We start from the raw sequence: 144,179 nt of genomic DNA, 5'->3' as shown, positions 1-144,179 counted from the left end.
AATAAGAATCTTAAATACATTCATAATACTTGTTTCTCTAAATGACAAAAGATATTGGTAACATTACCTATGGTGAAACGGCTGTTGCCTTTATCAACATGATTATTCATAAAAGAAAGAGTTAGTACTGTTGGTATATACCATTAATTGTAATTGAATTCTGTAATTCTGTAGTGGTAAGTTATTTTTTGAGGCGCTTGGAATTTTGGAGACCTGGAAATTATATTATTATAATATAAAATTATTTGAATAACGGAACAGTAAAAAACTATGTTTAGTTAATTGCTGTCAATTATGCATTGTCCTTAACAAATGAAGGACTACACTTTGCAATGAATGAAAGCCATTTTTTCTGTATTTGAAAAGGTGATGTCATGAAACCATAACAGTTCGAATCATACTGCATAATATAAATTGTTCAGAAGAACACGGGGTGACACTCTGAATACTCTTTCAGTCATACAAGTTTAATGAATTTCAGATGAGAGAAATATACCAGAAATCAATCAGCTCTACAAACGCTCATGCCTTTTGGTCCCAATCACGTACAAATCAGAGCAGATCAACGATCCGAACACATTTGCGTCTGTTCTGGCAATTTCAACGATTGGCTGCTCAACCCGAGCAGCAGTTGAGTGAACGATTGAAAACATTGACAAGCATACAGGGCGCGCATGAGACAGGCGCACGCGTGTTTTTGTTTCATTAACTGCTTCCGAATAATCTTCACAATCTGCGTGAGGCTGTTTTCATTGAGCAGATTTGCTAATTGAGTAGGAACAACTCATGCCTGGCCTGGCACCGGCACAGCAGCACACATGACCGGATTAACATCTGGTTAAAAGTGCCGGCGTCCGGTCCATGGATTAAGTGCTCCACACATAATAGGAGTGCATGACACCGCAAGCTCAATCCGAAGAACATTGTGCCAATCATTCTTGTGATTAAAAATGAAAGACAAATTGCTATCTGTTTACTTTCAATCTTCGTGAGTTGATCTCAAACAAAACAGACTGTTGAAAAATTATTTGCAACGTGTGCGATGTTCTTGTGCATGGGTGGAGTTTCATTTTTCTCTTGTACTCCCGTATTGGAAGTTTAATAGATAGAGGAAGAATTCAAAAATTAATTTGATATCTCCATCACTGATGTCTCGATGATATTGAATGTAACTTACTTCCTATTGATGGTGTAATTTATATTTGAAGATTGTTCTTGTACTTTGCTTGCATTCCTACATATGAGGGATGAACAGTTTATTCCAACATTATTCATACCGTATTTTGGAAACTTTGTAGCAATTCACTAAATTGTTTGATAGGGCGGTCGTCCGTTTCGTGATGTTGTGCTATGAGGTTGGCATCCTCCCACTATATTATATGAGGTTGACTCTCATATAATGTATCAACTGGGGGTGGGTAGTGTGTGAGTGTGAGGTAGGTACTTGGTTGAATGGTAGTTTTGAATCTGGGAGTTTATTTTAAATTGTGGTTGAAGAAAATTAAGGAAAAGTCTTCTTGAGAAGGAAATGTTAATTGTTTTTCCCGTATTGTGAATGGATGATTGAAAAATGAATATAAAGAATATGATCGAGTAGAATTACAATTCCAAAATTATTAGATATTACATTATATGGAAAGTTTATTTTCACATGACAGTGTATTTAAGCCAACTTCAAGAACGTCATAATATAACTTTTATACCTTTCACACATTCAAATCTATACATATATGTCCAAGTTATCTATATCATAAGTACACCCAATAATTTACTGTTATTAGTATGTTTTTTCGAGTAATTCCCGTTCGTGTAATCGGAAACAATGTAAAAGGCGGAAACACGACATAACTGAGATCATTAAATAATATCGGCCTACCTTCCGCATTAGCGACACGTGTTTGGCTGAAAATCAATGTAGCCGAGCACTGATTACGGCTGGCATAATAATAGGGTTCTGAAAAAATGACTAAAATGAAACGGGTTGTGATGAGCACCAGACATGAACAGCGGATGACCGGATATCGGCGTGGGTTTGGCCTACCAGCCAACGCAGATTACCAGATAAAAGCCCAGGAGGCGTGTCAACCACCGCACAATCAATGCGTGTTGCGTTCCTGAGAAAAACTTTGAATTATTGTCTGACAGGTGCCACAGGTATCACGGCCAACATTAAAATGAATGCGCATGTTTCAGAGTGTCATTGTAGTGGAGGAGAAAAGTATGGATCTGGATAAAAAAGAAGTATTGATTGTTAGGATCATAATTATAAAAATAAATGTGGATTTTCAAGCCCAAGTATTATATGAATACGGTAGGCTAATATAGTCAATAATATCAATTATTTGATTTGAATCCTCTGGTCTGGATCTCTAGAACCTTGTTGACTGTTATTAAAACTTTCATTATGATGAACATTGACAGCCAAGAAGTCTAATTGAGGAGATTGATAATTGCTGCTATTCAATATTGTTAATATTAGTATCATAATCTTTAAATATTTTATCACTTTTATGCCGAATTCTAAATTTGGAGTAGTGAAAACGATCACTTACCAATTCACTCACCATGTGGAGCGCTTTGAACATTCTGTTTTCAACACTAAAGTCACTTTCATCAGTTGTATTTGGAACTCGCTCCTCACCTCACTCACAGGCATTTGCCCATATGAGGAGGCTTCTTCACATTTAATGTTGTATATATTTTATATTATATTTTTTAGAAGAAGAAAATAAATCAATTTCAATTATTGCATTTTGTAGGTTGTTAGCAGCGGAAGTGGCCGAATGATTTAAATTCTTAGGTTTCTTGAGAAGGAGGTTGAAGAGATTTTGGAATTTTTGGAGCATTCCTGCAAATCAAGAATGTTTTTTGGGTTTGCTTTCAAGTGTTTGTAAATCACAAACTGTCTTAGGGGGCACAGTTCGAGTTCTTTGCTGTTTATGTGTGATATTCTAACACATTTTGTTGGATGTGAAATTGAAGATTAATATTATCATAATTGAATTATCAATGAATAATCAACTGGTAGCTAGAAAAAGTGAAACGTGGATACAGTATTTAAATTTACATTAGTTGTGAAGTTGGTTTTCTGAGAAAAATATTTATCAATAGATTATACCAGTTTACTATTCTGATTGGTACGTCAGTTTGTTGCATCGGGAAATTTGATTCAATTGTAACTTCAATCAATAATTGATCAAATTTGTGTATAGTGGATGATTGATCTGATATCATACGGTAGAATGGGACATGAAAGACGAATCTGCAACTACAATGATTTACTTATTAAATTTTAATTTTGACACATTGTTATAAACGTCGGGGAGAAGCCACATCTAGCTATATTCTCATGCTAGATGAGAAGGTACTAACTAATCTGCAGAAGAATGCAATATACAAAGAGAATAAAACTTTAATTTTGTATAGAACTACATTAGTTTGGGTCCGTATCACAGAGACAAGTTCTCACAGAGACAAGTAGTGTTTTTGAACGATATTAGTGTCACAGAGACAAGTTTCATAGGAACAAGTAGTTTTATAAATGGCAGTCTCACAGGAACAAGTTCCCACAGAGACAAGTTGAGTCTCACAGAGACAAGGTGAGTCTCACAGAGACAAGGTGAGTCTCACAGAGACAAGGTCTGTTTCACTGGAACAAGTAGTGTCAGTGGAACAAGAAGAGGGGTAGAGTCCCATTCGAACAAGTGTAGTGTCACAGAGACAAGGTCAGTCTCACAGGAACAAGGTTGGTGTGGTGTGTTGCCTACACATGAAGATGAAGGCATTCCATTTGCTCTAATAAATGGGATGTCATCTGTTTTTTAATATATATACATATATATTATGGTGACATGAATAGAATAGAATGACTGCCTTTATTTTTCTTAGAAAGCGAAGTTAGGGCGCAGTCGACCCTCTCTTACACTCAACTCTCTATCAAGTATTATAACAATACGAAAAATAAATACAAATAATATGATTAAAAACAAACAATAGTTAAGTTATCTACTTATTAAAATAATAACAAATTTTAAATTATTGAAAAGAAAGAGAGAAAAATGACATTGAAAATAATACATAACAATGCTGAATGATAGTATTTTCTGATACTTCATCACTTTAGTAAAAAATAAGACACTACAGAATACAATACAGTAGGCCTACATAGCAACTGAAGTGTTTCCTATACATTTCATTTCCTACTTATTATCACTATGTAAATCTCGAAGTGGATAAGTAAATATTACATTATGATTTATTAAATAGTAAAATAGAATCTTCCTTCAATCAACAAACAACGTCACAAACAACGCTCCTTCAATCCACGTGACATACATATATAAATATATAATTTACATATGTTAATAATGTGGTGACATCATTTGAAGCCAGCTTTAAACGTTTCTCCTGTGGAGAAAAAATGATGAATTTAGTAGACTTTTTAGTGGATCCTAGACATTCAGATTCAAATCTATACATAACAATTGATTCCCCTTTTCATCCAGGATATTTGTGGTTTCTTAAAATTTCGATTTATTGACCGAGCGAAATGAGTTCTAAGATTCAAGTCGACGGCTTTGCATTTCTCTTTATGATATGTTCCGCAATTACGGCGAAACGCAGCAATAGATTACCATGAAATTTGACAGGTATATTTCTTTTTAAATTGTGCCTCGACGTATATACAAGGTTTTTTGAAAATTTTGCATTTTAAGGTTAATACAATAGGTAAAGTCTCCTTCGAACGCCAATATTACAGTAAAAATCAGAATAGAATCATCCATAATAATTCAGCTGTTGAGTGGATTTTTAATTGCATGCAATAACGCATGCAATTAATATATCAATGTAACTTAGTAAAAATCAGCTGTCGTGTTGACTATTCATTGCATGCAATGACACATGCAATTAATAACGGAAAGAAAACATAGTATTTTCTCTCGACCTTTATCTGCTTTCAACTCGGTCTGACCTGTTGAAGGAGATTAGATTTTGATGTTAGCATATTTTTGATACACTAACCCCAACAGCCATTAGCCGTTTTCACACCGACATCTTGCCGACACAACATACAAACAGGATTTACTCTTATGGACAGTATGAGACGAGGCTGTGTTTTATAACTGCGCGAGGTCTACTGTTCATAGAACAGGATTAAAATGTTGTTTTACCAAAATCATCAAATATTTAATAATTCGATACAATGATACATGTAGAAATGTGAAGCTGACTTGCACCGAGGTAGAATCAATTTAATTTTAAATAATTTGAAATATATTTAAAGTTGTTAGGCTTCATTAATTCATTGAACACCTATTTTATCATTATGTGTTACCAGAACCTATTAGAATTATGTAGATTGCCTTTAATGAATAAATTGAGTTCCATGTAAATGTATTATTTCCACCAAACTCCAAAATAACTATTTCAATGTGACTTTTAATTGTTCAGTCAATATAAAATAATTTTGATTCTGCAGTAACTTATACATAAGTGATATCAATGTAAGAAAGAACAGATTATATACTTCTACATGAATGTAACAATATTGGAAAGATGTTATCCAACGGTATTTGAATACACCCCTGACTGTTACTGTATGGGAGTACCACCAGTAATTTATAAGTTTTCAATTCGTCAAAAGAGTGGTTATAGATAAAATAGTGTACTCAACGGTTATAATCTTCTCCTATCTATATTTTTCTCCTTATTATTGTTCATCTTCTTCCTGCCGCCAAAGTGCAGTACTTTATACCTGGCAATAGAATTTTTAGAAATAGAAGCATTTGGTTAACTTTGGTTTTACGCTTCAGTGAACATAGTCTATGAGCAGGGTAGTTCTACCTGGACACCACCGATGACAAATTGACCGGGCTTTCCAGAAGTACCTAACGGGAAACATTTGCTTTGTTTCATGGAAGCAAGGCATTGTAATACTGAATGAGTATTTATAGTTCTATAAAGCAAGGCCTTTTGGTTCTAATACCCGAGACGTCAGTCTGCAGATTGTTGTTATGGAATGCAGAAAACTTCTTTCACCAACCTTAGACAATAAATGCTGTTTCAAAAGATTGAAAAGATAGCATGACGCTTCCAAAATCTATGGATATGGTTATGTACTATATATATATATATATATATATATATATATATATATATATATATATATATATATATATATATCTGTGAGTGTAGCGTAAGGGACCACTACCTCCGTAAACACGAGGTAGTACGATGTTTACGGAGGTAGTGAAGGGACACACTATTATTCCTCACCCACCATATAGCATATAATATATCGAACTCTGTCACTCCCACTCAACCACATCACTCTCTTACACATACCCTTTCCTTCGGGCTCACTCTCTCTCACTCTCTCTCTCTCTCTCTCTCTCTCTCTCTCTCACATGATAATGAATTAAAACGCAGATTTCTGTCTTTGACACTAATATCATGCTTTAGTTAGATCAATAATGTTTCAATTGCCATCTAAATCTAGGTGAACTATTTGTAACACATAACTAATAATTAAAACCACCCTAAATAAACCTTGATTAGTCCCAACCGATATGGTTTACAGTAACTTTAAGGACATGACAATAAGACAATAATTGTGGGTTGGAAACGTAATTTTGAATATTTATTATAATAAAATATAATCCCATTTTTCTGGTGCTCCAAACTCGTTATTTAATAATAAACCTACAGTTTAAGAGCCATCACTGATAAATATGTCACTTAGTATAAATACAGAAGAACAAAAATCATAAACCTTATTCGGGACACTTTCTCATTAATTCTTAATTCTCGTATAGCCTATGTGTGTGATAAACGAAATTTGAATTTGAAATCACAACAATTTTTGAAAAACATACAGTTTTGAATTACGTGCTTATTCTACGAAAATTGAAACCCCTTTCTTAGCTGGCGTCTAGGAATAAGAAATATATTGACCGATAAATACAAACAATTTGGATGTAGATTAGGCGAATTGGCCTTGTCTAAAGGATTCATCTTATAGTCTGTTATACAATAAATGAGCAATTCAATTCATAACATCTAGTAGTCAGTCATCTTATGAATAGTGTTATCATTCATCAAATCAGTCTTATCAAGTCATAATTATCATCACCCAGTACAATTGAATAAATTAAGTCATACATTGAAAAAAGACATAAACTATTTATAAACTCACAGCACTGAATATCATATTTTCAACAATTTGAAAATTAATTTACGGAACAATAAGCATTTTCATTCAGAATTACATTTAGTGCGTTTTTTAATTTATTCAGAGGCAAGTTTCTTCTAATATAAGATAAAGGCAGATTATTGAACATGGAGTACACTAGATAGGAATAAATTCAAAGCTCTTACTCAATCTGACATTAGGAGTTACAATACTCTAGTAGTCCAGATAACAGTAGACCTCACTGAACATCCATTGCAATGTGGTAACGAGAATATTCAGCCATCTACTAGAAATGCTATCTACTAGGAATAGTCATTGTAATAATATCAGCGCTTTTATAAAATGTTTGCCAATGGCCCCACTAAGAAATCTGATCAGGCTGGTTGGAGACTTCCAATCAACCATACATTACATTACATTACATTACATTACATTACCAGGGCTACCAGACATTGTTTTGCAGTAGTCGTACTATATCATAATGGAAAAAGTAGAACTTTTATATGAAAGTAATGAACTCACTCCGCTACAAATAAAATCTATTGGTGTGCTAATCTAAATGTTGCACTACTTCAATCCTGTAAAAATGAATACCGGTATAATACTTATTCTGAATTGATGGAATCCCAAGTCCCATTGCGCTTATGATAATTTTAAATGTTACTTTATTAACTCAGTAAGTTCAGAAAGTTATTGCTCAGTTGAATCAGAGCTACGATTAAAAAGATGATTTGGGAATTATCAAGTGGCACTTTTTGTTTTTCACTGGGATTTTCATTTTGTAACATGTAGAGACGCTTGTAGAACAACAATCTGTTAAATTTTTATGGGAAAGATTTTATGAGGAAAATGAAGTTTTTCATTGACATTATCATCCGTAACTCGGAACGCCATGATAAATCTTGGCATCTAAAGCTGCGTTTACACCAAAGTTATTAACGAAATGTTAATAACTTAATCCTCACAGATTATTATAGATTGAACGGCACATGAAAAACACATATGTTCATCATGTGTATGATAAGTTATGTTCAATCTAATAGAATCTATAGAATCTATTGGTGTTGACGCAGCTTTACTCTGTGACTGTCTGGAGTTAATATTATATCAATTTGAATTTACAATTCGAGACCGCAGCTCGGAAAAAGAAGAGATGATTAGCTCATAATATTGGGGACCGAGCTTCGCTCAGGAGTACAAAAGCATAAACAATTTATTACGAAAGAAGGAATTATAATGAAAAACCATTTTGGCCATGTGGTTTTTAAGAAGCGGTGATGAATAGGTCAGTGGTAGGCTATTTGGCTTTTATATATTCCATTTCATATTAATATTGATTATTCTTTCGGGTTGAAGGTTATATGTATACGTATTAGATATATTGGAATAGTTATCTTGGAGTTTGGTAGAAATATATTACATTTGCATAGAACTCAATTTATTTATTTATTTAAGTTATCTTCTATCTGATTCTAATAGGTTACCAACCCATCCCTATCTTATATGATAAACCTTCAATCATAATCATATACCTGCATGATTAAAAAACAGCAGACATTCAATTTACTAGAACAAATAATGGAGTGCCTTCAAGTTCAGATGTAGGCAACACGCCTAACTTCTTCCTACATTCGCTACCTTGTCTCTATGACACTGACATTGCTTCTGTGAAACACCTTGTTCCAGTGGGAACTTGCTTCTGTGAGACTGCCATTTATAGCGCTACTACTTTGGACGGAGACCTTGTCTCTATGAAACTGCTTGTCTCTGTGGGAACTTGTTCCTGTGAGACTGCCATTTATAGAAATACTTGCTCCTGTGAAACTTGTCTCTGTGACACTAATATCGTTCAAAATCACTACTTGTCTCTGTGAGAACTTGTCTCTGTGAAACATCCCCATTAGTTTCAATTCAAAATAAATAAAGAATATTAATTTATTAGCTATTTTCCTGGTATAAGCTCGAAGATATTCTATAAATTGTATTATGTATATTCCATGTTCAATTTTAACTCTTTGTAAATTCAAATATCGGGGGACCGTGCTTCGCTCTGGAGTACAAAAGCATACAAATTTTATAACGGAAAAGGAAATTATAATATATTTATAGTTTATAGAATGATATACTATGTTTGCTATAATATTACTACTATTTACTATTCTACACTATTCTACTATTCTACACAGCATCTATTTACTAGTTTGGACTTTTTTAGAGTAAAAATTTCGCCCAACATTCACAACTATATGATGAATTACTTTTAATTCTACTATCCAAAAAAGGAATGTTATTCATACACTATAAACACTGAAAATGGTCATTGCTAATACTATGTCTCATCACTTCATAAACAAAATACTACACATGCAAAGGCCAACCATCAGCTGTGTGCATCTGCTAAAAAACGTTTTAGTGTTGAAGAATTAAATGGAAATTTAACTATATTTGATGAATTTAGAAGCATCAAGAAAATATATTTCTATTTTGAATATGATTATTATTTTTTATTAATTATGAATAATTTCACCTTTCAAACTCTCAAGGTCTCTTCATCGTTTAGGAAGTGTTTATATTTTTCAGTTTGGCTATACGTCAGCTTGTGAATTTCGGGGATGAGATATTTTGATTTTCCACAGAGCACACGCTCACTCATTTTCATATCCAAAAACGACGAAAATCTCAGCTGTTTTTCCAAGGATGAATTATTCTTTTAATGTCGTTCAGCGAGTTTCCCTAAGGATGAGACCTAGTGCAATCGAAGTTTTACATCATAAACCTACTTTGATCCAAATTTCGTGAGAATCGTTAGAGCCGTTTTCGAGATCCGGTCACATACATAATATATAAACATTTAAACATATAAACAGAAATTGCTCGTTTAATTGTATAGGATTTGATCTGTTCTGCCATCGTGAAAATGGTTAAAGTGGTTTTGATATTAGCTATTCAGTGTTTTTGTTTTGAGTACAGGAAATATTTTATGTAATGCTCATTTGCTACTGATAACCTTGATACCTAGGCAGCATATGATAGAAGACAGAGAACGACGTAAAAAATAGCTATGAGAGAACCGAACCTTTCGAAAACACTAGAAATTTTGTCATCGCTTTCAAGAACCTCCCATGAGGATCTGATCCCTTTCAGTAGGAATGTGCCCTAGACCTCTCTTATGCTTCTACCATAAAAACTCTGAATTAGGTACTGTGAACTATCGTTCTACCCCTAGCTCCTGCTCTATTAAAAATTGTTCGACACCTGTTACCCTGTTTGAATCTGACTTGAGTGGAATCTTTAAAGGTGGAACTTCACCCTGCTCTTCACTCAAAGTGATACAACTGTAAACAAAGCAGAGGTTTTTAAAACATCATTTTTCACTCTTATAATGAAAAAATTATGTTTCAACTCTGTCATTTACTGAGCTGAATTTATGTTTGATGAACCTCACAATACATATCGGCAAATTGAAAAGAAAAAAAATCAACAATTTATTGGAAACTTGAAAAACAATCAATACGTTCAACAAGTGTAAAGTATGGACTTGAAAAATCAAGAATAGACTCTCATTCTGCTAATTCTGCTCTCATTCAAATTTCATGGGTGGTGCCATGTAATTTTAATTTATTTGTAAAATAGCATAATATTATAATCTAGAATATTTCTTTTGTAAGTTTTTATTTTGTATTTTGTTTTTATGGGCAATAAAGATGTTTGAAAAAAAAATTATTCTACAGAATCGTTCTATTTCACTTTTTTAAAAATACATCAGGCTCGAAACGTATTAGTGTTCAAATAAACGTATTGAAAGTAAAAATAAGCATTGAGTGGGAATGATTGAAGGCACCAGAGCAAATCATCAAACAAGATACGAGAGGAATATTTATTAGAATAGTGTTATAGCTTTGGTTTTCACACAATTTCAATTACCAGTAGCCTATACATTCAGCTAACTCTAGTAGATACGTTGAAATTATTAGAGATTGAACATCCATAACTATAGTTTCTCGTTATTCAAATGAATAGTTAATTGTGACTTGAGATCTTATCATTCTCTAGAATATGGAAATTAGAAAACACATATCCACATATCCACATAAGCACATTTTCCACAGTGAATGTGGCTGTGACTGTTAATGGTATCGTGTATTCGAATATTCATCATTGATCAAATAATATGGATTATACATCAGAGTTTCATGATTTTTATTCAAATTTCAACAAAAGTAATGGAATTCCATAATCTATTGTCATTCAAATTGAATCGTTTATGATTTGAATTTGATCAATAATAATCGTGGTTTAAGCAATTGTGATTCGTATTTTATGTATATTCTTATAATTGTTATCCTTTCAAATGTGAACCCAATTTACAATAATAGTTATTTCTGGATATAATTTTATCAGTTATCAGCAGGTAAACCTGCTGCTCCGCAACGGTATTTTTAAAGCACAATTAGATTTAATTTAGTATTAGCAACTGAATTACAATATAAAAACGATCTGATTGGGCTTTTATCTTACGTAAACTTTGAATCACGAATTGGATAAATTTGTTTTAATTGATAAAATTATAATTAATTGATTAACAAAGATAGAAAGGGACTTATAACCATCCTCGATGAATTAAGAATCATTATGCAAAATGTCTAGTTAATTGGCTCATCATGAGTTGAACTTCATCAAATATGTTACGTATTTTTATTTTAATTGGTGGGGAGAAATTTAAGCAGGGTCCGGTTACTTCCTGGAAAAAGAGCGTCTAGAGACTCTAGAGTGAAGTGTTTATTTTTAAAAGAGGGGCCCAAGCAAAGGGTCGCGGATCACGCGCGTTGCGACGCTGTGAGGTCGAGCGTCGCCGTCGTAATCCGTGCATAAGGAAGCAACAGCGCGTAAACCGATGCGACCAAGCGTGATTCACGTTGTCGCGTGATCGCCGATCAGCACGCAACCGCCAGCTAATCTCCGATTAATGCCCGCCTAATGAAATGCCATCGTGCAGACCTCAGTCCGAATATTCCTTCAATCTCCGTTCTCTCACGATGATGGTTGAGCTGTGATGAACTTCAAACTCACGGTTCAAGTTGAGAAAAAGGTAAAGGCGCATCTTTTGTAACGGGGACTTGAGAGATCACGATTACAGAACTAACAAACCGTAGTTTCTTCAGCATAGTTCTGATGGAGGACTATCCAATAAGCATGGATAGATTATAGTAAGATATTTAGGAAAGGTGAATGTAGAAATGCTCTGTTAGTCACTATAGCTTTCTACGTTCATTATTACGTACTGAAATGACATTTCTAGCCTACGTCATGAACCTCATCTGTGCTTCATATTCTGATTCTTCAGAGTTTGATCAGTAAGATGTTGAAGCTTGATATCTGGATATAATTATTTAATTGAACATAAATCACATTTGAATCAACGTATTCTGTTCATACTTCAGTACTTTCTAACGTAAGACATGTCTTATCCAATACCTCAATAATTCTTAATTGAAAGAGCAAAACAGTTGAGAATTAATAAGAGTTGAGGGTAATTATTATTGAACGATAATCCAAATTGAATGCTGTAAATCACCCCGAAGACTTCTGTTACTGCAATTAATAACAACAGGGTTAACAGCTAGATGGAAATTCAGTGAGAGCTACTACCCAAAAATTATTTGCCAGCCGGGAATCGAGCCCGGTACCTCCCAATTTAATTTGGATTTTCTTTTAATAACTATTATTCATTAATTGGCGTATGAATAGAATAGAATCTCTCATTAATTTCCATCTTTAGTTCAAAATAGTTCTATTAGGAATAGAAAGAAGATTAAAGCTCTAGTAAGAAGTGTTATGAGCTAAGAACACTTCTAGTGGTGATTTTCAGTTTTATTCTAGCTTTACAAAATAATTACTCATTTCTTGTTCACCAAACTCGTCCCACTACTACACTATACTATTACAGAACTAGCATATTTTCACATTTTCACTGCTATGGGTTTATTCCAGGATGTACCACAGTACCAGTTACTACTTAGTCACAGTACTCATTAGAGGTGTCCTGAATCACCTCAATCATCGAAGGGGAAGGGAAGCCTCCTCAATGACATTCGGTAGCGCACGTTTAGTACAGCACGCGAACCCTCAATTTTCCGCCCCGAGGGTGAGTTGCTGTTAAATAATCTGAAAAATCAATCTTCATAATTAGAGATGAGAAACAAAACGATAACCGATGGACAGTATGGTGTTCACATGGTGACTTTTGGGTATTATCAACTGAACTATGACGGCAGATATAGTGCTATTAGTCAGTGAGGGACAGTAGGGATGCCTGATGTTCGAAAGATCACCATGGTCTGTTTTACAAGATAGGCGTCCATTATTTAGCTGGTCACGCATAGTTTTACCACTGACTGACTTACTAACCAGTCGTAAATGTTGACCAAACATGCAATGCAAACTAGTAACAGCGTTCATCATCATTGGCGCAAGCCACAGTTCACTTTTCCACTGCTAATAATTGGCGAGCAATGTATGCTAATCAAGCTGCAGCATATTATTTTCCCTTCCCATATTCTCTTATCATCTATGCAGTCAATCTTGGACATTTTTTAAAAATTGATTATCAATATATTGATAACAGATAGCAGATAGCAGAAAGGAACATTTTCTTAAATAGACAATGCTTGAAACTGAAAGTTATACCAAAGTATGTGGCAATAGCAACCAACAACACTTCTACTATTGCACAGAAGAGCATAAAAACCGCCCAGAAATTTTAAGGAGATCAGCCACTGGTATAAGATAAGGGATAGCTTATCTTTCTATATCTATATTCTCCACACACAACTGGCAAGCAAACTACACAAGGCTGAGTGGGATTCCCTGGACAACAAATGTAGGGAACAACTTTCTAGGAGATTGAGTGAGAAAGCAGTTACTCAAAACAAAAAAGAAACTGCAGAAACTTCTCAAAGATCAATATCCGACACTAAATAATAGGCCTATCATTCAACATCAACACAAGTTTGCTGATAGGGTAGCTAATTCCTCACAAGTCCAATTTTCATCTCCAGAGACAGAGTTACTAGGACAAGGTCACAAATACAGTAGTCATAGCTATTTGGATAACCAACAACGACTAGCATGCAGCATTGATAGCAATTGGGAAGCCTCAAAGAACAAACTAACAGCGGTGGAACATTCCCGAAAGGGAACTCCCCACCACAAAAGCCATACGAATTTATTTATTTATTTATTATTACTAATATGCAATAGTAACTGATAACTCCAGTAATGAGTTCATCGAAAATTATGCTACAGTTACTAATAACTCCAGTGATGAGGAGACCAAAAATCACATCAACTGATGAAGTGAATTGGAAAAAGGGTGTTGTGATTTATCATTAGTAAGCTGGAATATTAATTGCATGCAATTACCACAATTTACCCATTTATTCATAAGAGCTAATGCTATTTAAGAATAATCACATATACATACTGTCCTTAATGCCCCGAATTCAGCTGATTAATATACAAATTTTACATCAACTCGCTTTCGTTAATGTCTGTCTGCCTTTCTAGGTATTGTTTGTTTCCAACATCGCCTATATGTATTAGATAATACAACTTGTGATAGCAATACCTTTAACGTTATAGTAATTGGTATTATTAGTTTAGGGATTTTGAATTCTGATTGTGAATTATTTACCCATACGGAGTGAACTTAAAGTTCTATGGATTCACATAATATAATAATATAACTAGAGACAGCCTTGGTTGAAGAACTCGCTCATGAACAGTTGTATTGATCTCTGAAATCTTTTACAAGTATGTCAAATTAATATTAACAATATTTTCTAATATTCATTCATAGAGGCTATATTATGAATTAATTATGGGCAATGATGGGATCAGCATCAATGATATAATTTTCTCGTATTTTGTTTAATCAGCCTCGACATTGCAGAGCTTGGTATATAATTCGTCACCCTCCAAAATTCATATTAAATACTTGGTCCCGTAAGCTACAAATTATATAGGTTCTACTGTGTTGAATGTAGTCTAGGCCTACTGGAGGGTTAATTACTCGAACATTGAGAATTTTCAATATAATAAAATTATTCAGTATTGTTTTTCATTTTGAATGTCATTTTCAATACTGGAAGATATACAGTTATCATTTCCCAAAATAGCGGGAAAATGTTATTTTTTCATGATTTGATGATTTTTGATTGATTGATTTCTCTACGTTTCAACGACGGGATTTGCTTTTGTCTGTATATGTATGTTGGCATGTTTGTAAATTAGCTTTTGATGATTACAGCTTGGCAATGCTCTCGGTTTTATTTATAACAGGTAATATTGTCATCGTCAATAAACGCCAATCAGTCATTGGCCGTTTCAACACTTACGATCTCTCGTCACGGTACCGGTTTCTTTTTTCCGATGTCCGAAGGGCTAATTGGGGTGACATATTGACAATGAGATCTGTTTATAAATGCTGTACGAGGTCTACTGTTCACAGAACTACTAGCTACAAGTATTCAACTGCAGAAGTCGGAAATAGACATTTCATTTTACTCATGGAAGACACCCACCCTTATCTATCTACTTCACGTCTATGAAGATAACAATATCAAAGAAACAGAGTTGAAAGTACAAAGACATAGAGATGGAAATTTAGAAGTGAATGAATTGTTATAATTCAATTACTCAGGTATATTAAAACTGACTACTTCAGTATTTACCTTATTAATATTACCGCAATCATTATGTTTCAAATTCAAATTTGCGTTGCGTTGCTGTCACTCGGCTGCTCTCTGCACCTATTTTCTCGAATCATGCAATAACTTCAAAAAATGACGTCAACAAACTTGGTGACTCAACACATCTCTCGTTTTCAACTGACAATGGCAAACTCTCTCGATCAGCTGTTTTCAACTGACGATGAAAAACTCTCTTGATCAACTGTTTTCAACTGACGACGGAAAACTCTCTCAGTCAGCTGCTACTCGGTTGATGAATAATATTACCGTACCTAATCATTTTTAAGTTCCCTCATTGAGTTATCCTAAACATGAGTCCTAATCCAAATGATGATTTTCGTATCACAAACTCTATATTTCAAACTATATACTATATTTCAACTTAATCAAAATCGTTAGAGCCGTTTTCGATTTCCATCAGACATACAAACAAACTAACAAACAGAAATTGAATACGATGATAAATACGTCTATAGTAACATCCATATGGAACATCTGTTATAGTAGACTGCACAAAACTAATCCGATGTTAGTTGGAAGAGCTGAGTACCTCCTCACCCCTTACCATAAACTTTGCCAATTCTTCAGGTGTACTGTATTATGAAAATAGCAATATTAATTCTTACTTATAATCAGCTGCCTAGGGGGCCTAGGCCCCCCTCAAGGATCAGATAAATAATGAAAATGCGGGTCTATCTACACGAATCCTTAGAGTCTCATAATGATTAATACTTTTCTTTATCACAGTAGTATAATTCCTTCTACAGTATCAACAATGTAGCAAAATTGCCTTGAAAGTATGGATACGGGTACAGAGTAATAAATAATATATTTTTCTCTGTGGTATAGTTTGAATACAGAATGGGTACACTTATTGAATAAATTTCAATGTGAGAATTAACAAGTTGCAAGATGTCACAGTGAAAGCAAAAGAAAGGGCACAATCAGACAATCAAAAATGTATGTAAAGGTTGTTGAGAATTATGGGAACAGCTTGATGTATCTTTAGCTTTCTAACTGAAAGTTATTTTCCAATTAGAATATGATCCCCAATGAAATTGTCATTGTAAAAGAAAAATTTATCTTTTTCCATGATTTTTAAGAAATCTGTTTCAGTGTATTCCTACTCTAGGGCCTCTCTGTAGACCCATATTTCTAATAAATATTCCATGATTGAATTAATAACTAATAATGTATATGTTTGTATTGATACTTCAACCACATTTGTATAAAATTGGAAAAAATGAAGCATATAATAACATCTTCTAATGTAACATTTATGGGGAAAAACCCAGGTCCCTCTATCCTTTGGGGGTATCCTCCCCCCCCCCCAATACCTCTTGGTTTTTGCCCACCCTTTAGCAGTTTGGTGAAATGGCACCACTGAAGTTGAATGAAATCAACTTCAATTATTGTATGGTAATTGTATGGCAAGATTACGATACTTATGAGCTCTACTTAGAAATGGATTGTGAAACACGATAATTGTAATAAACTGGAATGTAATAAACTGTGATATTTTCATTATTATATAAAAGCAATTAAGCCATTCATTTCAATCATTGAGAGAAAAACCAAAAAGATGCTCATATTATCTTCTCAAATCCTAATACATTAACAATACACTACCGGTAATTCACGTGTAAATAATACTGATGTGGTCGATTTCAATGAACATTAAATGGAATGTTTGTATTCTTCTAAATGTCTATACTTGAGCATTCTGTTAATTTCGAACAGAGATCACTTTTACGGAGTTTTCTCAGATGATGCAGCAATCACTGAGGAATATCCAACACATAACTCAATAATCCAGGAGAGAGTCATCTAAAATTAAAACTATTAGTGCAATATTGCTAAATTATTAGTGTTTTTCAATAAATTATTAATCCCATACATGTCTCTTAATTAAATGATAAGTTATGGAGTTCCAAATATTATAATATTTTCGCATTCCCATTTTTCTTTTTTTTATATTTGAATCGCTTCATTTGGGTCACTCGTTGTTTAGTCGAATATAGTATTTAATAGTATTATTCAGGTATATCTATCACATAAATCTCTCTCAGCAGCTACTATAATATAAACGCTTAAAATAGGTTGCTAGGGAACGATAATGATAAGAATATGTGATGAATAATCTATCCTGTTCTAGGCGAGCAATATTTCTGTATCACAGATATACAAAAACTTCAACACTAAAATGTGAATATCTTTGAAACGGTTTGATATATTTATGAGCGATTTCCACCATTCATTGTCTCTTGAAATTCTTTATTATTTGAATCTTGTATTAAAACCTTCCCATAGAAAATTTTTGATTCAATGTGGCGGAACGAAGATCGCAGACAAAAATTATTTTGAAGCTACCTACAGAATTTTTTTTCAATTTGAATAAGAATCCCAGTGGAGCCCACTGTTATATTATCTTTGGAAAAGGAACATTAAGCTGTTTTCCTATTAATATTACGCTGTAGGCCTACGTGAATCCATAGGACCTCATAGGTTTCTCCGTATGGGTAAATGATTCAGAATCAGAATTCAAATTTTGTTAAATCAATAATACCAACGACATAGCAACTGCCATCACAATTTGTATCATTAATATTACGCGTATGCTACTGAAGGATAATAGTCAGGCAGACACACAGGAGCAAGTTATTTTGTCTCATGCAGTACTTTCAATGTTACTTTTATATCCTGAAAAAGGATGAAGAAGTGAGTAAAATATTTTGTTGTTCAACGAACTTGACCTGTAAAAAGGTTCGAAGAGTGCGTGTTCAAAATTTGAAGCTGATCGATCAACTCTTTCTAAAGTTATTGTAGTGCATTCAAACAAACAAGCAAACCCACAGACTGGCAACAACTTTGAACTTGAGTAAAAAGTAAGAACTTGCTAACGCTCGTTCAACAAATATTATTGAGAGAACAACGGGCGGTATTATCAACTGAACTATGACGGCAGATATAGTGCTATTAGTCAGTGAGGGACAGTAGGGAATGCCTGATGTTCGAAAGATCACCATGGTCAGTTTTACAAGATAGGCGTCCATTATTTAGCTGGTCACGCATAGTTTTACCACTGACTGACTTACTAACCAGTCGTAAATGTTGACCAAACATGCAATGCAAACTAGTAACAGCGTTCATCATCATTGGCGCAAGCCACAGTTCACTTTTCCACTGCTAATAATTGGCGAGCAATGTATGCTAATCAAGCTGCAGCATATTATTTTCCCTTCCCATATTCTCTAATCATCTATGCAGTCAATCTTGGACATTTTTTAAAAATTGATTATCAATATATTGATAACAGATAGCAGATAGCAGAAAGGAACATTTTCTTAAATAGACAATGCTTGAAACTGAAAGTTATACCAAAGTATGTGGCAATAGCAACCAACAACACTTCTACTATTGCACAGAAGAGCATAAAAACCGCCCAGAAATTTTAAGGAGACCAGCCACTGGTATAAGATAAGGGATAGCTTATCTTTCTATATCTATATTCTTCACACACAACTGGCAAGCAAACTACACAAGGCTGAGTGGGATTCCCTGGACAACAAATGTAGGGAACAACTTTCTAGGAGATTGAGTGAGAAAGCAGTTACTCAAAACAAAAAAGAAACTGCAGAAACTTCTCAAAGATCAATATCCGACACTAAATAATAGGCCTATCATTCAACATCAACACAAGTTTGCTGATAGGGTAGCTAATTCCTCACAAGTCCAATTTTCATCTCCAGAGACAGAGTTACTAGGACGAGGTCACAAATACAGTAGTCATAGCTATTTGGATAACCAACAACGACTAGCATGCAGCATTGATAGCAATTGGGAAGCCTCAAAGAACAAACTAACAGATGTGCTAACATAATTCTTCAAGAAAAGACAAGGGAACATCGACCAGAGATCACAAAAACGGCAGACATCATGAAGAATTTAAAGAAGAAGATGAAAACCAATGACCTGATGATTTTGAAATCTGACAAAGGATGAACTACAGTAATAATGGATAAGGACGAATATCTAAGTAAGGTAAACCATTTCGTTGCGGATAACAATTTTATTGAGATTAACTCCAATCCCAAAATCAATAGCTTGATTAGAAATGAGTTGACTACTACAACCAAATTATTTAATAAGAAAGAAACTAAGTATTTAACAGTTACGAATCCATATCCCCCTAGACTTTTCGGTTAACCTAAATTTCATAAAACTAATGTTCCTATAAGACAAGTGGTATCTTTTGTTGATTCCCCCTGCTCTAAATTAGCTCACAAACTGAATAGCACCTTTCGGTCATTAACGGGGTTTCAACCAAAATTTAGTATTAAAAATTCATTGGAGTTGGTCAACAATATAAAGCATATTCCTGTTCTATCATCTCATAAACTTGTGTCATTTGATGTTACTAATTTATTCACTAACATTCCGGTGAGAGAAAGTCTTGAAAGAGCTGAGGGGAATAATGAAAGCCTCTATCAATGATCATACACTCAGAGAAGAACTGATAGGATTGATGAAGTTATGCACTCAGCATATCTGATAAGATAGGTAGGGAATTGAAGAGGAATGGATTTCATGTTGCTTCCAAGACCAAATCGATTTTAAATAGTCTATTTAGCTGGAGTAAAGAAAAATTTGATATCTGGGATAAAAGTGGGGTGTACAAACTTAAATGTGGTGATTGTAATGCTTGTTGTGGGTCAAACTGGTAGAAGTTTCAAAAGTAGAATTAAAGAACACATCAGAAATTGGAATAAACAAAATGGGGAATCTAACTTTGCAGAACATTTGATAACAAATGATCACAAGTTCACAGTTAAGGAGAATGTTGAGTTTCTGCATGTTAATAACAAAGGCAGATCTTTGAATATTCTAGAGGCTTTGGAAATAACAAGAGTAATTAAGGAAAATTCCTAGTATAGTTTAAATGACCAGATTCATTTCAACCAATACAACACTACGAATTTAGTTTTATCATAAAATTGTAAGCATACATTAGTCAATAGTTTTTCCATTTAGATATTTGTTTTATTATCTTTCACACTTGTTTTCTTGGTTCTTATTTTGTACTGAAAGTAAATTTTGTTATCATGGCGATTCTGTTGCTTAAGCCACCATTTTGTCACACCGTTGAGTGGGAGGAGACTGTCTAGCTGGGCCAATGGCAGGCGTTCATGCCCTTGACCAATAGCAGTACTCGCCTACTAGGATAAATTCTGCTCCTCTTGTATTTAGTTTTAGTCTATCAGAGATTGACAATGGTGTAATAACCGAAACCGGTCTTTCTAAGTATCAATAAATCTGTGTTTTTGACAATTTCTTAGACTTTTTCATTCAATATGAATTACCACAATATCAACGTCTCAACTACACAAAAAGGAAAAAAAAGATTATCAATATCTTAGCTTCCAATTAGTACAAAAATTATATTTGAACCCAACAAAAAGAATCAATGCTGGAAAATAATAGATTCCAAAGTGTAAATTATTGTAACCATTATTATCTATGATGATGATACCTTCATTTCATACATCTAAATTCATAATATAGGCCTACCAAATCATGATAATTTTAAATTTTTAATGAGTCAGTTAATATTTTCAAAACACTGGAGCGAATAGAAAAATTAAGATAATGTGATTAAAAATTCTATAGTGGGAGGGAAACTCTTGAATTATTAGCCTGAATGGAAGACACTACATTTCAGGTGATGAAACACAATACTGTATCATTTTATTCCAATGGTTTTAAAAATACCCTCTCATTAAAAACAATTGAATCATCTAAAAATTTGATTCAATTGGATATCTAATAAATATCCAATATCTGTACTTTAGTGTGATTTGAAAATTTAAATATTTTTAAAGTTTATCATCAACCTTCATAGAATCGAAACAATCCAAGTAGAATTCGATAGCCAACTACCCAACCTCCACAAATAACTCCTCGGATGTTACGAGTTCAAACACCTTATCAGATTTTCCAGGCGAGCAATAAAATCATCATACACATGGTAACCGCACAAGCGTAGGTGGCCTTCAACTGTCTAAAAATGACCACAAAATAAAAAATGAGCTATTTTTTCTCCCTACGAAAAGCAAGACTAATAATATTTCCCCAGCCAATGTTATCGAGAGGAGGCGGGCTGTATCCAGGTGGAGAGAGTTAGATAAGGATAGTGTATGATCTAATCGCAGCGAGGGAAGAGTACGAGGAATACCCATGTAACAGGGATACAAAGAGAGAGAAAAACGATTGAGAAGATTGTGTGTGAGAGAGAGTGGAATCACGGCGGGAGATGAAAGCCGAGAGAGAAGAGATGGAAATGGACCAATGAGGAACGAGTGTGGGGCTCCACCCACTAAGGAAGGTGTCTGAGGATCACGAAGACGGTGATGTAGCGATTCTTGCCACACTTTATTCGAAAATATAATAGCGGACATCACTTAGCCGCGGGCGCCTGCCTGCTCCTTCGTCGCTGACAGATAACAAAAACCTGTTTCGTTCTCAAACGACGTCTACTTATTGCTCTTGTTCTCTGCTTGCTTTGCTTTATTTTATTCCGTTCAACTCTATTCTATTCTTCGTTCAACTCCGCTCAGATTCATTTTATTTTGTTTCTCTTCATACATTTCATGTTTTTTTTCTGCGTCTTCTCATTCCGTTCAAATCGATTCTATTCTTTGTTTTCAACTTCACTCCTTTATTTTATTTTGCATTATTGTAGTCAACACAACGTTCCATACATATGCGTCCTCTTATTTCATTTAATTCCAATTTATTTTTAGTTTCACTCTCCTTTTTCCCTCTATTTTATTTTTCCATGCTGCAAACGCTTTTCTCAAGTGTTAATCTATTTCTGTAAAATAGTATATTATATCTTAGAATATCTCCGGTTCGCATTATTTATTTCGTATTACAATCATTCATTCTCTTCTCTACATGTGATATCATTTTTTTCTTTTAGTCTACTCTGCTTCATTTCATTTTGCACTACTTGTTTTTCCTTCTTCTTTGCGTAACATTATTCTCTGTCTTAACATTATTTCATGTCTGTCAACTCTGGGCTATTCTTTGTTTCAGTCTCAGCTCAGCCCGGCTTGTTTCTCCGATACTTCTAGTACGTAAAAACCACCACAAACATAAAAACCTAGAGAATATATTTGAGTAAATTTAATGCTAATGCGACCGGTGTGGTGTGAGGTCTGTTCAACTCGTGTTCTGTTCAACGACCTTGTTTGACAAGGTTAGGCTACAGGTCTGGGATTATACTGTAGTAGCTTTATAAATGTTCAAAATAAATATTACGAGCGTTGATGTTACTAGAATGGTGTAACCATTATGATGTTCTATTCTTATAAATTTTATTCTTTCGGTTCATGCTATAAGTTGACCACAATCTATTCATTTATTTTTTTATAAAATATTTGATATGTTTTCGCATTTATTATCTCGTACATAGAAGGTGAGATGTTCTCCTTGATGGTGAAAAACTCAGTTTTTACAATGAACTGAAGAAAAGTTTAAATAAGTGATCAACACAGAGATTAAAGTTTGCATTAGAACATTAAAAAGACATTGAATCAGAAGTTCTCATTTTGAACAATCTTCAATTTTCGTCTTCTTCGAAAATAATTAGAAGTTTATTACATAAACTTGAAATCGACGGACTACTGATCATTATTCATTGTAATTTGATTTCATCTTTAGGCATAGAATATGGAGCTTCATGAAAAAAGGTTTCTCATGTTTTTATACAAATTTAATTTCAAACTGTATACTACTCAATTGCAATTGAGTGTCTAAAATTTTATTATTTATATTTTTAATATGCATATGCGACTGAAATTGGATGTATCCTTGTTTCCCAATAACATTCTTCTCTTCTGTCTCTTGCATTCTTCTCTCTTGCTCCTCTGCTACAATACAACTATTAGGAGATTAGCACATCTTTACTTAATTCTCATTTTTCTATTGTATCAGTGTGTTTTTCACATCATTGATGATTTCGCATTCCATCACCTCAAACTATTAAAACAGGAATATTGTACTATGTGACTATCTATCTCATTATCAGAGTTATGAGAGCGTACAACACTCCGCATACTCCAATATCCCACTTAGCATCTCATATTATTATTCATATCTGTTATTTTATTCCTAACTAGCAGGTAACCCGTGCTCCGCAAGGGTCTATTTTAAAACTTTACAAACTGAAAACTTGACGTAATAAAATATTGGAAAATTGAGAATAGGCCTTAACCATCCTCGGTTAATAAAGAATCTTCATGCAAAATTTCAAGTCATTCAGTCCATTAATTCAGACGTGATGTTGCGTCAAACATAGTTTTCTTATCCCGTTACGTGTATAAGCCAGTTCTTTCCATTATTATATTATAGATGGATGATTTATCTGTATCTTTGAATGAGAATAACTTTTGAACGGTTTGAGAAATCATTGTGCGGTTTTCACCATTCATTTTCTCTTGTAATTCTGTATCGAAATCATATATTATATGACTACCTTCCAGTTTAAAAAGATGAAGTTGAATTTAAAATGGCGGTTCCAAGATGGCTGACCAAAATTTTGATGGGACAGAAAATCTGCTATTTTTATTCGAATAGGATCCCAATCATACCTTTCATCGAATCTTCCTTTTAAAAGAAATATTCAGCTGTTTCTATACAACAACTGGAAGCATGACAAATTGAAAACTTGATGTAATGAAATCTTGAAGAATTGAAAATAGACCTGTAACAATCCTCAGTTAATTAATAATCTATATGCAAAATTTCAAGTTAGTCAGTTGAGTAGTTCAGACGTGATGTTGCGTCAAACATAATTTTCCTATTCCGTACGTGTATAAGCCAGTTCTTTCCTTTATTACCGTATAGATACGGTAACTGAAGAAAACATAATACTTTAAAAATCCATAGTATCATATTGATTTTTCTTCAATACATCAATTTAAGTATCGAATAGATCCTCCTCGATTTGAATCAGGCAGCCTTTTGCTTCCCCAATTCCAAACAAAATACCTACAAATTCGTTTCACACCCAATTTGTGTCCAATGGTAGGCCAACATTATAATTGAAGAATATCAATTATTACGGTACTAATTTTATTATGATATTTTCATGCATTTCTTCCGAATTCCAATGACACAGCATGAAACCCATTTCCATTTCATTTGTACTGGATGCAAAATTTTACATAGAATAATTAATTGATGAAATCTATGATCAATCTTAATGAAAGCAACTCCCTTCAAAAAATAATTTATAATAATACGTTTTGAAGGAAAAAATTGAGTAAAAAGAAACGGAAGAATCAGGATTCAAACACTCGCGCCGTAATCGAGTACTCTTTAATAAACTTCTGTTTCTGATGTAGTTCTTATTTTGGTTGCCATGGAAAAAATTGTAATGTGAAATTTTCAGTTCAATATTATCATCAAAATTTTTAAAGTTTTTTGCTTTTTAAATGTGATTTTGTGTTTGAAAATAGTTTTCTTCATTTTAAAATTTATAAAATAGGAACTCAGAAAGTGGAAGTGCAAATTTTTAGAGAGAAAAATGAAGAACCCAAGACATAACCTATAAACTTGAGTGTTAATAGGAAATGACATTGGGTAATACGGCGAGGCAGAACATCCAAAAGGATCTCTCTGCCGATAAAAAACCATAAGAGTAAATAAATAAATAAAATCGAGTACTCTACCGCTAGACCACGGCTGCGATAAAAATATGTCTTTTACTAACGTTATAACTTCCTTACTTATAAACAAACACATTTTACAACAATGTAAGCTATTCTGTATAAAATTTCGTGTCCCATGAATGGAATTTGAACATTAATTTTAAAAAATCTAGAAAGAAAATTGAAATTTGGGCTTCGAGGTGCACGATTTTGATATTTTTAGAATCTATGTGCGAAATTTGGAGATCAAAATCATTACCGTTTTTCCAGTATGCAATCCACAAGTTGGCATGTTTTGATGCGAACAAACACAACCCTACTCTCTCTTATTATATAGATACGTTGAGATGTACAGTACGAGTACTAGTAGAGAAACATTGATACTCGGAAATATACTGCAAACTGTAAATATTACAATATTCATTACAAGTATCCTATATATTGTTGGGGTTTATAATCTTGAAATCCCAATTTAGAAATATCCACTACTACTTTGGCCTATTTCTATTGAATAAATTTAAATTAGTTCCATATTTTTATATTTTAAAAGGTTCATTGTATTTCGTAATTGCTCCGAATAGCTCAATCAATTAATAGGCCTAAGTTACACATGTGGTGGTGATGGAATATGCAGGAAAATTTGGCAATATATATAATTATATTATTGATCAACTCACCGATATATATAGTCCTCATAAAACCGGTCGACACGATACGACAGCGACATATAATATAAATATTATGTGTTATCTCTCCTTTACACATGAAGCACGTTCAGTTCTCAGCACATCATCATACGGCACGATCCGACACACACCCGACAAACGATAAGATTTTCTTCACCGCACTTCCGAGATGTGATGTCACACTCAATTGCCAAATTAAGGAAGGAAATAGGATAGGTGGTGAATGGAATTTGATATTTTATTTTATTTCGAATTACTTTAATTTTTTAATAATTTGGAAAATATTATCATCTGTAGAATATTTTGTTTTTGGCCGACCAATCTATCAGCTGTATGGAAGGAGCGCTCTCTGTTATCGGAAATAGGAGATAATGAGCCCAGAGATTGGCGCCTACTTTCAAAATTCTTAATGATTTAGGCTGTTTCTATTTTTATTGGAAAATATGCCGTGACAATATGCATATATGATATATTACTGAATTGATTTAAACCAATAGCTGGTTTTTCACAGAGCGAAAATTGTTTTTGAAAGCAAGAGCATTTGAGCAACTGATGGATGAGGAGATCGGGCAACTGACTCAATCATTGTGTCAGACTCGCTTCGACCGCTAAGTGATTTCAATCTCCAACCAAGCAAGGCTGTTGTGAATAATTCACAGTCGTTTGTGGAGCCTGGGCAACAGAAATGTTGTTGTTTTTGGAATCGGAATGGAGGTTGGCAGTTGAACGTGTATCATCCCTGTGTGTAGGGCACCATCAACTGTAATCAAAAGAGTCTCATATCTTTTTGGGTTTGAGCGGACCACTCACTCACTCACTCACTCACACATCAGTCTCATATCTTTTTGGATTCGAGTGTAACACTCACATTCGCTCACACACATTGATATGAGTTTGTGTGTGCGTTTGGGTGAGGAAGGGAGGAAGGAGTTAAGTGCTTTTATTTTGAGGTCTGAACAGAAACGATCAACGACGATACTGTTCCGTTTTGAGGTGACTTCAAAAAAACGGTTATTTATAGGTGGCTATCGTTAACAAGCGAAATGGAAGGGTAGTGGAAAGAGTTTCAATTTTACATCATGCACGCACTTTTAGGAGCAAGTAAGACAACCGCTTTTATAATAAACTAGTTAGCAGACGTCCCCCCGTCACTCTTCTTCCTTCCTCCTCAATCTGTATATAAATGTTGAAAACAGTGTTCTTTCATTCATCCGACTGTCTGTATCCTCCCGTCCTGTCTAGTAGTCCTTCAAACAGTGATAAATAAGAAAGCGACAGTTAAATGTGAAGTAGCATAAACATCGTTCTCAACCACTTCACGGCCTCAAAGCCAACGTCGTCCGAGATCTAAGTGGCTGTGTACTATGGTAAGATTCACTGCCAACTTACAGTATTGGTTGAATGGGAAGCTTCGATGTCATAATATAAGGAATGCTGACATATTAAAGTGAATCCCACTATATAGTCTACTGCGGCTAACCAATCCCCCAATAAAGCCTGGCTGGATCCTCTTCTAGCCTTGATTTATTGCTATAGCCAATGCAGGCTCCTCAACTCAGAAGCACCGACCCTCTACGAGATGGAATGCAGTTTATTTACATGTGTCACACTTATAAACAAATAAAGATGAATGATGTTTGATCATTTCTCTTGAAATGTAGACAAAATTGTGTATTGCAAGAGAGAGGGATGAAAGCTATTTCAGCTTGTAGTGAAGTTTAGTATTGTGGAAGTTCTCATACATCCTAATTTTAATTATTATTATAATTATTTCATCCACTCATCACCTGTAAAAGGTGTATAAGGATTTGTCATTAATCGAACAGAAAAATGTGATCAATCTTCTTAAATCTCTATCTTGAGGTTTGTAAAAATCTTTATATTCCTCCACTGAGTAGGCACATATGGATAGCAGCTCTTTTTTCAATAAAAGTATAAAAACTACCTGACGTTTCTTTTATGTGAGATGGCAATAAGTTGTACATCCGGATACCCGAACTCCTTATACCTCGCTCATAAATAGGACTTCTATTCGGTGTGCATCATCTCTCAAATTATTTCTGTATCTTGTTGAATATTGGTGAAATGTTTCTCCTGTATTGAATTTACTTATGTGTTTTTTAAAAAGCAGATCGTTTCCAGAATATATAGGCTTGGGAGTGGGAGAAATACAAGTTTCTTGAAGTAGGGCCGACAACTAGTTCGAATTAACTCCCTTATCATCACCCTCAATGCCCACTTCTGTAATCTAAACACCTTCCATAGTTCAGAAGGGAGTGGAACAGAGCGAAATACACACTTTCAAGAGCCATTGAAGCCAGAGAAGCCTTTACGTTTCTGAGAACAGAAGTTGCTGAATTAAGTTAGACTATGCATGAACGTTAGACTATTTATTAATCATGAATATTCAATTTTCATTCAGACTGTCATTTCTCTATTCAAATATACTCATTCGATAATACATTGATTGACGATTGTCTATTCAAATGTTCAATGATTGAGCTTCTCATTTCGAAGCGTAACGCTCAACATCAAATAACAAACCCTAGATATTTCCATGGTGAAGTGGGAATCCTGTTTGTAAGTCGGAACAAGCAATAGCCTAATCTTTGCACGTAAAATGATGATAAAGTGTGAATTCATTCACAATAATTATTCAAATTGAAATATCACAATGCCCAAAGTTTGTTAATAGGGTTATAATTTGATAGAAAAACTGATCATTTAGAGAGACTGAATACACCGACAAAGCGCTCATGTCAATTTATTTTCCATTCGTAGATATTTGATCAAAAGAACAACAAAACTTTTCTCAATTGGTGGTGGAACGTGCAAGAGTAAATTGGAGGAGAAACTAATCAGGTGACCGCAAATTTACAAATGATGGACACTGGGAAAACAGCTTGAGGTTAGCCAGCGCAGCACAGCACACAGACAACAGACAGCATCTAGCGATTGAACTCGATAAATATTAAACAAGCTGACTGAAAGCTCTCCGGGATAGTTTATCTCCACTACCATCCATCCATCCCTCAATAACGTCCGAAATGTTTGTTCTACGTACTTCTCTCCTTCTCTTCTTCTTTACCCTCTGCTTCTCTGTACCTCCTCCGGTTTATTCGCTTTCCATATTCTTCTCATCCTCCTTCTTTTGCTCTTCTTCTGCCTTTTTCTTCCTTTTCATCTTCCTCTGTGTTCACTTTCCTTTTTTTCTTCACTACTTCTCTTATTTCTACCCTCTACGTCTCTGTTTTCATCCCCCCTTCCTCATTGTATTTCTTCCCTCTATCTTCACTTCCTACCTCTACTCATGCTCCCTCAACTTTTTCATCAACTTTCATCTTCCACTTTCCACTTTATCAACTTTCTATCTTCTCCACCTTATTCTCCTCCTTCATCTCTTTCCCATTTCCTCTTACTCATTATTGTCCACCTCCTTCTTTTCCTCCTCGGTTCCTCTTCTTCCTCCTTGCCCTTCTTCTCCTTCCCTTTGTTCTTCTTCTGCTCCTTTTTTCTGATCTTTTTATATCTCCTTCATCCTATTCTCATATTTTCTCTCCTTTTTTATGTGTGCTTTTCTGATATTTCTTTTTCTTGTTCTCATCCTTCCCCTCCTCTATTTCTTCATCCTCTCCTCATATTCTCATCTCATTAATTTTCTCCATTTTTCTTCACCTTTTCATACCATTCTTCTTCTTCCGCTTCCTCTTCTTCTTTCTCCTCATCCTCTTTCTCCTTCTCTCCTTTTTGTTCTTTTTCATCCTCTCCTTCCACCTCTCCTCCATCTCCTTCACAACTTCTTCTTCTTCTCCATCTTTTCATACCATTCTTCCTCTCCTTCTTCTTCTTCTTCTTCTTCTTCTTCTTCTTCTTCTTCTTCTTTTTCTTTTTCTTTTTCTCTTTCTTTTTCTTTTTCTTTTTCTTTTTCTTTTTCTTTTTTTTTCTTTTTCTTTTTCTTTTTCTTTTTCTTTTTCTTTTTCTTTTTATTTTTCTATTTCATTTTGTTTTTATTTTTCCCCCTTCTTTACTCCTCCTCTTTCTTTTTCTTTCTCTTCTTTCTCCTTTTCTTCATCCTCTCCTTCCAACTCTTCTCCTTTTCTTATGTTTCTCTCCTCTTCTTTGCCACTACTCTTTGTACACTTTCCTCTTTCTGCCCAACACAGCGATCACTATTTGCCGTCGGCTGCTAATAAGGAATTGTCAATAGAGCCAGATTATATCATGGCCTCTAATGGGATGCTGTTATGCCGTTTCGGCTAATCTGATCGGAAGAAACCCCGAAACGATCAAACTTTGCGGGGGCGGTGAGTGTGTGAGACTGAATGGGAATTGGGCATCAGGCGAAATGTTGTCAGAACAATGAAATCCATACAGAACGGATGATAGCAATCGCCATCGCCGAAAGCCATCACTGAGTGACTCCACATCAAACAGGCTGCACTTTGAGCAAAGCCAAAATGGACGATGACAGAGCAAACCGTCAAATTACGAGTTTGATCTTTATCAAGTTGATGATTCAAATCTCGTCTTTCAAATAATTGGGAACGGACCTGAATTTCAGTTGGCGGTTTCCTTTTCATACTCCTTTGGAAATATGGTGAGAAGGTTACCTCAAAATAGTATATTTTGATACTTTCTTATCCTCCTACTCAGCTAACATGGATGTTTGGCTTACATGACTTCTCTCCTGAACCAGGTCTTACTGCAAAACATTTGAAGGCTTACGAGATCTGAATTTATTTCGATAGGCTAGTTAGTCATGGATAAGGATAAATTAATATTATGATACTTATCATTAAGTTACATTAACATATAGTTTGGTCTCTATCAATTGCAACTGTTGAATTTCATCAATTTTTTCCTCTTTATTTCTCTCCGCAATCGGAATACAGTCGACTGAATTTTACACAATCAATAATAAAATCGTGAGTTATCACATTAAAGATTTTTGAGATAAACTTTTATCAGCTTGATTTTTAATAATACCTCACGACCATCATTTTAACTTGAATTATTATAAAACAATAATGCTACTAATAATGCATAATACAAAAGAAGAATAAATTTGGAGCTCCAAGAGCATGCAGCGAAAGATTTTCAGCCTACATCATTGTACGTTCTCTTAGTAGAGTCATGATATTCAATGATTGATAGTTGCACATCATTGTATTTGTACCCTTATAGTAGAAAACAAGTCTACTAGTCTAGTCTACTATTATACTCTTCAATATTTTAAAATAATATTTGTTGTACCAATTCTATGAGAACAAAAATGTTAATTGGAGAAGATGGGTGCTTATAGTAGATAGTAGATAAGTAATTTTAGTTTGAACCCACACGAGTTTTGTCCACACATTATTCCTCCACCCCACAAACATTCATTCAATTGATTAGGTACATGCTTATAAATACCTGAGTGAACTTTTTGTATGAAGCCTTCCTCATCTACAAATAATTAGGTACGCTGTTTAAAGCCCTCAATAATTGAGTAGCTATGCAACAGTATAACTGCACGGAGACCAGCGAATCGCACAGCGGTTTTTTCATTAAAAATTCTAGCGCTTCGTATTATTTGTTGCCTTCCGCTAAAGCGAGGGATAAAAGAATAAATAAATTAAACAGTGGCGCAGCGTTATCGTTTTTTAGAGCGGACTTAGTCGCCGCGCATCATAATCCATTACATTAACAATTGTTATATATAAAAGGGGACACTATAATTAACACGATCGTCAAATCCCTTTTTGCAGCCATCAGCTGAGCGCCAAGTGATTATCCTTTTTGACGTTTTTTGTGACACGATTAAAAAACAGAGCTTGGCTCACAAAGGGCGCCAACGGATGTCCCTGTATATCATATCCGCTGCAAAACACTAGTCAAATTCATAAAACATCAAAGAGAAAATGTATCACTGTTATTATGCAGGTGTTCACGCCCGCTCTGTTTTTCCACTTTTTTCTGTCGATGGAAAAATGAACGAATTTTATCCGCGACTGTGAGGAATTTTTCATCAGCATCGAAAACTAAGCTGCATGTGTTAAAACTTCAACAAAAAAGCTCGCATGGATTTATCATTCGTAATGTCCATTTGTTGTTGATGAACCATAATTGGTGGATTTAAGTCTGAAAAAGTGGCTGGGCTTATTTTTGTCGAGAACAAAATGCCCGCTCACAACGAACACCTGGAATAAAGTGTAACCCATCACAATTTTTATACTCTTATGCTGTATTGAAAATGTTAACCAGAGATAAAAGTGTCGATGAAAAAATTGTGTTTTACTAGAGAGAATAAATACTTTACTCAGAATTGAACAAGGATTCATGTTTGGAGATGTTTTAGAAATGTGTTTTCTATATAAAATAGCTCTTCTGTGTGGAATGAATAGTGATGTTTGCTTTGTTTCTTCTCTGTTTGCTTTTGCGTGATTGCATGATTTGATGCCTAGTTGGATTAGGCTCTTCCTTTCTATAATGACCATCACCTTGAAAAAAAATGATGTAGTAGTGTTAATGTGAAATACAAACAATATTTAAACCTATATTTAAAACAATATTTGTTTGATCAGGCCTACTTTTAAACTTGAATTCGTACAGCTTTACTGTTAAACTTGGACGCCTCTGAGTTCGAAAGTCTCTGAATTTTACTTGAAGTACATTATCCATGATTTATAATCTTTGATCTAATAAAGGAAAGAATCGTCTTAGACATGTATGGTATAGGAAATTCACAAGTGAGATATGAACTACTGAACTTATTAACTTGAAGCTTTGCATTAAGATTCTGAATTTTCCGAGGATGGACATAGGCTTATTTATATTGATATTAATTAATCAATTCTTATTCAAATTTGTGATTCAAATTTTACGTAACTATGAATGCCAAACAAACAGGGCTATCTTCAAGTGACTCCAAAGCTTAGTTGATAGCGGTTCATGAATCTATAGTTGCGGGTACGCGACCTATCAAACTAATTTTCTCTTCGCTAGAAATTTTCAACTCTTATAAATATTATTATCGTAATTTTGAACAAAACAATAGATAATTATTCCATGTTTCACGTTTCCAGGACATAAGGGGATTGCATTTTACAACACCAAATTTTCCCCTAGTGCAAGGCACGGGTCACCTGATAGTTGTATAATATAAATACAGATGAATAAGTGATTCGGAATGAAACGTTAGGTAATTTCAAACTCATTCTCAAACAAATTTCATCATGTACCCTCCAAGAGATTAGAGAATAGAAACAGATCCCCAAGGAGATTAAACTTATTTCAGCGAATTCTTCCAAATTGAAAAAAAAAACTGATTTATAGCTTAGTGGAATCCATGTATACCTGGAGCTCATTGATAGGCTCTCTCAAAACAATGTTTCATTCTACCTCTTCATGAGTAATCAATAATAATTCTAAAGGAACTTCCAACAATAACAAATAGTGAGTAGGTTTTTGATTTTGTAATTTTTTTTTAAATAAGTGCAATATTTCTAAAGTATTTAATTTATTGTGACACATTCTGTGATTCATTTAGAGTATAAAATCAACCTTCAAAATTCAAAATTTTAAATCATCATTCCTGGACCGAAAATCAAGTAACGGAGCAGTGTGTGATTACATAACCTTATCTTTTGGACAACATTTACATTTTATCAAAATTTTTGGAGAGAAATAGTACAGGCTCAGCCTAGTTTTTCCTCCAATGTCATAATTGTATTATGATTATAGTATTTTATACAATAAATGAATGAATAATAAACACAAATCCAATATCCCCTTTAGCAACCGTTGAGGTAGCATGTACTTGTGACACTCTATTCCTACTGAAGTAGTACTACAGTAGAACAACATTTTTTTCTTCTACTACTTGAGTAGATGATTTGCTACCAGTTGTTTCTTTTGGATCATTACTCTGTGGAGAAATTAGCGGTTCACGATCTAGATAAGCTTGTCACTTGTTCCACTGCCTCCATCCCGGAAGCGGAAAAGTTGAAGTTTAATGCAGGTGCGCAATACAAGACGTTAACTCTTTGTTCCTTGAAGGAACTTCCAGTATCCTGCGTCCAGGACACTCCCAGGATGCACGTGTGCACAACCGAAACGTGTTCTGGACTTTCATCCTGCCATTTACATAGAAAAACTATTAGATGGTTAGCAATTTGTTTTTTTGACGAGTTTGAACTTCTGAACTCGATTGGAATACTACAGTGCTAATTACAACCAAACGTATTTTAGATAAACTAGTTGCATTTGGAACAGGTGTATTGGTTACAATCACTGAGCAACAGAACAAGTGGGAAATGTGATTGTTTTCGATGAAATAATAGGAAACCTCAGTCGTCTTATAATAGCTTACTTTTCCTGACAACGACAAGCCTTAAAATGTTTCTCAAATCCATGATGTTTTGATGTTCACAATAATGCAAATACTAGATCACCATAGATTATACAGTTAAACAATGATTGGCAATTACACGGAATTAATAGGATGAAAGCATCTGATTGGTCGAGATATTGCCAGAGACAAGAAATATAGCTTATGCTTATCCTTTATCTATGATATTGCTGGCTCGAAGACTGGAATAGAATGTCATGCTAGGAAAATTTGCTCTCTATTGGTCAAGGTCAAGTAGATTGGTATATGCACAGATAAAATAAGTAATATCGAAGTAATAACTGAGTCCTCTCTGGTATATACTACTTTGCTGGCCTGTTATTGGTTAAATACCAATATAATACGCCAGCATTCATACATCTCTGAAGTCAGAAGCATTCAAGTTTATTCATTCCATTCATCTCAAAAGCACAAGATTGAGTCAATGATTGGGAGAATCGCAGTGTCAAACCAAAACTATTTTGATGATTGATAGTCCAATGGGCTAATGATTCCATGCTAAATTGAGAAAACCAAATATAATTATACTACATCACTTTTAGAGGCAAGTTGAGCTACAAATTCTGTGGCAAGCGACTGAGACACTGAGCTACTGAAGTACGTCACGACTACAAATTCAAACTCCAAAGCAGAAAGATTGAGTACACTCCAAAGCAGGCATACCCCGAGAATCAATCATAATTTTCAGCAGCACTCGGCAATTAATGAAGACTGAAAGGTGAACGCGTCCTACCATTGTCATTACAAGCTCTTAGGTGATAATAAGCATGACTTGAGGCAAACGAGAATGAGTGCAAAGTGGAAGACAACACAGCAGAAACGCATCCGTAATAATATAATGTACGACCGGCCTAGATTCCATTACATTACCCCACAAGCATTTTGCGTTTGACGTGAAAGGTATATAATTTCGGTCGGCATCTGAAAGCTCTGGGAATAGTAAGCCATTTATTTATTTATCAGAAGCTGGCATCTCAAAATTATTAACATGATTATACGATCTAGTCGACATTGCATAGCTTTCTAGTTTGATGGACTGGAATTATTGTTTCTATAACTGAAGGTAGGCTTACTTAGCGCAGAGTGGTATAGGCCAAGGCTCTCTGCTAAAGCTGTACCACTGATAATAATTATCTCATCAGATCGGAGATGGAAAAGTTGAGTAGATGTGATTTGTAGGTTGCACTCTACCAGTGTAGTGGCTGTATGGATGTAGCTGGGCTCCGTTCTTGGCCCCTATTGACGTGACATGACGTGACGCATGTAATAGGGGCATAGAGCCTTCGTCAAGAGCTTCAGCTAGTTATGGAAGCAAATCATATTTAACTTTTGTTTTTATAATAGTAGACTGGATATATGGAAAATATTGAACAGCATGTAAAATTCTTCATACTTTTCTACAAGTTCTTCTTGCTGAATTATCCATAATTTCTCTGAGCTTCAACTATTGAGCTTCCAATCACGATAGTTCTTATTAATACAAAGTTGATTAAATTCAACTCCTTTTGAACCAACACTTTCCATTCGAGCAAGAATATTGCTAGCCAGAAATAATAGAGGAAGTCTTGGAAATTCGATACTATTTTCACAGCGAACAATTTTTTATAAATTACTCCACAACTCAATATTTGAACAGACTGAGAAGAAATTATATGAGTCCAAGGAGTCTTTCAAAATACTGGAACTAAATCCTAAGCGTTTAAAGCGTTCAACGAATGGAATCGGCGTTGAATTGTTGATTGAAATCGTGGCGTAGTGGATGTTCGCACGGCTGGCTGCTCCGATTAGTTGTTGGCCATGCACTCAGTCAAAACAGACAAAAAGTGATTGTTGCGTCCCTCGACAAGTGTCGGCGGCGCACAGAATTAGGCCGTCGGCCGTCATTCTACAAGTTGCTCTATATAACCCCAAGTTGCACAGTATAGGCACCCTACTCAGGACGAGGGGGTAATAACAAATAATAGCAACAACAACGTGGCGATGAATTTTATTCAGTACTCAAGAACGGCGTCGTCGAGTGAATGAGATAATTATTCAGCGTGCGTGCGACACGTGTGAGGTGCGTGGTCTGACACGTGGCTTCAGCATGCATCACTGCCGCCTCCAACTCCCGAGAGAGTCGATCATCGTCTTTCCCACCACCGCCTCCGCCCAAATACCACCCCACGGGCGGCTCAATAAGTCAAAGTCACCGCTGATTCCCAGTTATGCAGACGATTGCAATCATCCTGTTCTACTAATGAATGATTTGGTTAACTGGAGTTCAATTTTTAAGTACTCGAAGATTTGTTACCGTACTGCAATTGTACCTACTTGTGTTGTAATAAAGTTAGTTTCCTTGGAACTATATACGGATCATACGTTCTTATAATCAGATTCTATACAGAGTATATCAGAGTATATTTACAACTGGACTTACTCTAATTAAGGACAAGGAATGCATTACGTTCAGATTCTGTTCATAACTTACTACAATATCATTGATGACTGGATCATAAATTGAGATTGGTCAGTTTCAATCAGCAAAGATTAGATTTGCTAATACTAGTTGGGTTAGAAGATAGGTGTACTTGTGGAACACAAGAATTAGGAGTCACCTTGATTAGATATGTGTGATTATTGAAACTTCATTCTAAAAGGTTTACTGTCTTCTATTCGCCTTCATTAGAATGCACCTCTTGGAATTCCATCCACCTCTATGTAGAATCATTGATGTTTGAAATTAGATGTGGTTTTTTGCGAAAATTACAAGTCTACCTAATGTCTATCACGTCTAAATTGTGTTTAAATTTAAACAAGATGTAACTCTCCTTAGAATGATGAAGTAAATACTTTTCCAACAATACCTAAAACAATCACATTCGAAAATACACCGGAATCGAAGAGCCTGTATTGAAGATACTCGAGTATTAATACTATATACCTAGTATTTCGAGCAGAGCTCGAGTACAAATGTACAAATGTATGATGGAATCATCTTCCATCATATCCCTCAAATTATTCACGCACAAAAATAGGTATAATTCCTGCAAAATGAAAAGTGAAATTTACATCGTAAGCACTTTGATTACTAACTTCAATATTTAGAGCCACTCTCAGAGTCACTGATTAAAAGATTACAAAGACACATGTAGTCAACGACAAAGTATCTGTCATTTCATCAGTGTAAACCGACTTCAAAATAAGACTACATATTTTTATTGAGAAGTCAATTACTATTCTGAATTAAAACTGCCTTTTGCTAACCAGCTTTAATACCCTAATAAAATCAATCATAGTATGATTGGTTAAAAGCTTCGTGACTTACTTCAGGGACGATGGAAACATATTTTTATTTTCGAGAAGTCAATTACTATTCTGAATTAAAACTGCCTTTTGCTAACCAGCTTTAATACCCTAATAAAATCAATCATAGTATGATTGGTTCAAAGCTTTGTGACGTCCAATGTTGAAACCAATTTAACATTGCCTAAAGATTCAAAAAATAGTATTAACTCATCCCTCCACTGTAAGGTCATAACGAAATTTAAATAAAAATTCAAGTCTAAAAATGAGTTATACCGTCACTTTGAAATCGATACCAGAAGTATGTAATTACAAAGTAGCCTTTCCAGATCAAAGTCAACTCACTTTGGTTATTCGTTGACTAGGAGTCAAGTTGTCCAAATTAGAGGGTCGCGTTTAATCGAATTGGCAAGCAATCTGCAGCCTATACTCCTACTACTAACAAAGTAGGCGTCCGTCAGTCTTTGTCAGTGAGTTTTGTAGGGAGTCAGAATTCGTTGGCTGTTATTGTTGATATCGATAGACAATGCACGAATGTCAACAGAGACACAAAACAGGGTCACGGTGTGTCGTGACTCGTGACTCGTCAGCTGATGATGATTTCTAGTCAGATGGTTAGCTGACATCGGTGTTCGCTGATTAAAAAGGGGAGACTGAGTTGGTGCTCCGCGCGTCTCATATTCGCCATCTGTTCTAGCTGAGTCCTAGCCCTGGCCCTGCTATTGTCAGAACTAACAGCATGGTTTGAACGGGATGCATTGATGTTGCATACATGAGGAATGCTGACAGTTTATCAGGAATCTAGCTGGTGTGCCTCCCCTTGTGCAACGTGTAAAACGCTGCTTATCGCATGATAACGTGCTCGATCAACAGTGCCGCTGCGGCTAATGAATATTAGTAGTGCGCTTTTCTCTCGAATCAATTTCGTCTGTCACCCCTCATCAGCAGCACTACTACACGAGAATTACGGCTGTTATCATGATCTTCAATAATTATTCTTGTTTTCACGTGCTTTAATGACTACTTTAGAAAAATATACCTTATTATTATTGTCAAGCAATCCTGATTCATTATCTAATGATCATGGATTAAGGTGTGTTAGAAATACTGTACCTAGCAACGTTTCTATTCTCTCTAGTACCACTCAAAGACTCGAATCAATTGCATTTATGAACTTTGTCACCCCTGTGCTGCTACTACATGGAAATATTGCCTTTCATTATAATCTATTATATAGGAAAGGAGAAATTCGTCTCAAACATGTACGGAATAGGAAATACAGGAATCATCACGACTGAACTACTGAACTGATTAACTAGAAATTTTACATAAACATTTTGAATTTACCAAGGATGGATGAAGGCTTATTTCTAATGCCATTAATCAATTAACTCTAATTCAATAATCGAAACAAAGCTATTCAATTGTGATTCAAATTTTACGTAGCTATAAAAGCCCAACCAAACAGGGCTTCCTCCAAGTGACTCCGTAGCTCAGTTGGTAGTGATCGCGGTTGATGAATCAAAGGTTACGGGTTCCGAACATATCAAACCCATATTTTTTCTAGGAATGTTTAAACAATAAAGATTATTTTGAAAAATAATAAATTTATTCCATTTTCCATATTTTCTGGTCATAAGATTGCAGTTTACAACACCAAATTTTCCCCGGTGCAAAGCTCGGTTTATCTGCTAGTCTAGAATAACAATATCTACTTTCCTATGAATCATGTTTATTATGCTGCATACCTTCACTTATTGTTGATTTTCCACTTAAATCGGCTGTTTGACATACAATAAGAGAATTACTAGAAAATGGTTTGATTATTTTTTCGATGTTCAATTCCATTCGTCTCATCAGAGCTTCCACTAAATAATTAATGGTACTATCATCATAAAACATTTTTGAGTTATTATTAAACGAGAATCCAAATCTTTAAGTTCCTTCTTATCTACTTGTATATTGTAAACGATTCAAATAGGTAGTCGTTTTAGTAGACTTAAGTATATTTCTCTAGAATAATTTTTCCTTTGTTTCTGTTTCTTTCCATCTGAGATACAATAGGCCAGGCCAGATAGAATCAAATCAAACTAAAAACAAGTAATAGTCATTGGAGTTTTGAGGCTCCCGAGGCTTGGCAAATGATGACAATTTATAGTTAACTCCTACCTCTGTTATTATTCTATGTTAATTCACCAAAGGATTCCTGAACGCTTGAACTATTCCGAAGTATCTTATTTCCACTGTTTCATGTCTTCCCGGATTTCCTTTTTCGAGCTAGACTCGATTGGCTCAGAATTTATTGTCTCAACTAAAGCTATTAATGAGAAATCAATCAAAATTATTAACATGATAAAAATATTGACATAAAATCCACGTAAATAAAATAAATCAAGATTCTTTTCACGGAAACATTGAGATGAGTCTGATTACAAAATAACGATAACGACTGGTGGACTCGAATACGGCTAGTTACACACACATCGATTAGGCTATTGGATGTACGAGTTTTACCATCTTTATAAATCATATTAGATTTGACAGATGATGTCAAACAGATGATGTTTGTCAAGTTCCGTTAAATTTTATATAATTCATAAGGACATCAAAAAATCGACCGTCCAAGAATCTATGTGTGTGTAACTGGCTTAATAATGATTACTATCGACGGTAAAAGTTCCTACACATGAATTTCAGGGAAAAAACAACCTGTGGGAAAGTTAGAGATACTATTATTATAATACTAGTAGGTAACCTGTGCTTCGCAAGGGTCTATTTTAAAACTTTGCAAAATGAAAACTTGACGTAATAAAAAATTTGAAAATAGGCCTATAACCATCCTCGGTTAATGAAGAATCTTTATGCAAAATTTCAAATCAATCAGTCTAGTAGTTCAGACGTGATGATGTGTCAAACATAATTTTCCTACATCACGTACGTGTATGAGCCAGCTCTTTCCATTATTATAGTAAAGATGATGGATAGATGCATTATTCATCAGTATTTTTGAATGAGAATAACTTTGAGGAATCGGTGCGGTTTTGATGCGACAGAAAATCAGTTATTTTTATTCGAATAGGATCCCCAATCATACCTATCATCTAATGTCCCTTTTAAAAGAAATGTTCAGCTGCTTCTATACAACAACTGGAAGCATGACAAATTGAAAACTTGACGTAATGAAATCTTGAACTGAAAATAGGCATAAATAACCATCCTCAGTTAGTTAAGAATCTATATGCAAAATTTCAAATTAATCAGTTGAGTATATTTCAGACATGATGTTGCGTCAAACATAATTCCCTATTCCTTATGTGTATAAGCCAGTTCTTTCCTTTATTATAGTATAGAAAACTGAAGAAGACATAATACTTGAAAGCCTCACAGAATCATATCGATATTTTTTCCAATACATCAATAAGTTTTACTATCGATTAGATCCTCCTCAATTTGAATCAGGCAGCCTTTTGTTTACCCAATTCCAAACAAAATACCTGAAATACTCGTTTCACTGCGAATTCGTGTCTAATAGTACATTATAACTGAAGAATATAAATTATTACTTATTTTATTGTGATCTATTCAGCATAAAGACTATGTCCATTGCATTTGTACTGGTGGCAAAATTGTTCATTAAAAATAATTATTTGATAAAATCCAAGTTCAATTGTAATGAAAACAAATTCCTTCAAAAAATAATTGATAATAATACGTTTCGAGGGAAAAATTAAGAACAAAAAATTGGGGAGAATCGGGAATCAAACCGAGGATACCTCGCTCCATAAGCTAGCGTTTTACCGTTGCGCTAGACAGCCGATCGAAAATATTAGTCTTGTAACAGCATTATAACCTCCTCATAAAAAACACACTCTTCTCAGCTGCAACAATGTAGCCTATGGAACTACATGTACGGTAGCATAGATTTGAACATTAATTCTGAAAAATCTAGAAGGAAAATAGAAATTTTGGGCTTCCAGGTGCACGAGATTGATATTTTTAGAATCTAAGTGCAAAATTTGGAGATCTAAATCATTCCCGTTTTTCCGGTATGCAATCCACAAGTCAACATGTTTTGATGCGAACAAACGAACACAGGAACAAACACAACCCTACTCTCTCTTATTATATAGATATGACTGTTAAAATAGAGAAAATAGCATAAGAAGATATCTCATGGTATAGGGCGTTTATGTTGGAAATTTCAATGTTAACTCAGACCGATAATTCAAGAATAGTTTTTTCCTACAGTTACCTTGAAAAGTGACCATTCCTGCACTGATTACAGAACGAAAAGAATCACTTTTTCGCTCTAGTGCGCAAAGTATTACTTTGCGTACTCTTAATACTTTGCATATTATCTTGCAGCCATCCCAATCAGCTGTTGACATTGTTGGCGTGTATTTTGAATGTAAATTTGTTCTATCTATATTTTTTATGATTTTCAAATAAATAAAAATGAGAACTCATTGAATTATACATTTTTAATATTATTAATTATTCATTATTTCAAATAATATTTTCTTCATTCATAAATTGATTGGTTGAAAAACTATTTAGAAATTAAGATTTACTCAAAATTATTCAAATTTTCAAATTAATTGGATTAATTTAATTTTTGATTTGAATCTCTGAATTATCGATTATTAATTTTCAATTGGATTATCAAGTTCAAAATAAATTAAAGTTGTTATTAATAACAAAATTATACAGACAAACATTTGATGGATTTCAGCCATCATTCTACCCATAATCAACCACTTCTTATATTCAATGGTAACTGTAGGAAAAATTTAATGTGAAATACGTGCGCAAAGTTCCTCTGCTGCAGTCAATGAACCATTCCGCCCTTGCCTACGGCTCGTGCGTAAACGTTTCTTTCGGTGCAGCAAACTGTCACTTTGCTCATTAGTTGCACAAATAACTATAGCAGTCCACAGTGATCGGCTTCAGTTAACAGAAAAATGGCTTAAAATTTGGAACATAAACGGCTTATACCATGGGATATCTTCTTATGCTATCTTTTCTCCATGCAATTATTTACAATTAATCTACAAATAAATCAATGAAAACTATTTCACTAAATCAACTCTTTCGGAAATACACTTGGTAGCACTGACAAGACAATCAAATCTTCTATTGAGATTCTCACACTTGACCTTGAGAAAGCCGCATCGTGTGTGCAAGTGCGAGAGCGAGGCGGTTGAAATTCAACGAAGATAATGAACAGAGGGCGAAGAGCTTGGCCAATATTAGTAGTTGTGGGCGCGTGTCTCCCAGTCTCGAGGGCTCACTCTCTTGAGAGAAGCATACTCCAGTCTATTATTCTATTATAACAATAAAAATAATGATGACTATATCAATGGCCCCACAACCACAGTTGGGTCCTTCTGTTCATGAAGCTACCCTGCTGCTACTGTCAAGCATGTGTGAACCCTCTACTCTGTCTCATGTGGGAGAGTACTAGAGCTCGCCTCTCACGGCCTCTTGTCCGTATTCGAGTATCCGTATCATTTACTGAGCTATTTGCTTATCAAAAATCGATATAGCATGATGTGTAATAAGTATGGGCTGGAGGACTGAGCCTGGTGATGTTTCTGGCCATGTGTATTGTAAGTCCACTTGAAGAACTATAAAATGATCGTTTTAAATTATAATATTGGTTGTAAAAATAAGTCGGTTTATGGAGAGACATGACTAACATTAAATTATATTTTTATCGGTGATAATTACATATCAATGCTTAAAAAGTTGACTAAAAGGTATTTAACTAAGTAGTTGAAGTCCATTTCAATCACGTATGATAAAATATCTTACGATTGGAAAGCAACGAGACAAATGAACTTTCAACAATGTTAAAGAAAAACTAAAAAAAGAGAAAGGATAAATGTAACAATCAGAGAACAAATAAACGATACACTGACAAGATTCACAAACCGATATAAAAACGATCAATACTTACAACATTCCGTGTGCGGTTGAACAAAATTCTCTTGTACAAAATGTCTCATTATAAACCCAAAATGGTTCCCAGCATTGAACACAGTTTTCAAATGACTGATTTTATAGTGTCTATAAAAAATAAAGTGCGTCTTGAATTGAGGGAGTGGTTGAGACTTTTATAGTAACTTCTGCTGAGCTGGAGCGATATTAAATTTATTCTCATTGAGAATAATTAATCAGAGAGGCATTACACAAACGAAAACAATAAATTACAATATAGTGGTGGAATAATGAATTGGGAATTGAGAATGACAGATAAAGTAATCAATTAATCACTGAATAGAGTGATGAAACATACTTCTTGAAACTATCTCCATCAAAATTTGGGAAAGAAACAGTTTTGGGTTGATAAGCCTGTTTTTCGTTTCCCAACCATTCATATGATTTGTGAATGTTTGAATGAGTGAATCAATAATTTAAATATTGTATGATATTTATGAGAATAACATATCTATACAATTGGAGCTATGAGATGCAATGTTTTCAGAAATTACAAAATGGTATCTTCCAAATTTCAAAATATTCAGGTTGAGTAAACACCATGATTTTTCACCAAAAACGCAGTAATTCATCCTTTGTTTCCGAAAAAGTATTTGTCATAGGTTATTGTAATATGGACCTAGTCCCAACCCAGGAAAAAATATTGCTGTACAGCTTGTATTATTCGGAAAGAGTGGTTGCTAGTGTTTCGATATTGATGGGTATGCGGCAAGTACAATAAGCAGGGACCATCTGCCAGCATGGGACAATAATCCGAATTATTCACGCATAATTTACGGCAGATGACAAAAGCGCAGAGGTAAGTGACTGCTTTCTTCTTCACGCTTTTCTTCATAATCTACCCGCTGATAGTGACAGTGTGGACGTTTTCGGTAGGCCGATTTTCGTTCTTGTGAAAACATTCTGTTCTAATGTGAAATAAATAAATGGATCCCTAAATCCAACAGTGTTCTACTGTTGGAACGGCTACCTATAAACGGTAAGCCAGGTTATGTTATGCAACTATAGGGTTCAGCTAGAGAAATATCAATATGTTATTTACGCGTATTTCTATGAATGATTATAGATCTTCATTGAAAGCAATGTAATAATAGTCGAGTGTAATAATAATCATTAACATTTAAGATAATCATAGGGTCATGCCAACTTTGTCCACTCTGCTTGTACTGTAATTTATTGTTCTGGAAACATATTGTCTAAACGTAAAACTGTTTATTCTTAATTCTTAAATAATAATATCCTATAACCTGGCTGGCTCAGGTCTGGTGTCAGAGTTTTCTGGTCGTACCCAATCAATTTCAGAGCCTCTGATATAACCTAACGACTGGTTGTACGCAGCCGGGACCGACGACTTAACATGTTCGAAACATTCATTCTTTTATATTGACTCATTCCTTTCTCCTTTGCATACATTGCTTTTACTTATGTGTATGCTTGCTACTATATAATTAATTATGATTGTACTATGCCAGTTGACAATGTCTATTGCACAGAGGGCTTAATGACAATATATATTCTTCTTATTTATTTATTCCTAATTAATTACATAATAAATCAATAAACTATACAATATACAATGCAATAATTGAATTAATGTAAAAAATCAAAAATTAGGAACTACTCGAGCTTGGGGAAGGAATTTTAATATTCTATTCTTTTAAATAATAGGTCCTTCGACAGCGAATACTTTTCTACTCATTCTTACACCTTGACCTTTCCTTCACTGAAGGTTCACCATCCCAACAAGTGAGGCTCAATCAAAGGTTTACTATCACAAATCAACTGAGGCATAGAAGATTCGGCCAGGGGATGCTGTTCAGTGTCAATGCCTCACTAAACCACTGGTCTCCCTGGTGGATGTGTTTAGTGCGGCCTCGCCAGTGTCATGTGTTGTTGCAGGTCTGCGTTATATCTTAATGGACCGGTAAAGCGGCGCCGGTGACCGGCCCTATCCCCAAACAATCCTCCTTCTTATCGCCGTGCGTGTTGTTTTTGTCGAGAAGGAAGGTCGCGACTGTCGACAGTGTCTCTCACTCTCTTTCGCTTGGTCTCTCTCACTTTGACGGGGATCAGTGTCATGCTTTGTCGGATATGTGTGTTTATGGTTGCGCAAATTCAATGCCGCGAAATGGGAGAGTTTGTCTCTCGTCTGTGGTCATTGGTCTACGCCGATAGACGTCAAGTAGTGACGATCTCTCAGGTCTCAGATGACCCTCCTCCGTCAAGGACGTCCGTTCGACCGGAAACATGTCGCCGGACATCAGAGGATCATGCTCATCTGGCTCCCCATCCTTCCACCCCTCAATCTCTTCCCCACCATCTTGCAACCCCCTGGAGATTCAGGACAACTGTAGACTATCAATAACATTTGCTTTTCTTAGCTTACTACATCACACAGATAAACGACATACAAATCTTCTCCACCAGAAGGAGTTTCTTTGTTGCACGGAGATAGAATTTTATAGTCTGTGGACCAAAAGGTGAAACAATAACTATTTACCTCTATTTGTTTAATGCAGGATTTCGCGTATCATTAAACTGAAAACATCAAAGAATTATAACTTCTCAGTTTATACATACAAATTATTTTATATATATAATACTTATCCTATAGTATTGAGGAATAAAAATAAATCGTACACCATAAACAATTTGATACATATATTAACAAATATCTCAAAAAATAAATCAGAGCAAAAATATATAGAGCGACAGAAATATATAATATAAGATAAAACAATAATCGAAATCAATAAAATATCACAGGCTAATACTATTCCTTAAGTTTTATAGCACGAAACGCTACCATGTGCTTTCATTTTTATGATCATATGCATTTATTTGCATGTAGCTGCGATATCAGCTTGCGAATACTTGTCGACTTGGACCATTCTATTTTGGATAAATTCTTAAGTCAGCATGATAAATTGACAAACTAGTAATCCCAATATATATTAAATTCTATAGTTTCTAATAGATTTCTTTGTAATAAATATATTTTTTATCTCAGGGTGCGAGATTCGGCACCTGAAGGAATAAATAGAGCAATTCATCTAGTGAATCAGAGCTACATTAAATTATCGCAAATTATATTGCAGAAATTAATGATCATAGGAATATTGTATTAACAGCCTAGATCTTAGACTTCTTTGATTGATAGATCTTCTGATATATGGATTGATTCGTTACCATCTAATAAAATACCTTTTATACTATCTTTACTTGCGCAAGTATTTTTACCAAATTCTTAATTTATAAAAAAACCCTTTCGACGAGCTAGCTTTGATTCTTATTTAATTTCGAAGCACTGAGGGCGCCCTATCACTATTTCAATATTTTTCACTCACTTGCCGGAATTTACTATGAGCTGCTGATGTCGATCCTACTCCTGGTGATCCTGGATTATTGTAGCCGGAGTCGTCTCTTCCAAGGGGTTAAAAATTATTTAAAAATGACTTTTGCTTTATATGAGCATCACAAAGTCTTATAAGAAAATTTAGTAATTCAATTTAACTTTAAATTATTACAAGGTACAGTAAGGTATTGCGCTCTATAATTTTTGGTGACCTCTCATGGTGGTAGTTGGCAGGCGAGTGTGATTCTCTCTTCTCATTTTTACAATTTTCATTTCCGATTTCTAAATTTACATAAAATTTGAATATTCTATTCCTCCGCCATTCAAGGCTCAAATAGACCGTACCAAAATATTAAATTATTACTTATGTTACATCTTTAATAATTTCTTTGCCTTCGGGCCATATCCAAAACATAAACTATACAACAATTTTTTACAAATTCTTATCATTTGTAGAAATATATTCAAATATATTTGAACCGGCTCACTATTGCCGCCTATCAATTGCCACTATTTGATTGGTGCATGCAAATTATTACAGTATTCATGCGCCCAGTAACCTCCTACTTCCTTAATACATTTAATTATTTTTGTTTGGGTTTTTAAATATGCTTTTTACATGCCAAGTAATTTTTTATAGGTTATTAGTTGCTTCGTATATTACAATAATTAGCCACGTGAGACGTTTAGTTCCTCAAGTTGCATACTGTTTTGCCACAATAAATTTCTGCCAAGGTGTTTGGTCAGATTCTACGTTGTATGACTCGGTCGATCGTTAGGTCGCCGATCAGTAAATGTTTTATGCCTAACCTCAAATTTTCAATATTTCATATAATATAGTAGCAAAAATTATTTCCATTCCTCTTCGGCTGTTGTACAATTTAGCCAGGATGTCTGATATTATCTAATCTTTAACGTTATCATCTTTGGCGATATTAGCCTATTACTTCACTTAGACCTATAAATCTTTCAACTAGGGATTTTTATTTATCTATCCGAATTTAAATATGTTACAACTTTCAAATCTACACAATTACCAACACATATTTTGGTGAGAATTTTCCTGTTGTACACTGTCGGTATTCCTAAAAGTCAAAAATATTATTATAATGTTATCTGATATTATTTTGAATCCATCTAATATCATTATAATTCTATCTATACACAGATTCATCCTCACTAGGATCCTCTATTGTACAACTAAGGACTATCTTCTTTCCAGGATTAGGCTCACACACCTGTTCCGGTTTCAAAGATATAACTATTTATCTTACCATCTTTCTAGAGGTCTGCCAATATCCCTTCTACCGTAGTGTCTATATTTCATGACAGCCTTTGGAATCCTAGAATCTGCCATTCGTTCTACGTGGGTTTTCCAGTTCAATCTGTTTATTTCAAGTTGTGCAGCTAATTATGATATTCCTAATTCATTTCTAATGTCATCATTGCGGAATCTGTTCAACTTTGTGCAACCTCTCATACTTCGAAGAAAACGCATCTCTGCTGCTTAAACTTGACTTAATGTTTTTTTCTTGCTAACCCAAGTTTCTGCTCCATAAAATAATGTTGGTACCGCCATCACTTTATAAAATTTTAATTGTGTCTTCTTCCTTTTTCTGTTTTTTAATCGGCGTTTTATTGTACCACATATATGTAGAAATCTATTCAGTTTCAAATCCACATCATTATCAAATCCATATGTGATCTCAACTCAGGTACATGAAATAGGACACTTTTTCGAGTAAAGCGTCATCAAGCATTATTTTGGTTCTGACAGGTGATTTGCCGCAGAATGCCATTGTTTGGTTTTGCTTTTTGAGATAATCAAATTATACTTTTTTGAAATGTTATTCAGAACATACATTGATTTCTGGACTTCAGAGTTCTGTAAAATAACAAGGTCATCAGCAAACATTGAAATCATTAAATATCTTATCAGATCCAATCGTATTCCAGGAGGAGCTTCATTCATCCAGCATCGTATAATGTTGTCAAGGTAGATATTGAATAAAGATGGGGGTAAGCTACAACCTTGCCTCACACCTTGGTTTGTCACAATTTCTTTGGTGAGGTGGGATCCTGTGTCAATAGCAATTTTGGCTCCTTGATATAAGCTTTTTATCACTTCAATTAAATGCTTGGAATATCCTCTTCTTGCACCAAAGTGTAGGTCTATCTAAACGGCCAAAAGCCTTTCCAAAATCAACGAATGCCATGTGAGTCTCAATATTAAATTCTCTATTTTTCTCAATAATCTGCTTCAAACTGAACACCAGTAAACTTTCACTGTCGGTAGCTCTAAAGATGGAACAGATAATTCACTAACACACAAATTCTTCTCCACTAAGGACTATAATATATGAAATTTGCTATTACTAGTAACTGATTTCAGACGCATACTTATCTAGGAGGATCTTCTCTGTTGTAAAACTGGACACTTGGATTTTTCCTCCTACATTTCCAGTTGACACAGATGATTTACCAGAAGGAATTCCTTTGTCATACAGAGTAAACTTTCATTGTCGATAGCTCTAAAGATGGAACAAATAATTCACTAGCACACAAATTCTTCTCAACCAAGATAATCTCTGTTGTATCAGTGGACACTATCCGTAACATTTGCCTTCCGATTTCACACAAATACTGCTCAAAGGGGATTTCTTTTGTTGTAGAGTTGGCAGCATCAGAGACATGTGAGTTATACCAGGCCAAATGTGACCGATTATGGGTTGAAATCCGATCAACCGAATCTGAACGATGTAGGATTGCTTTACAAAGAAGGAAGGGACCGACGCGAGGAGAAATTCGTAGATACCAGTCAAGTGAAGCCTTGGAGGAGTCATTTAATTCGAATTTCCACTCATCTGAGTATTTTCACTACTACTTTAACACTATTCTAGACTTTAAGTGCAAAATCACACAAGGTTTCTTTCAGGCGTTTTTAGACGAGACGGTAGGGCAGGAAACTCTCCGATTGGCTGATTATCAGCTGATTCCCGAACGCCAACCCAATCAGCCAATCGGAAAGCTTCCTGATCTGCCGATTCGTCTGAAAATGTCTTCACATCTATGGAAATTTTGATTTCAAATTCTCAATTATCAGGCTTCAGATACAATTTGAACAAATAATTTCAAGTAGAGAAGATTGAGCATGAAAATCTCTACAATTAATGTGTAGTGGCATTTTTCACCTGAAATTGAAAATAAGTCAAAATTTTAGGCTCGAAATTCGAGAAAATGTGATTATTCAATTGCAAACTGTTGGCCAATGTTGATTCTATTAAATCATTCACTATGAAGAGATAGAAGACATCGTGTGTCTTTAGCGTTATTGTCCTGTCACCAGCTGGCTCATATATTTGAACCGCTCACTATTGCCGCCTATCAATTGCCACTATTTGATTGGTGCATGCAAATTATTACAGTATTCATGCGCCCAGTAACCTCCTACTTCTTAATACATTTAATTATTTTGTTTGGGTTTTTAAATATGCTTTTTACATGCCAAGTAATTTTTATAGGTTATTAGTTGCTTCGTATATTACAATAATTAGCCACGTGAGACGTTTAGTTCCTCAAGTTGCATACTGTTTTGCCACAATAAATTTCTGCCAAGGTGTTTGGTCAGATTCTACGTTGTATGACTCGGTCGATCGTTAGGTCGCCGATCAGTAAATGTTTTATGCCTAACCTCAAATTTTCAATATTTCATATAATATAGTAGCAAAAATTATTCCATTCCTCTTCGGCTGTTGTACAATTTAGCCAGGATGTCTGATATTATCTAATCTTTAACGTTATCATCTTTGGCGATATTAGCCTATTACTTCACTTAGACCTATAAATCTTTCAACTAGGGATTTTATTTATCTATCCGAATTTAAATATGTTACAACTTTCAAATCTACACAATTACCAACACATATTTTGGTGAGAATTTCCTGTTGTACACTGTCGGTATTCTAAAAGTCAAAAATATTATTATAATGTTATCTGATATTATTTTGAATCCATCTAATATCATTATAATTCTATCTATACACAGATTCATCCTCACTAGGATCCTCTATTGTACAACTAAGGACTATCTTCTTTCCAGGATTAGGCTCACACACCTGTTCCGGTTTCAAAGATATAACTATTTATCTTACCATCTTTCTAGAGGTCTGCCAATATCCCTTCTACCGTAGGGTCTATATTTCATGACAGCCTTTGGAATCCTAGAATCTGCCATTCGTTCTACGTGGGTTTTCCAGTTCAATCTGTTTATTTCAAGTTGTGCAGCTAATTATGATATTCCTAATCATTTCTAATGTCATCATTGCGGAATCTGTTCAACTTTGTGCAACCTCTCATACTTCGAAGAAAACGCATCTCTGCTGCTTAAACTTGACTTAATGTTTTTTCTTGCTAACCCAAGTTTCTGCTCCATAAAATAATGTTGGTACCGCCATCACTTTATAAATTTTAATTGTGTTTTCTTCCTTTTTCTGTTTTTTAATCGGCGTTTTATTGTACCACATATATGTAGAAATCTATTCAGTTTCAAATCCACATCATTATCAAATCCATATGTGATCTCAACTCAGGTACATGAAATAGGACACTTTTTCGAGTAAAGCGTCATCAAGCATTATTTTGGTTCTGACAGGTGATTTGCCGCAGAATGCCATTGTTTTGGTTTTGCTTTTTGAGATAATCAAATTATACTTTTTTGAAATGTTATTCAGAACATACATTGATTTCTGGACTTCAGAGTTCTGTAAAATAACAAGGTCATCAGCAAACATTGAAATCATTAAATATCTTATCAGATCCAATCGTATTCCAGGAGGAGCTTCATTCATCCAGCATCGTATAATGTTGTCAAGGTAGATATTGAATAAAGATGGGGGTAAGCTACAACCTTGCCTCACACCTTGGTTTGTCACAATTTCTTTGGTGAGGTGGGATCCTGTGTCAATAGCAATTTGGCTCCTTGATATAAGCTTTTTATCACTTCAATTAAATGCTTGGAATATCCTCTTCTTGCACCAAAGTGTAGGTCTATCTAAACGACCAAAAGCCTTTCTTTCCAAAATCAACGAATGCCATGTGTGTCTCGATATTAAATTATCTATTTTTCTCAATAATCTGCTTCAAACTGAACACCAGTAAACTTTCACTGTCGGTAGCTCTAAAGATGGAACAAATAATTCACTAACACACAAATTCTTCTCCACTAAGGACTATAATATATGAAATTTGCTATTACTAGTAACTGATTTCAGACGCATACTTATCTAGGAGGATCTTCTCTGTTGTAAAACTGGACACTTGGATTTTTCCTCCTACATTTCCAGTTGACACAGATGATTTACCAGAAGGAATTCCTTTGTCATACAGAGTAAACTTTCATTGTCGATAGCTCTAAAGATGGAACAAATAATTCACTAGCACACAAATTCTTCTCAACAAGATAATCTCTGTTGTATCAGTGGACACTATCCGTAACATTTGCCTTCCGATTTCACACAAATACTGCTCAAAGGGGATTTCTTTTGTTGTAGAGTTGGCAGCATCAGAGACATGTGAGTTATACCAGGCCAAATGTGACCGATTATTGACACGAACAATTTCGATCAAATGCAATTCAAGATGGCTGCTAAAATGGCGAATATGTCAAAAACAGGCGTTTTCGCGATTTTCTCAAAAACGGCTCCAAAGATTTTGATCGAATTCATACCTAAAATTGTCATTGATTAGCTCTATCAACTGCCACAAGTCCGGAATCTGTAAAAATTTCAGGAGCTTCACCACATCTATGGAAATTTTGATTTCAAATTCTCAATTATCAGGCTTCAGATACAATTTGAACAAATAATTTCAAGTAGAGAAGATTGAGCATGAAAATCTCTACAATTAATGTGTAGTGGCATTTTTCACCTGAAATTGAAAATAAGTCAAAATTTTAGGCTCGAAATTCGAGAAAATGTGATTATTCAATTGCAAACTGTTGGCCAATGTTGATTCTATTAAATCATTCACTATGAAGAGATAGAAGACATCGTGTGTCTTTAGCGTTATTGTCCTGTCACCAGCTGGCTCAGATCTTTGAATAGTAGACTTGAGATGCGCGTGAACACTAGCGTCAGGTGATAAATTTTAATAACGGCAAGGAAAGTTGTGTGAGTGCGCCACACCAGATTTTTCAATGTATTAAATTTTTGAAATGGTTCTATAGTTGAAGCAAAAATAGACTATAGTGAGGTCCAAGTTATAATGGCAGTGTACGAATGACAATACTGTTGCTGTCCTTTTCTATCATACAACAAAACAAATAGCGCTATCTCTCTCCAGCTTTGCAATGTTGACAGTTTGCCAGAATATTTTATTTTTACTTTTGACAGTGACTGTACAAACAATATTCACAGCCACCATTTTTTCTTCATTCTATCTAAATACTCTAGTACACAAGTCGTATAATTCATTTTAACTGTATTTTTGGAACAATGAAATAATTTTTAGACATTACCGTATGAGAAACACAAATTAAAATACCTGAAATGACATTTTAAAAGTTTATAACTAACCATCCTAGACTTCATCCATGCTTCACTTAGCCTACACGTATAGGTTAGACCTTCTCGTACCGGTATAAATAATATTGAAAGGTTATTTCAGAACTATTCCCATTGAAATTACTTATTTTGAAATTCACAGCTTTTTAAATTAGCCGCCATTTCAGGTTTGTGTGAAAATAAAAATCTGATCTCAGTTATGGAAGCAAATTTTTTAATCAAATTATGAAAAAATATATTTTCTTAATCAATTTGACATCAAATTGAATATTTTATCAAGGAAATGATAATTATTATTGGACTAAATTTAATGGGATGAATTGAGTAACATCTGTGTACACTCAGTGGCAAAATTGGAGACTTGGCAACGTTTTTCACCTATCTTTCTTCACTGCCATTATAACGTGGACCTCACTATAGTTTACGTTTGAACCTTTCTTAAAGTTTTTTGGAATAAATAATGTAATTTGAGAGAGTAATAGCCCTGTTACATTGGAAAATTCGATGAATCTGTTTTCAAGGAGATGTAAACTGCCGACGTGATGTATTCCAAACAAAATTATATTTTTGACTGTTTATACAGTGATCATAAGGGACATGAATTCAATACGTCCGCCTGCTACTGCACGCTCTCAAAAAACATGCATTCGAGAATATTTGCTCTAGGGAAACATGCATCATGCTCAAGGGAAGTATTTTTAAATTCCTTGTAATATACTCGTAGCCAGTGTTGTTTTTGTAACAATATACTAAGTTACGTACGCAATGCTCCTGTTCGGGGTGGGGGGTTATATATAATAAACAATTTATTATAGAAGAATTACTTGGTGGAGGAACCCTACCTAAATATACCATTTAGAAAGGGTTCCTCCACAAGGAAATTTTTTTCAGATCTAGTCCCAAAAATTGTTTTAAGGCTATTTTGAAATGAAAAAGAAACTAAAAATTCGAAAAAGAGGGTCAAGACATTTCTTTTACAAATGGAAATTACTGTGATATTGTAATTATTGAAATGCTAATAAATTAATAATTATTATTAAAATCTAAATCCAAATTAAATGCTGTAATTTTCTGTCTCAAGAGGTACGGAGTAAGCTACTGGTGCCTACCGTCACAGAAGCAGTAGTACCTATGGCTTGGAAAACTTTCCCACTTGCATGTTAATCATGCAGATGTGTGTGTGTGAAATTCTTCAAATAATCCATAAAATCATCTCTTCTTACCAGTTTTATAATAACTTCTGTTGGATAATTCTATATCAATTTTTTGTTATGGAAGCAGTACCGTATACATCTGGCCATGGTTTTCTCCGAAGCAGTACCTTCATGAGAAATACGAACGTGGGTCTATCTCCGTAGGCGAGAATTCGGCCATCGCTTTGACATTGAGAACATGTCGAGCAGTTTAATTTTGCATGCGATGAGAGCAACTAGAGTTAACTCGATTTGGGCAGCTTGAATATGACACTTGCCAAATGCGCTTTCACCGAAATAACATTCCCCATTGACTGCTGACATGTTTTGTTGCCCATTCGGTGCTTGAAACATAGTGTGAGAATAGACACAACTCGAAACCTTCCGAATTACTACAGATCACTTTCGTTTCAAACCCTGTCAGATAGGAATTCTGTTGCTACCTGTATTGATCTAGCTTATATTTGTGACGGAAATATAGGAGATAGGAATTTGAAAGTTTGTTTCAAGGATGGTTGAGCTCCATTAATGTTTCATTGATGACTATCAAATAACTCTAAGGGCCATTTGCACAGTTTAAACTAAACTTCATTTCAAACTGGATTAAATCCGTATCAAGTCTCGTTTGTTATAATGTGTTTCTTTTTGAGTTTAAGCCACCAGCAGATTTAATTTCGTTTAAGCTTTGACTGTGCAAATGACCTAAGCATTCATTATTAGGCAAGGAAAAATGTGTGAGTTGAATTATTGAGTAATTTTAGTCTTCATGGAATCTATATTTTGAAATAGGTGCTATTTCCCATGATTCTTGACTATTATTCCATTATACCCACATAACACATATGAGATAATATAATAATAGGTCCTATCAAAATTCAAATTCATCACTCCGATTCTTCACAATCACACTTTCCGAATGGAGCCTGAAAAAGAATCCTTTGTTACAAAAATATGAAACTATGGAAAGTGTGCTTAGCACGTAGCCTACATTACGCCTTAAGTGCTTACTATGCATTTTGATTGTACTGCAGCAGTCTATTGTTTCCAATACTAATAAATGTGGCGGGTAGCCTACACAGCGCCTACACACATCTGTTCAGGAGTAGAGATTAGTTATCTTTTTCTTGGAACCATTGTCTTGGTTTCCCTTCCCTCTCATGATTAGATAGAAAATACTCAATTATGCTATTTGAGTGTCAATTGAATTTCTCAATTTGTTATCTATTTCTATGATGAGAGATTAAAGTTTGATAGCATGATCATTATCTTTCTTTACATGTACTTATTATGTTGATTGAAAGTTGCTTGCTCTAATTGGATGAAACGACCAGCTCCCAGCCTTCATCTTAACTCGATGAACTTTTAGGCTATAATATGAGTTTTGTGATTGAAAATGGTACCAATTCGCTTTTCATAGAATCACCCTTATAATATTGAGTGAGCCTTATGCATTAATTGGTTCAAAAATACCTTATACTGTACATTCCAGCTACAGTGTTCTCGGTAACACAATCTCAATAACATCTCACAATATAAGAATATCAGCTAAGGTCCCATTTCAAAACAGTTTTCAAGTCCCATAATGAAGGATTAAGACTTGACAGAAAATATTACATAGCTAACAAACAGTATCATAAAACATGAAAGCCTACGGTACTGTAATAGTAATTAAACCTTCTTCCTCTTATGGGACTTCTAAATCTGTATGATACATCAAAACCTATTATTATGTGATTGTACAAAAGTGAACCAGTTGCAATCCTGATTATTGCTCTCACAATCTTAGGATTGAGACCAAAGATCATTATTTTATGTATGATTTTGCAGCCCAAGTTTCTCCTGACCTATTAAGGGATGATTCCAAATCACATAACCTAGAAACTAGACGAATTTTATCAAAATACGCAGCTGTAACTGAAAAATAAGTACTGTTTTCCTGTGAGGAGTTGGAGGCGGCCGAACATAGTGTCATTATCTGGGAGGCTGTGGCAGCCACAGTGTGAACGATACAGATCGATGGTGGGGGAGCATGCGCAGTAGTGTCAGGAGGGCAGTGGAAGGGATGGATGACGGCCATTTTGTGAGTGGCACCAACCAATAGGAGCAAGGGGCGTGGCTGGGAGAGCAGCAGATGAGTGTTGGCGAGCATTCAGTAAGTGGCGAGCCGTCGTGCGGGACTGGTGTCGGCGTGACTGGAGCCGTGTTGTGTGGATCGTGAGTGACTCGGGTCTGCATGGTTGACCCGGCGCGGTGTTCCGGCTGCCCGTGGCCCCCCGCGGGTCTCGCCCGTGTCCCCTCGCTGCTCGCCGTGCATCGCAGCCTCAAGATCCAACCTGTCAAGGCCGAGCTGCACGACATGTCCTCCGACCAGCCGCAGAGTCAGTACTTTCAATTACCTTCCTTCTCAATAGTGTCAAACTGTGCACCCACGGATAACCTACCTACCTGCCAACGGAATGCTCCAACTACAGTTTTACCAAATCTAATATTATTGTTCTTGGTTTCATAAAAATTCAAAAAAGGAGTCCTGTTTCAAGGATAACCCATCTGTCAACGAAATACTACAACTACAGCTCTACCAAATAAATTGTTCGTAGTAGCTCCATGAAATTTCAAAAAAGGCGTACTGTTTCAACCAGGGTATATCTCATAAATCATAACCTGGTGGCTGTCTCATAAAAATAAACGGACATGAAACAAATCCGTACTAAATGGTATTTCTTCATACGCAGTAAGAATAATAACCTAATTAATACTTTTTTCATCCTTTGTTGCTCAGACTATCGAGACATGATTCCTCCCAGAGTCATGGGGTTTGTTGCAAGTAGCGTTCACCTCAAAAAACAGGAGAGTCTTGGAATGAGTGTTGGTCCACGGAAATTCATAGAAGCTCTGAAGTAAACAGGGATGTCACCCTCACACCGACAACTCGTCATGTCCACCACATTATACCTTCGATTCCTAGTTCATTATCAGACATGTCATGTCCTAGAAACAGAATGGTATTATTTATGATTCAGGAGAATCAGCAATCTGTTACATGGAAATGTAGAAGTCCTGGGAATCACACCTGGGAAACCGGTGACATAACCGATGTTACAGGCCATCCAAAGATCTAAATTCCATGTCTACGGTCTACCAAACAATTCCTGCAACTTATTAGTAATTGAATATCAGAACATGCTTCATGGGCCTATTTTAAGAAACTTGTATCATTCTACTGACGGATCTTCGTTCAGTAACATCTCTCATGACAAATTTGGATAACACTCCAAGAGTGGAGTATTTTCTCCATCCTCATGGAGAAAATGGAGAGCACATTGAACGTGGATAATTGGCACAATAAATTTATTTGTTCGTGGTAGGGAGATTTTTCCTTATGTTCATGCTAAAATTCATGAAACAGTCCGGCCCAGATTGGAATTGGCCCGAACATGACTAACTTTGGTAGGCTATTCATTAAACTATTGCTAGAGCAATTGAGCCCTTGGTTCCATTAAAAAACCATTGTCAAAAATTAAAACCAGAGCTCATTCTCCTAATACCTAATCTAGCTAGTTCATATTATAGCTCGGTCATGGTTCAAAATACCTTCATGCTCCTCAAGGTTCTTTATATCAGCTGTTCTTGTATTGCCAAATGAGTAGGAATTTATAGCAATTAGCAATATTTAATGTGGTGAGGGAGAAGGGTCCCTTATTGTTCATTGTCACAATTTAAAATCCGAATTTAAATGATTTATAAATTACCATGCAACAGACACCAGGTCTCAAATGATATATCAATAATCAGCATATGAGGAAGCATCTTTGGTTGGTTGGGAGTGCCCGCTGATCTGCCAATCAAACTTTCCTAGAATCGGAGAATCGTGAACTCTCCCAAATTGTTTTGATTTAATCACCCATTGTTAATAGTCCAATATTACTTCCCATACCCAACCAAGAATCATAGGTGAAAAAGTATTGCTTCCCTTATCCCTTGGAAAAATTCAAGTTACCCCCATTTCAAGTCTTGCCTACGATTCAAGGTCCTCTGAACTCAAAAACTTGTTTTTTCACATTGAAATCTAATGATCTGAGTATGATTATTCAACTCTTGATTGAACCTGAGAAAATTTAGAGTGGGTTAATAAATTCAGGGTATCAAGTGTGTACTGTGTAAGTCCCTATTTTTTCGTGGAAAATATTTTATAGGCCTACTACCCTTGCGAGCTATTTAAGTAAGAAATCGAAATAGCACAAATCACAAGTTTCAAAGGAACTGAGTTCCACTACCCACTCACCGAGTGTCGATTTCAGAAGCACGCATTTTTTTGTTAGATTCTGCTGGTTTCAACTTCATTAATAAGCATAAATTCGTTTCTCAACATTTCTTGAGTTTTGCCTAGCATTTTATTAGAGTCTTACGACTCTACTTATACGGTGTTCAACACAATTTAAAATCTCACCTATTATAAACTATGGTTTGCTAGGGACTAGTTTGTTTCTGTATTCATAAGCATTTTTCAGTTTCGCTCTGAGAGTGATTCTATTTTTTCTATTCAACCTCTAAATTTCTGCAGCACTCCGCATCTTTCTTTGCTGAACTGTCTTCTCGAATTACTGGGGAAAATTCTTAATTATTAGCGTATTTTTTCTTATGGTTATTGTTTTTATGAAATTCATAAATGAGCAACTATGTGGAGAATAGTGAACAAGGTCTTCCGAAATCTAGATAAAACTATTGTCGTCAATTTTAGAAAATCTATCAACTCTGGGAATCCAATCTTCTGTTCAAGTCGTTCCTTCCCTATTTTCTCAAAAAAAAAACTGTTCAATTTGTTAACCTCTCTTGCATGCACATTATCATCACCTTTTTCCTTAGCCTCAGCTAAAAATTATCAAGTGCCATCTTATCAGCACATTATCATAATATTATAACATGGTTTGCTATCATAATTTCCCAAAAAAATCTTCGATGCTTCTTGAACGCGCTATGTCGTGAATATTATAAATTCATAATCTAGTTTTAATAGGCCTCAGGATCAATATAAATAATTGTCCCCTACTGCTTGAGATTAGGTTGCTTCTTTTTTGGAAACTTTCAAGTGTGGGTCCCAGATGTTTTTGCTGGGGGTCATGTTTTTGCTTCAGTACATCCTGAGGTTTAATGTGATGTATTCTTTAATCTATTAGGTTATTTGAGTCTAAAAATTAATCTCATGAAATAATTACTGTTGGGTTTGCCACATACAACTGTAATTGGCACTATGAGCCTCATTATTACAAGATTAATTACCTATAGACATTGTTCACAATTCATACCTAGTGTATAACCCAGACAGTTTTTCACAATCAATGATATTCATTAAGCTCCTTAATAAAGAGGTCTAAATAGATGAGGCCATTCCACAACTTTTTGTTGAATATGAATTTTCTTTATACCGTTTTTCAGAACTCATTACAACTTGTAATTCACGTAGGCCTATACATTGAGATTCTCGTACACGTGAAATAGTATTAAACTTCCTAATTGCAATCGTATTCCAACAATAATAGGTTCAATTCAAGAAAAAAATAACATTTATTTTAAGGATTAAATCATAAAACAACCGGTAAACACAGTCCGTAGAATATAATACAGAAATTATTAGTTGGCAATAAATTAATAATTTATTGGAGATATTTATCATTCTCAAGTGAGGGAGCTTATTAATATGATGTAGGAATAATTGCTAAAACATGCATTAGAATTACAATTGACTAATTTGAAATTCAACCAGGCCTATCTATAACCTTGTTATTAGAAAACTCCATACCTAACTCTAGCAATCTTGGAAGTTGGTTAAAAAATACTGTAACCTTTCCAAAACTAAAGCGTCAATTTGCAGAATGAACTTATATTCATAATCTCAATATTGGTTCTTGATTCTGCAGCCCTGATTGAACTAGGGTACGAGAATTGTTCAATGTATCCATTTATGAAAGTATTTAATCATTTTTTTAAATTCAACTATCTGATAACATAGATGCAACCCTTAGTCTCTGCTAATATTTAATCAATATTATTTCATATTTGATATTTGTTGTCATAACTCGTACTGGCTTGACCCTTAAAAAGTGGGTTTATTCGGCCTTAGTGATCAGTTATAGATAGATAGATAAAGAATTAATTTTTTACATTTTTGTACAATAATATCACTGCAATAGGCAACAAGATAAACATTCCATTCTCTAACATCGTACCACAATCTATTGAAAACAAATCAAATTCGATTAGCTTAGCCGAAGCCGTCAGCCAGAGTTCAGTAGTTTCTACTATCTAATCTCGATAGAGTCTATTTCCTAACTGATAACAATAACACTAAACAAGACCCAAAACTATATTATCAAAAACACAGACGTAAGCCTCAGTTGGTTCCTCATCATCATTTCAATCTTGAAGAAAATTTGATAACAGCGATTGAAAAGGAATATTCCTCGAATCATTTGCCAAAACTATGAAATAATTAAAAATAAGATAACTACATTAGTGAGTGCAAAAAGATATTTTAGAAATAAACGTATCGTAATTTAAATTACATATTAAGCATAATAATAATTATTATGTCCTAACATAGAGACAGAAAAAAGGAACATTTATACCTTCACAATCATATGCTGAGGAATCAGTTATTACAATAAATAAATAAAATGTTCTATCTTACTTATAGTCCAGGCAACGAATGCTCAAATAAAGGTATAGAGGGAAAAGTTTGGAACACAATTTTCAACTCCACAGCTCTTTTAAGGATAGTATAAGAATTAACATATCAAAAGTCCTCACCCCAACCCCCTGTGCTAAAGGGGTGGGTGGTGGTTTGAAAGTACCATTCTTTCATTTTTCGCATTTATCTTGGAAACTATGCATCTTATGAACATTTGTATTCTGTGCAAAATTGAGGCTTTAGAACATAAATATCTCGAAAAGTATCGGATTTATCGAAAACCTCTACCAAACAAAACTTGTGGGAAGTTTATTAAGCTTCATTTTTATGTAGTTGATTAAGTCAATAAAACATTGTTTCCAAGATATAAGCATTTAAGTAATAAGTTGAAAATGCAACTTTCAAACCACCCTCATCCCATGATGTAGCGGTTGGGATTTTTGACATGCTCACCAAACTAGTCTCAACAAAGCTGCAGAGTCTAAAATTGTGTTCCAAACATTCCCTGCAAATCTTATTGGTAACTGATCTATTGTTGCTGAACAGAAAATTTCACTCTCAACACTAAAACTGCTGCAACAGTCATAGGGAAATGCGTAAAATAGTGAAAATATACATCAAATTGAAGATAATTGGATGCTCTATCAGCTCATAATCAGCACGGATTTTTTCATCAATCGTTCAAAAACTATAAGGCAAAAAAAAGAAAAAAATGGAGGCAGAAGTGTTTTTTTAAAAAATGTCTCACCTTCAAGAGCGGATATCTCAGAAACTATGAGAGATAAGCTTCAATTTTGCACAGACTACAAATGCTCATAAGATGTTGTATAGTTTCCGAGATATATGCACTTATCCCTTTAGTACAGGGTGTAGGGGTGAGGACTTTTGATATGTCAATCCTCTTACAATCCTTAAAAGAGCTGTGGAGTTGAAAATTGTGTTCCAAACTTTTCTCTCTATAATCTTTTGTTGACTGGACTATTAATATAAACAAACCTTATAATCATTGAACCTTATCAGTAATCATTATTAGTTCACAATATGAATGAGCGGGTCGAATTTTATGTATCAAAAAATTGAATTTTTTTACAAGAAAATCTCTATATTCCAGTGCTGACTTTACATAACATATCAAGCATTTCCAATTCTTGCCATTCAAATAATCATGTACTATTCATCGCCGAACAACCGAACCATTTTGCACGAAATTCTGCTAAGGCTTCTACCTCACCACTGTTGCACAAAGAGCATTATGTAACTATTTTTTCCTCGATCCACTGTAAAAGTCAATGGCAATAATGACTTCCTTGCCCTAAAAATAATACTGATCATTCCTCTTCAATTATTATCATCATTAATATACTCTGATTGCAATCTATTTCTCCCTAAATTAAATAAAATTTTATGGAACTGAGAAGTTGATGCCCTGTCCCACCACATACCTTTAAATTTATGAAATATTCTGCCCAAAATTTTCTCGCACTCTCTCCCCCTACGATCTGGTTGAGCTACAGGATCTATCCACTCTTCATTAAATTGATTAAACATTTCCTTTCAATCGCTATACCAACCACTCTTCTTCTGCGCCAAAAATATCGCTATTCTCTTATTGAATCTAAAATCTGGCTGTGCAAGAGTTTTTATCATATATTTGTAATTCATTCTCAAAGTTTCAAGCCACATAACGTCCCTACCACTTTCTGAATATACTATGTAGTTTGGAGTATTCTGTGGTAAACCGTAAATTCTTCTGATAAAAAAACCCTATTGAAACGTTCAATATCCTCCCTTTCTTGACAACCCCAAACCTGCCTTGCATTATGTGATTGTTGCCCTGCTAACTGCTTCGAAAAATTGCCACCATTTCGTCGATACTGGGACATAATCATTACCAATATTAGTTTACGCCATACACTATTGATTAACACAAGAACATTATTGATTATTGATATCTCGCTGCGGTCAATTTACTCACAAAATGTTTCGTTAAAGACGAGGTTGGAGTGAGCGTAATCCTAAAAATTTATATTCATTTACTATTCCAATAGCCTCCCCACCGTAATGCCATCTCTCGTTTCTTCGCAATCTACAACCCCTCCTGAACCTATTTATCAATTTAGAGATTTCCAGGCTCAATCTTTTACACTTGGAATTTTTCGTTTAGATTGTATCTGAAACCTGATAATTGGAAATCTAAAATCAAACTTTGCATAGATGGTGTGGAGCTCCTGGAATTTTTACAGATATGGGACTTGGGGCAGTTGATAGAGCTTATCGATTACTATTTTAGGTATAAATTTGATCAAAATCATTTGAGCCGTTTTTGAGAAAATCGTGAAAAACCCTGTTTTCGACATCATTTTTTGAACTCTTTTGTACTCAGGGGACCTTGAAAGGTATTGTAATTTAGAAATTGGGGTACGTTTATTTCCGGAAAGCAATACTTTCCTTACCTATGGTAATAGGGCAAGGAAAGTGAAAATGTAATCATGGAATAATGAAAACACTTGTCCCATTCTCATAACATTTTAAGATTGATGAAGCTTGAAAACCAACAGAATTCTCAAATCAATCAATAGCAAAGTAATAAAGTATTCTGAAGATAACGTATGATAATATGTTAGTAGATATCAGATATAGAATGTAGAATGGAACCATTACATCTAGGTTTTTTGTAAAACTTATTTTTGTAATGCTTTGTAATGTAGGCCTACCTGGAGTGCTTATTGAGCAATCATAATAATTATGGAAACACATTCTTGATATCTGTATGGTATCCATTAAATTACATCTATGTTAATATGGTCTATAATTATATATAGACATTAAATTATTATATTTTAGAATCTATCAATATTATTGTTAAAAAATTTGATGTAATCTTATTGAGATTGGGGAGTCCATTGTAGTTTAGAATAAAACTATCATGGAATAACCATTCAAATTCCATATTTCCTGTTTCTCCTCTCATTTAACATCCTGGCTTCTCTCACAATACAGAATCAATGAATATGAATATATACATTATCAGTGGGGTAGGCCTAACGCTCAGCAAAGAAGTTTCGGGTCCATTTTTCCCAAAACACCAATCATTCAACTCCTTAATGGCATTTGGACCTTTACCTTTTATGAGTAAATAATATTGCATTGCTATATAGAAACTTCGCAGTGAGAATTATATGTTCTAAGGGAGGGGACTAGGCTCTAGCTTAAGAAATTTGATGTAGTTTTTTGATCGATTCTTGGAACCTGAAGAGTTAATAATTAATAATAAATATTTTTAAAGTTTAGGGAAACCTTGGAATTGATTTCTTCCAGCTTCCACATGTACAATAAATTCTTTCCGGTTGACACATAACAATGTATCAAATCCAATCATTAATTATCCTAGAGGCCTTGTTTGCGCAAATGATAAAAAAGTTCAAGGCTTCAAATAAGAAAAAGTGTTATTCTATGCACTACCTATTGTGTTTCAATTAAAAATATATTTTATAATAAGAAACTATTCCTTGTAGGTAGTTGTTCACTTTAGGTTGTGATGTGTAACTTATCATATATTATAATGTAATTCATAATGTATCATTTGATCTGCCGTCTTGCTTTTTGAACTGCAAAAACTTAAACATTTGTTCTGAAAGAGAGTTTTAAATTCAGAGTTTCAAATCAGCAGTTCTTCATTCCTCAAATACACCCCTCAATCTCAAAGATTAAAACCTAAAAATATTTTTGCTTTGTCGAACAAAGTAAGTAAAGGTTAAATTTACAATTAAGAAACCAACATAACAATACCTACCACAATCAAGAGTTGAATGATGAAGATAGAATTGGATTGATATGAATGTTATTTATACTATAATTGATGAAAAGAAAATTACGAAAAGAACTCAAACTCACATACACTAATGAACTCACTGTACACTCGGTAAATTCACCTGACATGCGTGTAGCAGAGACAAACTGATGAAATCATATTCAATGAAGAGTTCAATATTTACAAAAATCCTACAGCTACAATAATGAATTCAAATTGGAGCATTAAGCTATTTCCCATATAACACTATTATTTATAATTCATTAGTGATATCCCATTCAGGAATCTCATGGGAAAATAATTTCTTTCATTCCATATTTACACAGTGATAGAAATGGAGTCAATAAAGAGGTACTCCAATAATAAAATTCTTGTAATTTATTTGAACAGTGTACAGACAAATACTGGAATAGGACCTGTCTTTATTCAATCATCTACACATCAAAAAATGTGGAATATTTCTATAACAGAGGCTAGAGGCATACCAGAGCTGTTTGTCAATAAAGAGAAGAGTAGACTCCTATTTATTTCTTTCAATTTTTATCCGCTCATTATTATACCAGACTAACCATACTATCCTAATAAATCAGGCTATTATCTATCGATTAAAAATAATTCATTTCAGTAGCCTATTTCTCCTCAAATTGTGATCCTAGTTGCTTATTCTTCATTCATTAGATAAAGGCCCTGTTGCACAAAAGCCGGTTAAATTTTAATCGTGATAAATTTCACGAGAAGCAATAAATTAGAGAAGGCTTTTTTGAAAATACAGCTTCTCTGGTTCTCGCGGAATAAATCACGATTAAAATTTAACCTACGTACTTGCAACCAGTACAAAAAATATTATCAGTGTGGGACCACGATTCTCCCACATAAGAACCCAGCTATCATAGAATAACCAATCCATGATTGTTGTATGCAAATGTAACCAATTTGTCGTTATTTTCTGCTAGCTATTGAAAAACAGATATTATATTCACAGCAATGTACTTCTTAGTCTAAAAGTACTACTTTAAATTCTATGAAAACTAGCTAAAATTATTTCACGAATGATGATTATTATTTAGTTGAATGAATGAATGAATGTCAACTCCGAGTTTAACTTAAAATTTGCTAAAAGCAGTCTACCATTGCAACTTGAACTTATTCAAGGTGTTTGCTTATTCACTCCCACGTCAAGTGGTAGCACCAAGTACGGAATGTGGCATACAGCACATGTGATGTGGAATTGGGCCCAAACAGACAAACTCCAACATCGGAGTTGATGTAGGCCTTATTAGTTGGCGAACGCACGCTAATAAGGTAAATAAACTGAAAAGCAAATAACATGGTTACCGTTCCTGCACTAAACTGCTGACTAATTCATCCACTAGATTTTGCAGAATTCATTCCAGAACAAAGAGGCTCACTCTTCCATTCCAACGCCAAACCGTTCCCAGTGTAGCCTACCTGATCGGAATATGCGAGAATAATAAGAGAACTTTGTACGCCGTCATAGAAGAAACAGTGACTTTGAAAGAAGATCTACAACGTCTTGCCTTGACTGTGTTTCTTGAAAATAACATCATCCTGCTAAATGTATTAATAAAATTAAACTTGAAGCTTTTAATAGACATCATGTATATATTTGAATGAAAATTGGAAATCGAACCCTTTTCTCACATTATATTTTTATTATTCATAACATGTTTTGGCTTCAAGGCAATTTTATTCACTTGAAAATGGCCCTATAGTCAAAAATACTGGTAGCACTGAACAAAAAAGGGAACATCATGAATTTGATTATGAAGCTAATAACAGGGGACACAGAATAACGGAAATTGAAAAAAATCATTATACGAAAGAAGGGAGAGCATAATTTCATTTATAATTGATTCTTCAAAACTGCAGAATTTTTGGGCTTAATGAGATGAATGGGATTTATAACTTATTGTAATCTAGTAATAATGAATCACAATTTCAACTTATAATAATGAATAATAATATTCATTTGTTACTATAATTTGTATAGTTCTTTTGTATATAATTCTGCCGAATTGGTTAATTTTTTCTCCTTCAATTTCCAAGGAACAATAATTCTGCATTGTTCCAAGTCCCTGGTCCCACATTTTGTTTTTAGAGAGCATCCTTGAAATTTCAGCAAAGATTGTATATCCCATCATTCCATGATCAACAGTTTAGGTAGAAGGAGAAAACTAGAACAGAATATATAATCATTCATTTCATTATTATAAAAAATTACAAAGTTACCTTATTTTTCCTCTCCCTTATACTTCTTCTTGTAGAAATAAAGAATAATTTGAAAAATTCAATCTATTTTCGGGAACCAGCTTGTGAAGATTCGAATCATGAATAAAATACAGTGTAACAGCACAGGTTGAAAAATCACCTCTGATAGTCAGTCATTCATTTCCAAGGTGAACTTACACCATGATTTTTAACGGAATGTTTAGTTGTAGTCACCCATCCAATAAACGCTGTTCTATTGACGGTCTTTTGTGAGCAAATGACGCCTAGAGTTGTATGCTCTGTCTCCGATTTCTCAGTGTGGTGCAGAAAGTTTGAATGAAGCAGTGAAGCCAGTCTGACGGGAGCCTCGAGTCCTGTCTGGGCTTGCCCAAACAATTGAGTTTTTGAGATTTTCTCTTATTCAGTGAACAGTCTCTTGTTTGCACGGCTACTACGTCTTTTGGGTGATGGCATTTGTGCATGACAAGGGTGAAAAAATATCCCAAAAATTCCAAGTTGAAAATTTAAAGATAGAATGGATAGAAATCAGTTTTGTGGAATTTTACGTACCGTGTACGAATATCCAGACGTGACATTTATAGCACTTCAATATCTCGCATTATTTGGAATATTAGACTAAATTATACTGCAATCTATAAACGTAAGATATAAATGAAAATTGTTAACTAACGTTTTCAAAAAAGTTCCTGGAGATTGAGCATTGTAATCGGCTATAGAACAATTAAAGGTCTCGAGAACAATCAATAACAAACTGTACTAGTATAAACTAATGAAAAAAAATTTCCCGGTAGATTGGGGTTTATGCAGGACCTCCTAATCTAAATATTGGTATTTAGGAGGTCCTGGTTTATGCAAATCAATCATCAATTCTCGAAGTGAAACTATTTTTGAATCTTCTAGAATTGACTGTCATCAAATATAATAGAGATTTAGAAAATATTGTCAATCTCACAGTAGGTTAATCGGAATGCATTTGGCGGAAATAGGAATTAGAAATCAACAGTTGAATTATTTATTTATTCTTATGGCTTTTATGGGCAGAGAGATCCTTTCGGATGTTCTGCCTCGCCGCAATATACGAGTACAATGACAATCACTCAAGTGTGTATGTTATACATTGGGTTAAAGATGTATCACTATATAAAAAGTTAAACGGAAAATAGCAATAGAATATTACGTAGTGTAATTAAAAATATTTTTACAAAGTGTACAAGTGTGTATTGGCTCATGGATTTCAAGTAGTTCAGAAGGTGGTTACACCATAGTACATTGGAAAATATTAGTGTCAATTACAAACATTCAGAACTCCATTCCAAGCAAAACAATTGAAACAGTATAAGAGTGAAAATTATAAGATTGACATTTTTGATGTGGAAAGCGAACTGATCCCTCCAGTTGTCGGAAGAGTAAAATGTTCAGGGCAGACAATAATTGACCGAACGAAGTAAGGTCTAAGATTCAATTAAACGGTTTGGAATTTCTCTTAATGTTTAAATGTTTAAATATTCGAATATTTGATTGTTTGAATGTTTAAATATTTGAATGTTTAAATGTTCAAATGTTCAAATGTTTGAATGTTTGAATGTTTAATGTTTAAATGTTAAATGTTCAAATGTTAAATGTTTAAATGTTTAAATGTTTAAATGTTCAATGTTTAAATGTTTGAATGTTTGAATGTTTGAATGTTTAAATGTTCAAATGGTCAAATGTTTTAAATGTTCAAATGTTCAAATGTTCAAATGTTTGAATGTTTAAATGTTTAAATGTTTGAATGTTTAATGTTTAAATGTTCAAATGTTTTAAATGTTGAATGTTTAAATGTTCAAATGTTCAAATGTTCAAATGTTAAATGTTTAAATGTTCAATGTTTAAATGTTTGAATGTTTGAATGTTTGAATGTTTGAATGTTTAAATGTTTAAATGTTCAATGTTTAAATGTTTAAATGTTTTAAATGTTAAATGTTTTAAATGTTAAATGTTAAATGTTTAAATGTTAAATGTTCAAATGTTTGAATGTTTGAATGTTTGAATGTTTAATGTTTAAATGTTCAAATGTTAAATGTTTAAATGTTAAATGTTCAAATGGTCAAATGTTTTAAATGTTCAAATGTTCAAATGTTCAAATGTTTTAAATGTTAATGTTTAAATGTTAAATGTTCAAATGTTTGAATGTTTAATGTTTAAATGTTCAAATGGTCAAATGTTTTAAATGTTTGAATGTTTGAATGTTTAATGTTTAATGTTTAAATGTTCAAATGTTCAAATGTTCAAATGTTCAAATGTTCAAATGTTCAAATGTTAAATGTTTAATGTTTAAATGTTCAAATGGTCAAATGTTTTAAATGTTCAAATGGTCAAATGTTTTAAATGTTAAATGTTCAAATGTTAAATGTTTAAATGTTAAATGTTAAATGTTAAATGTTTAAATGTTCAAATGTTTGAATGTTTAAATGTTTGAATGTTTAAATGTTCAAATGTTTGAATGTTTAATGTTTAATGTTTAAATGTTCAAATGGTCAAATGTTTTAAATGTTCAAATGTTCAAATGTTCAAATGTTCAAATGTTTTAAATGTTCAAATGTTCAAATGTTCAAATGTTCAAATGTTCAAATGTTCAAATGTTAAATGTTTATATGTTTATATGTTGCGCATTTACGGCGAAACGCGGTAATAGATTTCCATGAAATTTGACAGGTATGTTCCTTTTTAAATTGCGCGTCGACGTATATACAAGGTTTTTTTTGAAATTTTGCATTTTAAGGATAATATAAAAGGAAAAAGGAGCCTCCTTCATACGCCAATATTAGAGTAATAATCAGACTATAGTATTATTCATCATAAATCAGACTTGATTGACACGAACAATTTCGATCAAATGCAATTCAAGATGGCGGCTAAAATGGCGAAAATGTTGTCAAAAACTTGTTTTTTCGCGATTTTCTCGAAAACGGCTCCAACGATTTTGATCAAATTCATACCAATAATAGACATTGATAAGCTCTATCAACTGCCACAAGTCTCATATCTGTAAAAATTACAGGAGCTGCGCCCCATCTATTCAAAGTTTGATTCCCAATTATCAGGCTTCAGGATACAGTTTAAACAAAAAATGTCAAGTGAAAAAGATTGAGCATGAAAATCTCTACAATTAATGTTCAGTAACATTTTCACCTAAAATTGAAAATAAGCTCGATGTTCGAGAAAATAAGATTATTAAATTGCAAACTGTTGGCAACTGTTGATTCTATTGAATCATTCACTATGAAGAGATAGCAGACTTCATGTTGTGTCTGCAGCGTTATTGTCCGCCACCAGCTGGCTTAGATCTTTAAATAGTAGACTTGAGTTGTGCGGGAACACTAGCGTCAGTTGATCAATTTTCATAACGGCAAGGAAAGTTGTGTGAGTGCGCCACACCAGATTTTTATGTTTGAATAGGCATAACTCAGTCATTTTTCAAGATTCAATCTGAATTTTTTAATTGTTCTTTATAGTCTCCTTTACTGAGGAGAAATGATATCTCAAATTTGATTTTTTTGAGACAACTGGTTCCTATTTGCTTTCCACATCACAAATAAAATAATATTAACATTTCTCAATAATAAAAATATCCTGTGATGTAGCTGACTCAGATCTGGTGTCAGAGTTATCAGGTCGCACCTGACAGGGCCTCTGATATGACCTAGTGTCTTTTTTTTAGGCGAGAACTGAAGATTCGTTCCGTCTTAGACATTTCTCGGTACGGTACTATATTATATTCTTATCTAGATTCTATATCAATCTAATATAATTATCTGGATTGGAACTTTCAGTTTAATAAGAGTCATCGGACCACGAATCAGACAGACATTTGCATGTAAAATCTCAAAACTATTTTTTGACTTTGTTATTTATTCGAATTTCGAAGAGAAATAATTTTGTACTTTTAGTTTTGCTTCTATGAATGAATAAAATTATCTGAAAATATAAATTGATTATTATAGTAAGCTAAAATGTTTGAGTGGTAATGTTTAATAATGCTTTTTTGATAATATGAACTACGGTTCAGTTTGACTGTTCAAATAAAACTAGTAATTATTCAAAAATCAAGTTTTTTCTAACAGCATCCCTTTGCTTTTGAATGGGATCAGCATTAGGTGGCTGCTGTTCCACCTCCTAGTCTTATAGGATGCTATCACGTACCAAACAAGTTTCCAATGCTCTAGAAAGGAAGTCGCTACCTGCTGGAAAAGGATACAAAAAGTAAAGAACTTGGAAAAAAGAGAAAGAGATGTGGGTGAAAAAATGAAAGAGGAAGGACAGGATGGTAGATGTAGGATAATAAGAAGAATACTTCGTAGAAAAAGAAGTTGACGAGGAGGTGAAGGAATAATAAAGAGACAAAAGGAATATAAATAAAGAGAAGGACATGAAAACCCTCAAAATGTGAATACTAATAACTGGAGAAGTAGAATGGAAGAAGTATTAGAAGAACTAGTAATTGAAGTATTTAAGCCTCATAACGTTGCTAGGACAGAAAACACAACTTCATTTATTGAAAAAAGTAAACATCAATTTTTATTGTTGCATAGCAGAAATGTGGTGTCTGCTAAAGTTCTTTCAATTCCATATACACCAAAAAACTAGTATAGACTGATTTAAAAAGCTTTCCATGAAGATCACAAGATCATGAAAGTGACTCACCGAAAAATAAAATCAGTTGAATCTACGATCCCCTACTAGAATCATTGATTTCGAAAATATTTATGGAAACATAGCACATATTTTTATTGCATGTGTAGGCAACAAGAGTTTTTCCTAGTTTTCTACAAAACTAGACTCGCGGTTCATTTCATGTAACAAACAAGCTTTTTTATCATAAATGTTGGGCGGTCGAGATAATTTCCCTTTGTGATGAAAGTAAGAGAATATAGTGTACGTGGGCTCGAGCACTACACATTCGTATCGCTCGTTTATAATCCATTCGGCACTGAGATACATAATATTGCAGTAGAGTTGGATGCACGTTAGTAAAGATACCAACTTCATACCGGAACAATAAAAAAGAGATAAGAGATGTGCAGCAGAGACGCCCCCGCTTCAGTTGCGTAGTCGTGATTTACTGGCCACTGATAACACGCAAACTGATAAAATCGGGTCGGTTGTATTTTTCGCATTTCTGCGTTGTGCGACATTTCCTGTGCGTTCAGTCAGGAGGGGGGGATTGTTGTGAATGGGAGGCAGAAAAAATGTTGAGGATGACTTGGGAAGAGGAGTCCTGTCTCCTGTCTCTGTTAGATGACAGAGGAGACGACTGGCTCTGGTTAGTGTTGTTTTAGGAGGCCGTAAACTGGTGACAGAAGAAGTGCCAACTTGTGTGACTGACCTTGGTCAAAGCTTTTCCGGTGTGCCTTCAGCGTCTACCTGGGCGGACGGCAGATAAGCTGGCGTCAGAGGGCGCCATCCTATGCCACAGGGCCTGGACACTCGCACCAGTTGACACCCGCACTAATTGGGTCCAGTCACTTCTTCTTCTTCTTCTCCTTCGTCCTCTTCTTCTCTTTTTTCATCATCTTCTTCTTTTTCTATTCTCTGTTTATGTATTTCTATTTTTTTACAACATTCTATCTAATTTTCTTCGATTCACTGTCTTCTTCCTTCTGGTCGATGATTCTTCAATTCTTCATTTCGACTTTCTTCATTTTGTTTATCATTTTTTATTTCCTCCTCTTATGCTAGGGTCCTCTCTCATCCTGCTCTTCCAGCTCAATCACTTTCTTTTCTATTCCTGCTTATTCTTTCTCTTGTTCTATTCTTATAATTTCTTGTTTCTCCACCAAATTGAATATTTTTCAACTTTTTCCATTCTCTCTCTTCCTTTTCGATTTCCAACATTATAGGCTACTGCTGGCCACCTTATATTCTTATCTTGACTTCTTATTCTATCCACGTCAAACATTTTCCCTTCAACCTCAACAAAATAATTTTTATTTATTTGTTACATTTAACAATACACACATCAAATACATGATTAGAATAGGACCAACAGGCCTAGCCCAAAACTCCTCCCTTTCCGAATTTTGATAGTAGTAAGCCAATGTCTAAAAGGTAGGTTATGTTGCTTCACTTTGAATCAAATTATTAGAGTTAAATTATTGAACTCTAAACCATTATTGGAAAGGTATGAATCGTAGATCAACATAATATAGCCCTTTTTTGATTTCTGGTATTGATTCTACCTCACTAATATTGGAAAACAACAAGTATAATCAATCATATTCAACATAATTTATACTCGATTCAACGGTTGAATATTGCTGATTTGTCAGAGCGGTTCTGCTTTCGTTTCACTCGGTAATGTTTGAGTGTTTATCAACTCTTTTGAGCAAATCAATACATCCACAAACCTAATTCGCTTATAACAATTCTACAACTCTCAGTTTGTACCTTATTCACCTACCACAAGACTCAGACATCCGCAACTATGCATTCAGTACAAAAAGCACTATCTAGCTTCCTCTTCCTATCAATATCTCACTTTAAAACAGTTGAATCGTCTACATCTCTACAGGGTTTCTTAAAATTCGCGTGATCAGTTTTCAGATTAATCACCAGCAGATTCATCAAATTCAGCAATGAACTAGAGCAAGTTATAGGGCAGGATCCAGGATGTAGTCTCGAATCTACAATCATCACCAAACCCGAGGTACAAAAAGCACTATCCAGCTTTCGCTTCCTATCAATATCTCACTTTAAAACAGTTGAATCGTCTACATCTCTACAGGGTTTCTTAAAATTCGCGTGATCAGTTTTCAGATTAATCACCAGCAGATTCATCAAATTCAGCAATGAACTAGAGCAAGTTATAGGGCAGGATCCAGGATGTAGTCTCGAATCTACAATCATCACCAAACCCGAGGTAGTGAGTGATGAATGGGAGCGTTGAGGTGTTCCTTACCACTGCGCTGCTATCACCTGTCACCGGCGATTCAAAACTAGATATTTCATTTCATTCGGGTGGAACGTCTAATTTGAACTGACACAAGTAATGGGAAGGGCAAACCCGCAAGAGGCGTGGCTCTGTCCCATTCACACACAACACAACAAATCTGACTCTGGATCTGTAGCGAAAAACAGAAAAAACGGCAACGAAAATAAAAAAGGAGACAACTGAGATGCAATTTGTCAAATAGGTGACATTGGACAGACCTTCCTTCCTGAATCCTGGCCATGCTCACTTCATTATTTTTCTATTTTTATAAGCGCGATTATGGGACAGACAGCTCCTGGATGCAGCTGTCTAATAATTGGCAGCATAAAGTATCATCGCTACCTGAGTCAGTTTTTGCCTTTCTTTATCGCGCCTAATTTGGAAGGTGGAGATAAGTAGGGAAAAGGGATTAGTTGGGAGTGATAGTGGAGAGGGATGGATAACAAACAATCCAACTCAACCCACCTGAATACCGTGGGATGATGAGAAAAAGGCTAATGATGTAATCAAGACATAACTTTGATATTGAAGAATAAAATTGTTAATTCATTCGTTAATTCAATAAGAAGACTCCTGAAATCAGCTAAAAGTCAGAAAACTGCTAATTCAGTGAAGTGTGAAGTTTTTATACTATCAATAACTGTGTACAAGTGAGTTTTTTTAATTCAATGTCAACTTCATTCACTAGACAAATTCAATGTTCATTATCACCAATATTCTGCCCTAGGGCAGGTCCATAGATGATGATTCCTCCTTCTCCAATGACGATTCCTCTCTGTCCTGTGCTTTTCTCTTCAGCACGAAGTATTTTCACTTTTTGTGTAGTTGAGAAGTTGATATTGTGGTAATTATCCATATTGAATGAAAAAGACTAAGAAATTGTCAAAAACCCACTGATTTATTGATAATTGGAAAGACCGGTTTCGGTTATTACACCATTGTCAATCTCTGATAAACTATGAGAGTTTATCAGAGATTGACAATAACCGAAACCGGTCTTTCTAATTATCAATAAATCAGTGGTTTTTTGACAATTTCTTAGTCTTTTTCATTCAATACGAAGTATTTTCCCTCCTTCCTGTTAAATTCAGTGTTATCCTATACTGGTAACACTATATTAAAGATATATAGTAAAATTATATTATAGGATATTTTAATCATCCTATAATAAATTAATATTATCTGAATTTGATAACAATTCTCCTACCATAGAGTCGAAGTTAACTTCAATATTAATAAAGATTGTACTCAATTTATCTATTATACTCATAAAACGTCTTTTAAATGTTGTTAGTTCCATAATTTTCAAACTGAATTCATATGCATACTATAATTAATATACCTATCCTTGCACAATGAAATCGTATTTAACAAAGCTTGTCAATCTCAGAATAACAGCAATATTTTATTATTTTTTCTAATAAAATTATAATTCAGAAAATTGGAAAAACAATTTCTGCATCGATTGATCAAATTTTTAACTAGAGATAATTTTAATGGTTTTTCTCCTTGTAATTGATAATATGAAAAGGTACAGTTGCTTAACTCAACAATGCATTCCTGAGGAGATTTCAAATTGCTCAATACTTATTTATCCTATATTACTCATTTTTCTCACATTGAATAGGTTTATGTCCCTCTAAACTTGGACCGTAGTAACTTCTAACTGTAAATTTGGTCATTCACTCACTTTTTGTCATTTTCAACCACTTTCATCAAATTATTGAAAATATCGGTAAAAGTTCAGGTACTGTCAAATCGTCCCAACTTATTGCTGCACATGATTGACAACCTTTGTAAGTTTTTTCCAGATTATCAAAGGTGAAAGGTATTTTATCAAACCAAAGATACTAGATCTCTACTCATTCATTGACTAGCACAGAATAGAGCTAGCTTTCTAGGGGAAAGCACCTACCTACAACACAGTGCCATTGGAGTGAAAGATTGATGAGCTACGAGTTTAATGTGGGGTTAGTTACCGGTTTACGACTTTTTGAAAGTCTCTGTTGAGTTTTTCGGTGACAAAAGGTGGTAGTGGGCGCGCTGAGAAATAGCGAACGAGGTGTGTGGGAAAGAGAGAAGAACGACGAATGCTCGATTCTAACAGCGATTCTAGAAGTAGAATGAGAAGGAGAAGGGAAGAGATATCGATGTTTAAAATTTGGTGGTAGGATGTATTTAGGGATTTTATGAGTGTTTTGGGTTGGAGAGCATTCCGAGATCAGCGCCGGCGCCTGTCGGCTTATCCGTTTCTCACTCATACTCTCTCCCTTTTTTCTGTCACTCTCATTTTTCTCTTTCCTCCCTCCCTTTTTCTCTTTCACACCCTTGGCCTTTTAGATCTTTTTCCGTTACACTCTCCTTGTCCATCTGCTTCATAACTCGTCCTAATAAATCCATTTCTTCATAAATTCTCTATTTTCGAACCCTTAGATACTCGGAGTGATATTCTTCTTTCTTGGTCTTAGCCCATGTCGTCACCTCTTTATATTGAATTTATTCAAAAATGCTTTTAGATCTGTGGCTGCCAATTATATTATTTGTGAACTATAATCTGAAAATATTTCTTTTGTAGGCTACTGATAGCCTATTCTTGCCTAATTGAACAATTCTAGTTTTCCTTGTGCGACTTACAATATTTACCATCCATAAAAAATACACCAGAATATTTACATTGGTTATTTATGTTCACTGTTATAGTTTTTGATGGGAATCTTTTGTGAGTGCGATATGAAACTCATGTGTGAGTTCAATTTGATTTTGGAAATGATTGGATAATTTGGATTAATAAACAACTACCGGCAGAAAAACTATAGTTTTCTTCCGCTTACATTATTTTAAGGCTTAATTTGAACAAACCCAATCCTAAAATTCAGAAGAGTTTGGAATTCACAAGCATCAAGTTAGCATAATAGCTTTTATTCATGATTAATTCATATCCTTCAAACTATTCATAAAAACATAATACCAAGTCAACACACATTTTAATGCTCATATAAATCAACTCATTCTCGTAAACTTATTTTAAACAAGATACTAATATTTAGACCTATGAATCTTTTATTTTTATTCGAAACGTTTGAAAATTTGTCGGTATAAGTTATTGTAATGACGGCGGGCGGTGGCCGGGAAAGCACGCCAGAAAGGAACCTAAATATAAAATTGAGAGAGAGCTGGCATTGTTTCCCACAGCAGTGTACTGTTGATGAGAGACTGGCTCCGTGCCAGCAGCTGAGAGAAGACTTGCAGATTATAGACGCGAGCTGCTTTACACTTACAGACAGGTCCTACTGGTTGTTCACTAGATCATTGATTTTTGACGCTGTAAATGACGCAGGCAGTGCAGGAATTTCTGAATTTCATGACCATTGTTTTTTGTGATAGATTAACAATGTTTGGAGTGAATAATATAGCTATAGTGAAAAATAAAGATTTTCTTGAAGCAGACTTCATGCAAGATTCCATCTTAACACTGTATAAAACGTCAAATTGCAATGCTGAATATATTGGTGAGGAATGTTGTTTAATACAAATGCTCGAGTTAGATATCAGCGGTGCGCGAAAAAATAGGAGAAAATAACAAATCCTTTATTAATTTAAAATAAATTAATAGTTAATGTTTGTTTAATTCTTCCAATTCAATTCTTTTTCCAAATAAATGAACAAACAAGTACATCTTAGAAAAGCGATTACAATATTGTTTTCTAATTTCCAATTTGTGTTCCCTGGCTAATTTGGCTAACATGTGAGGGAACACATGAATTTATATAATGAAATAATAACAAAAGTTAATTTAATTATTAGTTTACTGCTCCAATAAGGTACAAGTTATTGTTCAATCATTAGGCGCACTAATTATTAGATAATTAGAACAATATTATTATACTGTATAAATAAAGAATTGGAATTTGGAACATGTAAGTTAAAAAATAGAATCAATTATATATTTTGTTGAATGAAAAACTTGAAGTAGGACACCTACAGTATTCAAAGGCATGACTTGCCCATATTAAAGAATTAAAGAAAGTTCATTTCCAGCATTTTTAGTAGTATTGCGAGTAGTATTAGTAGTATAAGTACTGTAGTATTATAATTTTTCATTAAAAAATGATGCACACTGATACGTTTCGAATGGATAAATATTATATAGCCTACTTATATGGGAATAAACTATTTGTTTACTACCTTTTTCCAACTTGATACAGTCTCTGTGAGAATATATTCAAAATACCAGGCTCTCTGAAACATTCCAAAACGATGTACTCCGTATCTGACAGGTAATATGAATATTCAACAAACAGAATTTCCTTCTGAAAAGCTAGACAGTGGAGGTGTTATAATTTCGTGCATCAGGTCTGATGGGAATTGCTCTAGAGTTTAGCTGTTTTGCATGCATCGAAGACATGTCCAGAAGCCCACATCCGATGAAATCCAACAGTCGTGAACAGTGCAGGTGTACTCCGTACGCATAACAGAGGTTGGCTGGTGTTCTATACAGGTGCTTCTTGTACACTCTTGTATTCTTGCTTCTCGTACACCTTTTTAGTAGTCCACCATTGCCGGCGGAATTAGCTACCTTAAGATGCCACCGACCTCCTGGCTACTCATTTTATAAAATTTTTGTAAACCTCATAGTCTATATATATTGTCTATACTGTACATGTGCAACTACAAACGATTCAAAGGCCACTAACCTGGGTGGAGATTCGTCGGACGTTAAGAAAAAAGCGACTGCTCCCGATCTCAAAGCAGGAAAAGACCTTTATGAATTTGAACAAGTTCCAGACAATTCGGAGAATGCAGTACTATAAGCTCAACATTATCGAAATTGTATTATCGTTCTTATGAAGTTGGCATATTCTTAGTTTGATTAACGTCTCAAAGTTAATATCCATTATTATTAATTATTGTAAATTCTATTATAGTTATTACCGGTAGGCTACTCAGAGTCAGGTATTTTCTATAGCATGAAACCTAACCTAGTTAGTACTGATAAGTTCACTATTATGGCATACTTCTAATGGGAAACATAATTCTTTAATCTTGAATTTCTAGAAATAATAGATGTATAAACATAGTTTTAAATGAAAATCACCAACTCATTACAGTTAATATTTGCAGAAATCATTCTTGGTATGTCAAATCTCATAGTTTTTGCAGTTGTGAGAAAAAATAAATGCGATAACACAGTACGTTGTGTTAACAGTATGACAACGTTATATTTGTGAATTGCGATTGGGTAGCTAAAATGATTGTATATTGCAAAAGAAAATTTTCCACATTAATCTGTGCTACCTATCACGTCAAAAAGGAGCTTATCAATAAAAAAGGAACGAATCGTTTTTCAACTTTTAAACCTGCTGATATAAAGGTAAACGGGGACTCTTGACGGGTATCAAATGAATGAAAGAAACTACTTGAACCAGAAATAATAAATTAAATGTATGCTATTATGAACAATGAAGATTTGGATGAAGAATGATCTTTATCTTTTATATTTTAAAGAAATGAATTGGCTTATACATATGGGGTAGGAAATAAACGGTTGACGCATCATCACGTTTGAACTACTGAACTGATTAACATGAAATTTTGCATAAAGATTCATAATTTACTGAGGATGGTCATAGGCCTATTTTCATTGTCATGATTCGATCAATTTTGATTTAATGATAAGAAAATTTATTCAATTTCTGATTGAAAGTTTACGCAACGATAAAAGCCCAACCAGAGTTTTCTCTAAGCGATACCGTGGCGAAATTGGTAGCACGTGTGACCATTAAAACTCTTCTTTTTTTCTGATAGCTTTCAACCCTGATCAATATTATCCACGTAATTCTGATGAAATAATACATAATTATTCTATCTTTTGATGCTTCCTTGACATAAGCATAGTACGGGTAACCTGCTAGTCGTTACATGAAGAATTAGAATGTGTTCTATAGTAATGATTCAAATATTTTCGGTTATCATTTGCTTGAAAAATTATTAAGACTTTCCAGTTGATATAGGTTCAAGCTTATAAATTGACAGTTGGTTGTAGAATAATCTACTATTCGAAGTATTTGAATCCGTTAACTGAGTTTTAATACTTGGCAGCATTATGTGGGTCTATTATTTTTTATGAGTAACGAGAACTCGTAACTAAAAAAAAGGACCTGCGGGTAGAGCAACCACGTAGCAATATTTTATTGTGAACGATGTAAAACATTTTCAAAACATGTATTTTCACATCAGGTCAAAAGTTAGCCCATGGCATTAGGCCACACTAACTGCAAATGTGCAATTACTTTTATATACCTTTGGATTCGAAAAAGTCATGTCTTGTGTCTAGTAGGCTATCATTGAAATAGTATTTCAAGAGTACTTGGAACCTGCCCGGTATGGAACATTTCGTAGCTCACAGTTTCGGAGGGTCTTTTTGGAATTAGATTAGAGTGTTTATTCCCAATTAACATTGCAATTATCAACTAAATTAACTTTTATAAAAAGCATACATTCTAGAGTTTGGTAGAAAATCGATTAAATTTGTTGATGAATAAAATCTGATTGAATTTTTGAGAACAGTATTTTACGATTATGCTCTGATGTCTTGATACTTGTATTTCAATTTCTGTTTTTTTATTATCTTATTTTTTCATCTGTACTTTCACCAGTATTTTTTCTGTCTTTTCAAATACTGTATCATGATAGCATGATTCGATGATTCGATACTTGGAAATCACCACCTTGGTTGGTATTCTCACATACGAGAAACCGACTTCCGGTCACCTTATTACTAATGAAGCGACACATTCTCGGTCGTCAGAGGAGCGACAACGCTCCGTTTCCGAGGCGGATGGCGAGCAACACAGATCACCAGACGACAGAGAATAAATCGTGTGGAGCGATTCGCAGGATTCGAGTCCTTTGAGAGGAGTCTGGTCGCCGACTATCTACCATTAAGCTGATAAGCTGGCGCCTGGGGCCTTGTAGTACCCTGTCCACCGCACCCCTCGCCGATCCACCTGGTATTAACCAGACAGGTCGCGGGGCAGATAACATGTCAGGGGCCTCCCCTTCACCCCCCACCCTGCAACCCGTCAGCCGATCACACATACACACACACACACACACACACACACACACACACACAACACACACACACACACACACACACACACACACACACACACACCACTGCTGCTGATCCGACCTCCGGGGGAAAACATCACACATACTCACACCAATGTGTTGGTAGAGACGAGTGTGTGAGTGTGTTGTTGGCTACAAAAATGATCAAGTCCAACTTATAAACCACACTGAGTCACTAATAAATTACCACCAATATTCGGCCGACTCGTAATCAACGCTTGCAGGCAGCATGAGACTTGTAACTCTCAAACATCTAATGAGGCGAGTTTGTCAACACAAGCGACCATCTTTCAGTGCGGGCAAACATTTGTCACCCGGTCTGTATTCGTGGGAATCGATCATAGCCCTGTTTTATTGCCATGTATTTATTCAACAAGTTAGAATAGGTGATGCGCATTTGAAATTTTAGAATAAATAATTGGGGTTTCTGCAGAGGGATGAATCAATTCGACTATGGAAGTACTAAACCAGGATTAGATATAATATATAGGATTAGATTAGGATCTATATAATTATGTAGAATGGTTATGGTCATGTATACGCCCAATTAAGTTAACAAAATATTTAAATATTGAAATTATCAATATTTAACATGACTGTAACGTTATTTATTGTTACTTAGGAGAATCAAAATTATTGGCTGTGAGATAAACAATGAAGTTAACAGAAAAATATATACTCTTTGCTAATTAAATTTGGTATGACTGTTATTATGATAGTAACATTATTATAGAGAGTATTCTTCCTAATTCATTCCAAACGGTCATTAAACGCTTGGAACGTGATACTAAAAAAACCTACTCAAAAAACTCACTTCAAAATTCATTCAAGGTACGACAAATGTTGGCATTGTCGGCAAGTGATTTTGGAAACCACAATAATATCTGGATTCCACAATCTCAACTTCTCGTAGAATGTTCTGAGTGGGATCCACGTCACGAGTTTATTTCCCAATTCACAGACCAATAGAACCCTACCGCGTTAACCGACTAATCCAATGATCAGGCACGCTCATACATCAACAGCTTCACGTTCAGACTACAAGAAAATGAGAAGGGATTTTTTACTTCACGTTCAGACTACAAGAAAATGAGAAGGGATTTTTACTCAACTATTCACCAGCAGCCGACATTCTTTATCTCAAGAAAATGCTCGTCTAGATTCATAACTATTACAATCAGGGCCGGTGACAGGGAGGGGTAGGGGGGGCCACAGCCCCGGGGCCCGGGCCCCCGGAGGGGGCCCGATCCGGGGCCCTAGGTCTGGTTTAAAATACAAATCAGTGGTCTTTTTGATTGGGCAATATTTCCTTTAACAGACTTCTTATCTAAAAATAAAGTTGGGTGTAATGCATTAATCAGTAGGGCAAAACTTGAGTTTTTCTTCTATTGTAGAATAGAAGAAAAGAAACGGTAAATTTGAAGGTGAGGGGTTTTAGTACTGTGGTGGCCCGCAGGTCCGGCCCGGCCGCCTGGTGGGTATTATCAAGTCTGCGAGGTAGCAGCATGCAGCATTGGCAACACTGCACTAGCCGTCATCGCGGCCAGCGGCAGTGTATCTGTCTAGCTTCTTTGTTTACTTATGTCTGTTGCACGCTGTCAATTTTCTGTGCGGTTTCGTGGATAGTTCTATCGTTCCGTTTCTGTTCCATTTGAATCACCTGATTCAGCTTACATTATTATTATTATTAGCGTATGGCAAACACATAGACACACACATACACACACATGAATTCACAAAAATATATGCAGGTTTTTGACCTTTGTCAGCTTGAAAAAAATATATATATAAAACAAAATAAAACCATCTATCTAGGTTATAGAATAAAATATATGACAAAGAAAAGTATATATATGCACAAGGAAATAGGAAATAATCAAGTCAAACTTGAATGTCCAGGTTGGTTATGTAGGCTATTGCTTGTGGAGATGCTGCTATAAAATCATCTGAACCGCCCTGAAAGGCTCGAATAGCACAATGCCGGATGATATGATTCATTGTTTGTCTAGCCTCTCCACAATCACAATCAGGGGAGGGCAATCTACCCCAGTCACTAAGAGATGCTCTACATCTTCCGTGCCCAGTTCTAATCCTGTTGAGTGCTGTCCATGTTCGCCTTGGCAGATCAAACCCAGCCACACTCCTCCCAACAGAATACCTCAGACTAACACTGAGAGGTGCTCTATCCATCCACTCCTCCTCCCAGCTATCAGCAACAGAGAAATTCTCACGTTCTAGCCGCTCAGCCAAGCGCATGGGAGGGCGCCTTGACCTCAGCCTGTTACCGAGCTCCAGAATATCTCTGTGGATTGGGAGTGCTCTGTCATTTTTTATCTTATTATACTCCCGAACAAGAGCAAAAGATCTTTGCAGCCCTGGTGGAGCAATGTTGCTGAGAACTGGCAGCCAATATGTGGGGGTGGTTCTAATGGTCCCAGAAATAAGTCGCATGGAATTATTCAGCTGAGTGTTGACTCTATTCACATGGGCACTATTTATCCACACAGCCGCACAGTATTCAGCTGTGGGGTATACTAGTCCTAGGGCAGAACAGCGCAAAGTTGTTGCTGATGCTCCCCATGTTGTTCCACAGAGTTTTTGTAGAATATTATTCCTAGTTTTTAGTTTCTCAGCAACATTATGAAGGTGATTTTTGTAGGACAGAGTGCGGTCAAGCGTCACCCCAAGGTACTTTGGAAAGAAATTATGCTGTAATTGCGTGTTGTCAAACCTCACATCCAGTTTTACCCTAGCCTCCCCATTATTCAAGTGAAAACAGCACACCTCTGTTTTTTTCATGTTAGGGTGTAGTCTCCACTTGTGGAAATAAACTGAAAGGGAAGATAGGTCTTCAGTGAGGCTCTCTGATGTTGTCTTCATACTCTTGTCTTGAGTGGCCACAGCAATGTCATCAGCGTACATGAAGATCCTTGATGGTATGTTGGGAAGATCTGCTGAGTACAAGTTGAAAAGGAGCGGGGACAAGATTGAACCCTGTGGCAATCCATTATCAGCTTACATTGAACAGACAGCATTTATTTTGAGATACGTGCATGAAACCGAAGAAGAAAGTGAACCCTACAAAGTGTAAGAACGACCTCTATGTTTTGCTGATTGCACAAAAAAGAGTGGCAAAGATATTGCTGAGCTTATCTTGAGTACTTTGAAACGCTATGAAATCCCTATAGAAGACTGTAAAGGCCAAGGGTACGACAATGGAAGTAACTTGAAAGGTGCCTATAAAGTAGCTCAGGCTTTCATATTATCAGCCAACAGCAAAGCTGTTTACTCTGTGTGCACTTGTCACTCCTTAAACCTTTGTGGTGAACAAGCAGCGGAGTGCTGTCCAGCGGCTATAACTTTTTTGGGGCTGTCCAAAAGTTATTCAACATTTTCAGTTCAAGCCCCCAGAGGTGGGATATTTTGAAAAATAGAATACCCGGATCTCTTCACTCCATGTCAAAAACACGATGGTCAGCAAGAGTGGATAGTGTAAGACCTGTTGCACCTCATCTTTCTGGAATAGTAGAAGCACTTGAGGAAGTGATCAAACTAAATTTGACAGCAGAATGTCGTCGAGACGTAGGGGGACTGAAGAAATACTTCAAGAGCTTCAACTGCCTTCTTCTTGCATCGGTTTGGTACAAAATATTGAAACCCATTGACACAGTCAACAGAGTTTTACAGAACCGTGGTGAAACCTTAGATGTAGCGTCAAAGAATCTAAGTCAATTGATAGAAGATTTGAAAGTTTTGCAGAATGATGGTTGGGATAAAATCTTCAATGAAGTTTTGGTCGTTGCTGAAAACATAGGGTGGCTGCAGCAACTTGAAGAGGAAGAGAAAAGAAGTAGGAAACAAAAAAGAGCAGCTGACGAGGATGACGAGGTGTGTGATGACAATACGGAACATGAACTTTATGCAAAGACCACTTTTAAGAACAAAGTTTTTAATGTCATTTTGGACAGTGTCATTGGGGACATGACAGTGTGTTTCAAGTCAGTCAGCGATTTGTGTAGTAACTTTTCTGTTTTGTGGTCATTCAAAGAAATGCCAGATGACCTGATCGAAACTAAATCTGCTGAACTAGTACAATGACACCAAAAGGATCTGGGAACCGATCTTCTTGAGGAACTGGTGAGTCTGAAGCAAATATATGAAGCAAACTTTGGTGGAAAAAAACTTTTACCCTTTGAACTTCTCAATAAAATTAAACTCTTCAATTTAGAATCTTTATTCCCAAATCTTACTGTTGCCTTGAGAATTTTTTCCACAATTCCAGCCACAGTCGCCAGTGCAGAACGTTCATTTTCAGTATTAAACAACGTTCTATGCTCAACAATGTGCCAAAACAAGTTGTCAAGCCTAGGTGTTTTGGCAGTGGAAATGGACCTAGTAAAATGAGCAAATGTAGATAGAATAATTGACAAATTTGTGTCAAGAAAAGCCAGAAGAGGAGTTTTGTTGTAATCATGGTGAGATTAAAGACTTTAATTGACGGAAAGTGTTGTTTACTTTGAAAAATGGAAAAAAAATCAATTATGTATAATCATAATTTCTCTACGTGAATTATATGTAATAATTATGTATATGGATTAATAAATCAATTTCTCCAATCAAAACATGTTGTATTTTTCTTTTTTAAATACCATTGTCTATTCAATTAATTCAACATTTACATACGGTATCTGTGATGCTTTAATTTGAATTTTCTATTGTATAATTTTTTTTCGAAAAGGTTTCAATTAAAACCATTTTGTATTTCTTCAATGAGTGCCTAAATTTGTGGTTCACTTAAATATGAAACAGCCTGAAAAGATAATTTATGAATGAATAAGTGAAAACAGGTCTAGATTACACCAAAATGAGTTATTTTATCTGTAATTCAACATTGTTCTCAGGGACTGGGGAGTATCCCTAGACCCCCAGTACCCCACACAAACAAAACGCCTTCATGCATACCATACCTAGGGGCCCGGATTAGGTCCAGCCCTGGGGCCCGCGATTGCTCTCGCCGGCCCTGATTACAATCATTCATTTTTCATTATCTCATAGAATGAAACCAGTTTCAAACCAACAGAAAATTTAAACTCATGAATGATTATGCAGCGCAATAGGCTCCATATATCGTAATATATCGGTCCATATATATAATATATCCATATATCGGTCAGAATCCAAAATTGTTCAAGCTAGCAGTCATAGCGCACTTACGTATCCTTTCTTATCTGAGTGGTGAGATACCAGCGCGACCATGTGGATTTGATTTTGAATTTACTGTAATTTATGAATTGATTAATTCAATAATAAATAATTAATCTCTGCTATCTCTTTTTTGCTACTGTATCGAATACGGTAGCTAGAAAATGAGTTTTATTACTAGAATAATTTCAGGGAAAATATCTCAATCTTGTTGATGAATCATTGTAGATGGTATCTCCAGCTGAACTACATGCTATTGAACCAAGTCTGCTGTTGGTACGGATTTGCCCCGAAATTAGCACTTGTCTGTGAGTTTCAGCTCCGTTTTCGGCTCCATTGAATTACACCCTGCCGCCGCGACACATTCCGTCTCTGATTGTTATTCATTTCACAGCATAAATTTCGAATAATAAACGGCACAGCAGCGGACAGTGTTTTCCTTAGAGAAGGTTACACAGTAGCTTCTCCATTTACGACGCTGAATTTCATAAAACTATCGCTACCGTGCAATAAAGCCCTCAAATAAAACTGATTAATGTAACGGAAGACTTCAGTCATTTATGACGATGCGGAGAAAATCGACTGAGATCAAGATAATGCGCAGTAAAGGGCCTAGAACAACTACAAGATCCTGTATGCATTGCGTAGGAGCAAAGATAATATAACTTAGTTAGGAAGCTGAGGTTTCACGTTTTCTATAGTAGGAGTTGGTACTGGTCTTTCTAGAAGTAATAAACTCTTGAATAGGACTGTTGAATATAAACTCTTGAATAATACTTTTCTTGAATATAGGAGATTAGACGGACTAATAAAGAATTCAAACTACTTCATTCTTACCGACCGTTGAAGTTACCAATTTTCCCTCATCTTTACAAGAGGCCTCAATAGTTTCCCTTGACACAACAAGCTGGATTCTTACAACGTATGAACATGGAGGTAGATTAATTTCTTTATAGTTGTCCCGCATAAGCATTCCCAAGGTAATCGCTACACAGCAACGGTTTCATAGCAGGTGTTTTCTTCAAATAGTTGAAACTGGCGTCAACAATCATTCAGGAGTCTTAAAGCTTGAAGTACACTTCAAACTTGAGTAAATTGGAACAAGAGTTGTTGATGAACATACAAACTCAATAAGATTGGGAGACAAATTTATGAGATACTATTTTAGTCAGTACAAGACATGCTTGATTGATTAGCGACACTTTTAATGTATTATTGTGAGAAACACAGTAAGTAACTAACTGTGAATCAAATAGACAAGGATTTCCATTTTTCAAATCAAGGTATCGAAAATTAATAAAGAAAAGAAATTGGGAATTTTCCATCATAATCATCTCTTGCTCTTATTATTCTCTCATAAGTCAAGTTCCCATGTTGACAACGAAGTAAATTCGTTATCTTTATGAAAATTGTAATTCCTTACTAACTGGTTTTGTAAGCCTAAGAAGATAGCATATTTGTGATTATGGTCATGGTTAATCGTATAAACCTTTTCACATAGTGGTAAAAATGGATAATAATTATTTTCTGTTCGATTTGATCTTTGAAGCAAATATTTCACCTCCTTTTATTGTCCCAACTGCCCAATGGTCAAGTGGTGAGGGACAACTCATAACAGATACCGACACGTGCAATTAGCACCTTGCCTTATTAGTGCAGTGTGTTCTTAATTTATTTGGACAGGTATTTAGCGTCAACTTATTAAACAAAGCCCCCATTTGTCTATCAGTTTGACACATGTCGTTTGTCGTTTTTGTCGATTACTCAGACTCTTGTCAAATGTTTATGTGTGAGCTTAGCACTGACGAACTGTGACAGTGACAATACAAAAGCGGAATTCCGATAAGTCCAGTTGTCAACCATTCAGCTGTGACTATTTCCGTCCAATTATTGATAATACTTTCCAGAGATTAAAATACAAGTAATTCATCGGGCTTAAATCAAACTCCATGTAGAGAAATTGAATTCTTACTTCTGTAACTAATAGAGTATTATTGATATTGAATTGAAATGAAATGAAGATATCCTTTTTTAATATCCATGAAAAAAGTCTTGCCAAACTGCAACCACTCCCAATCTTTGGGGTCAAAATACACTTTGTAAACTTGGATTATTATTTGAGTAGCCGACTAGGTAAATCTCCAATCATTCGCTCAAATCACATGCTTCAAATTTACAGGAGGTAGCATAATAATATTCATTATAATAATTATATAATTTATAAATTATTTATTGATCTGATTGATACAAAAATCTCGGTTGTCTCTTTTGAGACAAATCTTTAGGGCTCAGTTGACCCATTTCAGCATCAATTCTCAGTCTTCTTGCTCCTCGTTCTCCTCCTCCTCCTCTCCAGCTAATATTATCCTTTCAAGCATGAAAGATGACATTGGAGGTTAAACTATTCACAATATGAGCCGTTTTTATCCACACCATAACCAATTGTACTGGAATAAAAGCGATATTGTCAGTTGCACATAATTTATTTTAGCCAACTAAAGCTTCAATGCACTTAAGGCATCATCAACAGTGGTTAGCAAACCAATAAATACCACTAAGGTATTTTAGCTAGTCAAAAATACCACTGTTCATCATGCCTGTAGTGGTTAGCATAGGTTAGCAAGCTCACCAAAAAAAGACCACTAAGGTCTTGTAGCTAATCAAAAATACTACTGTTGATGATGCAAGTGCATTGAAACTGTAGTAGACCTATTGCTCAAATAAACTATGTTGAATTGACAATATCGCTTTCATTTCACTTTTGCTTCTAATATCGAGGAATTCCATAACATCTCTGTTAATAGTGAAAACAACAAATTGTATTCAACTCAATTGTTCCTCTTTTTTTGCAAACTGAGCAAACTAGTCTTCACTCACCCAGTGGCCAATTGCAGACATCCTTTGGGTTCCATACAGATTTTCAACATGCATAACTTGGAGCATTCCAATCACAGTACTTTATTACTCACAAAATAGTCACTGGAAACTAAAGGGGGGTCCACTAGAGACGAGAAATATGAAACAATGTATCGTTTTTTAAAACGTTCACCTGTTTTACTGTGTTCTCTAGATTCATTCCTGGGAATTGAACTATAGTCCAGTCACTATATACATTGGTGTATGAAATTTATATTGTAGTTCTGATTTTTTAAAATATTATTTGGGTACATAAGAGAAGTCCAGAACCAATTTCTTCATGCAAAATTTCCTTGTGCTAGATACAGGATGGCCCAAAAACCTCCTATTTTCGGCTCATTTTCCAGTTTTCAGCTATTTATGCCAAATCTCGTAATCGGACAGAAAAATTTGCTTAGGCCTTTTTTCTAGAATATGAAATTCTGAATAAAATGAAATCAATCGGAACTCTCTATCTCCAATGAGTACTGAGTTATGATTTTTCAAAAATGAGTGAAATTTCAAGAGAAAATCAATTTTTGATGAATTTTAATTTTGATCAACAATATCTTCCGATTGTTACCATTTATAAAAATTATAGCAGAATATAAAAATTGGCCATTTTTTGTGCATTGGAATATGGGCTTTAGTACACTCAACAATAAATTTTCCACTTTTCGACCGAATTTGACTTATTATGCATGATTTTGGACCGCCTTGACAAGCCGAGAAGAATGAAGTGTAGTACGATGAAATCTGAGCATTGTGTCAGAAGTTATAAGTGTTTGAAATTTTGATCCTTGAGGTGTCCTTAAGCGCGACTCTCCACTAGGAAATACTGAAATGAAGTGCATCTAACTGGTGATTCTCATAGAACATAATCTTATAAACTTATGTCATTGTGCAAAATATCAATGTGAAGACTATGTAGTTGGTGATGATGGTTGAAGCTGAAAATCTGGTGTTTTTCACAATACAAGGAGCATGTTGTCAGATGTACATGGAAATCTATATGAGATAGAGCGCTCTACCTGATCTCAGATTGTAGAGCACAAAAATACGCCCAGAGGGATTTTGAACTATACATCAAAATGGTAACAATCGGAAGATATTGTTGATCAAAATTAAAATTCATCAAAAATTGATTTTCTCTTGAAATTTCACTCATTTTTGAAAAATCATAACTCAGTACTCATTGGAGATAGAGAGATTCAAATGATTTCGTTTCATTCAGAATTTCATATTCTAGAAAAAAGGCGGAAGCAAATTTTTCTGTTCGATTACGTGATTTGGCAGAAATAGCTGAAAACTGGAAAATGAGCCGAAAATAGAATGTTTTTGGGCCATTCTGTATCTAGCACAAGGAAATTTTGCATAAAGAAATTGGTTCTGGACTTCTCTTATGTACTCAAATAATATATTAAAAAGTCAGAACTACAATATAAATTGCAAGCACCCCCTCTTTTTTATGTCTATATTGACTGGACTACTACTTCCTTAACCAATTTTTATCAAAATTTGAATTTTTCGGCTTGTATTGTTACGCAACTTTCCATAAAAATCTTAATTTTTCGTATGTTTTGTTTGTGCAGAGAAACGGCGGCTGAGCCTGTGCGTGGGCTGCGGCGCCCAGATCCACGACCAATACATCCTGCGAGTGGCGCCCGACCTCGAGTGGCATGCGGCTTGCCTCAAGTGCGCCGAGTGTCACCAGTTCCTCGACGAGACCTGTACCTGCTTTGTGAGAGACGGAAAGACATACTGTAAAAGAGACTACGTCAGGTAAGCTCATTTTCATATCATGCGATTAATAACAAGTGAATTTAGAAATTTAGGAAATTAGAATATTTAGGACATGTAATGAGGGGCGAGAAGTATGAGCTCTTGAGGCTTATAATGCATGGAAAAGAGAAGTCTGTCCTGGCTATGTAATTTAAGAGGTTGGTAAGGCTGCAACTCAAAAGAACTTTCCCGGGCTGCAATTAGGAGTAAAGTAATAATCGATGAGATGATTTCCAACCTCCGATAGGGGAAGGACCTAAAAGAAGAAGAGGTGGATCTATTTCCCAATAGAGCTGCTGCTAGATTATCTCCATTAACCAAAATTTAAGTGTCAACAGTTAACCCGTGCTTTGCATCGGGAAAAACTTGTGTTGTGAAATTCAATCTTCTTATGTTCAGGAAACATAGAGAAAGAGAATAATTATTTATTATTTCATCAAAATTTATCAGGTAAAAATGAGTTCCATTGGTCTCAAAACTGCAACTTTATTTCATGAGTCACGCGTGCTATCAATTCACGTGGAGAAAGCTCTGTTTCGTTGGACTTTTATTGTTACGTTAACTTGAAATCACGTATTGAACAAATTTGTTTTAATCATTGAATTCAAATTAATTAATAAAAATTCATAGTCCACCATCCACGTCATTTTGATAAAATGATAAATAATTATTCTATTTTCCCAAGTTTCCTGGAGATATGGAGATTGCATTCTACAACACAAAGTTTGCAACAGTCTATACCAATCCTCGGTAAATTCAAAATCTCCATGTGAAATTCCAAGTTCATCAATCAGCTCATCAGTTCATGAGTGATGATGTGACAAATGTGCCTTCCATATCCCCCACATTAATTGACCGAGCGAAGTAAGGTCTAAGATTCAAGTCAACGGTTTTGCATTTCTCTTTATTTATGTTTATATATAGAATAATTTATTTGCTAAAAAAAACAAAATACGAGAAAACTTTACAAAAAATGAATAAGTATATGCTACTGCACTTAACAAAAATACATAGGCTAGGCCTACATAAAAAATTGAGGAAATATTAATTTATTTAATTTTCAATTATATATTTTCAATGGCATTGCTAGCATAGACAATTAGTCTGTTCGCTAGCAATGAGTTGAGATTTTTAAAAAAAATAATAATACAGTAATATATTCAGAAAAATAAATAATGATGTTCTCACATTTTGCAACATTTAATATGGAGCTTTCATCTTTATTTCCAAAAACCCTAGACAACAGATGAGGAATTAAAAAAAATTACGGATTTCATCTTTATTATATAAGTTTTCTATGAACAATTTCATTTAAATTGCTAAAAAATTTTTGCGTACATTACTTAATCACAAAATTAAAATTATATTTTGAAAAAAATGTTAGATTTGTCCCAGTTATCAACTAGAGTAATAAAGTTTTTATTTATTCTATGTGTTAAAAAATATCTAGAAATTTTATTCATGAGAATATTGCAGTTGTGATCAAAGTGCCTTCTGCTTACTGAGAGTCTGGGAAATCGTATTAAAAATTGATTTGAAATTAGTGGTCGAGTATTGTAGCTGAGTGCACGGGGTTGTGGTGAGTGTTTGGCTTTATTAATAGATAGGATCAAGTTTTTAATATATTGTTGTCTGATCGTTAGGACGTTCATTTCTTGAAAAATGGCTCTACTGGGATAAATCCGAGGTTTACCCAAAGCTGCTCGATTCAAAAATTTCTGTAGAGTGTGAAAACTTTCTTCAAATGAGTATCATATGCACCACCCCACACCTCCAAACAGTAGGTGAAAAGTACATGTGAATATGCTAAATACATATTTCTAATAATGGCACGGTTTGCTAACTGGTTTATTCTTCAAACTATTCTATATGCTTATTTATATGTTCCGCTACTTCGAGTTATCAATTGCATACCTCATCGCTTGCAATTAATAGTCCACACGACAGCTGATCTTACCATGTTACATTGAGATATGAATTGCATGCATCATTGCATGCAATTCATAATCCACTCGACAGCTGATTCATGATGAATAATTCTAAAGTCTGATTTTACGGTAATATTGGCGTTCAAAGGAGATTCCTTTTCCTTTTGTATTATCCTTAAAATGCAAAATTTCAAAAAACCTTATGTATACGTCGACGCCAAATTCAAAAAAGAATACACCTGTCAAATTTCATGAAAATCTATTGCTGCGTTTCGCTGTAAATGCGGAACATAAATATAAACAAAAATATAAACATATAAATATAAAGAGAAATGCAAAACCATCGACTTGAACCTCACTTCGCTCGGTCAATCATATTATAATGTTCACACGAGCTAGCCTCGTTTCGATGCGAATTTTTAATGATATTTAATATGATAATAGTTCATCTAGCAGACTCACATCACGTCATGTCACGTCGCTTCGTGTCTTAATTTGCGACAAGCCTCAATTTACCAACTTGAAAAAGGGTTTGAGAGCCCTCGTTTCCAGAGTTGCTTAAAAACACTGGAAGCTGGATTAAGAAAAATATTTGATTTTACACCCTATCATCAGTCATTATGTATCATAGAACAGTACAGAGACAGTAAATTTTTAGTAAAGTATAACTGCTACTACGTGATAAGAACAAGGAGTTTCCGCAGACGAGAAGTGAATGCTTTTTTAAGCTTCTGACTATAAACGAAATATGGGAAAAGAGCTGTTAATAATGGAAAAGTAACGAAACAGAAATGGTATTTACAGAGAAATAAATGAAATTTTCGAAAATCAGCTAATGCATAAAAACTATTTTTCCTTCACCTACTGACTAAAGTACTCACGTTAATCCCTGAAACATACCAGTGTCACTTTTTTGCTCTCGGTATTAAAAAACAGAAAGACTTACTGGGGAGTAAAAGTAACTCCATTCAAATAACATGGAAAGCATCTCTATTTTAGAAACTACATTGGAAATCAAAGACCTTAAAGAGATATAGACCCACAATGCCTATGCCTTCCAATGATAGTCTAGCTCTTACTTGAAATTGAAGGCCGCCATTGGGGTATTTTAGCACGAGATATTATATCTATATATTTCTAATACTATAGATTACAAAGGCATTGGTATGTAATAATCTAATAGGTTGCCCCCTCAATGGCCGAATTCAATTCCAAGTACGACACTAGCGCTGCATGTGAGTCTATGCATCTTTAAAGTCTTTGTTGGAAATAGGTTGGAAGATCGAAGCTCAGATGAGGAAACATAATAGAGTTGTCTGTCATTGAGCCAACTGAATTCAAAACCTCAACCAGAAATTTGATCAACTCATGAAATATAATATATTTGATATTACATCATAATTATTAGTAGACGATTAAAATAAATACAATTCTTACATTTTTTTTCTCTATTCAAAATACCAGACAACAAGTATTTTTCATCTGCGATTCAAATCTGAAATGCGCGAACTGGAGTCGGCCATGATTGTTGATAGTTGGTCAGCTGATAATTGTTACAAATTTTGTCGAAAGACCGCAAAAAAATACGCGCAATCGACCGGTTTTCAGTTATCAGATTTCAGGTGATGTTGTAAAAGAAAAAAAACATTGTCACCAAGAGTTATTAAAATTATTTGATTTGCAGTTTCTATAAAAGTAGATGGAGGAAATATGTATATAAATCAAACTCTCCCCTCAGGGAGAAAAAGTAGTATTTTTCACTCTAGATATACAAATAACTATAGTGTGAGTATATCCACATGTATTTGGCATACCACAGGCTGGAAGTGCGGACGGGACCTCAAGTACCCGTATAGCACTCAACGTATTAAACTAAATATTTTGATCTGTTGTATATTTGGAGATAATTAGGTGTAATGGTGTATAATCAACATTTTGAAGGCATTGCAGAGTATTATATTGAGAAAGTATTCAATGATTCGGTATGACATATCTGAGCCCAATCTGCCATATTAATTCAGGTTCAAAGGGTAAATAGGCCTATGACAATTGCGTCGTCTAAAGACAACAGCAAGTGGAGTGAAGAGGCAGGGGTTGGCTGAGATTGTAGCTTTTAATTAAAGTTGAAGAGGGTGTCTTAAGCTCCTCACTCATTCATTGTGCAGGGCAAACTTGAACTCACTCTCCTCAATAGGGGGGGGGGGACATTGATGGTGAGTGCTCATTGACACAGCTACTACTATTCTGCCCTTCACTCTCCTCTTATTTCTTTATTTCTCCTCCTTCTCCTTTCTCTTTTATCCCGTTTCTCTTCTTTTTTCACTCCCTCATCTGCTCACTTTCTCACCTTGTTCTCCTTCTACTTATCATTTTTATCTCATCCATAATTACACTCCTTCTGTTATTGCCCCTTTTCAATTTTTCGCTCTCTATCGCCCTCCTTTCCCTGTTCTATATCACTCCCTTTCTTCTAGTTTTTTCATAGTTCTCTTCACTCCCTTGTGTAACCTCTTTTTTTACTTCCTCATTCACGTCCTTGTTCTTCTACCCTTTACCAGAGTGAAGGAATTCTTATTTTTCTCGCATTTTTCTTTCTCCCTGCTCTTAAATAAAAAATCCTTTCTTTATGTATCTTCTGTATAGTGTATTTATAATATTATGCATTCATACTCATCTGCATTCTTCTTCTGTATCGCTAACGCCTTATTCCTTTTTGTCCTCCTATTCCTTTCCTCCTATTCATTTGTGCTTTCTATTTTCCTCCTGAATTTCGTCTCTTATCTCTCTTTTGTATCCTTCCAGTTCTTTTACTCTACTTTCATATCTAACTCCTTTCCCCTTATCATTAGAAGCTATCACATATTTTTTGCGTCTTGTACATGACAGCATTCAGTCTTATTTCTCCTCTCTAATTTTTTTAATATAATGTTCGTCCCTCTTATCATGCTTCATTTTCTTTTTCTTTTTCTTCTTCTTCTTCTCTTCTTCTTCTTCTTCTTCTTTTTCTTCTTCTTCTTCTCTTCTTCTTCTTCTTCTTCTTTTGCTTATTCACCCCTTCTATTTCCACTCCTTCTTCCCACAACTACTCTTCCTACTACTACTCCTCCTTCTTCTTCTTTCTCATATTTTTTCCACTTGTTCAGTACTCTCGTTCAATATTTTGTACTTGTACTTTCTCCCCCTAACGACTGCCGTCACACGGAAACACAGGAGGTCTACAATAAAAGAACAATCAGCTGATGGAATCCTAGGATGGGGAGGTGTGGGGTAGGGTCATGTCACATGGTTCAGAGGGCACGCGTCTCTCGGCTAAACTCTGATCACATATTAAACGCTTCACTATTCTCATTCTCAGTCGCCAACATTTGCACTACTACTGTAGTTCTACTTCCCCATTTCGTCAATTCACTCTCATTTTCCTTCTCCCTTCAACCAACATCTTTCCCTTTCTTATTTTCTCTCTTACTTCAACTTGCAGTCACAAGAATAGCACTCGAAAAGAGACACACTCACACCAAACAAAAAACAGTTGACGGAAAAAGCAATTGCAGACAGATCCGCTCCAGATGAGTGCATCCGTTCGGCAAAATCCGACATTAGAGAATAATATTCTCGACCCTAAGCAAAATCTCGAATATGTCGACTAGAAGAGGATGAGTGGAAGGTGTCTCATGGATTATCACTGGTACAATCTACAATATACAGGTAGAATATACAATCAATCAAATCCACAATAATAAATTAATGGATCAATAATCAATTAAAATTGAATCAATTTTCTCTTCAACGTTAAACTCAACCAACAATATTTTTCAACTGAAAAGGATGTGTCTTTAATGATTGATAATTCTCCTTTTGTCTCAATTCCAATCATGCTCTCTTTCATCATTTTATATCCATTCTATTGATTAGAGAATATTACAAAAAAAATCTATCCACACACCTCGCCTATTCACTGGAATTGGAGTTTCAAATAATATTTTGATTAGATGATTGTTTCAAATAATGTTTTGTTATCTACTGTTCAAAAGGTGCTATTAAGCATTCGAAAGTTGGAGAACAGGAATCAATTGGGAACTAACTGAAACCAAGCAGTGGCTTTGACATTGCGATTTGCCAAGTATATTTGTATAGATCTATATTGTCAGTTTCAAGGAGATTGTAGATTGTAGACAACAAGCATTAACAGCTTATCAAAGACGTTTCATCATTTGATGCGTTTTTCTTTTTATACAGTAGTCTTATTTATGAGTGGAGTTTCAAGGATCAGTCTGATTGAATGTTTACTGATTAAATGTAAACACATAATAACTGAAATACAGTACACTTCCTACCAGAGCTTGACCAACTTTCGAAAAACATGTGAAAGCAAAAGTCAAAAACAATATTTGCAAAACTTGTTGGAACACTCCACTGTATTTCGAAAATTGAAGCTATTCAAATCGAGAAAATACTGTGCGGAAAATTCCTGATTTTTCTGTTAACTTGGAAAAAGTCAAGACAATATCAGTCTCAGTCAGCTTCATCTCTGAGAGAAAAGTCATAAGCTCAAAAAGCCAAGTCCCATCCCTTTTGTGTAGCTCTCACTCAAAAATTGCCCGGTAACTTTCCCATGGAATTGTGAAAAATGAACAAATTTTGGTGATTGGTTGCGGAGGGTCTGGTTAATTAAAATGAAACGTAAGTTTGTGTTAGCGGCGTTCTATGTTTGCCGGGAAGATCGATGAGCTGTGTGCCTGTCTGTGTGTGTGTGTGTATTTTGCGGTCGGCCGTCGTCGTGGTGGCGAGCGGTGGGGGGGGGGTTTCTAGGGGGATACTTTGAGAGGTCAAAACGAGGATTGTTCCCGCTGCAACCCCACAGCAGTCCAAATATTGACCGGATGGCTGGGCGGGCGGCCGGGAGATGGGCCGAAATTGCAGCCGAGTAACCGGAGCTAGTTCAAACAAGACGGCACGGCACAGCTCGCCGGCTGCAGCCCGTCACACTGACACTGACAGCAGGATACGGAAATAATGCTTCCGCTGCTCTTGCTCTCCTGCACAAACATGGTGTCGGATGGGTTGGACCACACACAGCTCCACTTGCTGACACCTCTGTTTGGTCGGACCCACCGATAAACACAAGTAAACGTGCATTGTCTTATGTGAGCGCACAACTCAACCCTGTTCCCAACCCATCTCGCTAAAATAACAGTGTGTAAAAATAGTGTGTGTTATGATCGCGGCCGCTCACGGCAAAATCGACTTCTAAACTACGGATGGATGTTTATGTTCTATCTATAATAATATTGTGATTAGGGAGGGTATAAACAGTATGGTCACGGAGTAGAGACATCTAGGGTTCCTTCTTCTGTAGTATAGTGCTATGTCACACATAATAATTATAAATTATTGTAAATCTCATGCAATAATGAAGAGAATGCTTTTAACATCGAAACTTTTCCGTACATGGAGATGATGAATCTATGTTACAATAGAGGAATGATTCAGGAAGAATCATTCTATACTTGAGTTAGAGTTTGGGAGAATATAAGCAAATGTGAAGTAATAGAATTTTAAATTAGTGGTAAATTTATAGATCCGATATGAGTTGACTTGAATATGAAAATGAATACAACATTCAACAATACTGTATAAAGACTTGAGAGCGTCTTGTAAGAACATAATGTAGAAGAATTATCAACTGTATCAAGATCCATTAATTACTATGTCAGTTTTTATTTTCTTCTCTTCAAACATACTCTTATTCACTTAATATTTTATAATGTATATCGATATAAAGCGAGACTTACATTCAATTTTGTCCATTGTTTTCTTGTGTAATTGTTCAACTCATTGCCAATTTTACATCAATACAGCAATCACAATTTATTACAATTGCTGATATGCTGAAAATGATAATTCGTGAATTTGACAAAATCACAAAATCAATAATAACTTATCCTCTTTGTTGTGTTGCAGATTATTTGGGACCAAGTGTGACAAGTGCAGCTTAAGCTTCAGTAAAAACGATTTTGTGATGCGTGCAAAAACGAAAATCTACCACATAGAGTGCTTTAGGTGTTCGGCGTGCGAGAGGCAGTTGATCCCCGGGGACGAGTTCGCGCTCCGGGAGGACGGCCTCTTCTGCAAGGAGGACCACGAAGTGCTCGAAAAGACCACGAACGGCGAGAACAATAACAATAACACCAACATCAGCAATAACAATAATAATAACTCAAGTAGTAGTTTACACCACAACGAAGGATCGAATTCGGGTGAGTTACAACTTCTGATTCTCAGTTAACATTTAGGTATTTGTTGGAATAAAGAATAATGAAACTTTACAAAAATGTAGCTAATAGCCGTATTGGAGAACTCAGAGCATTTGGTAATTACAAAATGTAAAACAGATATGAATATTTTAATAGCAATAAGAGTATAGTATATAGTTCAGTGATAATGCACGTGATGATTTCATTTATGGATTCCTCGGCCAAATAATAGGGCTAGCCTTCATTTTATAAGTCGTGTGAGTAGTTATAATAATGCATTTCATCTTTAGATTTTGAGCACAAGTTTATGTCTTCATGTTCATTAGGTTTGGAGTTTTTATGGTGCATTTCTGGAATCACTGAAGCCTGCATCTGCACTACTCTTTCTCAAGAAGGATAGGATCAATAATATACAAATGTAAAATATATAAATCGTCATTCAACAATCTCTGTAGAGGTGGAATGGCTATTTGTATTGCTCATTTCAGCGTTTCCTATTGGTGCGGAAATATTGATGATCAAAAATTCACATGAACTGTTTTTGAGATTACATTTCCATTGACATTGAACTTACCTGCTTGACTCTTTAACCTTCCAATATCGGGGCACCGAACTTCGCTCCGGTGAAAAAGCATAGAAGCATAAAAGCATAGTTTATAATATTTATTTATTGATACACAGAAGACAATTCTTTCAATTGTTTGAGGAAGGCCCAACAGGCTTATCCCAAAACTGTTTCTTCCCCGAATTTTGATGTAGACCTATACACTTATTATATACGGTAGTCCTAAAAGTAGGTTATGTTCCATACACTTTTGAATTCCAATTTTCAATCCAAATATTTGAAAACAGAAAAGTTTGAATTTAGATATTTCACAAACCAAATTTAATAACAAAATAACTCTCACTAATCACTTGAAACTGGAAAATAATGATTAGCTTTGAAAATGTTGATATAGGTACTCTAACTATTTTAAATTAATAATGGATATTGAATAAAATCATAACGTTGGTCATATCAACATGATTGTCGGTTTATCTATAATTGCCAGATAATAATTCTTATGAGATCCGCTATAGTTCAACAGCTGAACATATAATTCTGTTTCTCTCCCACACAAGCACTCGCATCTTCCGTTATCAACAGACGACGAAATTATCATGTGTTTTTCCAAGGATGAATAATTATTATCCTTTTCATGTCCTTCAGCGAGTTTTCCAAGGGATTAGACCTAGTGCAATCGAATTTTTATATCATAAAACTACTAAATATGTTCCAAATTTCGTGAAAATCGTTAGAACCGTTTTCGAGATCCGTTGGACATATTATATAACCAAATAAATAAATACAGAAATTGCTCGCTTATTTTAATAGGATATTCCTTCTCTATGGTATTCAAATCTCTTTCCAAATGATTTACATAACTAGAATTATTAATATCTCGCTCTGAATTCTTGTAAATCATTCCACCCAAGTTACCATGCTTATGAGTCGGTTTATGCTCATGTAACTCATGTATTCTGTGTATTGTTGCTCAACAATAACTGTAAGTTATATATGTGGGCCTTTCCCCTTCCTGTAAGTGAATTGTCAACTACAATACCTTCTTTTGATTATCATCACCGATCAGGCTTCAACATAAATTGCCAACTACTTACTCTCGATTATCATCACCGCCCAAGTTTCATAAACGCGAGAATTGTTCTTGCGCACACCAAGATCAAACAAACAAACCAAAAAATTTCACCAACCCAAAAACCAATCTTGACCACATCATTTTTTTTTTTTTTTTTTGAGAAATGAAAAAGCACAGAACTGAACCATAAAGGAAGTGAATAGCATAATGGTGGTCGGTTGGAAAATAGCGTGCTTTGAAATAGCAGCAGCAGCAGCAGCAGCAACACCAGTGTTATTGACGTCTCGCGTTTAATCAAGTTAAAAGCGTCGGCTTTGGCTCCTGTACTGTACACTAACCTTCACTAGTTACTCGCAACCCTATTCAACACAGTCGGCCTACGTTTTCGTTTCTTGCTTGCTGTGTACTTCTGTGCTGTACGGTTTTCTCTTCACCCTATCATAATCATACTCTTTATCTCGTATTTTCATTTTCTCTATCTCTCTCTCACTCTCTCTGTCTCTTCATTTCTTGCTCTCTCTCTCTCTCACTCTCTATTTTCTATCCTATGATAATCATGCTTTGGTGCTTTTGCACTCACTCTCTCAATCCCTCCCGCACATATCCACCTTACTCTCTCTTACCCGCTCTACCTCTCTCTTCACTATATCATAACGATTCTCTTCGCCACATGTGTATCGTATTCAATTCCCATGCTCTTTATCTTCGTCCTATCATAATCGTGATTTCTTCTTTGTCTTCTTCTCACTTCCTGTCTCTTTCTCATTGTATTTTGTGGAGGAGGCAAAATGGGTTTCTACCTGCTGTCTCGATTGATAGAGATTATAATTTTTTTATCTCTTTCCCTCTCCTTCTCCCCGGTCTTGTGTTAATGAAAAATATACTATTTCATATCCTTTTCAGAGAGTCGACAATTATTTGTTGAAATAAATAATCGACTACAGCCGATTTATGTAGTCAGAAACGGAATATTATATTATCGTTCTTCGAATTCCATTCAATCGTTATTCTCATTAATTAATTAATTGTTCATACTTTGTAAAATTCTTTGAATAATCAGCAGTACTGTCATTTAATCTAAATTGGTAGAAAAATGTAGTGTGTATTGTGACATACATGAATAAATAACTCTAATCTATAACCAACCTCTCCAACTTTCATATTCATCCTCTTTTTTGTGTGCTCCATCTCTCTCTTCAAAACTTTAAATCTGTTTAAAACTTTTAAAACTTCCCTATCAACTTCTCCTTGATATTCTTATTAATACTTCTTCATCTATGTTAATTCAATCTTTTCTCGAACTTCTTTCTTACAATCGTTAACCTCGTTCAGCTCTTGATACTCGCGATTTCTTTGTCTCATAGTGAAAGAAATCTGGTGTGGCGCACTCAAACAAGTTTCCTTGCCGTTATGAAAATTGATCATCTGACGCAAGTGTTCACGCGCATCTCAAGTCTACTATTCTAAGATCTGAGCCAGCTGGTGACAGGACAATAACGCTGGAGACACACGAGGTCTGCTATCTCTTCATAGTGAATGATTTGAGAGAATCTACAGTTGCCAACAGTTTGCAATTGAATAATCTTATTTTCTCGAATTTCGAGCTTATTTTCAATTGTAGGTGAAAATGTTACTGAACATTAATTGTAGAGATTTTTATGTTCAATCTTTTCCACTTGAAATTTTTGGTTCAAATTGTATCTGAAGCCTGATAATTGGGATCTAAAATCAAACTTTGCATTGAAGGGGCGGTGCTCCTGAAATTTTTACAGATATGGGACTTGTGACAATTGATAGAGCTTATCAATGACTATTTTAGGTATGAATTTGATCAAAATCGAGGAAATCGCGAAAAACCCTGTTTTAATGACAACATTTTTGCCATTTTAGCCGTCATCTTGAATTGCATTTGATCGAAATTGTTCGTGTCGGATCCTTATAGTGTAAGGACCTTAAGTTCCAAATTTCAAGTCATTCCGTTAATTGAGATGAGATGATATCGTGTACACAGATGCAAACACACACATACAGACCAATACCCAAAAACCACTTTTTTGGACTCAGTGGACCTTGAAATGTATAGAAATTTAAAAATTGGGGTACCTTTTTTCGAAAAGCAATACTTTCCTTCCCTTCCTTAATTTTTTTCGGAAAGCAATACTTTCCTTACCTATGGTAATAGGGCAAGGAAATTAAAAATAAAATTGTAGACGCCTGCCATACCCGATTCTCGGAGCAAATCATTTTGTTAATCAAACACATTTTTGTAAAATCATTGACTTAATCAATATGACCTTGAGACCTAGGATTCTCTGAGACCTAGTTGGTCTCATATTCATTGATGAGAACATAGCCTACTCTTATGTATAATATCAAAACAGTATTCTGATTCCAAATTGAAGGAGAAATGAATTCTGACTGAACGCTTTCGATGATGAATCGAATACAAACGAGGCATGGCCTCTTCAAAACATGTTCAATTTAGGAAATTGATGTGATTGAATGTTTTGATAGAAATAATTTCCAACATGAATACTTACATGGATACATCATGTAGTGAGAGTTTTGAGTGTATATGATTCAAATTTTAATTTTAATTTTTCATAATATTTCTAAGGTCTTCTGTGTGGTTGGAGAAAATGGAAAAGATAGAAGTCCATAATATTTCGTTAAATATTTCCTCTAAACTTTGAAATTCTTCACAAACTCCAACTGGACCAAGTAAACCACAAACTAAGTAAACCAGTTCGAAGACAATTCCATCTCCGAGAACAAAAATTAAGTCGGCGTGAACATTTTTATTCGAATGAAATAGACTTTTATAGAATACGATATTTGACGGAGACAAAGTCATCGTTCGATTTCTGCTGGATGCATACTAGTTTTTTTAAATGTTTATTGACCCAATTTTATTGGAACCAAGCAAATCCGATCCCTTGTTCAAGATTCATATCTATCGAAAAGTTGTCAATCCATTTTTTATTGTCGGAACAGGTGAGTTTTTATGGAAAGATCTAGAAAACAACCAGTTTGAAGACCAAAGAAAATATATATCTTGCAATATGCTAGTTTCTGGTAGTTATGTTTCGTTCCTTTAATCTTTGTTGGAAAACAGATTCTGTTATTAAACTGAATTATGGACAGGTTCGAGTAAGTGACATTTCGTATCCAAATCGATATCATAATCTACTTCTATTCAAAATGAACATATTCATCTGTATCAAATGCTATTTCTATAAATTCTCATATCATTGTTCCTATACGTCGAAGTGGGAAAATTGAACAGATAATCGATTGTTTAATACTGATGATTCAATCAACAGAAACTCAAAATAAGAGACATCTGTAGCGGACCCAACAATACCTCAGAAAAACAAACAATGCTAGCAAACGCATCAGCCCAATGATTGTAATTGAGGAGGGTCATCAGATTAGTTCCGCAAAAAATGTGAAAGGAGAAAAATTGAACGAACAACAAACAGTTGGGGCGTCCTCATCACATATGGTACTATGATACGTATCAGTTATAGTGACACTCACCTTAATTTGTCAGTATCCCCTGTGAATAACATCGACGTTTCCCATTCAATCAATGCTGACAGAGTGAGGTGAATCTCACTTGAGGAGAGCAGTGAGAGATAGGTTAATCTGTTGCACTCGGCTCGGCATTCGATGTACTAAGCACTCATGTCGCACTCCAATAATTCCTATTTTGGGGCACATATGTGCTCGTTGCCTTTCACTACATGTGAGAATGAGTTAGAGAGGAGTGGCTGTTTATATTAGCCTGGAAAAACACAATTTGATCGCCTTATTACAAGCCAAACAATCTGTTATTCGAGCTAACAAGTACAGAAAGTTGGTTGGCTCAAATTGCGTGTTCGATGATAATTACATTGTTCAGGATGGAAAAATCGATCTAATTGATCACTTCAAACCAAACCAATCTTCGAACTTTGACCAAATGACTTATTGATTGTATCAATTAATTACTATGATTACGAGCTTTCCATTATTGAGGCTTCCATGAAACGAACTGTGAAAACTTCCACTGTAAAATTTCCCTACAACCAACTAATAATATCCTACTTATTATCATACATTTTTGGATCTAGAAAGACCTTTTGATGTAATTTAGACTTGAAACTCTAATGGCGTTCATGGCTCATCTCTTCGCTTCGAATTCCAATCCGAATTTCTTAACCAGCTGCAAGATAAAAAGTAAATTCGTATGGCTTTTGTTGGTGGGGAGTCCCTTGCGGGAAGGTCCCACCGCCTGAATATATAATTTAAGCCGTCAATGGGCCTTACGACTGTCATACTTCAGCCGGGACCGACAGTTTAACGTGCCCATCCGATAACACGGTAGTGATCTGGTTAAAAAACTTCTGGTAATGAGAGGGTTTGAGCCCGGGATCTCTATGCTGCTACGCAAGCAAGCACTCTTTCCACTAGACCACGGATCACTCCATAGCTGCAAGATATAATTACTTTATAGCTTTTAACGGTTATTCTTATATCTTAACCAGCTGCAAGGTATAATTATTACTTCTATAGCTTTTATCGGTTATTCTTATTAGTAACTAGGCAGGAAGTTGTTGGATATTGTTTGCAAAAACTGCCTTGAAAGTTTCAAAGCGATATTCGAGAGATGAACAAGCTTTATCAACTGATTGAGAATTGGATCACTTCAAGATTCCAAAAGCTTATGTAAGGAATAAATAATCCTATTATATTAAGCGAGCAACTCCTGTATATATTTATTTATTCATGTATCTATGCATGTTCAACGGATCTCGAAAACGGCTTTAACGATTTTGATGAAATTTGCAATATAGGAGGTTCTTGATATAAAAATTTCATTGCACAGGGTCTCATTCTTGGGAAAACTCGCCGAAGGACATGAAAAGGATAATTCTTCCTTAGAAAAAAACAGCTGACAATTTCGTCGTTTGTCGATAATGGAAGATGCGAGTGCGTGTGTGGGAGTGAGATGGAATTATGTTCAGCTGTATTGCATTCAATCCGCTGATCTCGAGAGATATATTATGTGGCAAGAAATCAATCGACATTATCAACATATTATATGATATGATACATATTATACATTATATGATTGTTTACATCACCAACGATATGATTTTGTTCAAGATTCATTACTTTTTTATTTATATTAACAAATATTGTAGCAAACTGAGTGTATCAGAATGTTCAAAGTTAATAATTATTTTACAGTTTTAATAGTAATTGGAGAGGGTTATTTTGTTATTCAATCTGGTTTGTAAACAATCTAAATTCAAGCTTTTGTTTTCAAATGTTTTGACTGAAAATTGGACTTAAATTCAAAAGTGTATGGAACAAAACCTACTTTTTGGACTACAGTGTATGAATCAAAATTCGGGAAAGATACAGTTTTGGGCGGTGCCTGTTGGTTCTTCCCCGATCATTTTAAAGAATAGATTGTGTTCTGTGTATCAATAAATAAATAAATATAAATTATTCTTCTATGCTTTTGGACTCCAGAGCGAAGCTCTGTGCCCCGATATTATACATTAGGCAAGCTTTTCAACTTATTTAGGTTCGAATTCCATACTTTTCCTAGATAACTGTTTTTCTTTCTTTATCTCGTCTTTCAATGCGCTCCACCCAAGCTACAATGGATTGCCCTCCTGAAGAAAACGGCAAACGCATCAATGAATGTTTTCAACCAATGTTGTCAACATCAATCAACGGGCAACTTTGCGCTCACTCCAAAACGATTTTCCCGGATGCCTCATCGTTTTCCAGTGTCTGGCTGCGCCTGTATTAGACATTACACTTCCGAGTGCTTCTAATCGTCCGTCGGACATTGCAGAGGGAGGGGGCAGCAAAGAATAGCAAGGGATGCGACAACGACCCATTGTGTGATAGAGCAGCAAGGACAAAAGCAGCAGAGAGCAGAATGAAGAAGAATAAGGAGGAGATGAAGAAGGTGAAGATGAGAAGGAGGAGAAGTAAAAGAGGGCCACTCTCGAATAATGCCACTCTGTGTCTGCGCGTTTTCTTTGTCACGGCGCGTTTTCTATTTATCAAAACGTCCTCTCGCACAACAGAGATGTATTTTTTATCGTCCCCAACAGAGTCAATATTTTGAGTGAAGAGCAAATACGGAAAGCTCACGAAGAGAAAGAAGGAGAAGATAGAGAAGACTGAGAGACAGTGGAGAGTGCCTGACTGCCTTTGATTGACTTGGAGTGCCGACGACCTCTCTATCAGCTGACAAAACATTTCACGAGTGCAAGTCAGATATTGTGAGATTCACTCCTAACTGTCAACGTAGGTTGCATGGGTAGCATCGATGTCATTCATGAGAAATCCTGACAAATTGAAGTGAATTTCACTATATCAGGAAAGATGACACCACTGCTTCTGCTCTTTTCAATCAGCCGCCTTGCCACTCGATAAAAATTTCAATTATTTTTGCCCCAGTCTCCAATATTTTATTTGATTATTGATAAGGTTACATGCACCCACAATTAGAAGCTGGCCTGTGTAGTTTGCCGAAATCGATTTCATTTCAAACAATGAAGAACTCTTGATTTCTTAATCGTGAAGTAGTGCTGTAGTCGAAGTTGATAGATAAGAAATGTGCATAAGACGAAAACAAACTTGATGATAAATTAATGTGTTATCTGGAAGAGTTGAAAATAAATGATTTTACTTCAATGGGCTTGTGTATAAAAGTGTCAAAAATCACAACTAAGCATAGTTCCACCTGCGAATTGTAAATCCATTTTCATACAATAAATGCATTATCCATTGTATTCGAATGACACTGTTCATTCCTTTTTTTGAAATAACTGCACTTCATTGTAACAGACAATAAATAACTCAGCCTAAATCTATACTCTACAATAATTTATTTCTTTATTCATTTTTTCTATTTCTATGCTGTAACTGTAACACACAACATCTAGGTACTGGATTTCAAAGGCATAGTTTATTACTGATCAATTTGAATTTGACATATTATTAATAAAAGATAGGGGCGATCACTGTGGGTTTCTCATTAGAATACTACATTTTCACTAATATCTCACCTATCCAAAATACATTATGTTGATTGTAGGCTTTTCATCATTATGCATTTGACCGATGAATTAACCATACTAAATATTACTGTTTCGTGCGTAATTTGTATTTCAGTTGGATTGGCGTTTTTCTATCTACAGATGGCTAGATGGATGAATTTGAACCTGGACATGTTGGAAGTCAAATGAAAAATAAACCACATCACATTTATTCAAACATGAATCTGTTTGAACCTGTCCTCCATTACTTACAATGTCCATCTGAAAAATGATTGCAATTGATTTCAATCAATTTACGATGAAGTTTGTTATTATATTAAACCTCCCTGTATCACTTTCTATTTCGTTGTGGGATCAATTTCCTATTTTTGTGTGATCGTCCCATATTGGAGTGGATTAAATTTCGAATTTCCGAGTAAACTCTTCCTGTATTGGTATACACTCTTCCAGTACTCTTCCTGTATTGGTGAAGTAACGTTTTTGTATTTTGGTGTCAGAACATTTACTATTCCTAATTTTGGTGTAACCTCCCTACGTTGGTGTGAGACAAGATTGAAGCCTAGCCACCGCGGCCGAGACGATAAACCGTACACCGCCTTCTCTGGGCGGGTGAGATAAATTATTATCTAGCTGCATAATAGATGCGGAGCAGGTGTGATGTGAATTTTGCATACGCGTTGATAGGCGGTATTCGGTTAGGGGTGTTGGACGGCGGTCGAGGCTTACCTAGGGCGCATTAATATGCAGGGGCGCATTAATACGCAGCCGTCCAGCCCCAGTGGGGTAGGCAGTCGCCGAGTGTAAATTTGCATTAAGTTATTAGTAAGTCGGAGTGGTCAAGGAAGGGGTGATGGTGGACTGTGTCCGGGGGCGGCTGTAATTAGTCGAAAGGTGGGTGCCCCCGGGGGTGGGGGACAGGGCTATCCCTCCATTAGCTGATGAACTCCTCTGTCCGCGTACCACCAATTACCGTCGTCTTATCAAAGGACCTTCCTCCTCTTACTCCTCCTTCTCATCCTCCACCACATCCCTCGCCCCCCCTACACCTACCCCTCACAAGGGTCCAGCATACTCCTCTTCAAAGACCAACCATCCATGGTCCATGGCATCATCCAGCACAACCCTGTCTCAGGGATTAGCAACTCTAGTGAGATTCACTTCAAGTGTCAGCATTGGTTGAATGAGAAGTGCTCTTGTTACTTATAAGGAATGCTGACAGTTCATATTGAATCTCTGATCGGATGCTGGCATTTGTTTGCGCTGGAGGCCGGTGCTCCACTATTGGTATCTCGCTCTCTTCTGTTGACTTGTGTTGTTACAGCCAGCTAATTTGAATCAATCCATCTATGTCTCTCCCCTCCCCACTTGGTTCCAGAAATGATTGCCCAGTAAGCCAGCCAAACACTGTCATAAGCATTTATCGGCGATTACCCTTTGAGGGGGTTGCAGGATGAGTCACAATGGACGGTAGGATGAAAAGTGGGAAGGATAACTACAAGCACATTGAATCTTCTCCTATTGAGTTTTGATTGACTATTGCATGGAAGCGACAAGAATAGAGTTTTCTTAAATGCAAATGAATGTGATGTATGCCTGTATGTATTTTAATGTAGGCTAATGAATGTATTTTCTATATCGAGCTATATTTTTAATTTATGTTCCAAATAAGATACATGCAGAAAGTATAGCAGGTACTTTCATTCTTTACTCTCTGGATATATGAGTAATATAAATAATAATATGTAAAAATAATAATGATATTATGATATCCATGTATATCGGGAAAGTAAGCCGAATGACCTTCTTCGCTAAAAGAATGCATTTATTCATTTATTAGAGCAAACAATACTGTAGTCGGAAAAGAAAAAAACAGGCTATTGCCCAAAACTTCTTCAATTTCCAAATTTTGTCTTAAATTGTCCAAATATTATGGAGGTTATTTCCATTTCAATTTATACACCAAATCATCAATCTGAATATACAAATCAGGATAAAACAAACAATTTCAAATTTAAATAGATTGATAATAAAACTTCAGTAAAAACTGAATTAAGAGAATCATTATTTTATTTATGTAAATTGAGAGGTTACCTTGAAATTAAGGAAATCAAAGTGTAGTTTTTCTGAATCATATAGCCAATCACCGTAAACGGTGATTGTGTAGCCTACTACGTCTTTTCAAAATATATTTTATTAGTAATGGAAAAGTTCCTGAATTATAGAGAACCAATCACTTTTTTAATGGATGAATCTAGTGATATTGGGGAAACTTTGTATTCGCCTGAAGAGCGAATGAGCCTCTTAACAAATAGTAGAAAATTAGTAAGGGAATATTTTCTCATAAATGCTCAACGTTGATGATTTCATCTATTAATACAATATAATCTATATATGATCTTATATAATCTATATTGTATACATTAATACTATGTATCTGATGCAATAAACTATATAAAATTCCATAATCAACAATAGATACATATGGATAAAATAATATATTCAGCTAATGAATAATAATTTTCTGAGGTTAAATAATGGGTATTGGCTGGCAGCTGGCAGCGTTGATTTGGTAATGATCACTTCGATTAGTAGGCTAATTGGCAGAAATTGAAAAATCTTGAAGTATTGTCCAATCCAATACAATATGCAACTGATTACATTTCAATTTTCATGGTGAATTTAGCTAGAATACTATTATAAACTTCTTCAATCATCAACTTACCTATACGAACAAACTCAGATAGTTAGTATTTCTAATACCAGAGATTACTACGAATATTATTCATATGGAAATGCAATGAAAATTCGTGATACCCTCTATGAAAACGTCGAATAGCGCACGTATCGTAATTTCATTGTAATCCAACTACTTTTTCTTCTTATCCAGCTCATAGATATCACTGATGATGAATATACTCAATTTCATGAATAATGATTACAGTACACTCGAGTTATCAACTGACAGTAATTTGGAATTGCTTCTCAATGACTAATTTCAGAATATTTTTGGTCTTGAATGAACTCTATTACTTGAATACGACATGAATAAATCAAAATGATGCTGAAAAAGTTATGGCTTAATTAGAAGAATTGTGGTTTAATTAGAATTTCCAAGTGGTTTTAATAAGGGTATTACATTAAATATTTATCTGGGAAGAACGAGAACCTCTGCGTTGTACCATTTCTGAAGAAAGAAAAAGAACAGATGTAAAGAGAGATTGAGATATAATTTTTTGAAGCAGACCAAGAGAAACGAATGAGTTTTGATTGCTTGAAGTCTAATTTTTCTCTGATGGAAAGGCAAATAGACGAATAAGGAACTCACAATTTGGGAGAGTAATTATTATTTTCCTTGTAGCGAAGAGATTACAATAATAGAGCTGCGCTGGCTGGAAGAAGTCTGGTATTTTATTAAAAAGTTAAAAGAAGATAAGTTCAAGGAGAGGAGAGAATGCTGACGAAGTTGGAGCTGACAAAGAAAGTGAGTTTTCTCTTTTCCAGATTCACAGAACGAGGGGGCAGTTCAACAAAAACCAAACACAAATAAAAGAATAAGAGTAAAGAAGCAGAGTAAAGTCTGTGCTGCGGTTAATTCAATCTCCATGCACCCCTCTGTCTAATGCTCCTTACTCTAAATTCAAGAAAGAAAACTTTCAAAATCCGTCTCAGCGATTCGCAGTTTCGTCTTATTGGATTGCTGGAATCTTCTTTGTGAAATTCTTCTCAGTCTCCTGACAAAGAGATTGATGTCTCATGGAATGAATAATGTTTTCCTATTTTTGTTTCATAATTCCAATTCAGAAAATCACTGGTCTTATTAGACATTATAACGAGTCAATACAAGGACGATGAATATATAGAATGGTTGGTGAGAAATTCATAACAAAAAACCAGGTGAACCTTCATGGAAGTACAATTGAATGTAACCTCTATGAAATTATCTCATTGCATATCAGTTACATTTGTTCATTGATCTCGTTGCATCAGTTTTGTTAGATAATATCATGGAGTGGAGATACCGTTTGATTCGATTATATTTTGTATCTGATGATATTAGGCGGTGAAATGTGATTGAATGTGATTTGATTCTTGTGCAAATGCACTTCATGAATACTACCATATCAATTTTATCCACTGTAAATGCGTTAATTATCGGATTAGTAATTCTAAATTAATTATTTACGCCCTGAAATTGATCAGTTGCGACCTGAAAAGTCTGACACCAGACCTGAGCCAGCCAGGTCACTCGATATTAGCATTATTATTACAGTAATTTGATTCACAAATCACAAGCAATGGCATCACAGAAAAAATTAAGACTGAATTCGGGAGCCGGAATAGGTTAAACGCTTGAACATCTGTGGAGTAAGAACGAATAAATTTCTATTTGATGGAATTCCTGAATGGAAAATCATGTTTTCAAGCAGTATGTAAGTGCCGTACACCATGGAATATCAGCTACTGTATTCTCTTTGCAGTATCATATTTTCATGTATGCTATTCAAATTGGTAACCGCAATTCCGCGTATTAAAAAATTCACTATCTTGTGTATTTGAATACAATTTCAGCCAGGCAGGTGCTTGTAGCAAAGATCTCATCTAATCACAGAGAGGCAACTTTTCTTCTTATTCCATGGCCATTTACAGTACATAGTGGCCAATCGAGATAAAATACACGGTGATCACTAAGGACCAAGCCACACAAAGAAAAGTAAACTACTGATGGGAAACCACTATACAGGGAAATGAAGAGTGAACTACTGTATTTACATTGATGATTACTCCCAAGAAGAAGAGTACTTTACTGATTCCAGTTTCAGAATATCTCCTTGACCATAGACATTCAATCACATCTTCATCACCAGGAGACCATCAACTCAACCTCATAGCTACTGCTACTGCTCTTCACATTTTCATACTCCATCAACCAAATCAATACTAGCTTGAGATTAACCAGACTAATTATCACAGTAAATCAATACCATTGACAGTGACGGCCACGGTGTAATCAGATTGGGATTTGCATGTGATTTTCGCTCAAGTCGGACATGGAATGATATGTGATTGATTGATCCCTGTGCATATTTAAGAAGCTGTCACTTGCACAAGGATCGTCCACCCCTTAGACTGGGATGGGTAGATCTGTTGAAATCTCAGCGCGGTTCCCCAAGTCCTCATGTATTGATTGACACGTTGCACTGTTTGTATACCCCCTCCCATACACCCCCCTTTGGGGCAACCCCTATCCTTATTCTCCCCGCAACTCCTAGTGCCACATTACAGCGCGCTGCTCGAGTTGACAATGGCTTAGCTGTCTATCAACAATGACGTGTTGCAGTGGCTCCAGGAAGAAGGATGTTGGTCTCCCTCCTCAGAGTCTATCTTTGCCTTGTACTGCAGTGCAGCCTGACATCTTCCCACGACAGATCAGAGCAGCCTCCAATCTCAACCTCCTCTCGCCACAGCTGACGTACAACTATTTTGGCAGCATTGCTGTGTTGTGTTTGGGAGAACGTGATTATGTGTGTACACGTTCACTATCATCCCTTACGGAATTAATCATGTTTGCCGAATAGTTGGGATGTGCTGATCGACACGAAGATTTCGGCATCAAATAACGGATTGATCCTGAGACGACTGATATTAATTATGTTTGTTTAATAACTGAGATGTGCTCCTGAACACGAAGATTCATGCACCAAATATTGGAGAAGCACTTGAGATTAATTTAAATTCTTGGAAGATTGCTGTCAATAATGTTTTCTGAATGGTTAGGGTGTAATAATCAACGCATGTGAATTCGAGCAGATCTGATATAGATTCTTGGATGTATCGAAATTCTGGGAACAACTTCGTAGTTGGTAATGTCTACCAGATGGTTCAGATCAAGAAGGATTCAGTTCCAGATTGACACTAAGCATTGGATTAGATTCTGGAATGAGTTAATTAAATCTCTGGTAAGATTGTTGCTTATTATGTTTACTGAATAGTTTATTTCGCTTCCAATGTCCATTTGATTCTGTGTCCAATTGAGATTCTGGAAAGTCGGCTGTTATGTGGAATATTGATGAATCATGAGGAAGCACAATCCTGATCCTTGGATAGGTGTTCTTTATTCTATTATGTTATGTGATATGTTGAGAAATTGTTCAGATGCATCATTTTGGATAAAATTGACTATCCTCATCCACATTTTACTATTTCCAATCATCAATCAGTTTAGTTTATCAGGATTCAAATCAAGAGTAGAATACGTGAATAAAAAGCTTGAGCAGGAAACAATAAGACAGTACAATTGAATAGGTACATGAACAACAAAATACAGAAATTTCGCTTCAACACAATAAAAGCAAATAACAACAATATTTCTTATTTTTATCCAGTATTTCCAATCCTGATCCTTGGATAGGTGTTCTTTATTCTATTATGTTATGTGATATGTTGAGAAATTGTTCAGATGCATCATTTTGGATAAAATTGACTATCCTCATCCACATTTTACTATTCCAATCATCAATCAGTTTAGTTTATCAGGATTCAAATCAAGAGTAGAATACGTGAATAAAAAGCTTGAGCAGGAAACAATAAGACAGTACAATTGAATAGGTACATGAACAACAAAATACAGAAATTTCGCTCCAACACAATAAAAGCAAATAGCAACAATATTTCTTATTTTTATCCAGTATTTCCAATTATTTACGTACTTTAGATTTTGCATGAGCATGATATAATAAACATTCTGTAATTAGACACTGATAATATTGCAGTTTAATTTTCCCTCTGAACCGATTATATTATTCCTCTATTATTTGTAACATTCTAATTATGTTCCCGTTATTTGTACTGGAAACGTATTGATTGATACAAACAGCATGTTGACAGCATATTGAGTACCGGTTCTAAACTACGGACCACGTTCTGTGATGATGTCTTCTTCAGTGCGAAAAAATTGAGAAGAAAGTTTGAGAATCAGTCATAGGTGTTGGAACAAGTACGTTATTTTTCAATAAGTTGATGATACTTCTAGACAGCATCCCAGTGTTTCATTATCAACAAATATCACAGCATCTCATCAACAACAGTATTGTATGATAATGTGTAATAAATAGTGGTTGACTATTTCTGATTGGTTTTACACTGTTCTATAGTACTTGTAGATTCTAATAAAGATGTTGAAACTTCACATTCAACGAAAACTGCGGTTTCAGGGTGAAAAACAAAGACACAGTCGAGTCATGTTGAACGTTGGTTGTGTTGCAGACTCCTCGGAATCGGGCTCGCACAAGGGCCGCGACGGCTCGGGGGGCGGCCGAGGGGGCGGGGGCTCGACCAAGGTGTCGTCCGACGGCAAGCCGACCCGAGTGCGAACCGTGCTCAACGAGAAGCAGCTCCACACGCTGCGCACCTGCTACTCGGCCAACCCCCGCCCCGACGCCCTCATGAAGGAGCAGCTCGTCGAGATGACTGGCCTCAGTCCCCGCGTCATCCGCGTCTGGTTCCAGAACAAGCGCTGCAAGGACAAGAAGCGCGCCATCGCCATGAAGCAGCAGCTGCAGCAGGAGAAGGTCAGCAGCTCACTAGTTCTACACTTTCCAATAGAAAATTATTAGAATTCAGAAATGTTTTCATTATTGCATGATGTAAGTAGAGAGTAAGGCCTCATTCACATAGAGAAGTGGCGTGGCAGTAGCGTGTTGCTAGCTTGGAGCTGACCTTATGTCACGCCTCTCCTATAAACATGCTGGCGGCTTTGGCCAAGCCTAGAAAACCATCTATTCCAAGGAAAATGAATATTTAGCGAAAAAGTTATTTCTAAGATATAAAAATTAATTTATTGTTCTAATTATTCTCTTTTTGCTATGTAATTTTTTTGTGTAAATAAAGTTCTATTCTAAAAAACTTTGTTCCAATGCAAACAGAAGTAACGTTTAGCCACGCCACTTCTGTTTGAATTGAATATTATGTTCATAAGAGAGTTATAAAGAGTCAGCGCCACGCCACCACTTCATGCCTCGTCCGCGTCACTTCACTTCTGTGTAAATTGACACTTTTCACACTTTCAGAGTTTGGGCAGACAGTTGCATTTTATTTATATGCATTTATTCATTTATGTACAATTCATAAAAACCGTTTGGAATGAACTAACTGGCATATCCAGAAAACTGTTCCTCCTCCGAATTTTGATTCAAAAACTAGTTAAAAAGTAGGTTAAGGTATGAGATTCTTCTACTTTATATAAATTACAGTCCAATTTTCAGTGCAAGCACTTGAGAACAATATAATTATGAATCATGAGGAAGTGGATAAGAATTGAATGGGTTCTAGGTTAATTTTATTCCACTGATTAATTCCACATGAGTTATCTGATCGCATCAAGAAAAAGCCAATATTATATTCTAATATTACATCAATTTCAGCGTTCAATTTTGTAGTCTGCATGATGTGATTGAATTAGAAATTAATAATCAATCTAGACTATAGAGAGACTTCCAGATAGACTATAGAGTTTGATTTTATAGTAGCCACCGAGGAGGTAGTTTTATGGAGAAGTGATATTGGTTCTTGACAGAATTTGGTTTTTTCCACCCTTTAAAACCATTAAAAAAACGGAATGCATTGAGCATGATGTGATTGAAGTAAAAAAATTATTCTAAGCTGGATTACAGAGATTTTAAAGCTTGATAGTATGGTAGGCTAAGATGTGAGGAACTAATCATATATTTACGAATTCATGAGTAATCGCATGTTATTATGTGAGATGAGTGAAAGGTAACTGATTTCTGGTCTAGCAAGAATATGAACATTTCAAAAAATAATCTAACATTCATTAAACTATCGATTCGAACAAAAATTTCTCTCAATAAGCTATGAAACATTGCAATATTCCAGTAACATTGTTGTAACATTTCTCCAATGTTCAAGAATTTCATGTATGGATTTATCATAGATCTGTTGAATTGAACAGTTTATTCTAGGGCTCATAACTCTGTATCTCTCTACGGTACGCATGTAGCTCTGGATCATATAACTTCTGTACTATTCCCGTTCATTCTGAGAAGCTGTGAAGCTATGAGTTGGCCTGAAACATATCCATCCTGCACGTGAGAAGTATTTGGAACCTGTCGACTCATATCCAACAAGATTGCTCCCTTGTTCCAGCTGTCAACGTTATGTCGTTCAAACACGTTTTCAAAACATTCAAAACACCATAGTATATTTTTGTAATGTGTTTACAATATGTGCACAGTACATGATATTGGGTAACGGGTGATACCCCTAATAATAATAAACCATACTAATCATCTCCATCCACCGTTATTTCTCACATCAGGCTTTTTTACACATCAGACACATGATTCTTCAAGCTCTTTCCCAGTGGGTCTAGTAACATAGATGCAGATCCATATTAAAATTGATTTCAAAATTTGTTCCATCGTTCTTGGATAGGATTTCAGTTTCCTCAATTAGTTTTCTGTCCATGAATGTTGTTCACTACTCTCTAATTTCAATTGTTGCATAAATATAGCTTTAATTGTTGAAAGTTGATTATTCCAAGAGAGTATAGAATGCTTCCCAGCTCAAATTAATTAGATAAAACCATCTATAAGTAGGTGTTGTTTCGACAAAAGATTTATATCATGTTTACTGATAATCAGATGTAATTATCCTTTCATGTCAAAGTGTTTAGTTGAGTGTGGATGATTTGACATGCAAAGTTATTGAGTTGTAGATATTCAACAAACAGCGTTTGTAAACAAGTATTCAAAATTCAATTCTATTTTTTTCAGCATTGTTGATTTCAATTATGGTTCATTGATTCTTCTGATTAGGATCTAAATATCGGGGGACCGAGCTTCGCTCTCGAGTACAAAAGCATACAAATTTTATAACGGAAGAGGAAATAATAATATAACTTATTTATAGTTTATAGAATGTTTGCTACAATATTTGTTAATTTACCATTTACTATTCTACACTAATAGCATCTAGTTACTATTTTGGACTTTTTAGGGTAAAATTTAGCCCAGCATTCACAACTATATACAGGGCCCGGCATAAAACCTGACGATTTTTGAGGGATAATAACTAAAGTTTGTTTCGTACAATTGAATCATATAATATATCAAATTGAAGATCAAATTTTGCAATTCATAGTGAATTACATAGATTACTCACAAAGTTTTTTATTTGTAGATTATGTCATCCAAATGATTTCCGTTACTTTTCATGCATTCACTTAACCTAATTCTAAAATTTGCCATTGCTTGCTCAATGATCACTTGTGGAATTGCTTCAATTTCTCGTTGAATGACTTTGTCATCCTTAGTTCTGTGGATAATCGGCTGCTCAATAACGGTAATTTTGATCATCCACAAATCCCGACAGATGAAAATGTGCCTCATCACTTGAAAGAATAACGGCATCCTGGCGGACATTTTCGAGAATGATCTCGCAAGCGGCTTTGCAATATGCCCAATAACTTGCATTAAGTTATTGCACTCACATTATCTTATACGGATGGAATTTTAGGTCGGAATGAAGAATTAGTCGTACACTCCGATCAGAAATGGCTAGCACAACAGCATGTTTCGCTGCTGAACGTCGTGGAGACCGTGTAACTCGGGCGTTTTTCAGGCGTTCGTGGAGACCGAGTACTCGGGCGTTTTTCAGACGTTCTCACGGTTCGTTTTCGTCCTGTTGGTTTTGTTTTTGAAGCAGACAACGTGTTCCTGAAATTCTTTACCCACAACAAGATCGTATTCCTACTGGGAACAGGCGCGTGTCGATTAGAAATATTGAAATTCAAATTCAAATTCATTTATTTGCCATAAAATAATACAGATTGATAAAATAAATATTTTAACTTACAAAATGGCACTACCGGCAAAGAAAACTTGTGCGCCGGCAGTGAGTTTGAGCAACTAGGTACAGCAAACATGTCAATAGAAAAAAAGAGCTAATTCAAACCACTAGAATAAATAAAACTATGGAAACCAGGTCACATCTCAATACTTACAAACGATAAGACAAAGTAACAAAATCATAGTTTGATAGACAACTTTCAGATAGTAAAGGAGGAAATAATTTGAATAAAACATGATAATAAAGAGTTGATGAATGCCTAGAGTTGAAATAGTTTGACTACAATATTTTCGGTCTTGATCCAGTTCTCAATTTTTGTTTTAAGTGCTTTAGAGGGTTTTATTTTTATAAAATGTTCTGGAATAATATTTATTAGTTTATTTACTATGTAGTTGAATTGTCTTCTGCATATAGTTAGTTCGAGGAACAATATATCTGTTTGCAGATCTGAAAATATAATTAGTTTGATGCATTGTAAAGATATCTGTATGATTGCTGATATATTTAATTAGATATCTAATATATAGCTGTCTGACTGTCATAACTCCAAATTCCAGAAAAAGTTGGTGACTAGGGTATCGTCTGGGCACTCCCAAGGCTGCCTTGAGAATACCCTTTTGAATAACATTCAATATTTTAAAATGTGCATTGAAAGCGCCACCCCACACCCTAATTCCATACTGGAAGACTGACTGAGCATATGCTAGATATACCATTCTACTTAGACCTTTGTCTTTGAGTAAGCTCAAATTATAAAATTTGTGGATCATATATTTCATTTTACTACACATACTATTTATATGCTCATTCCATCTTAAATGAGGGTCCAGAGTGACACCTAAATAATTTGTTTTGGTCACGTTTTCTAAAACGGGACAAGGGCAAGGCAGTTGATTACGATTGCTACCGTTCTTGCCATACAGGCAATTTACATTGTGTACTCTTACTGCATTTAATTGAATTGTGATATCATCGGGTTGAGTTCTTGAGTTTGGTGAAAAAGTCATATAAACGCTCTTTGAGTAATTTAGTGTCAACGCATCTCTAACAAGCCACACTCTCACACCAGCTAGTCCGATGTTGGTTAAGGATATCACGTTGTCCCATGAAGTCCCCGTAAAAACCAATGCAGTATCATCAGCATACGACAAAACTCTACATCCCTTGATAGGAAGACTTAATAGATCATTTATATAAACTAAAAATAAAATCAGAGAAAGAACTGTACCCTGGGGTAAGCCGAATCCTGTTAAAGTTACTTTGCTCTCTTTTCCATTCAGAGTTATAATTTGTATTCTGTTCCCCAAATGCAATGAGCAATGAGCAATGAGCAATGAGCTTCAAGACCGGACCACGAAATCCATATTTTTCAAGTTTTTCAAGCAGGTTGATGTGTGGGACAGTATCAAATGCTTTGGCTAAGTCCAGAAACACAGCCAAAGATTTTTTGTTTGTGTTGAAATTAGATGTTATTTCTTTTACAAATTTCTGCAACAAAAACGCTGAGCCATTATTTCAAAAATAAGCTTCAATCACAATCGCTGGATGTTCACTTGACCATGACATACTGGCTACTGAAATGGCAAGAATAGACCTGTCGATTTACAACATTCCCACCTCTTCAATGACAGTAGTTCAACCATAACAATTAATACAAGTTTTCACTTGAGAATTACTTCTAATTCTACTATCCAAAAAAGGAATGTTATTAATACACTATGAACACTGAAAATTTATGGTCATTGGTTATGTGTCTCATCACTTTATAAACAAAATACTACACATGCAAAAGCCAACCAACAGCTGTGTGCATCTGCTGAAAAAAGTTTTAGTGTTGAAGAATTAAAAGGAAATTTAACTATTTAATGAATTAGGAAACCTCACGAAAATGTGTTTCTACTTTGAATATGATTATTATTTTTGAATATCAGGGCACCGAGCTTCGCCCGTTATTTATTGACTTTTGATAAACCGAACACAATTCTTTGAAATGATTTGGGAAGTACTAACAGGCACAGTCCAAAACTGTTTCTTTCCCGAATTTTGATTTATACACTATAAATAGTCCAGGAATAGGTTATGTTCCATACACTTGAATTCAGGTTCAATTTTCTGTTCAAACATTTCAAAACAAAAAAATTATAATTTAGATTATATACAAACCAAATTGAATAACAAAGTAACACTCACTAATCACTTGAAATTGTCATAAATAATTATCAACTTTGAAAACATGATATACTCTAGTTTAGGAGGATTATCATGTCATGTCAACAAATCAGATTATGTTGATCAAATCGATTAAATTGTCTAGCTGGATAAAATTTCTCGCTGATTGATTATGATTACACAGCTGGAAATAATTCTGTCTCTCTCCCACACAGGCACACGCATCTTCTGTTATCGAGAGACGACGAAATTAACATCTGTTTTCCAAGGATGAATTATCCTTTCAATATCGTTCAGCGAGTTTTCCAAAGAATGAGACCTAGTGCAATCGAATCTTTATACCACAAACGTACTATGTTCCAAATTTCGTGAAAATCGTTAGAGCCGTTTTCGAGATCCGTAAAACATAAATAAACAGATATAAAAATAACCAGATATATAAAAACAGAAATTGCTCGCTTAATAATAGGATTAATTATAATTAATTTCACTTTTCAAACCCTCAACGTTTCTTCATCGTTTAGGTCGTGTTTATATTTTACAGTTTGGCTATCAACTTGTCAGCTTGTGAATTTCGGGGATGAGATAATATTTCGATTTTCCACAGACGCACTCGCTTACTCATTTTCATATCCAAAAACGACGAAAATCTCAGCTGGTTTTCCAAGGATGAATTATCCTTTTAATGTCGTTCAGCGAGTTTTCCTAGGGGTTAAGACCTAGTGCAATCGAATTTTTATATCATAAACCTACTATGTTCCAAATTTCGTGAGAATTGTTAGAGCCGTCTTCGAGATCCGGTCACATACAGACATATATATAAAACATCTAAACATATAAACAGAAATATTGCTCGTTTTATAGTATAGGATAACCGTTCTCCTGACAAAAACTAAAGTGTCATTCGAAATATAGCACACAGTGAATATCGTGTACAATGGATGGAGCTCAATGATGATGAGTTGAGATATAAAATGTGGATTTGTTTTGGCCCACAATTTCAAAAACTTGAGGATTTTCATACAATAGAGGGAATATAATAGAGGAACTTTAATTTTCAGCTTTTAAATGCCCTCTTCCGCTGAGAAACCCAAACAAAGTATATAATTTGTGAAGAATGACGAGGAAAGAATCCAATACATTGCGAAAGTTTGTTTGAAAAGAAGGGTTGCGTACTTTGGATATAATAAAGTTCAGTAAACGCTCAATAATGGCCGGCTCTGGCAGAAGCATAATATAGAACTTGTTGGCAACCACATATTATGCTCCAAAAGGGGTTCCTAAATAAAGCGCAATATTAACAATGAAAGAAGACCATTCAAAGCACGGCTACTATACAATTATTACATATTTTAGGAGTATTATTATTCGCACCCCATGTAAGTTATTCATTTGTATATTTTTCGTATGAGACGGCCCATACTGTTCCAAAATTCAATCCTATCATACTCGTAGGGGCCCAACCCACCATTCTTGCAACGAAACTGCGAATACAGATTGGACGATAAATCCCATTGCATAAACCCTCCACCCTCCACCCTTCTTTGCGTGGCCCTCAAGCAACCAAATTCCATTGTACCAAAGTCCGAGCTCGTAGTGAGGAGGGGGTTGTTTCAAACCCTCCTCTTCTGCTCCATCATACCCTTGTGGTGGGCCATTATGCATGCTTATCCCAGCGAATACAATGTTCGGGGGCTGCACATGAATTTCTACCCCTTTCATTGAAGCTAAAGAAGTAATCGTCACAATGCCGCCAACCTGCCAACGATAAAATTTGACCACACCCTCTTTTGTTATATGCATCACTGGAAAAATCAACCGCTTTTTGAATATTCAATGTTATTATGAAATAGACTTTTCAACCTTACAGAGTAATAATTCTTTCTGGAGTAGAGATTTGGCAAATTTCAGTTGCCTAGATAATGAAATGAATGTTTTTTCCTGGATTAATTAATTTGGATATGCAATGTATTTAATTTGAACTATTTTGATGAACAGTAGTTTTTTGAATCATTCATTTTTTATCTATTACTTATTGTCAGTGATAATAGTGTAGGCTGTATGGTATGATAGTATGATGTTATTCATTGTTTATTGCATTGGGAACAAAACTGTACTCATGAGTAAGTAAATTATAAAATAGGGACTTTGAATAATTGTTCTAAGAATAAGGGAATAATGGATAGAATAAAATTAATAATTATTGTATCACACTACAATGGATAGAAGGTTACATCGAACATGATATTGTGTTGGTATTTGAAGGAATCATAAGAAATAAATAAAAATGAAATATTAGTGAATAAGAGGAACTCCTAGTCATCTGTCTCATCCTCCATACATAGGAAAAGTTGTCATATTAATGGAATCAGAAATTCATCAATTGATTATCATAATAATTATCATGAAAGTACATGGATTCAAACAAATATCTTTTATTTTTATAGCACCTAGTTAAACACTAATAAGCTACTCTTACTTGATTTTGACTTCAAACAAATAATTTCAAGATGTCTTAAAATGTTCCATTCTTGAATCGAAGGAGAAGCTGATTAATGGTATTGCTACTGAATCTGAGTACAGAACTTGTTTGGCTGGAGCAGCTAGCTGCCCTAGCTCATATGCGGTTAACGATCGTAAGCTGCACAGAGCGAATTCAATAATTATGAATGCGATTGTGAATGAGCTTGCTGTGATGAATGATGAACGAGTCTCAGACCTTGAATGGATCAGTCACTCACACACAGTTACTGACGCATGTCTCTTCCTCATCAGTGCTCAAGTCCACCCATCATAAAACGTGAGATTTGACGAATATTGGCGAGCGTTCATGCAAGCTGCTCGGTTGCTACATCATGCCAGCTTTTGCCAAAAACAATTGACGTTCACTTCCTGTCTTTAATAGCGTCTGTTGTACGAGACACCCAAACAATCAATTAGAGAAGCTGTTGTCGCGGAGACTGTATTTCATGGAAGCATTTTTATACTTGCACATAGAATGATATTAATTGATAAAGATGCTAAAATAAATATTTCCATGCATCGGTCGAACTATATACACTCGGTTTAACTTCGGTTTTATTACTAATTCAAAATTCAAAATTCAATTGATGATGAAGGGATTGGGATGGATTCATTATATGCACAAACTGATTAACGAACTTTGACTACTGTATATAAATTGGAGGCAGACACAGCTTGATTCACTTCCGTATTGATTAATATCCAGGATACAAATACAATCATCCTGAACAAATACAAATATTCAAGTACAATTCTTGTTCATAGTCAATAGTCACTCTATAATAATACTCGTATTTACAATGAATAGCCACTTATTAACAAAAGACAATGGATAACGATTATAAATTCTCAAATGTCACTTGAAACAATCGATACAAGTGAAGAAACGAAACTATCCTTCAATCCTGATAATCTATCAGTTTTGAAATGCAGACCATTGAAATAATTCACTCAGAATGAGATTTCAATAATCAATCTACAAGTTTCATTCAAAAAGAGAATTATACCATTCAAAAGAAGGAGATAGATTTGATGTATAGCTAACAGGATAAATTAAATTGAATGAATTTATTACTCACAGATTGAACTCACAATGGTCTTACAGAATGGAACTTTATACCAATCATGCATTGCAAAAGAAATAACATTGCCTAACAGAAGTGAAAACCAATCTTTTACCATTTACAAAATAGAAAAAACCAATCGTATAATGAAGTCAGTGACTGTAACTACATAAGCGGGAACCGGGAAGAGAATTCAGCGATGGCGATGCCGTTCGGACCACCGTGGTTGAGTTCGGTATTAATGGTTTGCTATCGATTTGGAGCCGCAGCGAGCGAGCGGGCGGGCGGAGAGTGCAGTGCATACCGAAGCGCGACGTCCTCCCAGGGGATTGGTGGTCTGAGCTGGGCCGGAGAGGGTCGGCCGGCGTTTACTGTCGTTTGTTTACCCTCGCTCGGTCCCCGAAGTTTAAATACAATAGTTTTCCGACAATTTCCATGTTAAAAAGAGCGACGCTGTTGACTCTAGTTTCGGTTGTCGGCAAACAGAGCGAGAGAGCACTACAAATAAGAGAACGGTCGCATCGTCTTCTTTTCGAGAGATGCACGTCTTTTGGTTGATCACGTCTTCAACCAAAACACTTGTCGGCGAGTCATGTGACCAAACTCTATTGAACTTGCAGCCTACTCTTTTGGACTCTTTTTCCAAGTTCTTGGGAACGTTCATCACGCCGTAGGATCGAAAACAGAATGTGATCAAATTTCCAGAAAATAGGGAGATGGAGACTATTTGATGAATAGTAGTATTTCTTTCCCAGTTTTGATCCCACTTGAAATGTTGGAGTTGAGTGATAGTGAGTTCTGACTCATCTTTTCCCAATAATTGTTCATCAATAATCTGACGTAGTAATGAGTTCTGTCAAATTTGCATAGTAGTAAACACATTCTCACCGAATGGTTGTGATCAATTCAAATTGGAAATTATTGAAATCATTCCCATGTTCTCTCTCAACAGTAACAATGTTTTCATGCATGAAAAATCACGTATCAGTTCAAAGTTCTATTGAACTTACTTTTAAAGCTGATTCAATTTCAAAGCTATTCAATTTTAGAAGATAGAAACATCACATGGGAGATCGTTTACCGGTAAACATTGACACTGAGAATGATAGGAAAGCATGCCTTCAATGGAACTTTTTTAAGTAATGTTTGTATCAAAAACATTGTAGGGAAGAGGCTGGTTCTGATTGAATTTAATGGTAGGAATAAAAAACTACTCAGAATCGTCAACTTTCTATTGTTTATTTTGTTTTTGACAGGTTTTCCTTGATCGACTCCTCTACTAAGTATGAAGTAGGTACAGAAGTACTATGGCAGTCTTGGTAGTAGATGAGAGAGGGCTTGGAGAGCGTTTTCCGGTGTTTCCATCCCTATTACGAGTCTAAAAAGTTGGAACTTGTAACAGAAGTTAAAGTTAGGTGGTTGAATTCGATAGAAGTTCAAGTTCAGAGCCACATGCACATGAATATTCTCTCAAATCGCAAAGAAACATGAAGATTAAACCCATTGTAATCGAGAAGATACATTGCAAGAAGACAAGAATTATCGATCTTTCAATTCAAATCAATGTAGAATTTCCAAACTTGTTCTTTCTGAGACAGACAGAAGATAGATACCTGAATTGAGTTTGACCAGTAAAGTCCTCTTCAAATCCTCTTCCTTTCATTAAGAAATTGTATTATTTCATGGAAAATATTTCTCCATATTGATATGCATAATTTTTTTAAAAGTAAATATTTACATTATATTTATAATCAAGTGGAAAACCTATTTTATATTTTGTTGAATCTCTTTCTACTCATTTTGTATTAAAAACATCCAAGTTCGAAAATCTAGTGTACATAGATATTTTTGAAGTGGAAATATTGTGTAAGTAGAGACCTAAGATGTTTAACCGTTGGACTTTGCAATGTTATCTAAATTGAGAAATATACAAGGAAACCTTAGCACAAACCTCCAGCCCTCGCTAAAATCATTTTAATGGTGTGATTTTTGTAAGAATAAAGAATAAAGAGACTTCATGCAACTAGAGATCTCTACAGCAAAGGAGCTGACGATTTTTGCACTTGGATTAACTTATATTTTTTCCAATTCTACCATTAGATAGATATATTTATTAATTCAACTCAGGTAGTCAGGTGTAGGCCTATAAAGCGATACTGCGAGTTTAAGCTGTAAATACTGTGTATTGAAACTAGAAAATTTCTAGTATTACCTTTCTTCGTATCTATGTCTAAGGGAAATGAACTGACTTTTGATTTAATTTTATGAATTCTATAGATTCGCGGTTTTTCTCTCAAGTTTCATTTCATTAATCGGTGACAGCATTATGGTGGAGGTATGTGATGCTCTGTGGACTTTTGACTGATTGTGGTGTATATTGGGCTGACCGAAGCTCCTGTTTCAGGATGGCCGCAAGATGGGCTACGGCAGCATGCAGGGCATCCCCATGGTGGCATCCAGTCCCGTCAGGCACGAGAGTCCTCTCGGCATGAACCCCATAGAGGTGCAGTCCTACCAGCCGCCCTGGAAGGCGCTCTCCGACTTCGCCCTGCACACCGACCTCGACAGGCTAGACCCGTCCGCGCCGCCTTTCCAGCATCTCGTCAGTCAGGTCAGTTCCTCGCTAACTTCAGTTATCAGTGATAATTCAAATAATAATTGTTTTATTCTTCAATTGGGATTAAAATATGCGTTTTATGAGGTAGACCATATTTTCGGCATATACTGCAATGGTAAATGATGTGCACTTCATTCACATTTGAAGCCTAGCCAATACCATTTATTATGACAAAACATTCTCCCAATCACCCATAAATTCTTCATACATGCTGGTAAATTTGAATAGTTGTAAGTGCGTTCAAACTGCAAAGTATGTCCTTGTTTAAGAAGGCATCGAAACAACAAGACATCTAACCGGACATATCACAGATGACATAGGTAATTTCGATTTCTAAACTAGAATAGTCTGTTGATTATTCACCTAGAAAAATACCATTTAATCAAAAATAAGCTTAAAACTTCTAAAACCCCTACTAAGGAGCTCTCACTTCACAAACTGACATGTGTGTCTTTAGTTTCAACTTGAATAGTTTATAGGAATTAGAAGTCATTAGTTCTCAATATCTTATCGTTCAGAATATTTTGATCATCAACAATCCTGTATCGCTGTCTGGGAACCCAAGTTAATTTAACAGACAGAGCCATCTAACGGCCGAGACAAGAACTAGTGAAGCCGGTTGTAATGTCCCGCCTTTACGAAGGCGAAGGCGCCTACTATCATCCAGCCAAACATCTCTCTGCCCTCCGGACCACTTATGGCACATTTCTCCTCTTCTCTCCTTCTCCTTCTCTTACACTTACTTCTTCATCATATTATTCTACTCCTTCTCTTCACCACCTCTTTCTTCGTCTTCAAATCTTCCCGCTCCCACCCTATCCGCACTTATTAAAGAGATAGGATAGAAGCAAGACTGGCGTCTTGATAAAGGGGCTGGGTGTACCGGTGTACCCCGCTTCCCAGCGAATGAGCCTCTGTACTATAACAGGCCCTAATAAGGGCTGCTGCTCTGGTGGGACGGAAGGAAGCAAGGGGAAAGGATAGGCGCCTCTTATACGGCTTTTTATCTTCCCGTAGTAACGCACCTCTTAGCGTCACTGGTAAGGATCACGAATCAGACCAGACACAGGATTAATATCATAGTGGTTCAGGTTGGCTGGCTCCATTACAATCGGAAAACGTCTTCCGATTAGGACTATGATGGATTAAGCTCATCATCATGGTATTGTGTGGTCTATCAACGATTTGCTTTCACTTCCTTATTTTAGATTTCTGTCTTCATTCTCTTACATTTGTTAATCCTTTTATTTAGACTGTTTATTTTATGGTTGATTTGTGGGCTCTTAACTTCTTATGTTCTCGTACTTATCTATTTCCCTTCGAATTAAGCCGCTTTTTCATGTTCCCAATACAGTAGAAGTTTCAAATCCTTCGATAACATTAATGTGAAAGAGGCACAATATTGTGAAAGATGCTATTCAGGATTGAAATAAGAATAGATAATGACAGTTAGTGTCAGTGACAGCTGACAGACTACCTTAATGTCAAGCAGAATTCATTTATGTCGAGCCTGAATGAAGCAACTCTATTTTTCCGAGTGTTGAAAAGCCTAGTGGGAACGAGAATCTTTGATGGCATTTTACTCGCACTTGATTGGTCTCGGCTAACCTTTCAGCTATATCACATTTGTGTTATGATTCCATCAACTGTTTCTAGTAACTTACCTCCCCGTGTAAGGGTCAATACTCCAAATCAATATAGTCCATACAATGAAGACGAATAAATGAAAACGCATAATCAATCAACCATTCCGACAATTCACATCTATTAATAGAGGTGTAGCTCGCAAAACAATGATTTCAGTGTAAACCTGCCCGAAAACAAATGAAAACTTGATTACCAGCTATTCTGAACATCGAAATCAGTCGAGCAAATAGAGGCACCGTATTATAACGAGCAACTAGGCATTTAATTAGTCATGCTGGTTACGTCAGTCTTTCCGTCAGGAATCAACCACACCGGCATCATTAATTTGTCCCAATCCAGCTACAAATTTGTGAACATTTGTGGCGGTGAACGGAGAGTGTCAATAAACAGCAAATGCGTTGCCTGCATATCGTTCATTACATGAATCAATCATTCAGAGGATAGATTCAGTTGTGATCACAAATAGAACCCATAACTATTAATTAATGAATTATTGTGATCAGTTTGTCAAGTAGAGCTTGGTTGAATGATTCAGACTTGAACTTATTTGAAAGTTTGAAAATGTCAATTATCCCATTATGAATTTCTATTATATAAAAATATGAGAAAGAAACAGTTTTGGATTGCGTATGTTGTCTCTCTCCCAATTCTTGCCATGATATGAGAATTACTACACGAGTAAAAGAGATTGAATATGATGATTCGATTCCCTTGAAAACTTTGATAGATTTCCTTTTGAAAAATTCTCTACTCTATCTGGATAGAATTCGATGGCAACGAACAATATCGTTCAGACGTTTAGTGTACAATTGTGATTAGAATATCTACTGGAAGCGTGGTTTGGTTTGGGTTCCATAACTAATTGAAGCTTTCAAGGAGTAATCTTGGAGATAATATTGATGAACACGAGTAGCGATTAACACTAACTAATTTTCACGCTATTTCAGAATTTCACAGCTATCATCAAACTCAGCATATAAGAAAATAATTTTTCATCCATGCTAGTCCTCTCTCCGAAGACTGGAAAGGTTATATATCAAACGTTCTTAAAATGTCATTTAAATTCTACTGTGATCACAAAACTTATGTATCAATCTTCACACCCAAAATCATAACAAAATACTCACAACTATAAATAGATCTAAAGTTTTTCTCGCCACGGATAAAATTCAACAAATTTTTACAACTTCTCTGACAGAAATAGAATGCAACAGAGCTCGCATTGTGAAGTTGGAAACTACTAGAAAACTCGTTGAATCCTGTTCTGGAAAAACATGCTCACATAAATTCTCATTACTATTCTCCCATCTTGTTTTGAACTTTCAATGTGAAACACGCAAATGTTTTACAACTTGATAAATCTTGAAATAAAATGCCTCAGACTTGAATCACTATAGCAAACCCAGCGGTGGAACAATGCGAGTAAATAACTTCTCGTCACTATTTTATCATCTCTTTTCAAACTTATACTATAATTTTTACTACTTCTTCTCAGAATGTAATGCACGAATCCCTATTACAAATTTACAGATTCAAAAATAGAATCATAATGGTTTGAACTTAAAGTTGAAACTGCTATAAAAGTTGAACCCATTGGTAAAACAACACGAGTTGAACTTCTAGTCACTATTTCACCATCTCTTCTCAAACTTTATTGCTCACTATAAGCTTAAATACTCTTTCACCATCTCTTTTAAACTTGAATGTCTACTTTCAAGCCTTTATATCTAACCATCTCTTCTCAAAATTCATTTGTTCTATAAAGACCAAACTCCAATTATAAACTATTCATGACAAATCCTTCCACATCACATAACCCATCAACTTCAAAAATTCATTGTTCTCTTCAACAGCTATTTTTTATCTATAATGTGTTTAACTAGTATACTTCTCTAATCTCTTCTTCAAAAAGGGGTACAGTAAATATTTCAATACTGTTTTACCATTTATTTTTAAACTCAGAAGTATACGTTGGTCGTGAGTGTGAATGAATGTGTGAGTGAGTCAGAGAGTGAATGATGATAAAACAGTATTGAAGAATTTACTTCATCCCTTTTCGCAGAAGAGATGAGGAAATAGAAAACGAGTTGAACACATTAAAGTTTATACTCGTAAACTTACTATTTTATACTCGTATATCATTCTATTCTCTTTTTTCGTCTTTCCTGTAAGATCATATTCTATTCTCCTTCATTTATTAAACATTGTTTACTTTAGTGATGAATGTTGGTGAGAAGTGAGTGAGTGAGTGAGTGAATACGTCATCGGACACCATGTTGACTTGAGCCGTGAACACTAATCCTGGTTAGTCCGTGTGGCAAAGCACCCTCTACTCCGAAACGTGGTGTTATCCTGTCGACCGGTCATTAGCATTTTCATTTCACACTGGCGCACACAGACGCACACACCAGAAAAGTTTGGTCATCCCGGCGCCACTCCACTGTATTCGCTTGTCTTCCAGTAGAAGAATGTCTTTTTGTTTCTAACGGTGGTGGCACCAGCTTACCAGCTTAGTGCTTCTCTTCTTTCTTCTCTGTTCAGGTCATCCAAACAGAAATCAATATTCAGTAGTTTACAAGGAGATGTTTTAGGCTTTATTCAAATTCTGCTTGTAGAAAACGGGCATTCAACTTATACTCCATACATTGTTTTTTAGGAAATACATTTTTTCAAACATTCTATAACACTCTGAAGAATTATCCGAAGTTTGTAGCAATGATTTAGAGGAATCAAATCCAATTCCATTAAATTTAAAAATTGTGTAAGCTAATAGTTGACATTTCACACAAATTCTAATATTTCATTTCCAAATGATTCGATGAAAAACAATAGCAAATCACAAATTCACTGTATTATTGTGATTAAAAAAAAAAAAAAAAAACATAGAAAATTCCACTTGTATGCTTATTCTTGTTTTTCCCCATGATATTATGTAGAGACAATTTTTGAATAGAAAGATAATAAAACGAGAGAGCTTTTTACAATAATATTACCATTGTAGTGTATAATGCATAAATTGGACATCCTATTCAAGAAGTATCGCTCTTGTTTGCTTATTTTATCGTCCATAAGTAAAGTCAATAATAGCGTACGATTATCATGTGTATGCCAGTAAGCTTCAATCCAGCCATTTTATATAATCAGTTTATATATAAGTTAATTAGAATCCAGAGTCTGAAATTCGTTTAATTGTATAATATTAGTCATTGCTGAGCTTTTGAAAACTCGCTCTGTAGTTATAAATGTAGTTTCTAAAATTTGCTGTGTAATATTATCTCAGTTATAAAGATTATTAGGCCTCATAATCCTTTAATAAGTACATGGATGATTCCCTTTATTCTTGAGCAAAATAGTTCATATTAGTTTACTAATTGAATATCATCTTGAATATGGTTCAAATGAGTTCAGCATCAGGATCTGTCCATTATGAATAATACAATCTGGAAGAGGATGATAATAAAGATTGACGGATTACATCGCACTATGTAATCCGTAGTCCTAGTGAGTCTTAGCATTCAGTTTCGGCTGATTAATTGTGCGTCTAGTATGCATTAAACGAAATTCAAGGGGTCAGCAGTTGTGTAACTCTAACCGAATGATTCAAATACTAAATTAATCTTTATGAATTGTTATTCACCATAAATTATACAATATCGTACATTTAAATTTGGCTAAATGTGTGTCTGGTCCGTAGAACATTGCAAGTATAGCTATAGCTATATCATTGTTGTTTTCATAGTATAATGTTAGTGATTACAGAACATGTTGAAATATAATTCTGTCAAGGTGAAATGTGGACCAACGTTTCAAATCCACAATTAACTCAGCGAGACCGACTTTGTAGAAATTTAGAGGTGAAGGGGAGACCTATGAAGATATTTGGAATCAGGTGGGTGGATGTATGGTCGACCACTTCTTTCTTTCGTATCTCTTTATTCTATTTCTCAATCCCTGCTAAGAGATTCAAACGAAATTATACGAGTAAATTATAGAAATATGCTCGTATTGTATCTTATTAGTAAGCAAATTATTTAATTGATTTGTATGGATATTATTTTTCATATATGAATACTATTCATATCAAACTGTGGTTGAGGGGTAGTAAGGAATACTATGGTTTATCATTAACTCGCATTTGAGAGTGAGTTCCAATGAATTCTACAAAACTCCCAATCAAAACTACATCGAACTGTGTCTATGGTTTGTAGGTATCTCTTCCCTATTGTGTCTGTGATTGGAGCATTGTCCTGGATTTGCTGGGGGAAAATCGTGTTAGATTCTTCGAAAACCGCGACTTGAAACAGTTAGACAGTGACTACACAATCCCAGCAGACGTAGCGTATCGATTTCAGCGTTCGCGGGCGGGCGGGCGAGCGAAACGCGCCTCACTGGCGCAGGCGTCCTCGTAGCAATACCAACCCGTCTGTCATTGGTCCATTGGTGCTTTGCGCACTCGTAGGCACGCGCGCGCACATGCGCCAGCTGCGGTAGCACGTGCTTACAATAAACGCGCCACGTCACACAGTGCGTACCCTTAAATATTGATGACTTCGATATTTCCCTACCAGATGCTTTTCATCATGTTTTCTAGCGAGTTTTCCCTGCGCAGTTGTAGTGAAGGTGTTGCATAAATTGTCTCCACACATGAATATAATATTGTTTATATACACAAACCTACATAAATGCAACCTGTAAGATCTATTATCAGATCTTAGATAGATGATAGATTCACATAGAATCACATGGTAGATTCGGAATTGCATTGAGTTTCATCTCCTCCAATCTTCTAAATATTCTGATTCAATGGTGGAATATGAGATGGCTGATCTCATTCCCTTGAGAATTTTCTTAGAAATTAACCCTCTCATGCATGAATTATTTGATATCCTCTAAAAAAACATTTCAATGAGGTTTAGTGAACTATTGCCCCAATTATATTAGACTTTCTCTCTCGAAAAAAAACAATAAAGAACAGTAAATTGAAATATTATTGTATAAGAAGATAGAATCCACATGAGTCCATGATATTGTTTTGAATTCAGAGAGTAACTGATTCTCTAATAACTATCTCCCAGGTTTTTGTTTCTTTGATTCATATCCATTCCAGATATAATCGGGATGTTATTCTAATTTTCCTATTCTGAATATTTCGGAACACTTGAGCTGGATTCCCAGACAACAGTGACAGTGAACAGTAAAAATATAATAACCATAAGGTATAATGGGAGAATTCATACTTGCTCGGCCGGACTAAAATATAATTCCCATAAGATATGATAGGAATATTCATACTTGCTCGGCCGGACTAGATTCTACCGGGAGTAAAATTTTTACTGTTCACTGTCACTGTTGTCTGGGAATCCAGCTCTGCCCAATCATAGTTCAAAATAATGAGATATTTTTGTCATTCTCAAAATTAGCCTCAATTTGAATAGAATTATGACAACATAGGTGAACTCCAAATTCATGTTATGTTCAAAAATTTCGGAATTAATCTAGAACTGCTATTACTAATCTTCTAAATACATTATATTAGTTAGCATTCTGTTTTTCAGAACTTGAATTGAAAAGTTACTCTAGGTTGTCTCTTGAAGTTCTCAAAAACAGATTGTTAGTCGTTGTATTTAATGTCTAGTCTAGTTACACAGGTTTATAATATTCTGACGAAAGAGAACAATACATCAGATCAATCCTAAAACCCAACAAATGTTGAATTATCAAGGGTTCTCGTAGATGATCCCAATAATATTTATTGATGTTTTTTCTTTTTGTATTTGCAGATGCACGGTTACGACATCCACCACGGTGGTCCTCCTCCGGCCCACGAGAGCTCCCTCGGTCCTCCCCCCGGCGACATGGTCCATCCTGACTCAGCCGACTCCTACGTCACCTACCTCGAAAGCGACGACAGCCTTCACCATGATGCGCCCAGCCCATAACGGCAAGTCCCTCTTATCAACATACAATCATATCGACTGGTTAAACGCATAAGTCTTTCCTGGAGATAAATTGAGATTAAAATAGTAATGATTGACTAAGGATCATATTGTAATGCATCTTCTAAACTTATCGCTAATATAGGTTCACAAGGTATGAAGATATGGTAATTATCATAATGTGTTACATTCCGAGTTTAAACCAACAGTTGATCTATCGCCGTTCAAACTGAGATAGTACTAAGTACCCTCGGCCCTAAGATGAAAACGTACTGGTATTTAAACTCACAATGAGCGTGATCATTGCTTGAAGCCTTGCTGTAGAGTATAAATTATTAATCATGGGACGATTAGCGTTATTTGGATCTATCTACTTTCCAAGCCATCAGCACCGATAATTACCCTTTATTGTGAGTTGCAAGATCGTAAATTCAAATAATCATAGAAATCGATTATAATTTAATCTGTGGAAAGTGACTCATTCATTTCAAAAGTATAAGGAAGATGCTCGTTACAACACACAAATCTTAGGTTTCGCTGTCAACGCCTGTAAGGATATTTAAAGAAAAATATACATCTTTCATTCGTAATGTTGAAAATAAGTATTTTGTTTGTTAATTTCAACGTAACATGACAGACAAATAATACGATTTGATCTTTGAATTGGAAAGTATTATTTGACAACTAATTTCATTGGAATAATAATCAATGGAAATCAATAGAATTGAAAAGAATTATGTTCTTGATTATTTCGAGATGAACATCCAATTTGCATGACATCAAGCTTTATGGGCGATTTGAAGAAACGTATCTCAACCTAAAGCCCTACATTTGGGCAACAAGTTATGTTTCTCAATCTCAAATCAATCTCATATCTCATATCAGAGTTCTGGAAAGAATAAATGTTTCAATCACAATAATCAGATTGGTGTAAATCCTTTTTGAGTTGCATTTCCCCTATTTTCAATTTATTTTATCACCATCCACTCTGATGTTCTTGAATAATCTATCTATATTATTATTCCAGTCAAATGGTCGTTTTTCAGGAAACAGCCCCGAAAGAATGTTTCTCGACGGTTTTCTATATGTATTTTGGGGCGCTGAATTCGAATATGAAATTTGCTGACACGCCAGAGGGCGGCTAAAAGAGGGCTGTGAAAATGAGGAAAATATCGCAAATTTCTTGATTTTTTTCAATCAAACGTATTTCACCTCACGATTATATTTTTACAAAATTCATTTACCTCACAATTATTCTGTTCTTCAAATCAAGACCAAGTACCATTTTTTATCATTTCGAGTTACCGAGATACACAGTTTTGAATATAGAAATTGGCCATTTTTCTGTGTAAAAAAAAAGATTTTTTTTATTTTTTCATTAAATTTCAGTTATGATACATGATTTTTAACCGCCTTGAAGAGCTGAAAAGAATGAGCTGTAGTACGAGGAGATCTGATCATTCTGTCAAAAGTTATAAGTGATTAAAGTTTTGATCCTTGACGTATCCTTATGACGTACCAGCCCCCCCCAACGGTTAGGAAATACTGAAATTAAATGTTTCTAACGGGTGATTCTCACAGAAAATAACCCTCGTGAGATGATTTCAGCCGAAATATGTATTTTTTTGTTAGGAAGGCCTTGAAAAGGTATTATAATGAAAAATTTGTATTTTGGCTGTAGGACATGATTTTCTATTTTTTGGTGAATACCCCCTCCCACCACTACTAAATTCGAAAATTCCTAAGGAATCCGGTTCATAATGAATTATTGTTCGTTTACGTGATGTGTGGTTTTTTATCTATACTAGAAAAATATCCAAGTTGTATAGGGTAGAAGTGGGAGGTTTGCATAATTTTGAAAACCCCTTAAAAAATACCCCTTTTTTGAAAATTCGTAGCTCCGGAACAAAAAATGGTAGAATCTAGCGCAATCACTCAATCTATTGGAAATTTTATTATCTTTAATTTTGTCAAGAATGATTTTTCTTGAGAAACTCAAGGTTTACGAGATAAAATGGAAAAATTGAAAAAAGTCCGAAATTTTGGGTTTTTTGGGGGGTTTTGAGGGTGAAGCCGCCCTCTGGCGTGTCAGCAAATTTGGGATTCGAATTCAGCGCCCCAAAATACATATAGAACCGTCGAGAAAAATTGTTTCGGGGCTGTTTCCTGAAAAAAGACCATTTGACTGGACTGTTAATAAAGGAAAGAACTGGCTTACACACGTAGGGGATAGGAAATTCACGAATGACGCATCATCCACGTCCGAACTATTGAACTGATGAACTTGAAATTTTTCATATTAGATTCTTAATTCACCGAGGATAGTTATAGGCCTATTTTAAATTCTTCAAGATTTCAGTACGGTAGGTCAAGTTCTTAGTTTGTCAATTTTTAATTATACCTTCGGAGCACGGGTTACCTGCTAGTATCTGATAAATCTTTTCCACTATAATTCAGTAATTAGGTCAGGTAACTTTCAAGGAACTTATTGCATTGAATCTTACATTATTGAAATTGAATAGACACTTTAAACATATTATTTAATGCATAGTTTAATCATCAGAACCCAGCTAATTTATTTTTTTTTCGATTTCAGGTCGTTAGTGTAGAATAAAAGGATCCGCAACCGTTGAGAGAGAGAGAGAGTGGGTGAGAAGCCGCCACATGACTGCCGGTTACAGCCGACTTGGGAAAGAAAGCAAAAATGAGAGAGGGCTGATGTCAACACCATCAATCTGCACTCTGCTGCAAAACGTCAATGGATATGGATGGATAGAATGGCTGGAAGCGCGCGTCATCTGTAAATATAGCGTACTAAATAGTGTAAATAATGAATGAAACCAACAGAAATGTAAATTGAAATATAGATCAGTCACCTCATGTGATATGTCCGTTACGTTTAGACCCTGCATTTGAATGGATGCATAAATTTATAATTAGATATTACTCGAAGTTTCAATTTGTTGGTAAAGCCATGTTTGTAATTATTGATTGATTTTGATAGTCAATGATTTTATAAGCAAATGATTAAGGAACTGACTGAAAATGTTACCTGATAGAAATTTCGTGATATTACTCGATAATTGTCATAAAAGAAATTTCATTGTATTGTGAATCAAACAAATAGCCAAGGCCCAAAACTTCCTTGAAAAAATTGAATCCAATGTATTGTGAACATAAATGAGATGTGATAATAATGTAAACTTTGTAGAAAAAATTATATGAATTCAGTTGATAAAGAGGCAATTGGAAATACAGTTTTAATAGAAGAAGCTACTTTCAAAGTAGAAAACAACTTAAATTGTTCATCATGGATTGGCTTATTGTTGATCAATTTGTACGATGCCAAGCATTAAAGTGAATCCTCGAAATTTTTCTAATATTTTGTATTATAATTTTCCTCTATAGTGCGGTCCACGTTATAATGGCAGTATTTGATTATCTTTGATGTTGCTATCCTTGTCTATCATTCCACAAAATAGGTGGTACTATCCTTTTTTAGCTGCATAGAGATGCCAAATATGTTTTTGACAATATGGAAATATAATTAATTAAGGCAGAGAACAGGCAACGCTGCTCTTCTATCTTTATCCACTGCCATTATAACGTGGACCTCACTATAGTAGGATAGGACAATGGATTCAAACAAGTACTGAATTCCATAATGGATTGAACAAGAGTAATTGTCGACCACTGGTTATTAATAATTCTGTTCATGAAGAACTATCATTATGCACAATGATTATAGATAGAAATATGACTGTCATTGCATGGGTACTTTGAATGAGTAAGAGCAAATTGATTGCAGTGTTGTCACAGTATACATACAGTATGGAAATTTGGCTAGTACCCTGGCGCAAAAATCCACCATCTTGTTAGGAAGCGCCGCTTTGTAATAGTATTGATGCGAGGTTCGGATCACTTTAATGATTCGGATCAATTGATCTCGTTCACTGCCACGAGCCAATGAGAAGACCAGGATTGGAGCTTCCTAAGGTCACGTGACGTGTCTAGTATTTGCGCCATGTAAAAAGCATTGTTTGGATAGGCGTTTGATTGACAGTTTCCATTCTGTACCTATTCTGTGGTGTTGTCACTCGTGGCTGGAAAAGTATTTTTAAATCAAATAACAAAATATTGTCAATTCTCATTTAGATAAGAGTGATTTTTTTGGCTATCACAGTCATATCTATTTGGCATATCTGTGTTATATCTGTCAACTTATATCTGTCTCACATACAAGTGCACAATACGGTCTTTTCTGTCTCCCAACTAAACGGTTGGAACAGACGCGACGGATTTCGGTCGCGTTCCGTCGCGCTTTTTTCTCTCGTTACAGAACGCATAGCCTCTTATGGGGACACGAAAGCCTAGTGTTCCCCATGCGGGATCATTTTTTCGCATCTATTCCGCCCATATAGTTGGGTAAAGATTGATGAAAACTGTATTACTACTTGTGTGCAGTGTGTGAATTCTTGGGATTAGAACTGGAAGAGCTAATTCAGGAAATTTGGAAAAAATATTCAAACGAAATCAATCGTTTTACAGAATTCATACATTGAAATTAAATACAAATTCAATTGCGGACGGAATCGAAAAATATTAAAAAGAGTAAAGGACATTTCATTATGAAGCATTCATTATTTCCCACAATACGTTTGAAATATTGACGTGTACGTAGTAAATATTCTCTACATATTCTCTTAATGAGGACGTTCTCCTCAATCACTACTTTGTGTTTTTTATGTTAACTGACTATATATTAATATTATTTTATTAAAATGAGATTATATTTTGTGTGATGCATCAAATCTACTCACTGTACTTTGGATGATACAGTACAACAGAATACAATATGTTATAGTACAATCTAATTGCAATACGTGTAGTTTAGATTGTTTTTGAACATCGAATGGACAATTACATTACAATCTTTAGTCAATTATATTCGAAATAAGATAAATGTTCATGTAAAATTACGGACAAAATTACATCACATGAGGTGAATATCTATGTAAATAAATTTTACATAATGTAATTATGATGATTGACTCATTATTGTAAAATTTAATGAATTACGATAAGAAATAAATTGTAATTGTTTCTACTGAAGTTTATTTTGTATTTTCATTCGAATCTTCAAACCTACGTGAACATGTTTGTGTTTCTGTTGAACTATAATAGAATTTTATTTTGAGAGAAAATATAGGTTCTTAAGATGATTGAATATTGAGACTGCAATTCTGTCAAGTATTACATAATTCATGGAGTTATAAATTTGTGCTGCTTTTCTTAAGTTTGATTTTCCGCAGTACAATTGTGATCAAATAAATTTAACAGTAACATGAAGAATGTACTGGAATGGAATAAATATATTATAAGTATATTCTGAACATACTCTGCTGCATTACTGTTCACTACATATATACTCTGTTCTCGACAACACGATATATTCACTGAACAGATTAAGATTCCAAACAAATCGCTTCACTATGAATGGAAATACAAAATTATTTCTACTCCAGAATCTAATAAGATTTGTGATATTCACCGCAATTAACTTGATTCAGCTCAGGCGCTATACCACTACCACCTAAGTTTACAAAGCGGACAAAGCCTTAGCGCTAAGTTGTGATTTCATCAGTAGTCGATGAAATTATCCAATCAGGAAGCTGCAAATCTAGAGTTTTAATTCAGCTGATTTCTAGTAAGCTTTTTGATTGGATAATTCCATCGACTATTCATGACGTCACAACTTAGCGCTATTTTAAATTTAGGTGGTAGTGGTATAGCGCCTGAGCTGAATCAAGTTAATTGAGGTGAATATACATAGTGGCTATACACAAATACAACGGGATTTTTTCCAATACTAAAGTTGTCTTATTATGGAGAAGAAGAAGAAGAAGAAGAAGAAGAAGAAGAAGAAGAAGTAGAATTTGTGTTCTGGATAGAAGAGAGTGGCGTAAAGAAGAATGAGTAGTGCTCGATCGCTCATCCGAAAAAGTCGAGCATAAAACACATCTCAATGAGCAACATTGAATTTGACTGCGATGATGATTGTGCACACCGCAAACTATTAAATAAGCGAAACTTCAACCCTATGATTGTCAGAAACCGCTTTATTAAAAGTACTTTCATTCAGATTCTTGAATTTGAAGGCTTCACTACTCGGAATAAGCATAGCTTACTTTCATTGATTCTCATGAATAATTTTAACACATAAAGTCATTTTTTGTCATTGAATTCGCTTCCACTACACAAGCATCGTTTCTCTACAAATATGAAATATCTGAGCAGAAAAAGTAGATTTTTTTGGGAGAAATAAGTTAGTTACTTTCAGTTTACTTGTTTCACTTGATTCACTTATTAATTGAATTCTTCAATTATTCATTCAGAAGAAAAAAATTCTGTAGCTTCCTTGGAACTGAATTATTCAATGAATTTTGAATTGCTCATTAATTCACTGAATTATTCACAATATAGATTTGACAAGCTGGCTGCAAATCCAAAACTGACTTCGAAAATTTCAAATTAAAAAAAATCCAATGCTGCTTATTTTCATCATCTAAAACATTCCAAATTAAAACCGTTTTACAATTGGAATAAAATCCTATAATAAGCTTGTAATTTAATTCAGATCCATACAGAGTACTTTGATTTAAAGGAATCCCTTACCTTGAATTACTGTAATATAATTTTGTTCTTTCAAATATCACTTCTCCTCGGAAAGAAAAGTGCTATTCTTGATTTTGAGAAATATCAAATCATAATTAGCAACGAGAGGTCGGAGGTGAATGTCAGAAATTACAACGGAGAACCATGACTTGCCTTGCAAGTCATGCAGGAAGAGTTTCCAGCTTTCCAGAATGGAATCTTTTCTGTACGTGAAAGAAGTCCGTTAGTTGTTCTCTTTTTGCCTTCGAGTTTTTTATGATTTTTCGCCAGGGATAGGTGGGGGGGGCTCCTTCATGAAAAGGGCAAGAAGCGAAAAAAGAAGTACGGAAAGGAAAAGAGCCCCCCAACATTGCATCCCCTATTCACGCTTTTCACGCTATCCTTCCCTACCCAACCACTAGCACGTAGAACGTCAAGAATATTTTTCAACTCTCTTTACCGGTAGAAAAATAAGACAGGGAGAGGAAAGCAGTAGAGAGGGAAGAGAAAGAAGAAAAATAACAGGAAGGAGAAAAATAAAAAGAAAGAGAAAATGCCGGCACCAGTGAAATGAAGATTTTTCACACGGAGCTCTCAAAAAGTGGATGCAAGTCTCTCTGCTGCCCCCACCCCTCAATACACTAAAGAGGGTGAATTCATCCATCCATCCCTGCTTGACGGATGGACAAGGTTTGGGAGGAGGAGGATTAGAGGGGGGTTGCGAGAAAGAAGTGTAGCAGCATCCTGAAGCCTAGGGGCGAGAAAATAACAATGAATCAGTGGCTTAGACAAAAAGGAAGCGCACATTGTTCAACATGACCGTAAGAAAATTTCACGCATTGGTGGAAATTGTTTTTATCCCAGCTGTGTAGATAGAATCAAAACAGGGTGCGGCACTCAGTACTCTAATCTAACCACTTCCAGATTTTCGGGTAGGCTGCAATACGAAATGGTTGGTTCAATGGACCTGTTGCACAAATAAATAAATATTGTAGACTACTACTAGTACTTGTAGTAGGATGCCTACTACTAGTCTATAAGCTGGTATGGTATAGTAATAATATAAACTACTACAATAAAGGGCCGGTTTCCGAGTTCAATATTATTTTAGCTAACTTCTACACTGCTGGAGCCAGAAAATTGGCTTTCCGATCCTGGGCGTAGTCGCAGTTTTTATGACAATCTTCATTTTCTCATTTCTATAATTGGAAACGTTTTTCCTTGACGAAATTAAACATTCCTAAATAATTCAAAATAGCTGAAACTTTACACTTTTTTCTCTTTTTCTATTTTGTGTTCAATTCTCTAGTTTTTCGAAATTTAATTTAAACGTGACTTTGACTATGACTACGACTATGCCCAGTTTCGGAAAGCCAATTTTCTGACTCCAGCTGTTTAAAGTTTTTAACTTGGCTAAATCCCAAAATCGGGAACCGGCCCATAGTATAGTGATAGCGAGTGCTTCAAAAACTCACTCTTTGAACTTCAATAAAAAATCCAGTTTTCGTCGTATAAGATAGAACTATAAGGAAATGGGAAGCTGCTGCGAGCCGATTCCAAATGGACATCAATTATTTTAATTCCCTCAATTATCTTCTTTATTTATCTGAAATATATCAATAATATATTGGTGTCTGATATTAGAACAAAGAAATCCACACATTTTGAAGAGTAAATTGAACCATAAAATATGGTAACCATAACCATAAATATCATGAGTTTACAGCAAACACAACTCCAATCTCCAATATCAGCTACATCTCAGACAAATGTTTGGGCATATCAATTCAAATTGTTATTTCTCGACGCAGGTTCCCGATCAAGATCAAAATCGACCTAAACATTTGAAGGCCATATTCGACGAATCTGCTTTATCCCGTGATTCGAGAATTATACAACACTTGAACAGAAGATAAGAACATCTCAATACCACTCAAACGTGATTCTACATACAATGATTTT

General features: G+C 35.1%; 1 protein-coding gene across 2 annotated transcripts; it reads left to right on the top strand.

Moving 5' to 3' along the window:
* Nucleotides 1–57,265: 57,265 nt before the first annotated feature.
* On the top strand, nt 57,266–140,675 carry LOC111046733 (insulin gene enhancer protein ISL-1). Of its 2 annotated transcripts, none has more exons than XM_039421064.1 (7): nt 57,266–57,501; nt 91,663–91,852; nt 99,742–100,037; nt 116,005–116,309; nt 127,768–127,974; nt 135,408–135,568; nt 138,160–140,675. In XM_039421064.1, exons 1-6 carry the CDS (start codon nt 57,357–57,359, stop codon nt 135,564–135,566), a joined length of 1,302 nt encoding a protein of 433 aa, XP_039276998.1. In that variant the 5' UTR covers nt 57,266–57,356; the 3' UTR covers nt 135,567–135,568; nt 138,160–140,675. The 2 variants fall into 2 exon arrangements, with proteins under 2 accessions (XP_039276998.1, XP_039276996.1); XM_039421062.1 differs by having other exon boundaries at nt 127,756–127,974.
* Nucleotides 140,676–144,179: the final 3,504 nt, after the last annotated feature.

Source organism: Nilaparvata lugens, chromosome 2 (assembly GCF_014356525.2).
Source record: "Nilaparvata lugens isolate BPH chromosome 2, ASM1435652v1, whole genome shotgun sequence".
Taxonomy (NCBI): Eukaryota; Metazoa; Arthropoda; class Insecta; order Hemiptera; family Delphacidae; genus Nilaparvata; species Nilaparvata lugens.
This window is presented reverse-complemented; position numbering and strand designations above follow the sequence as displayed.

Excerpts from the sequence above, each read along its gene's own strand:
- LOC111046733 (XM_039421062.1), top strand. The coding sequence starts at position 57,357 with ATGGTTGACCCGGCGCGGTGTTCCGGCTGCCCGTGGCCCCCCGCGGGT. Across the intron at positions 100,038-116,004 it reads CAACGAAGGATCGAATTCGG|ACTCCTCGGAATCGGGCTCG; the intron begins GTGAGTTACAAC and ends GTTGTGTTGCAG. Across the intron at positions 127,975-135,407 it reads TCCAGCATCTCGTCAGTCAG|ATGCACGGTTACGACATCCA; the intron begins GTCAGTTCCTCG and ends TTGTATTTGCAG.